At 43.1% G+C, this 121896-nt stretch overlaps 2 protein-coding genes across 2 annotated transcripts; one reads left to right on the top strand and one right to left on the bottom strand.

Moving 5' to 3' along the window:
- Positions 1-954: 954 nt before the first annotated feature.
- Positions 955-35562, bottom strand: GINM1 (glycosylated integral membrane protein 1). The gene is made up of 8 exons (XM_056566768.1): positions 35367-35562; positions 31828-31884; positions 22440-22551; positions 21914-22059; positions 19178-19337; positions 9070-9203; positions 2987-3150; positions 955-2081 (listed from the first exon to the last, which is right to left on the bottom strand). Exons 1-8 carry the CDS (start codon positions 35475-35477, stop codon positions 1973-1975), a joined length of 993 nt encoding a protein of 330 aa, XP_056422743.1. The 5' UTR covers positions 35478-35562; the 3' UTR covers positions 955-1972.
- PPIL4 (peptidylprolyl isomerase like 4) lies at positions 35508-72682 on the top strand. The gene is made up of 13 exons (XM_056566767.1): positions 35508-35721; positions 37863-37930; positions 47914-47978; positions 48290-48407; positions 49856-49998; positions 55758-55854; positions 55965-56081; positions 59480-59604; positions 62764-62830; positions 62906-63017; positions 65241-65337; positions 70586-70721; positions 72394-72682. The coding sequence occupies exons 1-13, from the start codon at positions 35652-35654 to the stop codon at positions 72613-72615; spliced, it is 1437 nt and encodes a 478-aa protein (XP_056422742.1). The 5' UTR covers positions 35508-35651; the 3' UTR covers positions 72616-72682.
- The last annotated feature ends 49214 nt before the right edge of the window (positions 72683-121896 follow it).

Raw genomic sequence — 121896 nt, 5'->3', positions numbered from 1 at the left:
ATGAAAAAGTTATAGGTCATCAAAATAAAGGGATTATAAACGTACTAATTTGGTTAAAAAATTTGTGATTTTTTTGTAAGCACAACAATAATAGAAAAGTAAGTAATAATGGGTATCATTTTAATCGTATTGACCCTCAGAATAAAGAACACATGTCATTTTTACCGTAAATTGTACAGCGTGAAAATGAAACCTTCCAAAATTAGCAAAATTGCGTCTTTCTTTTTAATTTCCCCACAAAAAGTGTTTTTTGGTTGCGCCATACATTTTATGATATAATGAGTGATGTCATTACAAAGGATGTCATTGCAAAAAACAAGCCCTCATACTAGTCTGGCGATGAAAATATAAAAGAGTTATGATTTTTAGAAGGCGAGGAGGAAAAAACAAAAACGTAAAAATTAAATTGTCTGAGTCCTTAAGGCGTTAAAGATGTATGACCAGCTTGTGTACCTGTTGAATACTACTACAAAAAAAATATAAACAAACATGTTAGTCAGTACCTAATCCTGACCATGCCTCTTTTCACGGTGTGCCACTCCCTTGTGGTGATGGGAGGTGTGTCTGCTCATGCAGCCTTGTCCATGACTCAAGGACAAGCCTGATGCTGCTGCAGGACTGCTTAGTGTCCCAGTAGGTATGGGGTGTTGGGATTCTCAGGAGCTGTTTTCTTTATTAAGTATTCAAAAACTTTTAAACAATCATATTACAAAAGGTTTCAATTTTCATCAGTATCAAGATAATAAAAGTTTTTGGATCTGACAGTGCCCACTTAAGACCCTAGAACTCAAGTGAGCTGCTGTTTGTGGGAGAACCTGAGACCCTCTTTGTAGCTGCTTTGTGCTCTGATTAAAATGTTTTAAAGAAGCACTTTGAATTAGCCAAAGGTATTCTAAACCAGACAATCCCTTTCATTGAAATACTAGAATATACAAATTGACAAAACAGCAAAAATACCATTGTATATACAAAATGCTTTATTAATGATATTCACTGTATGATTCTGCGTAACATCATAAAATTATTAAGTGCATTAAAAAGGAAAAATAAATCAGTTTGGTTATTTAGCTTTTAAAAGATTTCAGATAAACATTTTTATGGTTTACCAAATTGAACTTTTATGGCAAAAAATTTACACTGGAATACATCCCATCATGACAGGTACCTGAGGAATGGGGACACCCTACTTTATATTAGAGTCCACTTTATATTACAATTTACATTACAGGGTTGTTAAATAGGATTGTCCTGACGTCGGAGAATATGCTGATACACTTATTCAAGCCAATCAGTTAAATTGGTTTCTGATATTGACAGTAAAGACAATGCATTTTAAACATGAGAAATTATGTAACACAAAATACCTGTGTAACTAAAATTTGCATCCTAAAGACTGCAGATTAAATTAAAGCTATTTAGACATTACACCAATAGTATTTTCAAGTTTTAGAAAAATCCATGGCATAAAGCATTTAAGAAATTTTAACCTATTTTTAAATAAAATAGCCTAAAATCCCACAAGAAATATACTCAAATAATAAAATTTTAGATAGTTTTATTTCAAATTTTTAAATAAAACCTTTTTATACACGAGATGCTTTTCTGTAAATCTTACTCAAAATAGAATACTTTGAAGAAATATAGTTATGGTTAACTATGACTGAAACCAGTCCAGTGGACACAATTGTTGTGAACCCAATAACCTCCATAAAAAGGATCTTCCTGTAAAATTAAGGTTTTATTTATTTCAAACAAGTGAGTGCCCTTGCAGAAAGTCAGAAATGCTGTATAAGTGATGGCCTTGTAGTGAGTCAGTTCCCCTGTGTTCTCCAATGTGTACAGTTTGCCGATCTCCTGTAAGGAGCTCCTACAATCACTTAGGAGGCTATTAAGCTGGTAGCCTAAAAATCACAGTTGGATGCAGGAAATCCAAATGTAAACATTGCTGTGACAAGAAGTGCACAATCCAGATTCATGAGATATTTCCTGTTCCTTGGGGTGCCTCCTTTGTGTCACTGTTGCCTAGTATTAAAGGAACAAACAGCGGGGAATCCTTGAAATCACTGGTTTGCAGAATCCATCTGAAAAGTTCAAGACTAAAGATTAGAACAAGTTATGAGCTTATTTACAAAGCTACATTCCCGTTATTCTCTATTTCTAAAGGACACAGCCTGTTTTATGCATTTCTTTTTGCATTACTGTTTTTGCATGTTACAATACCCTTCAATATCTATAAAGACAGCTTATTTTCACGGCAGGATCATATGTTCCCCAAAAAGATTGAAAAAAATACATATTTATGGAATAACTTTTTAGAGCATTTATAGTGTAGTAATAAAAAAAATATAAATCACAGCTACAAAAGTGGACCTTTACTTTAATTCAGTAGAGGTGACTTGTAGGATCTTGTTAAGCCAACTATAGCTTTCCTTGCTTGTTAGGTAAAAAAACTATTGTGTAGTTCAAGCTCTACTATATAAGTGTAACTACACATTCAATAAGTAGTCAGGTGATATCATATGGCTGTTACTTCTGTGATGCAAAAAAGTTATCCCTACTGCAAATCAAAATCGAGATTTATAGTAAAGGTATAAGAAAAGGGAAAGACTTTTTTTCTATTTTATGACATGTTTCAAGGTGTTCTCCAGTATTAGAAAGACAGCCGACTTCTTCCAAAAACAGCACTACACCTGTCCTTAGTTTTTGTGCGGTATTGCAGCTCCGTTCCATTTAAGTGACCAGTGCTAAGTTGTAATACCACACAACCTGAGAACAGGTGTGGTGCTGTTTTTGGAAGACATTAGGTCAGTGTTTCTATTCCTGGATGACCCCTTTAAGAAAGCATTGGTTTGGTAATTTAGGAAGTTTCTGCAGTGTTCCATACATTGCTTAAGTATCAGAAATACCAGTAACAATGTATAGAAGGAATCTGAGCTAGGACTAATATGTCAAAGTGCAGAACTTTAACTGAAAATAATTTGCTTACTTTGGTTCTTTCAGTGGGTAGAATATCTTGAGAAGTTCAAGCACAACAGCAGCTCCTATCACTCCAACAATAAGAACCTGTACAATGTCAACCAACATAGGGTACAGCCAGGACCAGATAAGGCACAACTTTTCTCTCAGTTCATCCGCAAACTCGCACATTACCTGAAAAAAACATAAACCTTGTGGCCATCAAAAGAGGCATCTTAAAGGGTACCTCTAACTATACACATTTAGTTTTTAGGTCCAATATTTACAGCAAATGAATGAGAATCTATCTTTATAAGGTGGGCTTTACAAATGTGTTATGGCTGTGTACTAGAAAAGATCAAAAACCAACCTTGGCACCATTTATACTAGTGTAAAACACTTAAGTTTAAAGAGATATTGTAGGGAGTCATTTTTATGTAATCTGCTCAGGCAAGTTCTACAAAGAAAACATTTTTCATACTTACCTGCCACCTTTATCAAGGAGCTCCAGCACTACTGTGCAATACTTCCAAGGTCGGTACATGGTATTGGCCATACGTGGTACTGGCCACCCAACTACCCAGCGTGTGGGGGACCGCATTAACAGACACAAATCCACAATTCGTTGCAAAAACCTTTTGTTTCCCATTCCTTTCCACTTTGACAAAATGGGTCACAACATCTCACAACTGAGATTTCAAGTCATAGATCATGTTGATAAACCACAAAGGGGAGGTAACATCAAAAAACTCCTACTCAAAAAGGAAACATACTGGATACACTGCCTCAGTACTATTGAACCTAGGGGTCTTAATAGGGATTATGAACTTAGTCAAATTCTGTAAATATGTCATTGCATATGTTGCTGTTTTTTAATTGATTTTGTCTTCTTTTTTTAGAGACCACAATGATACTTCTTCTTGTCACTCATCACTGCAAGCATAGAGCACGGTCAGAATGATTCCAAATGAATGTCTATATAGTCCAAGTACAGGCCCATTGTTTCCTTTTGATGACTAGAATGTATAATGAAATTTATGCTGCTCCCTTATAATTTCAATACTTTTGCTTGCTGTTTCTTTATTTATTCACCATTCATTATTTATGTCATTATGTAAGATTCAGTCTCCTCCCGGCTCAGCTGTCAGGTGTTTTCACCTATGAACCGGAAGGGGAGGGTTTCCTCTCTGTATATATGTACACCTGTGAACCCTAACAGGTAGATCAGTTGACAAAGGCCACTTGGCCGAAACGCATCCTGCGAGTTGCTACTTTGCATTGCCTTGCATATGGATAAACATACATTTGTGATTTAGCATATCCAGTGAGTGCCGGGATTACTTCTACCTACTATTTGCACCTCTGGTCCACGCGCACCACCACCTATACGAGTGCCGACTCCCTACTACTTCTAATGAGAAGTGAAACTGCTGTAACCACTTTGAGTGGCTGAGTGAACAATTCTAAAGGCCAAACTAAACCTGGAATTGCTGTAGAGCTAGGCGTATGACCTGCCCCAAAATATTCCTTTAAAGACGAAAACTGTCAGAAATTTTCTCCCGCACTATCCACAGTACTGTAGGATAGTGCGGGAGACGCTGATTACACTGAGCCCTACCTTGCCAGGATCCGCCCGGCCGTTCGCCCGCAATTGTAGTTTTATTCTGTGTGTATATCTTGCTGTAACACGGGCGGGGCTTCTGCACTAACGTCAATGCCGTTTATGAATATTCATCCCCCTTCCCTCCAGTTCTCCCTCTCTTCGCCGTGCCTAACTGGAGGGAGGGGGAATGAATATTCATAAGCGGTGACATCAACGCAGAAGCCCCGCCCGTGCCAGTTACAGCAAGATATACACATAGAATAAAACTACAATTGCGGGTGAACGGCCAGGCGGATCCGGGCAAGGTAGGGCTCGTTTTAATCAGCATCTCCCGCACTGTCCAAGATAAAGATAAATTCCTTGTTTAAAGCAGTTAAGAAGACTGTAGAAGGCAAACCTAGAGATGAAAATCTTCCTTAAAAAGGAGGCTTTTTTCCCCCCCTTCAAGCTAACTCTACTATTCTTTCGCTGGTCAACCTCTACTGGAGCCCCTTAAGTCAGAGTGGCAGAAGCCTGAGGAAAAAATATTATATATAATAATATATATATATATATATATATATATATATATATATATATATATATATATATACACATACACACACACGGGGTCCAGATTTAAGTTGGCTTACCGTATGGATCGGGGAGCTCAGAGGCATGAGATACCCTTTCCAAAATTGATTTGGCACTGGCAAGGCTTCCCAAGAAGTCTGTTTCCATCTGATGATGGAGCACAGCTCCCGGGACGCGAGTCATCAGAGAGCAGTTACAGAAAACAACAACTCAACTTCAGAAGCTAATAACTATTGGAAGGATTACGATTTTTTTAATAGAAGTAATTTACAAATCTGTTTAACTTTCCGGAGCCAGTTGATATATAAAAAAAAGTTTTGGCCTGGAATACCCCTTTAACTCAAAAATTCTTGCCAGTTCTACAGTGGCAAGAAGAGTCCTCTGGCTCAAGGAATGATCAGGTGATATACCTGCCAAGAATCATTTCTGCTCATTACCGTTTGAGGGACGTGATTTAATTGGGTCTCAGTAAAACCCAACTTTTTTTTTTTTTTGACGCCAGCTCCTCCATACCCCGAGTCGGCACCAGGCTTTCCCGTTTTGCCTCAGCATGGTGTCAAATGTCCTCAGATTCATGGTTAAATTCTGTCATCTCAAAGGGCTACGGACTGAAATTAACAAAAATTCCTCCAAACAAATTATTTGTCAACAGGCAAGATCTTCATGTTCTTCCATAAATCTCGGAATTCCTGCAAAAAGGAGCTTTGGATCCTATTCCAGTCTTGGAGTGTGCCCAAAAAAGAAGGATCTTGGAGACTCATCATAGACCTCATCTTATTGAACAAATACATCATCAAGAAGCGTTTCAAGATGGAAACCATCAGGTCAGTGCTGGCACTACTCGAGAAAGGCGATCTAATGGCAACTATCGACATGAAGCATGCCTACCTTCATGCCCCAATACTGAATTCTCACAGGAGATTTCTCAGATTGGCGGTAGTCATGGACAAAAATGTGTTACACCTTCAATTCACATGTCTTCCCTTCGTTCTGTCTTCAGCACCTCGAGTATGTACAAAAGTGGCGGTAGTGCTGGCCGCCGATCTATGTCTACAAGGAGTAAATCTAATGCCCTATTTGGACAACAGGCTAATTCGAGCCCACTCCGAGGAGTCTCTCCATCATGTTCATCTCACCATCTCAGTTCTGCAGGATCACGGGTTTCTCCTCAACTTTCAGAAATCACATCTGCACCCAACCTCACAAGGGAAGTTTCTTGGTTTCAGGATAGACTCTGTGGCCATGAAATTGTTCCTATCAGAACACAGGCTCATGAAGTTAAAGACAGAGGTAAACAGTCTGTTGAATTGCACAGAGTGGTCAGTCCAGTCCATCATGAGTGTCTTAGGCTTGGTGACATCCGCTCTGGATGCAGTTCCATGGGGAAGAGCACATGAGACCCCTTCAGCTCGACAAGGTGGGTGCAAGCAGCAGATCCTTGCAAGTTTTTCCTTAGGTTCTCCTTACAACAGATGCCTCTGCCAACTAATTTTTCTTCTTGGTTGCATGTCTGCAGAGTCCTTATTCAGTCAGACAACCTCCCATCTGTTTTTTACCTGAACAAGCAGGGTGGGACAAGGTCATCTCAGATGATGGAAGAATGTTGTCCCCTCATGGCTTGGGTGGAAGATCATCTTGCGGATCTCCATGCAGTGCATATTCGAGGCTCACTGAATTTCCATGCAGATTTTCTGAGCAGGAAGAAGCTCAATACGTCAGAGTGGAGTCTCAACACCAAGATTTTCCTTCAGATAGTCATGAAGTTTGGACAACCAGAGATGGATGTCATAGCAACAAGAGCAAACCGGAAGACTCCTTCATTTTGCTCCATTTATTGCAGGGACCACCCCGATTATCTAGATGGCCTTTCTTTTCCGTGGAACAACAGGTTCCTTTATGATTTCCCTCCATTTTCTCTCATTCCATGAATGCTGTCCAAAATCAAGGAGGATCAGGCCAAAGTTCTAGCAATTCTACAGAGTTTCTGAAAGATGGCTTCAACAAAGGCCTCAAGCCAAATACGCTATGAGTGCATTTCTCAGCTATTAACTTTTTCCGAGGGTCTTTTTCCAACAGCGCCCTGGTCTGCAGATTTTTTAAAGCAGTATCTAATCTCAGACCAACAGTGGTCCCTCCGTTTCCATCCTGGCCTTTACCTACAGTTCTTCAGGCTCTTGTAAATTACCCTTTTGAACCCATAGAAGATTCAAATCTGAAACTGCTTTCTTGGAAAGTTCTCTTTCAGATTACCATTACATCGTCAAAAAGGGGTTTCGGAACTTCAAGCTTTGTCTATTCAGCAGGATTGCTTAATTCTACATTTAAATCCTTCCTTCAGACCTAAAATTTGTTTAGTTTCCAACCTTAACCAAGAAATTTGTGTACCTGAATTCTGCACAGATCCTCAGGATGACCTACAGTCTTCCCTTCATACTCTGGATGTTAAAAGAGCAGTTCTATAATATATCAACAGAACCAAAGACTTCAGATTGTCGGAACCTCTTTTTATTCAATTCTTTGGGCCAAACAAGGGAAAGCCAGCCTCCAAGGCTTCTCTAGCCCGTTGGATTAAGGAATTCATTTGTTTCTGCTATTCCATCCGTGGAGAAGACTGCCCTATTGGTGTCCATGCTCGTTCCACCAGAGCCATGTCTACATCCTGGGCGAACGTAGCTCTAGTGTCTCTTGATCAGATATGTTGGGCAGCTACATGGGCCTCTCCGGACACCTTCATCAGTCATTACAAGCTGAACCACACAGCTAGCAAGGAGGCATCCTTTGGCACACATGTTCTGGAAGTAGCATCTTCTTCCCCCCCTTTAATTTCTGTTCTGCATATCCCTTTGTGTGCCACCGAGAGATGGAATGGAAGGTTAAAATTTACTTACCGAAATGTTTTCTTTCCATGAGTCTCGAGGCAGCACAGATACCCTCCCTAAATTTAAATATTTTTGCTGCATACTACACGTCTCTGTTACTTGGGGGGAGGGGGGGGGTTGTCCTTGTCCAGATGTCCTGGATTAATTGTTAATTGTTTAATTAATCCTATTGTGATATCTTCTGTCCAGTAGGAAAAAGAAAAGATGTTAACCTTTTGTGTGCCGCCTCAGGACTTATGGAAAGAAAAAAATGTTGATAAGTAAATTTTTACCTTTTACATTTTTATTGGTGAGGGGATTTTTCACTTTTTTTTACTTACACTTTTATGTCCCTATAGGGGACTATTTATAGCAATCATTTGATTGCTAATACTGTTTAGTGCTATGCATAGGGCATAACACTAATCAGTGTTATCGGCTATCTTATGCTCTGGTCTGCGCAACCTCAGACCATAGGAGAAGCCGAAAAGGTGGCGGAGGTAGGTGAGGGGACCTCTGTCCGCCATATTAGCTGATCTGATCCCCGTGGACATGCCGTGGGTGATCGGATGTAAGCCATTACTGGCGGGTCCCTGGCTGCTATCAGCTGCCAGGACCGGCCGCACATGACCCGAGTAAATGTACGTCCTGGTGCGCGAAGTACCACCGCACCAGGAAGTACATTTATGTCCTTGGTCGGGAGGGGGTTAATCCCCTACATTCACATGCGGATAACAACCTTTGTATAAATATCATATAAAATTGTAGGATTAAAAAAAATATACCCCACATATAGCAATACATAGCAATTGCCAATGTTACAAGAAAATTCCACTGGAGGATTTGGTACATGTACTTTTGAAGGAAAGAAGATGTGATGTAGTCACTGTTTAGGTTTTCTGACAAATAACCCAAAGGCCAAAAAAAATAAATATATACCTTTTCAAACTTTTGCCCATAAATGTGGGCCTACAGATACATTTGTGGTAAGCACCAGGGGCTTTTTACTGGTGCATATGATGAAATGACAATGCAAAAACAAGGTGCATATAGCCTAATATGTATAATCTATAATTTCACCTTATAAGAGGAGGCTGGAATAACCGTTCTAATTGGAGTTTCCGGGAGTTTGCCAGGAAATGGCTCCTCATCCACCGTTGTGTTCTGTCCAATACTGTATTCTCTGGTAGTTTGTTGTGGAATACTATCCCCTGCTGTATTAGAACACACAAGCCATCTGTAGTTATCCATGTTAAGACCAAGGTATTTTCACTCCTAGCAAGGAGGTATTCACCAATCTGTGCTATATGCTGGCATCATTTTTACAAAAAACAATAATACATTTTGCACTTAATAGGCTACCTAGGTTTTTTTTTGCATTGTATAAGGGCTTTTTTTAAAATGTGTACTGCAACAACTTTATTAACAATTTGTTATAAACAATTTGTTATAAACAATTTGTTATAAAATGTGTAGGTTTCTGGTCTATGGTAAATACTAGGGTTACCTCCTAACTAACTTACTATTTAAATATATATATATTTTTTTTACAGCCTATTACTATCAAACCACCAGTCTGGGACGTGTTAAGGTATTGCAATAACTTTATATCACCATAAGATGGTTTAGTCACCTATGCATGGTCAAAAAAAATAACAAATCAAGACCATAGCTGATAAGATTAAAAAAAAAAAAAAAAAAAAGGGACATCCATCAAGTTCAAGCTAGGTGGCCAAAAATACCCCTATGAATCCGAAGTGTTTATTGCCCCAGACTAAGGGGGAAAGAAATTCCTTCCTGATTGTGAATCTGGTAATTAGAATAAATCTCGGGTTTGGCATACCGCCTACAGAAATCTAGTAGCCAGAGCTTGCAATATCATAGCTATATATATATATATATATATATATATATATATATATATATATAAATTATAATTATTATTATATACACACATTATATATCACAAGTGGAGGAAAAAAAAAAGCTGCCACTACTAGTAATAATGTGCAATGTCCATTAACAGTGGTCCCTTTTACCGGTGGCTGTGTGTGTACAGTATGCAGCACAAAGGCGGTGGTACAAAGCCTACAGCAATACAAATGCAATCAATCCATAGGTAGAAATGAAAAGGCTGCACTCACCGCTCTGTTTCTTCAGTGCTTTATTATGGATATATGATGGGGGGGTACACATAGCGGGTGCTTTCACAGGCTAGAGCGACATATGTTTTGCGCTGATCAGCGCATTATCTGGCTCCCAACTATCTCTTCAGTAAACTGATGCATTTATGCAGTCGCACCTGCTACTCACCTGGACAGGTGATTACAGTTCCGGGTTATACGTTGTCTCCCAACATCTGTGTCGCATCCGCGCCAGGTGTGGTTGGTTGCTATGACCACCAGGTCAGAGGATTTTAAAAGTACACCTCAAGTACGTGATGTCATAGGGCCTGAAGAAGCGCTAACGCGTGATACGGTCCGTTGCCGCTCTTCTCCTACCGGCGTCCGCTCTCCCCACCTGTACACATGAATATGTCGTAAACTCCAATAAAGGACATCTTCTGCAAGATAACGGTCAGTGCTCCGTGCTTTCTCCTATGCAAGAGTATATCTATAAATATTTTTACTTCCTAAGGGCCTCTGTTTTATATTGCTACCGGGTAAGTATCACTAGGTTCCCTCCCTTATCGGCCCTCCTAAAAATCAGATCTTTTCTATTTTAAGCCAATTAAGTGCTCGTTCTTCTGCTTTTGACAAATTGCTGTTTATTGTGGGAAACATTGTAGATTTCACTTCCTTAGTTACCATTTGTGTGAACATATCGTGAATGTCTGTGGTTCTGTAGTATTGACATTTACAACCAGGAAATTTTTTTCAGCGGTCAGTTCAACTAGAAGCTGAGCTCCCTCCAAGATGTCCGCAGGTAGATCTGTAGAAGCACTAAAACCAACCGATCCTATGTTTAAGCTTTTTTTACCAATTTTCTGAGCTTGAACTATTGTACCACTTTTTTTTTTAAGTGCTTGGCCAGATTCATCTCACTTACTGCCTTGAAAATGTCAATTTGTAGATCAACAATATCTAAAGGTTCAACGAGACAGTAATTAAGCCCCGTGGAAAGAAGTGTTAAACAATCATTAGGTAGAGTGGTCCCTGTCAGATTAATTACATTCTGGACCTGAGACATATCAGAATTTTCTATTGGTCTCTCCATGTGGTCTGCTGATCTTTATCCCCCCCCTTACCCTCTGAATCTTCCTTCTAAAGGGGCTGAGGGTCTAGGTTGTTCCCATATAGGGACATCTTTGGCCTCCCCGGAAAGACTCGAGTCTATTTCTGTAGTTCCATAGTCTTGTTTTTAACTCCTAAATTGGTTTTTGCACTTCTGATATTTCTTTAAACTCCATTCGAACACTCGGCCATTATCGTAATCAAGTTTGTCCCAGACATATGCTTGACTGAGGAGTAGTTTCTTACCATTTTCTAAACTCGTATAAAGTCCTCCCAATACACAGAGGATGAAGCCTTCATAAAATCAATGGAGAGGCACATCTAGACCATGCCTTTAAGATGATGTTTATGATTTTACAGAGAGATGAAATAGAATATGAAAACATCACAGCTGAGTTATGTCGCACCAAAATAGAGTTGAGGAAATGCCAAACAGATGAGCAATTTACTAATTTTATGAAAAAACTGAAGATGTCAAAGAAAAAAAAAAGGGACAAATGGTCCGGGACAAACTTGATTACGATAATGGCCAAGTGTTCGAATGGAGTTTAAAGAAAGTACAGAAATTTAGCAGAAAAACCAATTTAGCAGGAAAAAAACAAGACTATGGTACTACAGACTCACGAGTCTTTCCAATGAGGCCAAAGATGTCTCTATACAGGAACAACCTAGACCCTCAGCCCCTTTAAAAGGAAGATCCGGAAGGGGAATGAAAACCACCAAGGGGCAGCAAGCGCAAGCTGGTCACATGGCGAGAGTAAAAGAAATTTCTGATATGTCTCAGGTCCAGAATGTCATTAATCTGACAGGTACCACTCTACCTAATGATGGTTTAACACTTCTTTCCAAGGGGCTTAATTACTGTCTTATTGAACCTTTTGATATTGTATATATTCAAATTGACATTTTTAAGGCAGTTCGTAAAATGAATCTGGACAAGCACTTTAAAAAAAGAAAGAGGTACAATAGTTCAATCTCAGAAAATTGGTGAAAAACGCTTTAACATAGGACCGCCTGGCTTTAGTGCTTCTATAGATCTATCTGCGGACATCTTGGAGGGAGCTCAACTTCTAGTTGAACTTGCCGCTGAAAAAAATTGTCCTGGCTGTGAATGTCAATACTACAGAATCACAGACATTCACGGGGGGGGGGGGGGGGGTAAACATATCCACATTCTGCTCACCAGTGCAATCAGGGTGTAGCCTCGATATGTTCACACAAATGGTAACTAAGAAAGTGAAATCTATTATGTATCCCACAATAAACAGCAATTTATCAAAATCAAAAGCAGAAGAACGGGCATTTAATTGGCTTAAAAATAGAAAAGATCTGATTTTTAGGAGGGCAGATAAGGGAGGGAACCTAGCGGTACTTACCTGGAAGCAATATAAAACAGAGGCCCTTAGACTACTAGGAGATAAAAATATTTATACCCACCTGACTGAGGACCCTACGAATAAATATTGTAGCCAGTTAGTCTTTACTGCGAAAATATGTTGAGAAAGGTGTGATCTCAATAAAAACTGCTGAAAAATTGATACCAAGATTTCCAAAAAAACCTTACTGGTATTATCTACCGAAGGTCCATATGTCACTGACCCGTCCCCCGTTGCGTCCTAATGTTTCCAGGATCAGGTCTGTGACTGAGGGACTCTTAGTATGTGGACTGGTTGCTTAGACCAATCCTTGAGTCTCCCGACATATCTAAAAGATACAGGAGTTTTTTTGCGGGCACTGGAGGAGGTATCCTGGCAGGATGGTTTTTACCTCGCCTCTGTCAAAGTGGAGAGCCTTTATACCCGGATCCCTCAAATTTGGGGTCCGGGTGGTGGGGGAGCTAGTCGTCCACATGGGCAAGGACCCCCTTTAAATAATTTAAATTGAATTTTAAATTATTTTGCGAGTACCTTAACTTTATTTCATCCCAATGCTTTCAGGTTTAATGACCGATGGTACAGGCAATACTCCGGTACAGCCATGGGGACACCCGTGGCTTGTACGTTTGCTAACTTATTTTTGGCAGTTTTTGAAAAGTTTTATTTTTTTTCTGCCAGGAACCACTTTGTCTGTTCCATCGGAACATTCATTAGGCATATGGATGACATTTTTGTAGTCTGGAAAGGCAATGAATTTCAGTTCAGTCAGTTTGTAGAATACCTTATTAATAATGGAGATTTTGAAATGCATTTCACTTACCTGTTTGGTGGCCGTGGGATGGAATTTCTGGACGTCAAAGTGGAAATTGAAGATAATAAAATAAAAAACATCTAATTTCAGAAAAGCTACGGCCACAAAATGCCCTCCTCCTCTTCCAAAAAAGCCATCCCATATGGCCAATTCATTCGTATAAGAAGAACAAAACAGTGATGATGCATCCTGCGATCTACAGGACAAACAGTTGGCTAGCAGACTAGAAGAACGTGGCTATCCCACTGGATTAATTCAGAAAGCACATGAAAAAGCTAAAGTCCTAAAACGAGAGGATCTTCTAAAAGAGAAGACTAAAAGGAAAACAGATAAAAGATTTGTTTTCTCCTTCAAACACACAAGTATGGATACGGTTATCCAAAATGCCATCCGTAAGCATTGGTGTATTATAGAAAGCGACCCTGATCTAAAAGAAACAGCTAAAGGAAGTCCCCTTTTAAGTTATCGAAGAAATAAAACTTTGGCCAGTATCTTGGGCACTAATCAATTTAAAGAAGAAAAAAGGAGTAACTGGTTGGAAGGTGCCACTCCTCAAGGCAACTTTAACTCCTGAACGACGAAGAACGTATATTTACGCCCTGCGCCGTCTCCCGCGATATGCGGCGGTCAACGGCTGGGACCCGCGGCTAACACAGGAGATCACCAATCGCCGTGACGCCCTGTATTAACCCTTCAGATGCGGCAATCAAAGCTGACCGCCGCGTCTGAAGCGAAAGTGATACTATCCCGGCTGCTCAGTCGGGCTGTTTGGGACTGCCGTGGTGAAATTGCGGCATCCCGAACAGCTTACAGGACACCGGGAGGGACCCTACCTGCCTCCTCGGTGTCCGATCGGCAAATGACTCCTCCGTGCCTGAGATCCAGGCAGGAGCAGTCAAGTGCCGATAACACTGATCACAGGCATGTTAATACATGCCAGTGATCTGTGTAAAAGATCAGTGTATGTAATGTTATAGGCCCCTATGTGGATTTTGCAAACACACACTATGTCAGACCGAGCAGCATCCATGGTTACCAAGCGCCCTGGTCATGTGTTCAGCACCTCAGTGACGCCGGCGTTGCCTCACTGTGCAGTGAGGTTTCCTCTCCGTGCAGTGAGCACGGCGACTTCTGTACTCACCGCCCAGGACCTGGTGTGGACGCGGCACAGATTGAGGGAGACAACGCATAACCCGGAACTGTAATCACCTGTCCAGGTGAGTAGCAGGTACGACTGCATAATTGCATCAGATTACTGAAGGGTTAGTTGGAAGCCAGACGATGCGCTGATCGGCGCGAAACATGTGTCGCTCTAGCCTTTAAAAGCACCAGCTATGTGTAACCCCATCATGTATCCATAATAAAGCACTGAAGAAACAGAGCGGTGAGTGCAGCCTTTTCAATTCTACCTATTGATAGAAATATATATATATATTTATAAAACTATAGGAGCAGCACTCACCAAGGCAAAGGTTAAAAAAAAATAAAAATAAAATGGGTGCAAGAGGCTAGTTGGCCCCGGTTGAAAGCCCAATCCAGACACAGCAGCAAAAGATAGGTGCAAGGTTTCGGTTGCCTATGCAGCTTTTCTCAAGCATGGCAGCCGAAACATTGCACCTGTATCTGTGATATGGAATAAAGCCACTTGATTTTTTTCCCCTACTTTTTGGAGTGCTACGACTTATTTATTAATTTTTTTTTCCACACCTATATATACAGTCATCGTAAATGTTGGCAACCCTGAAATTTTTCAAGAAAATGAAAAATTTCTCACAGAAAAGGATTGCAGTAACACGTTTTGCTAGACACATTTATTCCCCGTGTAACTAAACCAAAAAAGGGAGGAAAAAAAAGCTAATTGGACATAATGTCACACCAAACTCCAAAAATGGACAAAATTATTGGCACCCTTTCAAAATTGTGGAAACATAAGATAGTTTCAAGCATGTGATGCTCCTTTAAACTTACCTGGGGCAAGTAACAGTGTGGGCAATATATAAATCAACCTGAAAGCGGATAAAAAAGGAGAGAAGTTCACTTAGTCTTTGCATTGTGTGCGTGTGTGTGTGCCACACTAAGCATGGGCAACAGAAAGAGGAGAAGAGAACTGTCTAAGGATTTGTGGTAAAATATCAACAATCTCAAGTCCATCTCCAGAGATCTAGATCTGCCTTTGTCCACAGTGCACAACATTATCAAGTAGATTGCAACCCATGGCACGGTAGCTAATTCTCCCTGGGCTGGTGGATAAGCAGCCCCAAACAAGTTCCAAATATATTCAAGCTGTCCTGCAGGCTCAGTGAGCTTAAGTGTCAGCGCAAACTATCCGTCAACATTTAAATGAAACGCTATGGCAGGAGACCCAGACACATAAAAAATGAACTGCCAAAATGAACTTGAGTAAGCCAAAATCCTTCTGGGAAAACATCTTTTGGATAGATGATACCAAGATAGAGCACATCATTTTACCGTTTACTGAAAACAGAAGGAGGCCTACAAAGAAAAGAATACAGTACCTACAGTGAAATATGGTGGAGGTTCAATTATGTTTTGGGGTTGTTATGCTGCCTCGGGCACTGGGTGCCTTGAATGTGTGCAAGGCATCATGAAATCTGAGGATTACCAACGGATTTTGGGTCGCACTGTACAGCCCAGTGTCAGAAAGCTGGGTTTGCATCCGAGACCTTGGGTCTTCGAGCAGGACAATTACCCCAAACATACGTAAAAAAACACCCAGAAATGGATGGCAACAAAGCGCTGGAGAGTCCTGAAGTGGCCAGCAATGAGTCCAGATCTAAATCCCATTGAACACCTGTGGAGAGATCTTAAAGGGATACTCCGGTGAAAAACTTATTTTTTTTTAAATCAACTGGTGCCAGAAAGTTAAACAGATTTGTAAATTACTTCTATAAAAAAATCTTAATCCTTCCTGTACTTTTTTTGCTGCTGAATACTACAGTGGAAATTCTTTTACGTTTGAATCACAGAGCTGTATGCTGACATCATGAGCACAGTGCTCTCTGCTGACATCTCTGTCCATTTTAGGAACTGTCCAGGGTAAAAGGAAATCCCCATAGCAAACATATGCTGTTCTGGACAGTTCATAAAATGGACAGAGATGTCAGTTCTGTGTTTCAAAAAGAAAATAATTTCCGCTGTAGTATTCAGCAGCTAATAAGTACAGGAAGGATTAAGATTTTTTAATAGAAGTAATTTACAAATCTGTTTAACTTTCTGGCACCAGTTGATAAAAAAAAAAAAAAAAAAAAAAAAAAAAAGGTTTTCACCGGAGTACCCCTTTAACCTTTTCAGGACCAATGATGTAACCTTACGTCATGAGTCCACTCCTGATCTATAACGCGGGTCGGACCCGTGGCTAATAGCGCGCTGCATTGATCGCGGTGCTGCGTGCTATTAACCCTTTAGACGCGGCGTTCAAAATTGAACGCCGCGTCTAAAGTGAAAGTATGCCGGTTAGCTCAGGGAGCTGTTCGGGATAGCCGCGGTGAAATCACGGCATCCCGAACAGCTTACAGGACAGCGGGAGGGCCCCTACCTGCCTCCTTGCTGTCCCATCGCCGAATGACTGCTCAGTGCCTGAGATCCAGGCATGAGCAGTCAAGCGGCAGAATCAGCGATCACTGGTTTCCTATGAGAAACCAGTGATCAATTTAAAAGATCAGTGTGTGCAGTGTTATAGGTCCCTATGGGACCTATAACACTGCAAAAAAAAAAAAAAAAAAAAAAAAAAAATAAAAAAAAGTGAATAAAGATCATTTAACCCCTTCCCTATTAAAAGTTTAAATCACCCCCCTTTTCCCATAAAAAAAAAAAAAAAAAAAAACTGTAAATAAAAATAAACATATGTGGTATCGCCGTTTGCGGAAATGTCCGTTTTATAAAAATATATTGTTAATTAAACCACACGGTCAATGGCGTACGTGCAAAAAAATTCCAAAGTCCAAAATAGTGCATTTTTGGTCACTTTTTATATAATGAAAAAATGAATAAAAAGCGATCAATAAGTCCTATCAATGCAAAAATGGTACCCCTAAAAACTTCAGATCACGGCGCAAAAAATTAGCCCTCATACCGCCCCATACACGGAAAAATAAAAAAGTTATAGGGGCAGAAGATGACAATTTGAAACATATAAATTTTCCTGCATGTAGTTATGATTTTTTCCAGAAGTCCAACAAAATCAAACCTATATAAGTAGGGGATCATTTTAATCGTATGGACCTACAGAAGATAAGGTGTAATTTTTACCGAAAAATGTACTGTGTAGAAACGGAAGCCCCCAAAAGTTACAAAATGGTGTTTTTTTTCAATTTTGTCTCACAGTGATTTTTTTTTCCGTTTCACCGTCGATTTTTGGGCAAAATGACTGATGTCACTGCAAAGTAAAATTGGTGGCGCAAAAAATAAGCCATCATATGGATTTTTAGGTGCAAAATTGAAACAGTTATGATTTTTTTAAGGCAAAGAGGAAAAAACGAAAATGCAAAAACGGAAAAACCCCTGGTCCTTAAGGGGTTAAAGGGGTAATCCGGTGGAAGTGGTTTTTTTTTTTTTTTTTTTTTTTTTTTTTTTAAATCAACTGGTGCCAGAAAGTTACAGATTTGTAAATGACTTCTATTAAAAAATCTTAATCCTTCCAGGACTTATTAGCTGCTGAATACTACGGAAGAAATTATTTTCTTTTTGGAACACAGATCTCTCTGCTGACATCTCTGTCAATTTTAAGAACTGTCCAGAGTAGGAGAAAATCCCCATAGCAAACATATGCTGCTCTGGACAGTACCCCTTTAAAATTGCTGTTGGCAAAAGGCGCCTTCCAATAAGAGAGACATGGAGCAGTTTGCAAAGGAAGAGTGGTCCAACATTCCGGCTGAGAGGTGTAAAAGCTTATTGATGGTTATATGAAGCAACTGATTTCATTTATTTTTTCCAAAGGGTGTGCAACCAAATATTAAGTTAAGGGTGCCAATAGTTTTGTCCAGCCCATTTTTGTCCAATTTGCTTTTTTCCCTCCCTTTTTTGGTTTAGTTCCAATACACACAAAGGGAATAAACATGTGTTACTGTAATCCTTTTCTGTGAGAAATACTTCATTTTCTTGAAAAATTTCAGGGGTGCAACATTTACGGCCATGACTGTATCTAAAGTAAAAAGCATCCAGGCCCTCCTTGAACTTGTTTATGGAGTCAGACATCACAACATCATGTAGAAAAGAGTTCCATAGTCTCACTGCTCTTACAGTAAAGAATCCCCATCTGTGATGATGGTGAAACATTCTTTCCTCTAGTAGTGGATGGTTGTCACGGTTACTGGTAGAGAAGAGCGAATTTACAGTAAATTCGATTTGTCACGAACTTCTTGGCTCGGCAGTTGATGACTTATCCTGCATAAATTAGTTCAGCTTTCAGGTGCTCCGGTGGGCTGGAAAAGGTGGATACAGTCCTAGGAGACTCTTTCCTAGGACTGTATCCACCTTTTCCAGCCCACCGGAGCACCTGAAAACTGAACTAATTTACGCAGGATAAAACCAACTGCCGAGCCGAGAAGTTTGTGACGAATCGAATTTACTGTAAATTCGCTCATCTCTAGTTACTGGCTGAGATATAAGATGATCACTAGAAAGATCTTCATACTGTCCATTCATATATTATTGTACATTGTGATTAGATCAACCATGTGACATCTTTATTCCAAACTAAAATTACCCCGGTACACATCTACATTTGAAGAGAGTCTAATAAATCTTACCAGAATCTGAGATGCTTGGAAAGGTAACTAAGACATCGTTGTCCCAAGGGATGGTGTACAGTTGTGAATCTTCAAGACTCTTTGTTGAACTTGAATATCGAAGTATTTGCAAATTTACATTTACCAACAATTCCACTTGCGCTATATCACTTACATTAACCTATTAATAACAATATTTTCAGTATTACCCCACTTATTTTATGGACCAGAATAGTTAAATATACATGAAAAACAACAACAAGTTTTTGTGCTGACATTGAGAGCTTATATGCACAGAATCCTAGCACAACAAATATTACCATTTATTTCAGCACATGCTAAAATTAATACATTTCAAGCATAAACGAACATATCTAATAGCATTGTCAGGAATAGAACAACATTACATCTTTCTTCCAGAAACAGTGTTAGGGTGCATTCACATCACATTTTTATACGGTTTTTATAATGCACAATTTTGCATACGATTTTGTCAGTTTTCTGTTTTCCGTTTTGGGGGGAAAAAACCTGATAAAAAAAAAAAGGATTGCAAAATCGCAATGTGAATGTAGCCTTACAAGTGTCCACAGGTTGGAACCAGTATTGCAGCTCAGTTCAACTAAAGTGAAGAGGATGAGGAGAGGTGAGGCACTGTTCTTAAGAGAAAGCAGCCATGTTTTTCTAATCCTGGCCCATCCCAACTTTTTCATTAAAAAAATGTGTTAGCAAAGCTAAAATACAATGTGATAAACCCCTTTATATTTACTATTCATAAAATCCTAGTAAGGTGGCGTCACAGACAATGAATATGTAAATTGAGCCGTGGAGCCCCGCCCCCTGCGCATGATTCACTGAATTCAGCAGAGGATCTTCTGGGGGACATATCTCAGGACCTACTGGACATATTTAATTAAATGACCCCTCATTGGATTCCTGTTCACCCACACTATAGCCCAGTGTATTGGGTTTAGTGTGGGTGAACGGGCTGACTGATTTCCTTTAACACACTAAAGAAACCCTGGTGTATGCGCCATCCAGTGTGCTACTTAAAGTGATATTCAAGGAGTATTTCTTCCTTCTGCCTATGATGCCAAGTTATAATACTGAATAATATGCTTCTATTACCTCCGTACACCCGGAAGTGCTGTATTGCAAGTCTTTTTTATTTGCCTTTGTCCCTGACCTTTCTCCGCTTTAGAGACAATGTGGTTGATTTACTGTAGAGTAGTTTTCTGTATGTTCCCCCCCCCCCCCCGACAGGTATTTTTCTACGGTATTTACAAATTTTTCCCTACATATTTGCTTTTTTTTTATTTATTTTTTTTAAACTGTTACGTTTTCCAGAGCTTAAATCCACCACATGTTATGTGGAAACCTAAGAAAATATGTTGGGACATGCCCCCTTTGTAGGGAACACAACCCTTTTGTCTGGGTCACACTTTCTGTCAGGGAAACGCCCCTTTCTCCAGACGCCATCCCCCCTTTTTTGGAAAAATTTAGTCATGGTCGGGTTTGAAGGCTTTTCTGGGCGCACATGACATTTATAAATTCAGCCACAAAAACCATCGAAAACACATCAGTAAATAACCCTCAATGGTCCTGATTTACTAAGAATGGAGTGTAGTTTTCTGTCTGGGGTTTTCTCCCCGAGTATTTTTCCATGATCTTTAAAAAAAAAATTCCTACATTTTGCACTTTTTTTTATTTTTTTTTAACAACTGCTCAGAGTTGTTGGCTTTTCCACAGCTCCACCACATTGTATGTGGGAACATTAGTAAATATGTAATGTAAAATGGAGAGTTGGCCTGATTGTTTGGATTTTTTGGTCACAAATTCTGGCGCACAAAACCTGAGAAAAAACTGTTGGGATCGCTATAGTAAGTGCCCCCCCCCAATATGTCATAAGATACATGTCTCCAGAGAGCGTGGGTATGCTGCAGTGAGTGGGCGGATAGCAGAGTGGAAGGGATTTATTGCAGTAATACTATCCACCCACCTACCACAGTGTAGCCATGCCCCCTGGAGACCAAGTGACTTATTTCTCTCTAACTGCATGGAATACTGGGAAAGGTCAGAGAAAATAGTAAAATGTGCATGAAAATAAGACAAAGAGGCACATAGAGGCAATAGAAACAGTATTATAAATTGGCATCATGGGCTCAAAGGCTGAAAAATAAAAATCCTGGAATAATCACTTTCTGTAAAGAATTACTTATTCCACAATATTCTCTCCTCCATTTTCAGCCAAGTGTCAAAGAGGTGGGGCCAAGCTGCTCAAGTGCCGCTGCCACGCACACCTCCCATCCCCTTTTTAACCGATATACATGTCTTTGTAAAGAGATGAATGCAAGCGAGGAGGTGGGAGCAACTTTGCTCTTCCTCCTTGACACGTGGCTGAGAAATAAAAAGATGATTCTTTATTTCTTTTACTGTGGTATTCACCATCAGCTTCAGTAAAAGTACAGTTTGCTTTTATAGCCTAACAACTACCCAATGGTGTAGCTCTAACAAGCTGACCGATTCCCTTTAAGACCAAGTTCACACAGTGTAAACAGGAAAAAAAAAAAAACTATTTTTCTTAGTGTGAGACCGTATTTTCAGGTTTTTACATGAAGAAAAAAAATTAAATAAAATACATACATGACCAAAAGCCTGCAGTTTTTAGCCATAATTGGCTGATAAAATGGCAAAGTTTATGGTGTATGAACATGGCCTAAAACAGTCCGCGAAATTTTTTATAATTCAAGTTGTGCTTACCTTGCTACCATCCACAGCAATCACCTCTTGCTGAACGATAATACTTGTTCTATGGTAACTCAGAGGATTGTACAGAACAAGTAACCGTACGCTCACCAATGCATTGTGTATCGGATTCTGTTGCTCACCAGATGACCTGTAATCTCCTGCAAAAAAGAGTTAAGTGCATTCTGAATACAGGAAGTCTTATTTAAAGAAGGAACTTAAAAGGCACAACAAATAATTGTGTAAAAAATAAAAAAAGAATCAATCTACTTCATATCTGTGCATGCATATCCAGGCTCAGTGGCCATTATGGGCACTACCCTGTTTCTAATAAAAGATGACTGGACAATTGTACAGAACAAACAGTTTTTACCTTTTATTTGTGTGTGGACAGGACTCTTCAGCATTACCAGTTTATAATACGTGATTATAATGGGAAACTCATTTCTATGGAATCATGTTGAACTAAGTTTTGGGAATTCTACTACATTGCATTTCATTTACGTTTACAGACTTCATGCTGATAATAGAGGCAACTTACTTATGTCCATTCTGCAAGTTATTCGAGTAACTCCTTTATTTACAGGAAATCCATTAAGGTATATTTGACTTCTTGTATTCGACTTCTTAATATAGCTAATACTAGAACTGACCTAAATGAAAAAGAGGAATCATTACTGCCTGAACACAACACTTAAGCAATAGTAGCCAGCAAAAGAGAATGTAGATGGCACTCACCAGTGACGATGCAGGAAGGGTGACTATTTACAAAATTACAACATAGACAAACAGCACAGGGAAGAGGGACGCCAAATGTGCGATAGCTATTTTGTGCGCTAGGCGCACTTCTTCAGCCTGGCCCAAGAAATAGCTATCACACTCTTGGCGTTCCTCTTCCCTATGCTGTTTGCCGGTTGTAATTTTGTAAATAAAGAGTCACCGTTCCTGCATAGTCACTGGTGAGTGCCATCTCTATTCTCTTTTGCTGGCTACTATGGATATGTTTCTTGATTGAGCACCCCGTTGGATTGTAATTGTCAGGTGCCCGTGTGAGCTGCACGGGAGTGAAGCATAATTATTACGACTGATGTGATGAACACTTTGTCTATTGTGCTGTGTTCTTTTTAAGCAATGTCTACAAAAAAGGAAGCTTCTAGTGATAATCCAATAAAAAAAATTTTTTTTTAGTTTGCAATGTACAAGTTTCAGATTTCTGGTTAACGGCATTACCGTACACAGGTGTTGTCAACTTATTAGACTGCCATTTTAGCAGATCTTTTATGTTACTAATGCTGACCATACTTTTCTGATATCTTTTCCGATACTAACAGAAGTCATATCACTTATTTTACCAAAGCCTTATTAAAAATAAAAGAAGCAAGTCGGATTAGTTGCTATGGGCAACTGCACCATTCTTCCTCTACACAGGTTTTGATAAAGCAAACCCCAAAGGCTTTCTACAGGTGTCATGGCAGCATTAACATGGAACCATATCAAATATTGACAGTCAAACCATGAAGCTTTTATTGATCATTAGTAAAATCTAGCTTCAATACATCAACTGAAATAAAGCCCAACAAGGCCAGTACAGCAAAATTAACATAATACAGTACAAAGAAAAATGTCTAAGCAATAGACAAATCATAGTCCAGTCATGCAGGAGTATGAAGTAAGGTCAAACAATGACTAGGAGACGATGGAAATATCTATGACCGGTCCCAACACGGACATACTGTACTGTGATGCATGTCGGGCAATATGAAGATGACGACATCCAGGGGTCCCATATATTGTTAAAATGGTCGTTCAGCAGGATGAGGTAAACACAATCTAGTACCCTTGGGAAGGATAGGGAGAGAGACTTACATTGAGACGCTATATAAATAAGAGTATGCAAGCAGGATATGTTGTGCTAATCGAAAAGTAAGATTTGGCATCCTTCTCGGTTTTTGGCCCAGAAGACACTCGACAGGATAATAAAACCCCATTCAACATGTCAAGAACTTGTGTCCATTAAGCGACCACTACAGGGCAGCACCACCAGATATAGTACATAGTCTCCCTCTATGGGCAACCTCTAAAACACAATGGGGAAACAAGAGGGTAAATAGCATGCAGTTGAGCTGGCACCATTTAGACGAGGGGTTGATGCAGACATGATAAGATCATAAGGGTACAGTAATAGGGGGATGATAAGGCTGATAATCATATCATCCTCATCACCCCCCACATCATGTCTACATCACCCCCCCCCCACACACATGCACACATTACTGTCCCTCATTATTTCTGCAGCATAACCCCCCCCCCCCCCCCACATCACTGTGTCTCAAGATGTGTAATAATATTATATTCAGAAGGGGCAGTATTATATTGAGAGGGCGCAGTGTGTGATAGTATTATATTCAGAAGGCGCAGTGTGTGATAGTATTCTATTCAGAGGGCGCAGTATGTGGTAGTATTATATTCAGAGGATACAGTGACTGGCAGTGTTATATGGATTATTGTTTTCATATGGATCAGAATCTTCTGATGAAGTAAGGAGCCATCTGGGTGTCAAGTTCTGCAGAGAGAAAATTTAGCTTGAAGAAGTCACAACGGTATGTACCTAAATTAGATAAGGAAAGATTATAGAGAAGACGTCAAGACCTGTGAGTTACTTTTATCATTGTCTGATATGTCCAATCAGGGATGTAGCGATTACTTTCAATATATATCTTTGTCAACATTTTACAATTGGTGGGGGTAACACCATTTTTTACCGCACCGGGTGGCACCAACCCTAGCAAGGCCACTGGTAAGTACTGTAGCAGTTCTTGCCTAATGACTCAATAGGGAGGACCTGCTAATAACCAGGGGCTAACGGTAACCTATCTTCTTAGGGGGCATAATTGTTTAAATAGGAGCCCTACCTGCCGGGGGTAATATCTATTTGGGGGCCTGTACACCTATTGGGAACCCCTACCTGATCATCAGGTGGGGCTCCCCAGTAGGTAAACAGGCCCCCAGATAGATATTACCCCCATCAGTGATAGGGGATCATATCTATCTGTGGCCTCTATACCTATTTGGGAGCCCTACCTGATGGGGGTCATATCTATCTGGGGGCCTGTGTACCTACTGGGGAGCCCTACCTGATGGGGGTCATGATGGGGGCATTTTGTGTGGGGGGCGCATGCGGCCCAGCCTCACCTAGCCGCTATCTCCAGTGGCCCCCAGATAATTTGAGTTTGATACCCCTAATTTAGACCCTATGTAGGATTTTGATAGTGGTCTCTGCCAAAGAAACCTGCCAGCTCCCTCTGCTAACAAATTGTATAAAAATTTTTATTGTCACCAGTTCACCATTACCAGCTCTATTCTGTGCAGCCCTCTCAAGGGATAGTAGTGGAGACCTGACAGGGCTGAAGTTAAAATAACCTACTCAAAGAGAACCTGTGGCCAACTCAAAAAAAAAAAATCCAAGCTTTAAAAATTTCTGTATCATACATTGCCCCTTGCTCACATTGTATGAGCTCCCGGCAGGAGAAAGTGGGCGTTCCCCAGCAGGCGCAAGTCACTGAAGCATGCGAGAGCTGTGCCTCGCCATGTCCCACACTTCCTGAGTTTGGTCTCCTGCCAGGCAGGGAGGAGACCAAACTAACGGTTTGACTTGCACAGGGAACAGAACATATAAAGTGGTCGTTTAAAAACATAAAAAAGGTTTTTAAACAGCAAGTAAATAGCAAAGTGTCTTAATACATAAGGAACAATATATTAAACGTTTAGTTCGGTGACAGGTACTCTAAATAGCTTAGTGTGCCCCAATGAAACACCTTATTACAGTTTTTTTTATTTGCCCTTCTATTTCTGAGATATGAGGGTTTATAGTTTGTCTGACAATTCAGGAAATCCGTTAGATGGGCGTGAAACTAATTTTAATAATGGGAATGAATATCAGGTGATTGTTTTGTATGAGTTTGCAACATGTCCTCTTTAACCCCTTAAAGACATAGCCCATGTGGGCCTTAAGGACAACCAATTTTATTTTTGCGTTTTTTCCTCCTTGTCTTCTAAGAGCCATAACTATTCTATATTTTCATCCATAGACCCATGTTAGGGCTTGTTTTTTTGCATGAACAATTGTACTTTGTAATGACATCACTTATTTTACCATAAAATGTTCGGCAAACCCAAGAAATTATTATTTCCGGGAGGAAATTGAAAAGAAAAACAAATGTAGCAAACTTTGGAGGATTTCGTTTTCACACTGTACACTTAATGGTAAAAATTACTTGTTTTCTTTATTCCGTGGGTCAATAAAGTAAAATGATACCCATGTTTATATACTTTTCTATTATTGCACTGCTTAAAAAAAAAATTGCCTTATTCTGACCACCTATACCTTTCTAATTTTTCCGTGTATGGGGCTGTATGAGGGCTAATTTTTTACGTATATGTGACTATTTGATCCCCCCTTTTTTGGGGGGGGGGGGATGTGACCAAAACAAAGCAATTTTGGACTTTTTTTTTTTTAACTACGATAAACAAAAGAAACACTGCTTAGCTGCTGAAGAAAGGTCCTAAAAGGGACCTGAAACGCGTCCAGCCGTATACCAGCCACATACATCTATAATGCAAGTGCCACAATATCAAGTTCTTGCCAGATACAGCGTTACCTAACATCCACTGCTGTCTGTCAATCTATCCAAGACAGTACGTGCAATCCTCAACCACGAGGACGCCACAGGCTTCCTCCTACCATCTGTGGGAAAACCTCTGCAGTACCCACAGACTGAGCCCACTGCTGCCGTTGCTTACCTGAGACGGCAGAGTCTCCAGCAGCACTCCCTCTGCCCAGGGAATCGGGACTCTCGTTTGACCGAGCGCAGCTAACAGAAGGTACCAACTCTGCACATAAACTATCTATACTACTAAAGTTTACAATTGTCACTGCATACCTTTGAGACAGCCTGTGTCTCTAGCAGCGGGCTCTCTGCATAGAGAGCCAGGATCGTGTATAACCTCAAAGACAACCGCTACTATTGTGACAAGCTAACTCTGTAAAGTTACATAATTCCGCAATCGCTGTATCATATGAGAGAATATGAGTGAGAGAATACATGGGACACTCTATTCAACTGGATATAAAACATTTGTGAATATCGTGACTTGAGAGAGACTATCCCATATTCTACCACCACTACCTCACTGCTTTTTATTGATATGTGGACACTTTTTTAAAGTATTATAAAAAAATTTTGGCTCATTTTTTATTCAGATTTTAATTATATATGTATATCTGCTAGGGATCGACCGATTATCGGTATGTCCGATATTATCGGCCGATAATCACGATTTTGGGCATTATCAGTATCGGCAATTACCTTGTCAATAAGCCGATAATGCCCCGCCCCCCGCCACCCCCCCAACCCGTCGCACCCCCCACCGTGATGCTGGGCGGTATACCGGTATGGATTTTTGCCCATACCGCTATACCGGTCGGGCCCCTCCCCCACCCTCTGAGTCAATAAAAAAATTAAAATTACCCGTAATGGGGGTGGTCCGGGCCATGCATCGTTCCTGTAGTGTCCGGGGGCGTTCCGGGTGAAGAGTGAACCGGTCCGGGCTGTCCTTCTCCGGCGGTCATCTTCTCCACTCCGGGCAGGCTCCGGCCTAGTACACTGCATAGACGCCGCTACGCTGTGACGTCAGGTGCGTCGCTGCGCACGGGCGTCACTGCGCAGCGGCGTCTATGCAGCGTACTAGGCCGGAGCCTGCCAGGAGTGGAGAAGATGGACAGCCCGGACCGGTTCACTCTTCACCCGGAACGCCCCAGGACACTACAGGAATGAAGGATGGATGGCCCGGACCACCCTGACAGATAGGGGGAGAGAAGCGGGTGGTGTCGGCGGCGGCTTATGGCCCCGCAAAAGCCACTGCAGATCAATGATTTAAAGCGCCTGCTTTAAATCAATGATCTGCAGCGGTGTCGCAGGGGGTTAAATAGCCGATAACTTATGCCGGAATATCGGCTATCGGCCCTAACCTGCACCGATTATCGGTATCGGCCCTTAAAAACCGATATCGGTCGAACCCTAATATCTTCTATGTTATTGATTTTATTATAATAAGTTAACCATTAACCATTTATTAATTGTGTTCCTGTGGACCCACAAGGGCCCTGTGAGTCACAGAACACAAGTTTATGAATATTTTATAATATATACATTTACATACATGTGCCTGAACTTTCTGGAGGAAGCTGAAGATCAGCACTCAAGAATGCAAGCGCAAGAGAAATGTGCAAAATTTGTAGGCGATATAATCTAAGCAATTTGCCTACTATCTGAAGAAGTAGTAACAATAGATAAAAAGAATCAGCTCACCAAGTCGTCTCCAAGGTATATAGAAGATAGCACAATACACCTGCACCAGCGGGAGCTCCGGATAATCTCTGAGGCCAAGTCCTCAGGTGAAGCAATCAGAAAGAGTAGAGGAAGTTCCGGCTCCCAAGGCTGGATAAAACATTCGAGTTTATTTCTTCATATAAAAAATCCAGTGCATGAGCAAACAATAAAAGCAATGTAAAAAGAACAACACCGAACGCACCGACGCGTTTCGACTTAACGCTAAGTCTTAGTCATGGCCATGACTAAGACTTAGCGTTAAGTCGAAACGCGTCGGTGCGTTCGGTGTTGTTCTTTTTACATTGCTTTTATTGTTTGCTCATGCACTGGATTTTTTATATGAAGAAATAAACTTGAATGTTTTATCCAGCCTTGGGAGCCGGAACTTCCTCTACTCTTTCTGATATCTGAAGAAGTAGGCAGCAGTAAAGTGTACACTGACAAAGTATGCATGTGGCACTATATTTACAGCATAAATAACTCCTATGCAACTGTTGACTATCCACTATGGTTGCCTAGCTGCCAACATACAGCGCTGTGACGATTGATGGTTCCGGAGGCAATCCAACCTGCAGTATCACTAGCCTCCAGGCATAATAATTAGGTTAAAAGACACTTGTAGCCAGCACTGGGTCTTACATTTTCACTATATGTAACGTAACAAGTTGTTTACATGTTATTTTTGGTTTTCTGCCATGTAATTTTCATTGCATCATCATGTGCACTGCTGCTTGTGTCGATGCAGCCTCTCTTGTTCCCAGTCACTGGTAGTCATATTATTACAAAGTGGAATTTCCTCACTACTCTCTTCTGGTTTTTAGTAGTATTATCATTAAAGAGGTATTACAGGTTTATTAACTTTTAACTATTCTGCCCGTGATGCTAAGTTAGGTCTTATTTGCCTCACATGTGTGGTGTGGGTTGACGCCTTTTTTTGTGATATCATGGTCCCCCCCCCCCCCCCAGGTGGTTCAGCATTCCTCCGGTCTGTGTATAACTGTTGTTTTGGGCCTTATGGGAGCCTGTTCAGGTATAAACAGCTGATCACCGGGAGCTTGGGTTATTCTTGTCTTCCCTGACAAGCCAGCCCCCTGATGACGTGTGTGGTCCAGCTGTACGGGTCATCGTTCAATGCGCCCCCCACTGCTGTGATCACGCAACAGCAGGGACACATTAAACGGTGGCACGTGCAGTTGAACCGCACACGTCATCAGGGGGCTGGCTTGTCAGGAAACACAAGAAGCCAAGCTTCTGTGATCAGCTGGTGTCTCGAGCTGAACAGAATCCTGGGAAAGGCTCGAGACTGGAGGAATGCTGAACCTTGGGGGACCATGAAATTACATAAAAGGGGTTTGTCCACCCCACATAAAGCAAGTAAATATAATTAAGAAATAACTTGGCATAATGGGCACAATAGTGAAAAGTTAATAAAAACTGAAATACCCCTTAGGACAGGGGTCTCAAACTCGTGACTCGCGGAACAAAAGTTTGCGGCCTGCAACAGGGATCTGGAATTTGTATCACCCGATGCCTGGGACATGCAGTTTCGGGTGCCGGGTAGGTGAATTCTTCAGGCATTTAGCCCTGCTTTGGGCCATTCATTAGCAGCACCCCACCTCACCCCCCGGTCCTCAGCTGCGGGCGGCACATCCGCGGTTAGCACTCCAACAAATCCCTCCCGCCCTGAGATGCTACCACTGGCATTACGCAGGTGAGAGGAGTGATGCAGACATGATGAGGCACAGTAATGTGCGTGCGTGTGTGTGTGTGGGGGGGGGATGATGGAGACATGATAAGGGCACAGTAATGGGGGGGATGATAAGGCTGATAATCATATCATCTTCACCCCCCCCCCCCCCCACATTACTGTGCCCCATCATGTCTGCATCACCCCCCCCACATTACTGTCCCTCGCCATGTCTGCAGCATCACCCCCCCCCCACCACATTTCTGTGTCTCAAGATGTGTGCTCCACACCCCCACACAATTCGATAACGGCATTCATCGACAACGAATCCAGTTATTGGATTTCATCGATTTTATCGAATAATCGTTGCAGCCCTGTTGTATATGTAGATTTCTACTCAGCAAGTAAAGGGCGGAAAATTTGCCACAGCTCAAACTTGCAGCGGGAGAATCACTGTAAACCCCAACCTGTGTGAATGTACCCTGTACATTCACATGGGGGGGGGAAATGCGCAAACCTCCAGCTGTTGCAGAACTCTCAGCATGCACTGGGAGTTGTAGTTTTGCCACAGCTGGAGGCACACTGGTGGGGAAACACAGAGTTAGGTAACTGACTAACTCAGTGTTTCCCCACCAGTGTGCCTCCAGCTGTGGCAAAAACTATAACTCCCAGCATGTAATGACAGCCAAAGGGCATTCTGGGAGTTGTAGTGCAACAGCTGGAGGCACACAACTACAACTACCAGCATGCCCAGACAGCCGTTTGCTGTCCGGGGATGCTGGGAGTTATAGTTTTGCAAGACCTGGAAGTCCATAGTTAAGAGACCACTGTACAGTAGTCTCTAAACTGTGGTCATCCAAAAGGAGGCTGACCTGAAGATCGCCGCCCGCTGTGGCCGCATCTCTGCTCCCCCTAGGCAATGTGTCGGGATGGCTGCTGATAAATATCAGCAGTCATCCCGTTCCAATCACAGCCCGGCAAGTGGCGGTGATCGGAAATACAGGTACGCCCTCTGTCCTTAAGTAGCGGGACGCGAGGGCGTACTTGTAAGGCCTCCGTCCGCAACAGGTTAAAGCTGCAGATTTTAATGTAAACTAAATGGCTAATTTTCAAACCTTTAACTTTAATGGGTAGGAAAATACACAGTAGCAAATATTCTGCAAAATAAGGCACATGTGACCCTACCCTTAAATAGAATCTGTCAGAAGTATAGTGCTAGCACAGAATTGCTGATAACCGTAAGTAGACACTGGGAAGGAGAAAGCGTACATAACTCTGCTCTTGTGCACTTTGCATCATGCATGACCAGGAAAACAGCTTTTTAAAGTCCCAGCCACTGGCTGCTGAAGAGTCAGAGAGGTGGGATCTTACCCTGAGCTCCATGTAATAAGGCCTCCCTGCCCCTTGCCTCTCATGAATGATTGACAGTTCTAGCATCCAGTCAGAAAACATCTAGAGCTGTAAATAATTGGTGAGAGGCAGAGCCAGGGGTGATTTCATTACAGGGAGCTCAGGGAAAGATCCCACCTCTCTTAGGCCCCTTTCACATTACCGTTATGGAGTACCGCTAGTTGCCACCTGTCAAAAGGACCACCGTCAACCTCAAAAAAGGGAGTTTGACGGCCGTTCTTGAGGGGGCGCAATGGTAGTGTGAATGTAGCCTAACGCTTCTGTAGTCAGGACTACACAAAAGCTATGTATACTCTCCCCAGCCTAGTGTCTATTTAGGGCAGTCAGTAGTTTTGCTTGCACCAAACAGCTGACAATTTCCCTTTCAGTGTGGACATACAGTATGTGTATACTAGTGCAGCTATGCTTTTTCCTGGCATATCATTGATAGAGTAACTTCTTACCTGTTGGGTTACCTTCTCTGTCCCATGTAAGGTTGTCACATTCACTGTTACAGTCTCCTAAAGATAAACATATTCAGATTTAAGATGTATGACTTAGGGTCCTTTTACAAGTGAACATAAAACAAGCTTAACACATTGCTGATCATAGTAAGACATTATTGCTCAAATGACATAATAAAGAAACAGCCAAGGTCACAGCACTCGAGGACACTCTGGATAACATTTCAGCCCTTATAGTCTTTGTGGCGCATGCATGTGTTATTAATGGGGGATAGCTACTGCTAGAGCAGCTGGGAATGTAGAGCGGACCCTCTCAAGGATGTGGAAATCGTATCGCCCGGGACATGCAGGTGAATTTTTCCATAGATTTAGCCCTGCATCAGGGACCGACTTCTCCCTTTGATTTTATTATGCCAGCGCTAAAGGTGTATGGAGAGGGCTCATGACTAGTGATTTCAGTAGCTGGGGACCACAGTTAATAGTCGGCATTCGGCGATCGCTGCAGCTGGCTATTAACCCATTAGATGGCTGCTGAAGTGTTTAAAAAAAAAAAAAAAGTAAAGGGGAACTCCGGCCCTAAGACATCTTATCCCCTTTCCACAGGATAGGGGATAAGATGTCTCACCGCGGGGGTCCTGCCGTTGGGGACCCCCGTGATCTTGTATTTGCCACCCACCTGTTTGAGCTGCACGCCGCAGTGCCAGCTCACAAACAGCCAGATGGCGACCACGGGGCCGGAGTATCGTGACGTCATGTCCCGTCCCATAGGCTTGCATTGAGGGAGCGGAGCGTGACGTCACACGGAGGAGAACCGTGACATCACAATGCTCCATCCCCGTGATCGCCAGTAATCAGACCTGGAGTGAACATGCTCCGGGGACTGATTCTAATGGGGTGTCGCATGCAAGATCACGGGGGTCCCCAGTGGCGGGACCCCCCGCGATCAGGCATCTTATCCCCTATCCTTTGCATAGGGGATAAGATGTCTTAGCGCCGGAGCACCCCTTTAAGTTTAACAAAAAAAAAAAACACACATTAACCCCTGTCATATTAAAAGTTCACATAACCCCCCATTTTTCCATTTCCAATATAAAAAATATGTAAAACAATAAACGTATTTAGTATTGGCGTGTGCGTAATTGTCTGAACTATTAAAATATAACATTATGTATCCTGTGCAGTCAATAGCGTTATTGTAAAAAAAAGAAAAAATTTTTTGGCCTTTTTATGTTTATAACATGATATCCCCAAAAAATTAAGTAAAAAGGGTTCAAAAAGTCCAATCAATACAAAAATGGTACCGATAAAAATGGCAGATTAGAGCGCAAACAAATAGCCCTCATACAGCCCAGTATATAGAAAAAGAAAAAGGTTATTGGGGAACATTTTTTAATTTAAAAGTTTAGATTTTTTTTTTTTTTTATTAATAAAACCTGACAGAAATAAAACAAATTCTCAGACCAACCTAAAGTATCAAAATAACACGTTAGTTTGGAGAGCATATTTAAAATTAGAAAAATTACCACAAGAGGACATAGTTTTCAATTAGAGGGGCAAAGGTTTAAAAGGAATATCAGAAAGTATTACTTTACTGAGAGAGTAGTGGATGCATGGAATAGCCTTCCTGCAGAAGTGGTCGCTGCAAATACAGTGAAGGAGTTTAAACATGCATGGGATAAGAATAAGGCTATCCTTCATATAAGATAGGGATAAGAATAAGGCTATCCTTCATATAAGATAGGGATAAGAATAAGGCTATCCTTCATATAAGATAGGGATAAGAATGAGGCTATCCTTCATATAAGATAGGGATAAGCATGAGGCTATCCTTCATATAAGATAGGGATAAGCATGAGGCTATCCTTCATATAAGATAGGGATAAGCATGAGGCTATCCTTCATATAAGATAGGGATAAGCATAAGGCTATCCTTCATATAAGATAGGGATAAGCATGAGGCTATCCTTCATATAAGATAGGGATAAGCATGAGGCTATCCTTCATATAAGATAGGGATAAGCATGAGGCTATCCTTCATATAAGATAGGGATAAGCATGAGGCTATCCTTCATATAAGATAGGGATAAGAATAAGGCTATCCTTCATATAAGATAGGGATAAGAATAAGGCTATCCTTCATATAAGATAGGGATAAGAATAAGGCTATCCTTCATATAAGATAGGGATAAGCATAAGGATATCCTTCATATAAGATAGGGATAAGCATAAGGATATCCTTCATATAAGATAGGGATAGGCATAAGGCTATCCTTCATATAAGATAGGGAAAAGAATAAGGCTATCCTTCATATAAGATAGGGATAAGCATAAGGCTATCCTTCATATAAGATAGAGATAAGCATAAGGCTATCCTTCATATAAGATAGGGATAAGCATAAGGCTATCCTTCATATAAGATAGGGATAAGCATAAGGCTATCCTTCATATAAGATAGGGATAAGCATGAGGCTATCCTTCATATAAGATAGGGATAAGCATGAGGCTATCCTTCATATAAGATAGGGATAAGCATAAGGCTATCCTTCATATAAGATAGGGATAAGCATGAGGCTCTCCTTCATATAAGATAGGGCCAGGGACTATTGATAGTATTCAGATTATTGGGCAGACTAGATGGGCCAAAGGGTTCTTATCTGCCGACACATTCTATGATTGAAGGTGAATGGCTATGCAGTGCTCGCAGACTTCCACGCAAAGAACATACCCATAGGGCGACTAGGAAAAAACGAAAGTGCAAAAACTAAAACTAATAAAGACCTTTTTTTGTACCAGGGCAAGTAGATTGTGCTTTATTTTTTTTCCACACCCCGGCCCTCTGTAGTGTGCCCATTATTTTCTAGACTATTACAGGGTTCCACAACAATGACCAGTGTTTTCTCATCAGCTCAGACCCCTCAGCTGGCTACTCCAGAGACCCTGCTCATCAGCTGCTACTCCAGCTCTGGACCTTGCTGCGTTACATGTCCGCCATTCACATATGCTCCATGGACAGGGCAAGTCTACAGAGCCCCAAAGATGCCCACCCGCATGCTCTTGCCCCTACTGACTGATCACAGACAGGATGAGTGCCAGGTGATGCCATCGGTAGCAGCAGCCAATGCATTTGGGGATTTTTCAGCCCTGCTCTTTTACCTAGGGCAGTGTTGCCAACCAAGGTACCTCCAGCTGTTGCAAAACTACAACTCCCAGCATGCCTGGACAGCCGTAGGCTGTCCAGGCATGCTGGGAGTTGTAGTTTTGCAACAGCTGGAGTCTTCCCGGTTGGAAACACTGAGTGGGACCAATCCTGCACCTCCTCAGCTGTACTGTAGTGTTAGGTGGGCTTCAGTAAAGGGGTCTTGGAATAGAATGAAAACAAAACACAACGACAACTACCGCATTGTATACAAGTGACACAACCACTAGTGCATTCTCCAATAGGGAACCTGCGCAGACAATTCAGGGACGTGGTAAAGATTGGGACATTTCCCAGCGGGGACGGGGTACGGGCGGCCTCCCTCATGTCATGGCCCCTTTACCTGCATACGAGTCCTGATGCCACCATCCTGGGCGCTGACCACCACCGCTAAGGCGAGCAGAGAAGCCGCGGGTAGGTAGTGGCACCCTATTCTGTGCCCGCACCAAAACATCTTCCCCGATATACTGGGGCGGGACTAACGGCAGGAAGTGGCCGCCCGGAAGCCCCGCCCTTCACTACTTGTCATCGCGGCAGGACTTCCGAGGGTAGTGACGTCACCGAAGGTCCTTTCTGTGTTATCTCGTGTGGTGGAAAGGGACCGGTTACCGAGGCAGGGGCTTGTATCATGGCCGTACTGCTGGAGACCACAGTGGGGGACATTGTCATAGATCTCTATACGGAGGAGAGACCGCGAGGTATGCCACGAGATATTACTTTACATGTCCCATCATAATCCCGGACTGTTCACACAGTGTATAAAATACGGACGGCATTCATAAGAGGAAAGCTGTGTATTAAAAACAATAACTCTTATAGAGCATGCGCTGTGTGTGAGGTTCTCAGCCATTTGTTTGGATAAGCTTGTCAGTGGTGGAGGGAGAAGGCATGCATGCTGCAGCTCAGCCTCTAGACTTTTCATATACCGTGGTCCCTCAACATACAATGGTAATCCATTCCAAACGGACCATGGTTTGTTGAAACCATCGTATGTTGAGGGATCCGTGCAATGTAAAGTATAGGACAGCGGTCTACAACCTGCGGACCTCCTGATGTTGCAAAACTACAACACCCAGCATGCCCGGGCATGCAGGAAGTTGTAGTTTTGCAACATCTGGAGGTCCGCAGGTTGAAGACCACTGGTATTGGAGGTTATACTCATGTGTCCCCACTGCTCCAGACCGTCACCGCTGCCCTGGATGTCGCCTTCCATCGCTGTCGCCACGTCCCCAGGGTGTCCCCGACGCTTCGGCAAGGCCTCTGCTTCCCCGGCATCCTTGCTCTCACGTCGCCTCCATCACGTCACTATGCACGCCGCTCCTATTGGATGACGTGATGATGACGATGGAGAGTGCCGACGATGCAGGGGATCCTGAAGAGGACGCGCCGGAGCCCAGTGGACAGGTAAGTGATCGTCAGCGGACCACACGGGGCACTGTAAACGGCTATCCGGTGGCAGCTGAAGCAGTCTGCGCTGCCGGATAGCCGTTTATGCGATGGCCCGAGATACAAAAGCATCGTATGCTGATGCTGCCTTCAATATGTGATGGCCTCTGAGAGGCCATCGTATGTTGAAATGATCGTATGTCGGGGCCATCGCAGGTCGGGGGGGGGGGGGGGGATGTAACCAGCCATGTATATTATCTCCATATCAGCTATCGTCCTATGTCTGCAGCTCTGTGCATGATATATAGAGCCGACAGGAAAACTGTCATCCTGATCACCCAGCCTAAACCCAGAGCACAGGATTATAGAGTGGGTAACCAGGAGTGCACAGAGGGGTCGCTTACTAAATTTCGTTCACTGGTTACCAAGATATGGGCTTGAGAAGTTCCATTGCTCAATCCAGGGAATTGCGTGCTGGAGGCGGGGCTCTGCTTGTCAACTCATATGGGGAGATTCATCAAAACCTGTGCACAGGAAGAGTGGTGCAGTTGCCCATAGCAACCAATCAGCTTGTTGCTTTCATTTTTAAAGAAGCCTGTGGAAAATGAAAGAAGCAATCTGGTTGCTATGGGCAACTGGACAACGTTTCCTCTGAACAGGTTTTGATAAATCTTCCCCATAATACTTCCCCCGCAATTCGCATATTCATTTTCTGGGACTCCACGTCCTGGTGAGCTGGAGTCACAGATCATGTGAGTGCTGCGCTCTGTCTGCAGAGCGCATGCGCTGGAAGATTACGTCCATCTCTCACGTCCTGATGACATATGAGCTCTCCCTGCTCTGGATTGAGCAATGGATCTTCTCAAGTCCATATATCTGTAACCAGTGGACAAAATTTAGTAAGTGTTCTGGGTTTTCCTTTAAGTTATTACTATCAACAGATTTTTAAACAATTTTAGGTGTTTTTTTTTTTCTTCAAATTTTCCATTTTACTATCTATTTTTAAATAATCTTTTGGTTTAAAAAATAAAAAATAAAATAATTGTGGTATTCATTCCACCTCCCCAACTGCTGCCCAATATGAGCCAAGATCTTCTAAATTGGCACTCATTTACAAAGCCTATTGCACGGCCCACCCCAGGGATGTGGAAATCCTAGCGCCCGACACCCAGGACTTGCAGTAACGGGCAGGTGATTTTTTCATGCATTTAGTCCTACTTTGGGCAAGCAGAGCCGGACTGGCAACCCCTTCTGATTTTAATACAGTGGCGCTCAGGATGTATGGAGCGCTCCATACACTGCGGCCCCCAGCAGATTGCTCTAGCTGGGGGCTGCTGCTAATAGCCGGCATGCGGCCATCGCCGCAGCAGGCTATTAACCCTTTAGCCCCTTTATTTATTGACTATGTTATGTTGTCTTTTTTTTTGTAACAGATACTTCTTTTCTTTTTTAGCCTGCTTAAATTTCTTGAAGCTATGCAAGATAAAATACTACAATTACTGTCTTGTTCACAATGTGCAGGTCAGTATATCTAAGAATGATGTTTCAAAGAGACATACCTTTTAACCAGCACAGTCAAGTATGTGCTATATTTCCCAAGATGGCACAACTTCTAAACCACACCAGGTTGTAGCAACCACAGTTCAGCACCACTTTTCTAATAGACCTTTTGGAAAATAAGTCACAAATAGTGCATCTTGCAAAAATCCGACCCTTTTATAGCAAATGAAAATGGCATTTTAAGTATGACATTTAGCATGTTTCACAGAACTGGTGCATAACAAATGGGGTGCAGGTATCCATTAACCCCTTAAGGACGGAGCCCATTTTCACCTCTAGGACAAAGCCCTTTTTTGCAAATCTGACCACTGTCACTTTAAACATTAATAACTCTGGAATGCTTTTACTTATCATTCTGATTCTGAGATTGTTTTTTCGTGACATATTCTACTTTAACATAGGGGTACATTTTTGTGGTAACTTGCATCCTTTCTTGGTGAAAAATCCCAAAATTTGATGACAAAATTTAAAATTTAGCATTTTTCTAACTTTGAAGCTCTCTGCTTTTAAGGAAAATGGATATTCCAAATACATTTTTTTTTAAATTTACATATACAATATGTCTACTTTACGATTGCATCATAAAATTGACGAGTTTTTACTTTTGGAAGACACCAGAGGGCTTCAAAGTTCACAGCAATTTTCCAGTTTTTCACAAAATTTTCAAACTCACAATTTTTCAGAGACCAGTTCAGGTTTGAAGGGGATTTGAAGGGTCTTCATGTTAGAAATACCCCATAAATGACGTCATTATAAAAACTGCACCCCCAAAGTATTCAAAAGGACATTCAGTAAGTGTTTTTAAGCCTTTAGGTGTTTCACAGGAAAAGCAGCAAAGTGAAGGAGAAAATTCTAAATCTTCATTTTTTTACACTCGCATGTTCTTGTAGATCAAATTTTTGAATTTTTACAAGGGGTAAAAGGAGAAAATGTATACTTGTATGTGTAACCCAATTTCTCTTGAGTAAGCAAATACCTCATATGTCTATGTAAAGTGTTCGGCAGGCGCAGTAGAGGGCTCAGAAGCGAAGGAACGACAAGGGGATTTTGGAGAGTAAGTTTTTCTGAAATGGTTTTTGGGGGGGCATGTCGCATTTAGGAAGCCCCTATGGTGCCAGAACAGCAAAAAAAAACAACAACAAAAAAAAAAATCCTTATGGCATACCATTTTGGAAACTAGACCCCTTGAGGAACATAACAAGGAATAAAGTGAGCCTTAATACCCCACAGGTGTTTCACGACTTTTGCATATGTAAAAAAATATATATATTATTTTTCACTAAAATGTTGGTTTTCCCCCAAATTTCACATTTTTTTTAAAGGATTAATAGCAGAAAAGACCCACAAAATTTGTAACCCCATTTCTTCTGAGTATGGAGGTACCTGATAAGTTGACCTGAAGTGCACTACGGGCGAACTACAATGCTCAGAAGAGAAGGCGTCATATTTGGCTTTTTGAGAGCAAATTTTGCTCGGGGGGGAAGGTCGCATTTAGGAAGACCCTATGGTGCTAGGACAGCAAAAAAGAAAACCCACATGGCATACCATTTTGGAAACTAGACCCCTCACAGAATGTAATGAGGGGTACAGTGAGCATTTACCCCCCCACTGGTGTCTGACAGATCTTTGGAACAGTGGGCTGTGCAAAATTTTTCATTTTCACGGACCACTGTTCTAAAGATCCGTCAGACACCTGTGGGGTGTAAATTCTCACTGTACCCCTTATTACATTCCGTGAGGGGTGTAGTTTCCAAAATGTGGTCACATGTGGGTGTGTTTTTTTATTTTTATTTTTTTGCGTTTGTCACAACCGCTGTAACAATCAGCCACCCCTGTGCAAATCACCTCAAATGTACATGGTGCACTCTCCCTTCTGGGCCTTGTTGTGCACCCCCAGAGCACTTTGCGCCCACATATGGGATATCTCCGTACTCGGGAGAAATTGCGTTACAAATTTTGGGGTGCGTTTTTCCCTTTTACCTCTTGTGAAAATGAAAAGTATAGGGCAACACCAGCATGTTAGTGTAAAATTTTTTATTTTTTTACACTAACATGCTGGTGTAGACCCCAACTGTTCCTTTTCATAAGGGGTAAAAGGAGAAAAAGCTCCCCAAAATTTGTTAGGCAATTTCTCCCGAGTACGGCGATACCCCATATGTGGCCCTAAACTGTTGCCTTGAAATATGACGGCTCCAAAGTGAGAGCGCCATGCGCATTTGAGGCCTGAATTAGGGACTTGCATAGGGGTGGACATAGGGGTATTCTATGCCAGTGATTCCCAAACAGGGTGCCTCCAGCTGTTGTAAAGCTCCCAGCATGCTTGGACAGACAATTGCTGTCCAGAAATGCTGGGAGTTTTTGTTTTGCAACAGCTGGAGGCTCCATCTTAGAAACACTTCCGTACAATAAGTTTTTCATTTTTATTGGGGAAGGGGGGTGGTAGGGGGGGCAGTGTACGTGTGTATATGTAGTGTTTTACTCTTTATTTTATGATAGTGTAGTGTAGTGTTTTTAGGTTACATTCACACTGGAGGCAGATTACACTGAGTCTCCCGCTAGGAGTTTGAGCTGCGCCAGAAAATTTGCCGCAGCTCAAACTTGAAGCGGGGAACTCACTGTAATCTGCCGCCAGTGTGAATGTAGCCTGTACATTCACATGGGAGGGGGGTCAAAACTACAACTCCCAGCATGCACTGACAGACCATGCATGCTGGGAGTTGTAGTTTTGCAACAGCTGGAGGCACACTGGTTGGAAAACCTTGAGTTAGGTTCTATGACCTAACTCAGTATTTTCCAACCAGTGTGCCTCCAGCTGTTGCAAAACTACAACCCCAGCATGTACTGATTGTGTAAGGGCATGCTGGAAGATGTAGTTATGCAACGGCTGGAGGCACGCAAGTACAACTCCCAGCATGCCAAGACAGCCTTATGCTGTTCCTGAATGCTGGAAGTTGTATGGTCCTCCAGATGTTGCAAAACTACAACTCGCAGCATGCCCAGACGGCAAACTGCTGTCTGGGCATGCTGAGAGTTGTAGTTTTGCAACATCTGGAGGGCTACAGTTTGAGACCACTTAGTGATTTACAACCTGAACCCCCCCCCAGATGTTGCAAAACTACAAGTCCCAACATGCCCACACAGCAAACAGCTGTCTGGGCATGCTGGGAGTTGTAGTTTTGCAACATCTGGAGGGCCACGGTTTAGAGACCACTGTAAACTGTGGCCCTCCGAATGTTGCTAGGTAACAACTCACCTAGCAGGACCCGGATGTATTGCTGCTGCTGCCGCCGCCGCACGTGGGGGATCCCCGCATGGAGGATCACGCTCCGGGATCCAGGTAAGGGACCTTCGGCGCCGACCTTCCCTGGACAGTCCCCCGTTTTGCCAGGACACCGATAGGTGGGCAAAGCGGGGGAACCGAACTTTAACCCCCCCCTCCCCTGGTCTGCTATCGGTCGGTCGCTCGGCCGACCAATAGCAGGGATAGGAGGGGTGGCACCACTGCCACCAAACTCCTATCCCGTCAGGGGGATCGAGGGTGTCTCGGACACCTCCGATCCCTCTTATTTTCCGGGTCACCAGTGACCCGTATGACCCGGAGTCGCGTAGATCGCAGGTCTGAATTGACACGTAGGTCTATGGTGTCAGGTGGCTCGGCTGTGGACGGATGAGTGGGATCATGGGAGCTGGGATATGCAGATCACTCGCTGCAGCCGCTTCCTTGTGCTGTGGCAGTTACTCAGTGCTGTCAACTCATCCATCCAGGGCCGAGCCACCTGCCACTATAGACCTATGTGCCTGTGAGCACCAGCACCCGTGCCAATCTGCACAACGCTATATTTCATCATAGCAGTCTAATGTATATGGAATGAATATGATGAAATATAGCGTTGTGCAGATTGGCACGGGTGCTGGTGCTCACAGTGCACCCGGCCTGGTAGATATACCTGCAGTCTTCTTAGGTGTTTGTTCCGTCTATGTTGTGGATATCCTGGCACATAGGTCTATGGTGGCAGGTGGCTCGGCCCTGAATGGATGAGTTGACAGCAGCGGGGATGTGGGATCGCGGATATGTAGATCACTCACTGCGGCCGCTTCCTCGTGCTGTGGCAGTTTACTCAGTGAATGGTGGTCCGCTGAGCAGGGGAATCCAGCGCTTGAGAATGAAGAATCAATCATTGTCAAGAGTTAAAAAAGGCAAACTGGATTCTTGGGCGATAGCTAATAGCCAGACACATTTCAGGGAGAACCCCCCCCCCCCCTTTTTCAATGGCAAAAGTGGGAATGAAAAAGGGGGTTCTCCCCGAAATGCGTCTGGCTATTAGCTATCACCCAGCAATCCACTTTGCCGTTTCTAATGCTTGACAAGGATTGATTCTCCATTCTCAAGCGCTGAAGTCCCCTGCTCAGCGGACCACCATTCACTGAGTAACTGCCACAGCACAAGGAAGCGGCTGCAGCGAGTGATCTGCATATCCCAGCTCCCGTAATCCCACTCATACGTCCAGAGCCGAGCCACCTGACACCATAGACCTACGTGCCAGGATATCGACAAAGACGGAACACACACCTAAGAAGACTTTAGGTATCTCTACCAGGCCGGGTGCGCTGTGAGCACCAGCGCCAATCTGCACAACGCTATATTTCATCATATTCATTCCTTACACATTAGACTGCTATCAACCACAATTGTATTTACAGCGCTGCTACTATTTTTACACTATTTTTATTATACATCATTTTACAAGTGTTTCTAACTCTTTCCTTGTCAAAGACTGGTACCATCTTTTTAAAACCATTTTTTATGTTGCAATATGCTATACTGCTTTTAACCTATATGTATCATTATCTCTGTAGCAAGGGCCCTGCTCAGAGACTGAAGTTTATTACCGACTATATTGGCAATATATCTGAATAAAGCACATGATATTTAGATACCAGCCACATCTTCCATCTCATTCTTTCCCACACGAGCACAAAATACTAACTGTGCCTAGAGGTCTGAATTTCTCAATTTTATTACTAGTTTATTTTGGTACTACGGGTAAAGTGTATCTCAGCACCTCGACCCAGTTAACCTGTTGGGGACCACAGCACCGATCATCCTAAAGGATAGGAGTGAGGTGGCAGGGGTGCCACCTCCTCCTATCCCCTACCGTTTGCCGATCAGGACTGATCGGTGAATCGCAGGGCGGGGGTGAATGTTCATTTCTCCCCGCTCTTCCCGCCCCTGGCAGGGCAGAGCGGGGGAAGATGGCGACGATGTGTGAGGGGCCTGTGGATGTGCAGGGACCGCCGGCGCTGCTTACCTGGCTTCACGGGGGGTGGGGTGTACCAGGCACCATGGACCGGTGGCTGACAGGAGGCACAGGCAAGTGGAGGCAGCGGCGGTGGTTTTCCAGATGCAGCAGTGAAGATTTCAGTAAAGTGATCTTCACTGCTGTATCTAGGAGTTTCAAAACTACAACTCCCAGCATGCCCAGACAGCCTTTGGTTGTCTGGGCATGCTGGGAGTTGTAGTTTTGCAACATCTGGAGGGCCACAGTTTGGAGACCGTAGTCCTTCCAGATGTTGCAAAACTACAACTCTCAGACTGTCCAGGCATGCTGGGACATGTAGTTCTGTAACATCTGGCACTTCGTATATTGCAGAACTACAAATCCCAGCATGTTTGGAAAGTCTCAGCATGCTGGGAGTTGTAGTTTTGCAACATCTGGAAGGACACTGTTTGGAGACCACTATACAGTGGTGTCCAAACTGTAGCGCTCCAGATGTCAATTCAAAGCATGCCGAGACTGTCCAGGCATGCTGGCAGTTGTAGTTTGACAACATCTGGCCCTTCATATGTTTCCAAACTACAACTCCCAGCATGCCTGGGCAGTCTGGGCATGATTGGAGTTGAAGTCTTGCAACATCTGGAGGGCTACAGTTTGGAGACCACTACACCGTGGTCTCCAAATTGTTCTCCTCCAGTTGTTGCATAACTACAACTCCCAACATGCCCTTCGGCTATCTGGGTATGCTGGGAGTTTTAGTATTGCAACAACTGGAGGCGCACTGGTTGGGAAACATTGTCTGTTTCCTAACTCAGTGTTTCCCAACCCGTGTGCCTCCTGCTGTTGCAAAACTATAACTCCCAGCATGCACTTACAGACCATGCATGCTGGGAGTTGTAGTTTTACAACAGCTGGAGGCACATGGGTTGGGAAACACAGCGTTAGGAAACACAGTGGTGCGGAAACACTGCGGTAGTCTGTTACCTAACTCAGTGTTTCTCGATCCCAACCAGCATAACTACAACTCTCAGCATGGTCTGTCAGTGCATGCTGGGAGTTGTAGTTTTGCCACCCGCCCCACACACACACACATAATTGTACAGGGTACATTCAGATGGGCGGGGGTTTACAGCAAGTCTCCCGCTTCAAGCCTGAGATGCGGCAAACTCACTGTAAACCCCGGCCCGTTTGAATGTACCTTAAAAACACTACACTACACTACACTAACCCTAAATAAAGAGTAAAACACTACATCCTTACTGTCGTGCCCCCCCCCCCGCCCCCAAATAAACAAAAATGTCTTGTACGTCAGTTTTTCCAAAACGGAGCCTCAAGCTGTTGCAAAATTACATCTTCCAGTGTTACCGGACAATCATTGACTGTCCAGGCATGTGAGTTTTGCAGCAGCTGGAGGCACCCTGTTTGGGGAAAACTGACGTACAGTATTTTTGGCGGAGGAAGCAAGTGTAATGCTTGCATCTGGGTACACCTCTATGAAAATGTCTCCCTTCAGAGCCCTGTCTTATTTTAAGTCCAACAGTTTAGGGCCACATATGGGTTATCCCCCTACTCGGGAGAAATTGGCTTACACATTTTGGGGGGGCTTTAACCCCTTTAAGAAAAGGTAAAGTTGGGGTCTACACCAGCCTGTTAAATTACATTTTTTACACTAACATGCTGGTGTTGCCCCATACTTTCATTTTCATAAGAGGTAAAAGGAAATAAAGACCCACAAAATTTTAACACAATTTCTCCTGAGTACGGAAATACTCCATTTGTGGGCATAAAATGCTCTGCGGACGCACATCAAGGCTCAGGAGTGAGAGCGCACTATGTACATTTGAGGCCTAAATTGGTGATTTGCACAGGGGGGGCTGCTGGTTACAGCGGTTCTGACATAAACGCAAAAAAAAAAAATACCCACATGTGACCCCATTTTGGAAACAACACCCCTCACGGAACATAACAAGGGGTATAGTGATCCTTAACACCCCACAGGTGACTGACACATTTTTGAAACAGTGGTCCGTGAAAATGAAAAATTTAATTTTTCCTTTGCACAGCCCAATGTAACAAAGATCTGTCAAACGCCAGTGGGGTGTAAATTCTCACTGCACTGTTCCTTGAGGGGTGTAGTTTCCCAGATAGTGTGCCATGTGGGGTATTTTTCACTGTTCTGGCACCATGGGGGCTTCCTAAATGTGACATGCCCCCCAAAAACCATTTCAGCAAAATTCACTTTCCAAAAGCCAAATTTCGCTCCCTCCCTTTTGAGTCCTCTAGTGCACCCGCAGATGACTTTACATCCACATATGAGGCATTTTCTTACTCGATAGAAATGGGGTTTAAAATTTTGGGGGTCATTTTCACCTATTACCCCTTATGAAAATGAAAAATTTGGGGTAACATCAGAATTTTAGTAAAAAAATAAAATAAAATAAAAAATTTCATTTTCACGTCCAACTTCAACGAAAAGTCGTCGAACACCTGTGGGGTGTTAAAGCTCACTGTACCCCTTATGTTCCTTGAGGGGTGTAGTTTCCCAAATAGTATGCCATGTGGGGTGTTTTTTGCTGTACTTGCACCATGGGGGCTTCCTAAATGAGACATGCCCCCCAAAAACCATTTCAGCAAAATTTGCTCTCCAAAATCCCATTGTTGCTCCTTCTCTTCTGAGCCCTCTACTGCGCCCGCAGAGCACTTTACATCCACATATGAGGTATTTCCTTACTCGAGAGAAATTGGGTTACATATTTTGGGGGGCTTTTACCCCTTGTAAAAATAAAAAATATGGGTCTGCAAGAACATCATGTTAGTGTAAAAAATTAAAATTTCGAATTTTCGCCTCCACTTTGCTGCTATACCTGTGAAACACCTAAAGGGTTAACAAACTTTCTGAATGTCATTTTGAATACGTTGAGAGGTGCAGTTTTCATAACGGGGTCCATTATGGGGTATTTCTAACATAACATAAAGACCCTCAAATTCACTTCAAAACTGAACTGGTCCCTGAAAAAACAGATTTTGAAATTTACTTGAAAAATTGCTGCTGAACTTTGAAGCCCTCTGATGTCTTCAAAAAGTAAAAACATGTAAACTTTAAATTGCCAACATAAAGTAGACATATTGTTTATGTGAATCAATATATAATTTATTTGGTATGTCTATTTTCCCAACAAGCAGAGAGCTTCAAAGTTATAAAATTGCAAAATTTTCAATTTTTCATGAAATTTTGGAATTTTTCACCAAGAAATGATGCAAGTATCAACAAAAATTTACCATTAACATAAAGTAGAATATGTCACGAAAAAAAACAGTCTCTTAATCAAATTCATAAGTACAAGCATCCCAGAGTTATTAATGCTTAAAGTGACAGTGGTCAGATGTGCAAAAAAGGCTCTGGTCCGTAGGGTCAAAATGGTCTCAGTCCCCAAGGGGTTAAACTATACATTTATAGTGTTCAGCTCCCCATCCACTTTTTAATTCATTTTATGTGGAATCAGTCCTATCAGACTAATCTGAACCATTTCTATGAGGAGGTCAGGTATGGGTTGGACCAGCTGGTTCCAAGGTAAAAGCTCATGGGTTGAATCAAATGAGACATTGATGCTAATGGCAAAAACATAGTTTTGCCTCTATACAAATCTCTAGTCAGAACACCCATGGAATACTGTGTACAATTTAAGGCATCTGTGTATAAGAACATGACTAAACTGGAACAGGTCAGATGAGGGTGGCCAAGGTCACCTTCGCTGGGAGGAGTTGTGCAGGTGTAGCTATGTGATGAGACGACGACATGTTTCACGTCACTACAGCGCTTCTTCCGTCCTTTTTCAGGCTGAAAGAATAGTTGAAAAGTAAAAAGGGCCAATTACAATTCTGTCAAATATAAAATATCCAGTAAGTTATACTTTCTAGGTACGTTTGATGTCTGTGCTTTCTTTGGGATGAGACATGCACAGATTAAGGGGAGTGACGACAAGTCTGGAAAAAACTGTCCCCTTTACTAGTTCTGAACAGCATGCCTCTTTAATGTTGCTTTCTCTCTCTCTGGTCCATCCACTGAAAATGCTGAGAAGAAGTTGTCCACTCTCTATAAAAATACCCTTCCCTTTTGTAATGGTTACCCTATAGCAGAAGCTAATCAGCCTACCAGCGCTTTCTTCAGTATGCACATGTAAATAAATGTCTCTTTTAGATGGGTGGCTTCCAGCAGAAAATGAGCGCCAATCTGGCTGACCTGCACTCATTTACAGAGCCCTGACAAGGCATGTTTACTCATGTAGCCGGGCCACACAAACAATTGCTGGATTATTTGTGCGATCCTTCAAAACCATGATTATTGACCACACGTCCCTGATAATTTTATTGGCTTCAAAAATGATCCAATGAGCTGTTAAATGAGCTTAATGGCTGATCGCTGCCCCTTTTACATAGGCAAGCTATAAAGAATGAGCGCTCCTAGCAATGTTAGTCAGTTTTTGGGACTAATTTTAACTTCAGATCATAAAAAAAAATAAAAAAATACAAAAAGCTGTTTTTGAATGCAGAGACAAAATAATATTCTAAGTGAGCTGTTTGTTGTATCTGGAACAACATTTATTCATTGTCATTTGACCTTGAAAACACTACTGTGTGGTATTCACGGTGTATATTTTTCCTTCATAGCGAGATTTTATCATACAGACTGGGGATCCTTCGGGGACAGGCAGAGGAGGCGAGTCTGTCTTTAGGTATGTAGTTCAGTTTTGTTGATTTTAATGTTTGTTTTTCTCCCACCAAACCATAGAATCATTATTCTGTTTAAGTTTGTAAAAAATAAATAAATAAAAAATAAATACAATTTTCAGATAAGCTCACAAAACAATTATTATTTTCTTTGTTCTATATAACATCTGCTTAGCTTTTTACTGCTTGGGGGAAAAGTATAGATATTTGCTTGATGGTGTCTGGAATTGTTTTGGTTTAATACATTACTGTACAAATCTTCTTCATAGCAAAATTTTGAGCTCCATATTGTTTTGTTTGTAACCTATTATTACAGTAAGTTGTATGGAGAACAGGCACGTTATTTTGAACCTGAAAAAGTGCCACGAATAAAACACAAGAAGTTGGGAACAGTGTCGATGGTGAACAATGGCAGTGATCAGCATGGATCACAGGTGAGAAGGGAGACCCTGGGTAACATATACTGACCAGCCAAGGCATTGAAACCAGAAGCCTAATATTGTGTAGATCAGCTTGTGCTGCCAAAGAGCTTTGACCCATTGGGGCATGGACTTTACAAGACCACTGAATTTTGGAAACTGTAAGGGTAAGGTCACACGTAACGGATCCACAATATATTTTACGCTGCGGTTTCGCCCAATAGTGTGCCTCCAGCGGTTCACCCCCCCAGCAATCAGCCGCTACGAGCAGCCACACTGGGACTGTTTTTGTAGCATGTACCACAGAAGTTTTATTGGATTCATATCTAGGGAATTTGGAGGCAAAGTTAACACCGTAACCTCTTTTTTTTTTTTTTCATATTCCTTAAACCATTTCTGAACAATTTTTGCAGTTTGGCAGGGTATATTATCCTTCTTAAAGAGGCTACTGCCATTAGCAAGTACCGTTGTCATGAAATGATGTGCTTAATCTATGATACTGTTAAGGGACATGGTCTATATCAAGGCAGCGTCAACATGAATGCCAGGACCAAGGTTTCTTAACAACCCATTGCCCCTAGCATTACACAGTCTACACCGGATTACCGGCTTGCCTTCTTTCCTTGCGCATTCTGGAGCCATCCTATCCCCAGATATAAAATGAACATATTCATTCAGCAATACACATGTGAAACCAAAAATAGTTCAGGGTGACCTAATTTGGTATCAACATACTTTCCATTTACCAAAAATAAAGAGTTGGGGGTCTGTCACTACACCTAAACTCCAAGCACACACCTTCCTAGGAGACACACTGCCTCAGTCGGACACCTGTGCTTCACTGTGGTGGTGCTCAAACATGTAACATAGCATATGAAAATCCACGTGAAAGAAGGTGATAATGTAGCACTCATCATTCCTAGAAACGTATCGTCATTTTGTTTGCACAAATATACATGCAGCAGGGGGCTGCAGATACACAACAGCTACGCTACCTGGCCAGGTAGTGCCCCTGTTGTCAATCCACAGCTCCCATTAAATTTGTTTGTGCACCAAACAAAATAAACAATAAGAAGTTTCCACAAGCGGTGAGTACCGCATCTTGTTCTTCTTAACACAAGTGGATACTTTAGATTTAGGATGTATATCATACTTATTATTCTGTTAGGGTATTTATGCGTCCATATTTAAACAAACACTCCATATATGTAGGTTTTTTTATGAAGTTGGCCCTAGTGTGTACATGCACACCTGTGACATACATTATGGGGGAGATTTATCAATACCTGTGCAAAGGAAAAGTTGCCCATAGCAACCAAGCGATCTGATTGGTTGCTATGGGCAACTGGGCAACTTTTTCCTCTGGACAGGTTTTGATAAATCTCCCCCTATAATTTTATATTGTAAGTAAGTATAAAGAAAATAGAACTAATGAATAAACCTGCATATGTCTTTCTTTACAGTTCCTTATTACCACCGGGGTAAATCTGGATTATCTAGATGGGGTGCATACAGTGTTTGGAGAAGTAACAGAAGGATTGGATGTGTTGCAGAAGATCAATGAGACATTTGTGGATAAAGACTTTGTTCCTTTCCAAGACGTCCGGTATGTTAAACAAATAGTTTTTTATTCTACTCCATAAGGGTTAAGGACAGGACATCAGTCTGTGTAACCAGAAAACCTCCATATGCAAATTTCTTTGGCCCCTCAAGTTATATTGGGTCCAGGTTACATTATTAACTAGAGATGAGTGAATCGAAGGTGACGAACCCGAATTCGTTATGAATTTCATGAAATATTCAATACTAATGTGAATATCGCTGCGATTCTATCACGAGAATCGCTTCATTTACTGCGGTCCAGGCTCCAGGGCATCTAAAATGGTGGATCCACTTGTAAGTATATGGAGCATGGAACGCTGGGAAGGCAAGGTGGAAAGGGAAGTAGGTGGGATGACCCTGAATCACATGCAGGATGCAGCCTATCAGCAGATGTGATGTCACAGCCCTATATATTCGGCAGCCATTTTGCGGCTCGTCATATCATTCATTACACTGCAGAGAGATAGGACGGACATCACTGTGTGTGTGTGTGTTACACAGAAAAGCTTGTTGCAGCAGCGTTTCACCTCTTAGTCACCTCAGCCTTCTGTAGGACACAGACCACAGCATTTTTGCACAGAAATTAAATTATTACTGCAGCGATTAACCCCCTCAATCACTGTGAACAGCATTGTATTACAGAAAGGGGCAGAGAGCTGTGTGTTGCCTCAGCTGCAGAAACGTTTTCACAGGAGGGAGAAATAATTTTTTAGGGCAAATCTGTGTCTTTGCTCCACAACAACTGGTCTGCTGGTTATACTAGTCTGTAGATGGTATAAACCATACCCAGCAGTCCATTCCTAATAGTATTTGAGAGAGAGTCTTTTTGCAATTTTGGATTTAGTACACAGTGACTGTGTGCTCCAGCATTTTTGTGTACTGCTGGTGCTGTGGGCAAATTTTTTTTGTTTTTATGCATACTGTAGCGCAATTTTCTGCCCTTATAAGTGCATACCACATACCTACATCTAAGTAGTGTACTATTTTGTACCTGTTAATCTGTCAAGGGCCTACATACTGTGAAAGGACAGCCAAAAGTAATAAACGGCTGGTGTTTTTCTCCAATACGCTTTTTTTTAAGCATACTGAAGTGCATTTTTCAGACCTCATAAGTGCATACCAAATATCTACATCTAAGTAGTGTACTATTTTGTACCTGTTAATCTGTGAAAGGACAGTCAAAAGTACACACATGCTGCTGTTCTAGACAAATACGGTTTTACACGTAGTGAAGCCTATTGAACTCCCCTCATATACGCACTAAGTATGTCAGGCAGAGAAGTGCCAGGATGTGCACAGAGGAGTGGCAGAGGCCTAAATCCTTCAGGCAGAGGTCGCAGCAGGGGGCAAGTGGCAGCAGGAGTCGCAGCGAGAGGCCTGATCTCCCGGTATCCGCTTGTGGTCGTGTCTCAACCAGCAACCCATCTGCTGTCATCGATTGGTTAACATGGACATCCACTTGATCACAAGTTACATATGATACCCCCAGTTAACAGTCGGTGGGTTCCTCAGACACAACCCTTAGTTGGCATGGCCCGGAGCAGTCCCTGTCCTATGCTGTTCCCTCCCCTAAAGAAGTATGTTATGATGTGCGTTCAGCGCCACTATTCAGTGAGGACAATCTAATAGAGGGCAGTCAGCAGCTACTGCCCAGCCAAGAAGTGGAGGAGACATCTTCCGCTTCCCCCGCTAGATGGGCAAGTAGTCATGAGGAGAGTGACGTGGGAGGTGGAGTTGCCAGGGTTCAGGGTCCTGAAGCAGACACTGTTGAAGAACCTGAGGAGGACATCAATGACAAGCAGACACTTGATGATGAAGCCGATCGCATTTGGGAGCCGGATGAAGAAGGGGCTTCATCATCATCATCATCATCAGGAGAAGAAAGTTGCCCGTGAAGCAGCAGCTGTGCCAGCAAGGTGGAAGCTTGGTTGGCAGTCAGCATGGTGGCAGAAGTGGAAATTCTGGAGCCAAGTGTGCCCGGAGGAGACCAACTGCTTCGCGGCAGCCTACCTTCCCGGGAGGTAGTGGAACAGGGGTTCCTGGAGACCGCGGCAGTAGCAGTCAATTAGTGTGGACTGTTGGTGGGAAAATCAGCTACTTGGCGGTGTGGCTGTTTATCAAGCATCCGGAGGAGGTTCACATACAGTCATGGCCGTAAATGTTGGCAGGCGTGACATTTTTCAAGAAAATAACGTATTGCAAGTAAAAAAGGTTTTGCTATACACATGTTTATTCCATTTGTGTGTATTGGAACTAAACCAAAAAAGGGAGTAAAAAAGCAAACTGGACATAATGTCACACCAAACTCCAAAAATGGGCTAGACAAAATTAATGGCACCCTTAACTTAATATTTGGTTGCACACCCTTTGGAAATAATAACTGAAATCAGTTGCTTCCTATAACCATCAATAAGCTTCTTACACCTCTCAGACAGAATGTTGGACCACTCTTCCTTTGCAAACTGCTCCAGGTCTCTCTTATTGGAAGGGCGCCTTTTCCCAATAGCAATTTTAAGACCTCTCCACAGGTGTTCAATGGGATTTAGATCTGGACTCATTGCTGGCCACTTCAGAACTCTCCAGCGCTATGTTGCCATCCATTTCTGGGTGCTTTTTGATGTATGTTTGGGGTCATTGTCCTGCTGGAAGACCCAAGATCTCGGAGGCAAACCCAGCTTTCTGACACTGGGCTGTACAGCGCCACCCAAAATCCATTGGTAATCCTCAGATTTCATGATGCCTTGCTCACATTCAAGGCACCCAGTGCCAGAGGCAGCAAAACAGCCCCAAAACATCATTGAACCTCCACCATATTTCACTCTAGGTACTGTGTTCTTTTCTTTGTAGGCCTCCTTCTGTTTTTGGTAAACAGTAGAATAATGTGCTTTTACCAAAAAGCTCTATCTTGGTCTTTTGATTTGAGTTGATTTTGGCAACATGTAGTCTTGCTTTTTATGTCTCTGTGTCAGCAGTGGGGACCTCTTGGTTCTCCTGCCATAGTGTTTAATTTTGTTTAAATGTTGACAGTTCGCGCTGACACTGAAGCTCCCTGAGCCTGCAGGACAGCTTCAATATCTTTGGAACTTGTTTGGGGCTGCTTATCCACCATCCAGATTATCCTGCGTTGACACCTTTCATAAATTTTTCTCTTCTGTCCACGCCCAGGGAGATTAGCTACAGTGCCATGGGTTGAAAACTTCTTGATAATGTTGCGCACTGTGGACAAAGGCAAATCTAGATCTCTGGAGATGGACTTGTAACCTTGAGATTAGTTTAGGTTTCGCCAAATGGTTGGTTTTTCTAGTCATCTGACAGGAGAGGAGGAGCAGCCAGAGGAGCTAGAGGGTTATGAAGAAGGCGAGACAGAGGACCCAGACACACCATGGCAGTATGCAATGGAGTTGGAGGCAGGGAGTCTCTCCGAGTCACTTGCACAATGAAGATTTATGGTAGCCAGTGCTACCATAAAAAGTTGCATGCATGCTCACTTGCTTGCGAAGTGACAGCCAAATTGTCACCATTTGGTAGCGGGATGACTTCTGGATCTCCACCGTATTGGACCCTTGCTACCGCCACAAAATAGGGGCCTTTTTTACACCCACGAAGAGGTAGGACAAAGTGACCTACTACAGAGGCATCCTATGTAGTCAGTTGGCCAATGCTATTGGCGCCATCATCCATCCTCTCGCAGGTCTGAAGCTGTACCAGTTCCCTCAGCAGCAGCCTGAGTCTACAGTCGCGGAGTCTGAGTAGCTTTCTTCACCCGCATAGTGAAACAACTCATCAGCAGCAGGTAGACCTGGAGCAGGGCCTGAACCAGTAGGTGGTGGCATACCTTGACATGCCCATGCCAACACACCTCTCTATATAGATGCATCTTTTAATCTTAGGGATTGTGAAGCTCTAGCGTCTACTCATGCTGCTGCCAGCTCATGGCTGTGTCATGCAGCAACTATTTGGTCTCCTCATGCTTCAGCCACCTCCAGGCTGTGCCATTCAGATACTATGGTCTCCTCATACTGATGCCCCCTCCAGGCTCTGTTATTGTGCTGACATGTGACTCCTTGTTATATTTGGTCTTTTGTACCCACATGCCGGGGCCGGGACACTAAAACTTGGGAGTTTAAATTTTATTTTCAAAATCCTCAATTTCTATTTCAAAATCTCAAATTTCAATGGTCTTCTCATGCTTCTGCCAACTCTAGGCTGTGCCATTCAGCCAATATATGGTTTACTGATGCTGCTGGGCCTGGGCCTAAAACTTTTTATGGTAGCACTAGCTACCATAAATCTTCAATTGAAATTTCAAAGTTCATCTTTTAATCTTTGGGATTGTGAAGCCCTAGTGTGCTGCCAACACCTCTACTCTGTCATTCAGCCACTATATGGTCTCCTCATACTGATGCCGCCTCCAGGCTCTGTCATTGTGCCGCTCTATGGCAGTGATTCTAAAAGCGATGCCTGTAATCTGCATGCTATTCTGAATAACAGTATTATTTCACTACCCCAGCACACTACATATGCATGTTAGAACAAAGCAAAGTGTTCTACACCCCTATGGAGGGCGTCTGTAGGCCAGAAATAGCAGTTTTAAATATAAATTCGCCACAAATAAATTCGGATTGGAAGTCATTTTTTCGGAAAATGCAGCAAATCGGCCGAATCAAATTTTTCAAAAGTTCGCTCATCTCTAGTATTAACTTTAAAATGCTCTTTTCTAGCCTCTTGGAACTTGAACCCATATTCAACATACAGCCCTTATCAGCGAAAGATCCTGCCAATCTCTGTGCACGTTTCACACTAGTAGCGCCTCTCTAAAGTAAAGTTAGGCACTGCTGTATGCCTATGCCATGACTCCTTTGGGTGCCAGGTGAGAGTGGTGCCTGGTTGCTGCAGTAACCTGGCTCCATCTCTACACAATGTTCAGAGCCAAGGCTTTTGGCTCCCATACTTTATAGTGCAACCACCTGGACGTGCAATTAGTGTGCTGGTTTACATATACTTTATTTATTGCTTTTCTAGTTGATGCAGACAACAATATACTTTTATATACGACAGGTTTAGTCTCATGTGTAGAGACGGTGATACCACCTTTTTTTGCTGTATTCCTTTTTGATATTACGCAATTTTAACAATTTTTTTGTATTGTACATTCTACGGAATTAATAAAATTCAACACTTAATGTGTTTTATAAGTGACTCCGCTTTTTCTCTTTGGTTTTTGTTATAAATGCATGGAGTTCACATTAATACGGCTTACACTCATACCTGGGATATATGAGGGTTAATTTGCCATTATGTTGGCATAATCTTACACAATTCTCCTCTCCCCAGGTTACATTGTCCATTTTTGTTATATGGCTCCCATACTTTGCAAACATCCAGGAGGCAGTGCCCTGCCAATCAGAAATTGATAGCATATCCTACCTATAGGCTATCATCAGGAAAACCCCTACAAAAATCTGTCCTGGTCATATGATAGACACAGGTGCAGAACTGGTTACAATTAGAATAGTTTAGTTTACCATTTTACAAGTGTGGACATTTTTCTACAACAAAAATCAGTCTAGTTTTTCAACAGATGTAATTTGAGATAAATATTGTCGATGGATGTGATATTTTCTTTACTTTGACATATAAAAGGCATATACAGTTATATAATGGAAACATGAACATAAGCAAATATATTATCCAGTGTATTTTCAGTTGAACACTTTTTGATTTAAGATTAGGAGTCTTTTAACCGTTAATTTGTTTTGATAGCATAAACCACACTGTGATTCTGGATGACCCATTTGACGACCCGCCAGGCCTCCCCATACCCGATCGTTCCCCAGAACCTACAAAAGAGCAGTTAGATGTAAGTAATGCAGTACTGCAGTTATTCATCCCTCGTGTGGGGTGGTTCACCTTATATATCATCTCCTTTATGATAATACCATTGTAACAATTTTCTTAATAAAATCCCAGAGTGGTCGTATAGGTGCCGATGAAGAAATTGACGACAATAAAGGAAAACCAATTGAGGAAATTGAAGAACAACTGGCTGAGAAAGAAGCTAAGACCAAAGCTGTTCTTTTGGAAATGGTAAGGACACACTTTGGAAAATAATTATAACTTACCCATTAAAAATTTGGATGGGTAGTCATTTAATAAATGTCTTTCTAAATTTGTATCTCTCAGCACCCCGTCTGTTCACCCATTGGCTAAGTGCTAATTCTTCTAAATGATTCTTCGAGTCTAATGTCATAAAGTGCCATACAACGTCATGCTGGTATAAAGATGCATCACAATAATTGAGATGATAATGGGTAAATAGATTTAGATGTGTTTATAGCCACTTATCACCACTTATATTGTTTTGTAAGTTATATTTATGCAGACTTTTGCGTTAAATGGGCACTGTCAGATACAAAAAACGTTTTTATGCTGTACATCTAGGTAAAACATTAATCTTTCTAATATACTTAAGAAAAATTTATTTCCTTTTTATTAAAATCATGGCTTTTAAAATCGTGGCTTTGTCCAAGCTGAAGCAAAGCACAGGCATGGACAAAGTTCAGTAAGTGAGGGTGGGCTAGCACTCCTCTGTGCTCTCTCCTTTCTGATAGCACTTCTCTGTGCTCTCTTCTGTCTGCTAGGACTGCCCTGTGCTCTCTCCTGTCTGAAAGCACTCCTCTGTGCTCTCTCCTGTCTGAAAGCACTCCTCTGTGCTCTCTCCTGTCTGAAAGCACTCCTCTGTGCTCTCTCCTGTCTGAAAGCACTCCTGTGCTCTCTCCTGTCTGAAAGCACTCCTCTGTGCTCTCTCCTGTCTGAAAGCACTCCTCTGTGCTCTCTCCTGTCTGAAAGCACTCCTCTGTGCTCTCTCCTGTCTGAAAGCACTCCTCTGTGCTCTCTCCTGTCTGAAAGCACTCCTCTGTGCTCTCTCCTGTCTGAAAGCACTCCTCTGTGCTCTTTCCTGTCTGAAAGCACTCCTCTGTGCTCTCTCCTGTCTGAAAGCACTCCTCTGTGCTCTCTCCTGTCTGAAAGCACTCCTCTGTGCTCTCTCCTGTCTGAAAGCACTCCTCTGTGCTCTCTCCTGTCTGAAAGCACTCCTCTGTGCTCTCTCCTGTCTGAAAGCACTCCTCTGTGCTCTCTCCTGTCTGAAAGCACTCCTCTGTGCTCTCTCCTGTCTGTCTGAAAGCACTCCTCTGTGCTCTCTCCTGTCTGTCTGAAAGCACTCCTCTGTGCTCTCTCCTGTCTGTCTGAAAGCACTCCTCTGTGCTCTCTCCTGTCTGTCTGAAGGCACTCCTCTGTGCTCTCTCCTGTCTGTCTGAAGGCACTCCTCTGTGCTCTCTCCTGTCTGTCTGAAGGCACTCCTCTGTGCTCTCTCCTGTCTGTCTGATGGCACTCCTCTGTGCTCTCTCCTGTCTGTCTGATGGCACTCCTCTGTGCTCTCTCCTGTCTGTCTGTTGGCACTCCTCTGTGCTCTCTCCTGTCTGTCTGATGGCACTCCTCTGTGCTCTCTCCTGTCTGTCTGATGGCACTCCTCTGTGCTCTCTCCTGTCTGTCTGATGGCACTCCTCTGTGCTCTCTCCTGTCTGTCTGATGGCACTCCTCTGTGCTCTCTCCTGTCTGTCTGATGGCACTCCTCTGTGCTCTCTCCTGTCTGATAGGAGAGAGCACAGTGGAGTGCCATCAGACAGGAGAGAGCACAGAGGAGTACTATCCCACAGGAGAGAGCACAGAGGAGTACTATCCCACCTTTACTTACTGGATTTTGTCCATGCCTGTGGTTCATGATTTTATAAGCCATGATTTCTATAAAAAGGAAAGTATTATATGAATGTTATTGTAACATTTTCAAGACTAGCCACCCTGGTAATTGACTAATCAACATAGATCAAGTTGCTACAGGATAACTACATAGTGTATCGGCATGGAACGCTCTCTTTTTAATGCCTCTTTACTTTAAAGCACCAAAAATAGACACACAAAACTAAATATGATAAATATAGAAATAATTTTATTAAAACAACATCAAATGGGGAGAAATGGATATACAAAACACTGGTCTGTATACATGCCACTCCACAAAATCGATAAACATAGCATAATGTGAGTTGGGCTTACGCACTGACCTTGCGGAGGCGTAGGAGCAAGGAAGGTACTTCCAATGTCTCTGACTAGTTTTTAATAAGAATTTAATCGTCCGACTAACCTTTTAAGCCTACTATGAGGTGCGTATGCTGTAATAGGGCAGACATGGTTCATATAGTTGTAACAAGTGGTTCTCCTTTGAGAATTGAGACTTATTAGGATATTTTTGTCGGTTTAAAATTTTACTTTAAAAAAATAAATGTAATATTTCTTGCAGTGCATACTTCAGAAGACTTAAAGGTAGGCAGACAATGTTATAGAGCTGCAGGAAATGCTAGCAGAATACTTGGATGTATAGGGAGAGGTATAAGCAGTAGAAAGTGCTCATGTTGCTGTACAGAACACAGGTGAGACCTCACTTGGTGTATTGTGTGCAGTACTGGAGACCGTGGCCCAGATTTAGAAAACTGTACGAGAGAAAAAGTGGAGGGATTTTCCCACAGCAACCAATCACTGTTCAGCTTTCACTTTACCAGAGCTTGTTATCTGCGCTGTGATTGGTTGCTGGGGGAAAATCTCTCCACTTTTTCTAGTTTGATAAATCTAGGCCTGTATCTCCAGAAGGATATAAATATTTCGGAGAGAGTTCAGAGAAGAGCTACTAAACTATTACATGGATGCAGGATAAAACAGGAAAGGTTAAAGGATCACTTGGGAAAAAAGAAGACAGAGGGGATATGATAGAAACTTTTAAATACATAAAGGGAATCAATACAGTAAAAGAGGAGAGCATATTTAAAAGAAGAACAATTACCACAAGAAGACATAGTTTTAAAGTAGAGGGGCAAAGATTTAAAAGTAATATCAGGAAGTATTACTTTAGATAGGCATAGGGCTATACTTCATGTAAGATAGGGCCAGGGACTATTGATAGGATACAGATTATTGGGCAGACTACATGGGCCAAATGATTCTTCATATGTATGATGATTATACTCTGTTCACACTTGTTTTTTTTTCTATTCTGTAGCTTTTACAGAAAAACTGCTAACTTTTTTTATGACAAATGTCATCTCGTCTCTTGAGATGTGGTCTGCTTTTTTAGCCAGTACAAACAAATAAGCATGGATGTCTTAGTTCTGCTTTTGACATTGATACAGCTGCAGCTCCTCATAAGAAGCCTTTACCTTTCATCAGAATGCTTTCTGATTCTGAAGACCTGTCACTAGTGTAAACATATCCTTTTCTTCTCATCTGGCACCCTGATGGGGCTGTTTATGTTATCATTTTGGCCATGTTAAATAGCATAGATGTCAGGATGTGGCCATGTGCAGGCTGGATTTTGTTTGTTTTTATTTAGTCCAAATAATGTATTGAGAGATCAACAAAAATATGATTTCTTTAAGGTTGGTGATATTCCAGATGCAGATATAAAACCTCCTGAAAATGTACTCTTTGTATGTAAATTGAATCCTGTTACAACTGATGAAGATTTGGAGATTATCTTTTCAAGATTTGGAAACATTAAGAGGTATTCTCTAAACATAGATATATTGTCTGTTTATGTGTTGCACAATAGTAAAACATACAGTCATTACATTTTTTTTTAACCTGCATCATTTTGTTAGATTAACCATTGACAGTGGTGCATTTAGTGCTCTCACTGCTGTTATTTAGCCCCTGAAAGTCCCCTCTCTGGTGTGCAGCTATTTCTCATTCTTTCCATAGTACACAACTTATCTGGTCAGTCACAGTTTAGCACATACTTCTCACCATTATACCAAAACCATACATATACAATGGTGAAAGTGCACTGAACAAGTTGGCACAGGGCTGATGAAAAGATGACATGCAGAGGCAAGAGAGGTTATTGGTACACTGGCTTTTCAAGGTGCTTTGTGAGAATAAAGAAAAAGCAGCATCAAAGAAATGAAAGGGGTTATACAAAGCACTTAACTGCTGGAGATGATAAATTATAAAAAAAATAAAGCTTTATGAACATGGGGGAAGATGGGATTTTAAATGATATATTGGAGATTGAAATGTAAACTGCTTAACATATTTATTAATTGCAAATGAGGTGTAACTGAGCAGCACTAAGGAGCCATCTCAGCTAAACCCTTGGTTGGGCATAAGTGTTACTAATTTCTCGAGCGCTTCATCGGGGGACACAGGACCATGAGCTGCTTGCCACTAGGAGGCTGACACTAGGCAAAAAACAAAAGAAAGCCAGCCCCTCCAGGAAGGATATACCCGCCTCCTGGCTCTGAGCAACTCAATTTTAGCTTAGTGTCAGAGGAGGCAGACGCAGGTCTGTAGCTCTCCAGACCTGGTCTTATTTCTTTAGTTTTTTTCCCAGGTTTCAGGTTCTAGTTAGGTATTCGCTCCCTTTTTTGTTTTTTACCCTTGGTTGGGCATAAGTGTTACTAATTTTACAGTTTTGGCATACTATATTAACCAAGGTTATAATTTGCACAAAATAACAAGAATTGCGGATTTTTGCACATATGTACCACAGTGGCTGGCATATGAAATGCAGGCAAACAGTGTATGGGCTTTCCAGCCATCAGGCTGCTTCATCACAGCTGTCAGTAGTGATATTTGTTGTACTGAAGCAGTTGTGGTGGTGTTAAAATTTTAAATTTACACAACACAGTAGAAAGGCATTTTTTTTTAATTCTCTCATCCTTATGTATGCTGTAAAAGCATGTTTATATGACAACCTACACCAGTAGATAAATGTGTTTAGAAGAATTGCAAGAAAAAAAACTTTACCTAACTTTACATGTGAATTTACATAAAACTTGTTCTATTATCAGCTTTTTTACTGTCCTTGCTTGGGATAAGGAAGAGTACTGTTTACAAGCCTCTGTTAGCTGGGTTAAAGGAGTAGTCTACTGCAGACTATTCCCACTCCATTGTGCCGGGGCTGAAAAAAAATTGAAAACAAACTTTCACTTACCTTCCTGTGTTCCCCCGGAGCCCCGCTATAGCTGATCAGTCCTCCGGTCCGGTCTTCATCCGTCTTCCTGTGCACGGATCATCACACGGCGTTCAGCTTATCACAGTCTGGGGCGGGACATTGCTACAGCCAGTGATAGGCTGAGCGCAGTGTGGTGATCCGTGCACAGGAAGGATGAAGACCGGACCGGAGGACTGATCAGCTGTAGCGGCGCTTCAGGGGAAAGCAGGAAGGTGAATGAAAGTTTGTTTTCTACTTTTTTTTCAGCCCCGGCACAATGGAGTGGTAATAGTCTGCAGTAGACTACTCCTTTAAGAAAGGGTGCTTAAAGGGATTCTCCACTCCCAAGCATTCTGAGCATCTGGTTCCGAACGCTGGTGTGGGCTTCAGGGGTCGCCATGCCCCCTTGTGACGTCACGCCCCATCCCCTCAATGTAAGTCTATGGGAGGGGGCATGACGGGCGTCACACCCCCTTCCATAGACTTGAATTGAGGGGCGGGGTGTGACATCACCATGGGGCGTGGTGACCCCCGAAACTAAATGTTCCGAACGCTGGGAAGTGGAATACCTCTTTAAATTGGACAAGCTTTGATCAATCAGGGTCTGAGTGTTCAGACCCGACCATTCTCTAGGAAAAGCTAAGCGCATCTTCTCCTGGTTCTGTGCCACATGACCAAGACATATTTACAATCAAAGTCTATTGATCTGTCTCCATCACCGGCAAAAAGAATGAAGAATGGGGAGAGAAGTGCTCAGTCGCATGCTTTAAAATATATTAAAGGTGACAAGTACACAAATTTATATAGTGACATGCAGCAGACTTTGCTGTGTGCTATAATTCTGTGCCCATGAGAAAGTTGTACACCTTTGCAAAACATTAATCTTTGTAATATGATTCATAAAATTTTTATAAAAGTAATGGCTCTCAACAAAGCCCACTAGGGGGTCCTCATACCATCCAGAACATAATCCTGTCCGGCTGCAGCATCATCTTTGTCGCATCTGAAGCACAGGCTGGGGTAAAGTTCAGTGAAGATGGGACTAGCACTCCACTGCAGCATTAAAACAGAGAGAGGGGGAGGGGGTGTTACAGAGCAGCCTCTAGTGATAGGATAAAAAGACCCAGCACAGCAGACTGGGGAGGAAGTGAATGAATGGTGAGTAAGGGCAGGCATAATTTATTTCTGTGATCTTACAAGTACACTTGAATGTTTTTTGGAAAAAAGAGAGTATTTTTTTGTTTAATTATTATTATTTATTTTTTTACCTGAACCCATGTGTGGGATTAACTTCCATGCTATTGTTTAAAAATTTTAGGTTGATCTTGTCTAGTGGGTGTTTTTCCCCATTTTTTTGCACTCATCCTGGATCAGTGTGTGATTTTGAGATGTGTTGTCTTGTCTATAGAGAATGCATTTCATGTTCTCGACAATGTGCCTCCCTTTTGTATGTTACCAATAAAGATTGTGAACTTTCCAATATAGAATGTGCAGTCAATATTGTATGTGTCTGGTCTTTGTGGCTAATCGGGTTTACTGTACAGACCATCAATCATCAGATTGTTATATACATTTCTACATGTTAGCCTAAAATTTTAGTGGCATGTGCCATCAGGTTATAAATATGTTCCTGGTGTATGTAAATACTAAGAAAACTAAGAAGATGTGGCTATGGGCTACTTTTTGGAAAAAAAATTTTTTTTGTTATTTCTTTTTATCACTATCTAGCTGTGAAATAATACGGGACTGGAAAACAGGAGAATCACTCTGCTACGCATTTATTGAATTTGAAAAGGTAAATATTTAATATTACATAATTCTTTTAACAATGAGGAAATAACCAATAATGTAATCTGTGATTATTTCTCAGGAAGAAGATTGCGAGAAAGCCTATTTTAAGATGGATAATGTACTTATTGATGACAGGCGCATTCATGTCGATTTCAGTCAGTCTGTTGCTAAAGTAAAATGGAAAGGAAAAGGTACTGGACCACGATTAACACAGGTGTTTGTGTTATATTATTTATATATTTTTTGTAATACCGGATTAGGGTGCATTTGCGCTATGATTTGTGCCTTCAAGGGATGGATATGTTAGAAACCCTCCAAAATGTGGTGCCAGCATATCCATGTTCAGGGAGACATGGGGTACAATTCATGGAAATGTCCTGAACTTAGTCATCATTTTCTGAACATATACAAGTTTTTTTGCTCAGACTGTCAGTGAGGGATGCCTCGAGAAGGCCCCTGGGTGCCAATAAAACCAATCAGCACTCCATGATTGCATAGGGAGAGGAGCCAATCAAACTCCAGAAATGACCTATGCACAGATTTTAACCACCTAGATGCCACATTCATAATTGACAGCAACATGTGGGCTTGAATATTGGCAAAACTTGCCAATGGGAGTGGCAGTGCAAATTGTACTGAATGTGGTGCACTATTTGTACTAGGGATGTCCCGATACCATTTTTTTTAAGACCGAGTACGAGCGAGTACCGATACTTTTTCTTAAGTACTTGCCGATTCCAATTACCAACACTTTTTTCAATGTCATGTGACAGGGTATTTTTTTTCCTTAAGGGTACGTTCACAAGGGCGGATCCACAGCTATGTGGTGCCTTTGGATGTGCCTGCTCGGAGCGGCAATATGCCGCTACAAGCAGACACGCTGCGATGTGCAAGCTGCAACGTGCGTGCGCAGTGTACTCGTTCATCACGTCTGCTCTCAGCCTAGCTCATGAAATTTTTTTTGACACTGAAACAAAGTAAATAACACTTAAGCAGAAGACACAGAATTAGGAAGAGTTGTAGATGTAAGTAACCCCAAAAGTTTTATGTAGCAATGAGAAAAAGCTTAAAGGGGTAGTCCGGCTATTAACTAGTCAGGAAGAGGTAAGATTAAAAAAAAACACACTCTTACCTTCCTGCACCACCTCAACAATAAAATGGAGCCCTGTTCACCGCTGTCTTGCACTTCCCAGTTTGGTGATGTGAAGTAATACACCAGCTTATACAATCAGTGGCCATATTAATGTCATGCCCAAGCTGCTGGTTGACTGAACAGGCATGTGATAACATGTCCCCAAATCTCGAAGCGCTAAAACCATTAATGTGGTGCAAAAGAGCTGAAGGTTACAGCGTTGTTTTGTTGTCTTAAACCCTCCCTGCACAGTTATGCACATACACTGTCAATGCGTTTTAATAGTTCACGTGCAGTAGATGTTTCCCAATTACTCTAAACATCTCTCTCACCATGCATGCGTCGTAATTCTCACTGACTGCGCATGCTTGTGATAACTGCACAGGGCTTTCTTCGAGCAGGCGAGCCCTTTGTGTCAATTACAGTGAGAAGCGGACATTACAAATGGTACTGCATGTTTAAAAAACTAAGATGAAATGGTATTCACTATAATGTCCTAAATATAAATAGTTTTGTAATAGAAACATAGAATGTGTCGGCAGATAAGAACCATTTGGCCCATCTAGTCTGCCCAATAATCTGAATCCTATCAATAGTCCCTGGCCCTATCTTATAGGAAGGATATGTATTTGTAGCTAACACTTCTGCAGGAAGGCTATTCCATGCATCCACTACTAGTAGAGTAATACTTCCTGATATTACTTTGCCCCTCAGGGGGCCTCTAATAGATGGATAGAAATGGCTATTATAGCTGAAGTTTCAGCTTTTACATGTAGTTTTGTATTTTTCTTCCACCTCGTTGGTAAAATCTCTTAACCCCTTTATAGACATTGTATGTAAATGTACATCCTGATGCACTGGTACTTTTACATTCTGTACATGGAGGGCGCAAAGGAGCTACGTTTGCTTCATGCACAGCGGAACCCGGCTGCTATGGGTCTGAAGGTGGAAATATAAAGGAGTTATGACTCTTAGAAGGCGAGGAAGAATAAACAAAAATGCAAAAATAAAGTTGACTGTGTCCTCAAGGTCAAAAAGGGCTGTGTCCTTAAGGGGTTAAGGGTATCGTCTCATGAAGACAACCAATGTCTATATACTCTGTTAGGGCATATGGACGTCCTAGCTATAACAGCTGTCCTTATATTTTGGACAGGCTTTTATCTGAATGACCACCATGTACAGTAATACTATATTTTAAACATATCTGCTGTTTTCTGCTGCTGCCCCATACTGAATGTATGTGATCAGTAAGGGGAAAATGTAACTTTGTTTTGATTTTCAGGTGGAAAATATACCAAGGATGATTTTAAGGAATATGAGAAGGATGCAGGAAAATCTTCCAAGATTGCCCTGAAAGACAAAGCTAAACCCAAACAAGAGTATCCTTTTGAAAAACCTAATGTTTTATTTTATATGGGATTTAATCTTTCCATTTAAAGCTGTATTCCTACCTTAGAGTATGCCATATTTGTCTTAGATGTGGATCCCTCCTTTTAGTGATGCCCTCAACCCTCAACTTGCCTAGTGAGGCAGCCACTGAATACAAGTGGATACTAAATGGAGAGATGGATGTGCACAGCTCTGTACATTAACTTCTATGGGAGTCACATAAACAATCAACACACATTTTTTGTATATGCCATAATTGTCAAAGGTGGGAATACCCCTTTAACCTCGTACAAATACAGGACTTACCTGTATGCCCTGGACGCTTGGTTCTTGACACACCAGGATGTACGTCCTGAGTCTTGTCTTGGCTATGAAGTGAGTGCATGAGCTGCACTTGCTTTAAAGACCATGGGTTCTGGCTACTATCAGCAGCCGGGGACCCGTCGGTAAGTTTTCTCAAGTTGTAATATACAGTCACGTAAATGTTGGCACCCCTGAAATTTTTCAAGAAAATGAAGTATTTCTCACAGAAAAGGATTGCAGTAACACGTTTTGCTATACACATGTTTATTCCCTTTGTTTGTATTGGAACTAAACCAAAAAAGGAGGAAAAAAAGCTAATTGGACATAATGTCACACCAAACTCCAAAAATGGTCTGGACAAAATTATTGGCACCCTTTCAAAATTGTGGATAAATAAAATGCTCCTTTTAAACTCACCTTGCTTTTTTATGTCTCTGTGTCAGCAGTGGGGTCCTCCTGGGTCTCCTGCCATAGTGTTTCATTTCATTTAACCCCTTAAGGACCCAGCCAATTTTCACTGTAGGACCCGGCCATTTTTTGCACATCTGACCACTGTCACTTTAAACATTAATAACTCTGGGATGCTTTTACCTTTCATTCTGATTCCGAGAGAGTTTTTTCGTGACATATTCTACTTTATGTTAGTGGTAAAAATTTTGCCGATACTTGCATAATTTCTTGGTGAAAAATTCCCAAATTTGATGAAAAAATTGAAAATGTAGCATTTTTTTTTTTTAACTTTGAAGCTCTCTGCTTATAAGGAAAATGAATATCCCAAATAAATTGTATATTGATTCACATATACAATATGTCTACTTTATGTTTCCATCATAAAGTTGACATGTTTTTACTTTTGGAAGACATCAGAGGGCTTCAAAGTTCAGCAGCAATTTTCCAATTTTTCACAAAATTTTCAAAATCGAAATTTTTCAGGGAACAGTTCTGTTTTGAAGTGGATTTGAAGGGTCTTCTTATTAGAAATGCCCAACAAATGACCCCATTATAAAAACTGCACCCCTCAAAGTATTCAAAATGACATTCAAAAGGTTTAACCCTTTAGGTGTTTCACAGGAATAGCAGCAAATTGAAGGAGAAAATTCAAAATCTTCATTTTTTGCACTGGCATGTTCTTTTACACTAAGTTGTTGAATTTTTACAAGGGGTAAAAGGAGAGAAATCTTCCTAAAATGTGTAACCCAATTTCTCTCGAGTAAGAAAATACCTCATATGTGTATGTCAAGTGTTCGGCGGGCGCAGTAGAGGGCTCAAAAGGGAAGGAGCGACAGTGGGATTTTGGAGAGTGCGTTTTTCTGAAATGGTTTTAGGGGGGCATGTCCCATTTAGGAAGCCACTATGGTTCCAGGACAGCAAAAAAAAAAGACACATGGCATACTATTTTGGAAACTACACCCCTCAAGGCACGTAACAAGGGGTCCAGTGAGCCTTAACACCCCACAGGTGTTTGACGACTTTTCGTTAAATTTGGACGTGAAAATGATTATTTTTTTTTTCACTAAAATTATAGTTTTGCCTCAAATTAAAAATTTTTACTAGGAGTAATAGGACAAAATGCCCCCCAAAACTTGAAACCCCATCTCTTCGGAGTATGGAAATACCCCATGTGTGGACGTCAAGTGCTCTGCTGGCGCACTACAATGCTCAGAAGAGAAGGAGCGCCATTGAGCTTTTGGGAAAAAAGTTGTTTGGAATGGAAGTCAGGGGCCATGTGCGTTTACAAAGCCCCCCATGGTGCCAGAACAGTGGACTCCCCCCACATGTGACCCTATTTTGGAAACTGCACCCTTCACAGAATTTAATAAGGGGTGCAGTGAGTATTTACACCCCACATTTTTCATTTTCACAGACCACTGTTCCAAAAATCTACCAGACACCTGTGGGGCGTAAATGCTCACTGTACCCCTTATTACATTACTTGAGAGGTGGTTTCCAAAATGGGGTTACATATCGGTATTTATTTTTTTGCGTTTGTCAGAACCGCTGTAAAATCGGCCACCCCTGTGCAAATCACCAATTTAGGCCTCAAATGCACATAGTGCACTCTCACTCCTGAGCCTTGTTGTGCGCCCGCAGAGCATTTTACGCCCACATATGGGGTAGTTCCGTACTCAGGAGAAATTGCTTTACAAATTTTGGGGGTCTTTTTTTTCCTTTTAACGCTTGTGAAAATAAAAAGTATGGGGCAACACCAGCATTTTAGTGTAAATTTTTTTATTTTTTTACACTAACAGGGTGGTGCAGCCCCCAACTTTTCCTTTTCATAAGGGGTAAAAGGAGAAAAAGCCCCCCAAAAGTTGTAGTGCAATTTCTCCCGAGTACGGAGATACCCCATATGTGGCCCTAAACTGTTTACTTGAAATACGACAGGGCTCCGAAGTGAGAGAGCTCCATGCGCATTTGAGGACTAAATTAGGGATCACATAGGGGTATTCTACGCCAGTGATTCCCGAACAGGGTGCCTCCAGCTGTTGCAAAATTCCCAGCATGCCTGGACAGTCAGTGGCTGTCCGGAAATGCTGGGAGTTGTTGTTTTGCAACAGCTGGAGGCTCCGTTTTGGAAACACTGTCTTACAATACATTTTTCATTTTTATTGGGGGGGGGGGGACAGTGTAAGGGGTGTAATATGTTGTGTTTTACTCTTTATTATGTGTTAGTGTAGTGTTTTTAGGGTACATTCGCACTGGCGTGTTACGGTGAGTTTCCCGCTAGGAGTTTGCGCTGCGGTGAAAAATTTTCCGCAGCCCAAACCTGAAGCAGGAAACTTACTGTAAACCTGCCCGTGTGAATGTACCCTGTACGTTCACATGGGGGGGGGGGGGGGGCAAACCTCCAGCTGTTTCAAAACTACAACTCCCAGCATGTACTGACAGACCGTGCATGCTGGGAGTTGTACTTTTGCAACAGCTGGAGGCACCCTGGGTGGAAAACATTCAGTTAGGTTCTGTTACCTAACTCAGTATTTTCCAACCAGTCTGCCTCCAGCTGTTGCAAAACTACAACTCCCAGCATTCACTGATCGCCGAAGGGCATGCTGGGAGATGTAGTTATGCAATAGCTGGAGGTACGCAACTACAACTCCCAGCATGCCGAGACAGCTGTTTGCTGTCTGTGCATGCTGGGATTTGCAGTTTTTCAACATCTGAAGGGCTACAGTTTTAGAGAACACTGCAAGGTGATCTCCAAACTGTGGTCCTCCAGCTGTTGCAAAACTACAAATCCCAGCTTACCCAGACAGCAAACAGTTGTTTGGGCATGCTAGGAGTTGTAGTTTTGCAAGATCTGGATGGCTACAGTTTAGGGACCATTATATATTGGTCTCAAACTGTAGCCCTCCAGCTGTTGCAAAACTACATATTCCAGCATGCCCAAACAGCTGTCTGGGCATGCTGGGAGTTGTAGGGCTACAGTTAGAGACCACTGTATAATGGTCTCAAACTGTACCCTCCAGATGTTTCTAGGCAACTCACCGGCTTTTGTCGGATCCAGCCGCACGTCATCGCCGCCCGCCGATCTCCGTCGCCCGCAGCTTCCGTCGCCCGCCCGGATCGGTAAGTGGATCTTCGGCGCCGGTCTCCTTTCGTTCCCCGTTCTGCCCCGCCTATTGTGGGTGGGCAGGACGGGGAAAACGAAAGTTAACCCCCCCGCCCCCGATCTGCTATTGGTGGTCGTGTATAGACCACCGATAGGAGGGGTGGCACCCCTGCCACCTCACTCCTATGCCTTCAAGGGGGATCATGGGTGTCTTAGATCCCCCTTATATTCTGGGTCACTATAGACCCGTAATGACCCATAATCGCAAAAATCGCAAGTGTGAACTCACTTGCGATTTGCTGCGATCGCCGACATGGGGGGGGTCTGATGACCCCCCTGGGCGTTTGCACGGGGTGCCTGCTGAATGATTTCAGTAGGCATCTCGGTCCGATCCCCGCCAGGTGCGGGGCAGGGGTCAGAATTCTCCATGACGTACGCGTACGTCATGGGTCCTTAAGTACCAGGTTGTCATGACGTACGCGTACGTCAAGGGTCCTTAAGGGGTTAAATGACGATGGATAGTTTGCGCTGACACTGATGTTCCCTGAGCCTGCAGGACAGCTTGAATATCTTTGGAACTTGTTTTGGGGCTGCTTATCCACCATCCGGACTATCCTGCATTGACACCTTTCATCAATTTTTCTCTTCCGTCCATGCCCAGGGAAATTAGCTACAGTGCCATGGGTTGCAAACTTCTTGATAATTTTGCACACTGTGGACAAAGGCAAATCTGAGATTTGAGATTGTTGATATTTTTCCATAATTTTGGTTCTCAAGTCCTCAGACAGTTCTCTTCTCCTCTTTCTGTTGTCCATGCTTAGTGTGGCACACACAGACAGACACACAATGTAAAGACGAAGTGAACTTCTCTCCTTTTTATCTGCATTCAGCTGTGATTTGTATATTGTCCACACCTGTTACTTGCCCAAGGTGAGTTTAAAGGAGCATCACATGCTTGAAACAATCTTATTTATCCACAATTTTGAAAGGGTGCCAATAATTTTGTCCAGCCCATTTTTGGAGTTTGGTGTGACATTATGTAAAATTTGCTTTTTTTCCTCCCTTTTTTGGTTTAGTTTGAATAAACACAAAAGGAATAAACGTGTATAGGAAAACACGTGTTACTGGAATCCTTCAGTAACATACTTCATTTTCTTAATAAAATTACAGGGGTGCAAACATTTAAGGCCATGACTGTATGTAACTTAAAATATTTGTCCTGGAAGCAATGTACATTATAACTTGAGGGACCACTGTTATAGTTTTAGGTAGTAGTAGATATGCCATTCATAAAAATGTCAGAAAAGCATATTTTTAGATAAAATTTAGCCACAAATTAAATAAACACATAGTTTCCATCTTGAGTCATTTCTTAACTATCCTAGCAGCAAATATGAGCTGGTATTGGATGATGATGTAGAAGACACCAGCAGTGATCAGCGATATCCTTCTAAGCACAAAATAGAAAAGAAACGGCACTGCTCTGATGATGAAGATGACAGAAGAATGAAAAAAACAAAGGTATTGCTGAATATATTCATGTTAAAGGGGTACTCCGGTGCTTAGACATCTTATCCCCTATCCAAAGGATTGCATTGAGGGGCGGAGCGTGACGTCACACGGGGGCGTGACGTCACACGCTGCCGGCTCTGCGGTCGACCATAATCAGACCCGGAGCGAATACACTCCGGGGACTGATTACTAATGGGGTGCTGCGTGCATGATCGCGTGGGACTCCCGCGATCAGGCATCTTATCCCCTATCCTTTGGATAGGGGATAAGATGTGTAAGCACTGGAGTACCCCTTTAAGTGCTCTGGTTCTTTTACTGATTTTCCCTGCATAGCCCCTATTCACCCAATGTGCAGGCAACACAAGCTTCACTGGAAGTGCACAGCAGGTGGTCAGGAGCGTCGCTGTAGAAGAGATTTTAGAGATCAGTGGTGTTCCAGAAGGTTATGACATAACATTAAATCATAGCAATCTCTGGGACGGTACCCAACACGTGACCAAGCCCCATTTTTCTAATTTAAGATATCTCTATGTGGTGATAACTTTGAAATGCTTTTACTGAGCAGAGTGATTTTGAGATTGTTTTTTATAAAAAAAAAAAATTTTTATTCTTCGAGACATATATCTTATATAAGTGGTAAATTTTTGTTTATACGTGCTGCGTTTTTGTGAAAACTCCAAAATGTTGTGAAAAATCTGTTATATTTCCATTTTTATTAATCTGAAATTCTCTACATGGCGTTTATGGAGTTTACTGTGCGGTAAAAGTTATATTTATTTTGCCATGTATGATTATGGCAATACCTAATTTATATTGGTATTTCCTTTTTTTATGTTGCCATGTTCTTTTCTTTTTTTCTTTTTTCTTTTTTTTTGCCCGACTGTGTTGTGTGAGGGCTTATCTTTGCGTGACGGGCTGTACTATTTATTGGTACCATTTTTGCGATACATGCTACCTTCCTCATTTTTATTAAACTTTTTTGAGGCAAGGGGACCAAGGTTTTTTATAATTTTTTTAAATTATTATTCTAATATAGGACTTTATTGCGAAAGGGGCATTTATTGTGTACTACAGCATAATATAACTGTCAGTATATATTGACAGTTTACCTGTGAGACCCACCCCATGGCTGGTCCTCACAGGCTTCCATACTTGGCAGACAAGAGGCCATCATCTGGCCACCAGCTGCCATGGCAATCATTGGGACCAAGCAAATGCATCACAGGGTTGCCAATAGGGGAAAGGGTCACCGATGGGGGAATAGGCCCCCTCCATATTTCAACCACCCCTGATTCTTGTTCAAAGTTGGAATAGGTAGTGAAGTTCTTAACCAATGAACACCATGGCACAGTAAAAATAGTAAGTTATAATTTCGAAAATCCAGAAAATTAATTCTGCCACCCCCCACTCTTGTCTATGCTAAACATGTCTAAGCAGATGTGCTCCGGTCAATTGCAATCACAGCATCTTGACTGTTATGTGCCAGGAGGCAGTCTGCTCTCTGCTTGGATTTCCCATCCTGCCATTGCAATTGAGAAGGAAGCTAGTCACCTAGGCCTGCCACCTTACCTTTTTGGATGTTTGTTTTTATTTAGCTAAACTTAGGTTAAAAAAAAGTGTGCAATTTTAAATTGGATTTCTTTAATAAGTATAACTTCCTGGTCCTCTATTCTGGTAATAGGAATCCCACCATAGAAGACATGAAGATGACTACTGTAGAGAGAAGAGGAAGAGTGAAAAGAAAGATCACAGAAGAAGTCGTAGTCGATCTCGGGAGCGCAGTAGCTACCAAAGCTCCAGAGATAAGTCAAGAGAAGACACAAGGGAAAGAGACAGGGACAGGAGAAGAGAGAGAAGTCCAAAGCAGTATAAAGACAGATCTAAATATCGAGAAAGAGACTAAAAAGCATGGAGAACACGAAATAATTGTGTATTAAAGCTTACAATTTTCACAATAAAATCAACTTTTTTTTTTTATTCTTTAAAGGGGTATTCCAGGCAAAATCTTTTTTTATATATATCAACTGGCTCCGGAAAGTTAAACAGATTTGTAAATTACTTCTATTAAAAAATCTTAATCCTTCCAATAGTTATTAGCTTCTGAAGTTTTCTGTCTAACTTCTCAATGATGATGTCACGTCCCGGGAGCTGTGCATGATGGGAGAATATCCCCATAGGAGCTGGACAGCTCCCGGGACGTGAGTCAGAGAGCAGTTAGACAGAAAACAATAACTCAACTTCAGAAGCTAATAACTATTGGAAGGATTAAGATTTTTTAACAGAAGTAATTTACAAATCTGTAATCTGTTTCCTTTATTAGGGCCTATTTACATCACGCCATACCCACGGTTTCTATAGGCTTCCATTGCCATATGCTACGTTTTTCCATACACCAAAAAAATGGTCTCTTTACCAAGGGTGATGGAAACTAATATATATCATTAATCATGGCTTCTGTTAAATGTATATATTAATCAGAATCCATTAACATGATATGAATAGGGCCTTACAACCCTTATCCAGACTAGAGTTTCACTTCAACCATATGTTGAATATACTGATCATCCCCTTTGAGAAGACCACCCCTCAAGGAGGTTTTACTGTATTTACTCAATTTATCATTGTGGAAAAAATAACTTAGCTTTTTGTAAAAATTTAGGCACCTCTCCAGTGATTACCTTAAGAAAAAAAAATAGGTTTTTGCCCTTAACCCCTTAAGGACGCAGGACGTAAATGTACGTCCTGGTGAGGTGGTACTTAACGCACCAGGACGTACATTTACGTCCTGTGCATAACCGCGGGTATCGGAGCGATGCCCGTGTCATGCGCGGCTGATCCCGGCTGCTGATCACAGCCAGGGACCCGCCGGCAATGGCCGACGCCCGCGATCTCGCGGGCGTCCGCCATTAACCCCTCAGGTGCCGGGATCAATACAGATCCCGGCATCTGCGGCAGTGCGCGATTTGAATGAATGATCGGATCGCCCGCAGCGCTGCTGCGGGGATCCGATCATTCATAACGCCGCATGGAGGTCCCCTCTCCTTCCTCCGTCCGGCTGCCGGTGTCTACTGCTCTGGTCTGTGATCGAGCAGACCAGAGCAGAAGATGACCGATAATACTGATCTGTTCTATGTCCTATACATAGAACAGATCAGTATTAGCAATCATGGTATTGCTATGAATAGTCCACTATGGGGACTATTCAAGTGTAAAAAAAAAATGTAAAAGTGAAAAATCCCCTCCCCCAATAAAAAAGTAAAACGTCCGTTTTTTCCTATTTTACCCCCAAAAAGCGTAAAAAACATTTTTTATAGACATATTTGGTATCACCGCGTGCGTAAATGTCCGAACTATTAAAATAAAATGTTAATGATCCCGTACGGTGAACGGCGTGAACGGAAAAAAAATCCAAAATTCCTACTTTTTTAATAGATTTTATTAAAAAAATTATTAAAAATGTATTAGGTTTTTTATATGCAAATGTGGTGTCAAAAAATAAGTACAGATCATGGCGCAAAAAATTAGCCCCATACCCCCGCTTATACGGAAAAATAAAAAAGTTAGAGGTCATCAAAATAAAGGGATTATAAACGTACTAATTTGGTTAAAAAGTTTGTGATTTTTTTTTAAGCGCAACAATAATATAAAAGTATGTAATAATGGGTATCATTTTAATCGTATTGACCCTCAGAATAAAGAACACACGTCATTTTTACCATAAATTGTACGGCGTGAAAACGAAACCTTCCAAAATTTGCAAAATTGCGTTTTTCGTTTTAATTTCCCCACAAAAATAGTGTTTTTTGGTTGCGCCATACATTTTATGATATAATGAGTGATGTCATTACAAAGGACAACTGGTCACGCAAAAAACAAGCCCTCATACTAGTCTGTGGATGAAAATATAAAAGAGTTATGATTTTTAGAAGGCGAGGAGGAAAAAATGAAAACGTAAAAATTTAATTGTCTGAGTCCTTAAGGCCAAAATGGGCTGAGTCCTTAAGGGGTTAAGGACCAAGCCCATTTTGACCTTAAAGGTGTACTCCGCCCTAGAGATCTTATCCCCTATTCAAAGGATAGGGGATAAAATGTCTGATCGCGGGGGTTCCGCTGCGGTGGCTGCCATGCCCCCTACCATAGTCTTGCATTGAGGGGGCGGAGCCATGATGTCACGATACTCCGGCCCCTGTATCATGAGTCATCATGCACAGAGCAAACTTAGCTCCGTGCAGTGATGACTTGGGGTGCTGCAGGAGAGATTAAGGGGGTCCCCAGCAGCAGGACCCCCGCAATCAGACATCTTATCCCCTATCCTTTGGATAGGGGATAAGATGTCAAGGGCGGAGTACCCCTTTAAGGACCAGAGCATTTTTTGCAATTCTGACCTCTCACTTTATGCATTAATAACTCTGGGATGCTTTTACCTATGAATTTGATTCCGAGATGGGCTTTTTTTTTAGACATATTCTACTTTAAATGGTACATTTTCATCGATACTTGCATAATTTCTTGGTGAAAAATTCCAAAATTTCATGAAAAATTTGAAAATTTCGCTTTTTTATTTTGAAACTCTCTGCCTGTAAGGAAGAAAGACATGCCAAATTAATTCTATATTGATTCATATGTACAATATGTCTACTTTATGTTGGCATTTTTACTTTTTGCTTTTTTACTTTTTGAAGAAATTAGAGGGCTTCAACAGCAATTTTCAAATTTTTCACAAAAATTTCTAAATCAGAATTTTTCAGGGATCAGTTCAGTTTTGAAGTGAATTTGAGGGTCATTATGTTTGAATTCCCCCATAATGGACCCCATTATGAAAACTGCACTCCTTAACCCCTTAATGACGCAGGACGTAAATGTACGTCCTGGTGATGTGGTACTTAACGCACCAGGACGTATATTTAAGTCCTGAGCATAACCGCGGGCATCGGAGCGATGCCGGCATCATGCGCGGCAGGTCCCGGCTGTGGATCGCAACCAGGGACCCGCCGGTAATGGCGGACACCCGCGATCCCGGATGTCCGCCATTAACCCCTCAGATGCCGTGATCAATACAGATCACGGCATCTGCAGCATCGCGATCACTTAACATGATGATCGGATCGCCCGCAGCGCTGCCGCGGCGATCCGATCATCCTGCATGGCAGACGGAGGTCCCCTCACCTGCCTCCGCTTTCTTCCGGGAGTCTTCTGCTCTGATCTGCCTTCCCGCAGACCAGAGCAGAAGATCACCGATAACCCTGATCAGTGCTATGTCCTATACATAGCACTGAACAGGATTAGCAATCGAATGGTTGCTATAAATAGTCCCCTATGGGAACAATAAGAGTGTAAAAATAAAAGTAAAAAAATGTGAAAAACCCCATCCCCCAATAAAAACGTAAATTGTCCCATTTTCCCTATTTTCCCCCAAAAAAGTGTAAAAAGAAAAAAAAAAAAAAATTTCTTTTATATACATATTTGGTATCACCACGTGCGTAAATATCCGTACTATTAAAATAAAATGTAAATGATCCCGTACGGTGAACGACGTGAACGTAAAAAAATTAACAGTCCAAAATAGCTGCTTTTTTTATAACCTTTTATTCCAAAAAAAATTTATAAAAAAATGTAAAGTTTTGTATAAGCAAATATGGTATTAATAAAAAGTACAGATCACGGCGCAAAAAATGAGCCCTCATACCGCCGCTTATACGGAAAAATGAAAAAGTTATAGGTCTTCAAAATAGGGCGATTTTAAACGTACTAATTTGGTTAAAAAGTTTGCGATATTTTTTAAGCGCAACAGTAATAGAAAAGTGTATAATCATGGGAATCATTTTAATCGTATTGACCCAGAGAATAAAAAACACATGTCATTTTTACCATAAATTGTACGGCGTGAAAACAAAACCTTCCAAAATTTGTAAAATTGCGGTTTTCTTTTTCATTTCCCCAGACAAATAGTATTTTTTTTTTTGGTTGCGCCATGCATTTTATGGTAAAGTGAGTGATGGCATTACAACGGACAACTGGTCGCGCAAAAAACAAGCCCTCATACTAGTCTGTGGATGAAAATATAAGAGTTATGATTTTTTGAAGGGGAGGAGGAAAAAACGAAAGCGTAAAAATAAAATTGTCTGAGTCCTTAAGGTCCAAATGGGCTGAGTCCTTAAGGGGTTAAAGGGGTACACCCGTTGAAAACTTTATTTTTTTTAAATCAGCTGGTGCCAGAAAGTTTAAACAGATTAGTAAATCGCTTCTATTAAAAAATCTTAATCCTTCCAGTACTTTTTAGGTGCTGTATACTAAAGAGAAATCCAAAAAAGAAATGCATTTCCTCTGATGTCATGACCACAGTGCTCTCTGCTGACCTCTGCTGTCCATTTTAGCAGCTGTCCAGAGCAGGAGAAAATCCCCATAGCAAACATATGCTGCTCTGGACAGTTCCTAAAATGGACAGCAGAGGTCAGCAAAGAGCACTGTGGTCATGACATCAGAGGAAATGCATTTATTTTTTTGATTTCTCTTTAGTATACAGCCCCTAAAAAGTACTGGAAGGATTAAGATTTTTTTTAATAGAAGTGATTTACAAATCTTTTTAACTTTCTGGCACCAGTTGATTTTTAAAAAAAAAGTTTTTCACGGGAGTACCCTTTTAAAGTATTCAAAATGACATTCAGAAAATGTGTCACAGGAATAGCAGCAAAGTGGAGGAGAAAATTCAAAATCTCAATTTTTTTATACGAACATGTTATTGTAATATTAGAAAATGTGTAGTAAATGCCCCCCAAAATTTGTAACTCAATTTCTCTCAAGTAATGAGATGCCTCATGTGGATGTAATATGCTCTGTGGGCACACTAGAGGGCTCAGAAGGGAAGGAGTGACAGTGAGCTTTTGGAGAGCACATTTTGCTGACATAGTTTTTGGGAGGCTTGTCACATTTAGGAAGCCCCCATGATGCCAGAACACAAAAAAAAACACACACACGGCACACCATTTGGGACCCCTCAAGGAATGTAACAAGGGGTAAAGTGAGCCTTAACACCCCACATGTGATTGACAAACTTTCGTTAAAGTGGGATGTGAAAATAAAAAATTTTTTCTTTTTCACTAAAATGCTGCTGGTACCCCAATTTTTTCATTTTCACAAGAAGTAAAAGGAGAAAATGTCCCCCAAAACTTGTTACACCAATTCTTATTGGTATGGAAATACCCATATGTGGATGTAAAGTGCGCTGCGGGTGCACTACAGGGCTCAGAAGAGGAGCGCCATTGGGCTTTTGGAGAGAGAATTTGGTTGGGATGGAAGTCGGGGGGGCCATGTGTGTTTTACAAAGACTCCCCCATGATGACCGAACAGTGGAAACCCCCCACAGGTGAAACATTTTGGAACCTACACCCCTTAAAAAATGTCATAAGGGGTGCTAGGAGCATTTACACCCCACTGGCGTTTGACAGATCTTTGGAACAGTGGGCTTTGCAAATGAAAAAATAAAATTTTTCATTTTCAAAATCTGTGGGGTGTAAATGCTCACTGCACCCCTTGTTACATTCCATGGGGGGGGGGGTAATTTTCAAAATGGGGTCACGTGGGGGGGGTCCACGGTTCTGGCACCATGGGGGCTTTGCAAACGCACATGGCCTTCAATTCCAGCCAAATTCTCTCTCCCCAAAAAAATTTTGCTCCTTCTCTCCTGAGCATTGTAGTGCGCCCGCAGGGTACTTGACATTAGAGATGAGCGAACTTACAGTAAATTCGATTCGTCACGAACTTCTCAACTCGGCGGTCGCTGACTTTTCCTGCATAAATTAGTTCAGCTTTCGGGTGCTCCGGTGGGCTGAAAAAGGTGGATACAGTCCTAGGAGAGTCTTTCCTAGGACTGTATCCACCTTTTCCAGCCCACCGGAGCACCTAAAAGCTGAACTAATTTATGCAGGAAAAGTCAGCGACCGCCGAGCCGAGAAGTTCGTGACGAATCGAATTTACTGTAAATTCGCTCATCTCTACTTTACATCTACGTATGGTAATACAAATTTGGGGGGGCTTTTTCTCCTGTTACCCATTGTGAAAATGAAAAATTTGGGGTAACACCAGCATTTTTGTGGAAAAAAAAATCAAATTTTTAATTTTCACCTCCAATTTTAACGAAAATTCGGCAGAGATCTGTGGGGTATTAAGGCTTACTGCACCCCTTATTACCTTCCTTGATGGATCTAGTTTCCAAAATGGGGTCACATGTGGGTGTTTTTTTTTTTTTTTTTGTGTTTGTCAGAACCACTGTAACTATCAGCAACCCCTGTGAAAATCACCAATTTAGGCCTCAAATGTACATGGTGCACTCTCACTCCTGAGCCCTGTCCGAAGGTCCGCTTCCAACTTTGAATTGCACACTGGAGGCTTGCGCCTACTGAGCGCTCACGTGACCAGCGATCATGAATATTTTAATTCACCCTGCGGGTCCACCTCCAGCATGGATAGAAGCGGACTTTTGGAGGGACTCCGCGCCGGACTGAAGGTACGTTTTTACAGTGGGGCAAAAAAGTATTTAGTTAGCCACCAATTGTGCCAGTTCTCCGACTTAATAGATGAGGCCTGTAATTTTCATCATAGGTATACCTCAACTATGATAGACATAATGATAAAAAAAAATCCATAAAATCACATTGTCTGATTTTTTTAATAATTTATTTGCAAATTATGGTGTAAAATAAGTATTTGGTCAATAACAAAAGTTTATCTCAATACTGTATACCCTTTGTTGGCAGCGACAGAGGTCAAATGTTTTCTGTAAGTCTTCAAAAGGTTTTCACACACTGTTGCTGTTATTTTGGCCCATTTCTCAATGCAGATCGCCTCTAGGGCAGTGATGTTTTGGGGTTGACGCTGGGCAGCACGGACTTTCAACTTCCTCCAAAGGTTTTCTATGGGGTTGAGATCTGGAGACTGGCTAGGCCACTCCAGGACCTTGAAATGCTTCTTATGAAGCCACTCCTTTGTTGCTCGGGGGGGGGGTGTTTGGGATCATTGTCATGCTGAAAGACCCAGCCACGTTTCATCTTCAATGTCCTTGCTGATGGAACAAGGTTTTTACTCAAAATCTCATGATACATGGCCCCATTCATTCTTTCCTCTACACAGATCAGTCGTCCTGGTCCCTTAGCATAAAATAGCCCCAAAGCATGATGTTTCCACCCCCATGCTTCGCAGAAGGTATGGTGTTCTTGGGATGCAACTCAGCATTCGTTGTCCTCCAAACACGAGTTGGGTTTTACCAATAAGTTTTGCTTTGATTTTTGCTCACCATTCTTGTGATCCTTTTGACACCACGGAGTGAGATCTTGCGTGGAGCCCCTGATAGAGGGAGATTATCATTGGTCTTGTATGTCTTCCATTTTCTAATAATTGCTCTCACGGAAACATAGAAACATAGGCTGGCATTTATCATTGTAGGTGTAAGTGAAGCATTTTTTACACCTTTTTTTGTGTGCTGGTAATGTGTAGGAGCACCATATTTATTAAATGGTCACAGAGCATTTGATACATTTTGTGCAGTTAAACATTTTCTAAAATTTCTCTCTTCACATACTTCAAAAAGCTAAGCTAAGTCTGGGCTGGTGTAGTTTTAGAGACTTTTCAGTGGCCTTGTGCCTTTTTTGCGCCTTTTCACAAAAAGGCGCAGTTCAGAAAAACCCTTCCATATCATGTGTATTGCCAAAGTCAGTGGATTGCAGAAATGTTTAAACCAAAAGGCACAAAAAAGGCGCAAATAAACCCTGCTTGCTTCTGGAAGGAAAGGGTTGGTTATTTGGGGGTCCTCTCTTTTCGGAGAAGGGCTTGTGATGGACCCCATCCTTGTGCATGTTTTTTTTTAAGTGTGACACGTTTGCACTTTTTCTTGCACTTGGGTGATAGAGAGCACGTGCCTCTGCAATTTTTTGGCCTTTGTGCCCCTCCTCAGGCTTTGATGGAAGTAGACTTAGAGTAATGTGAACGGAATATCTGCTATGGGCAACTGCTCCACCTTTCCTCTGAAGAGGTTTTGATAAATTCCATTTTCTCTGGCCCTTAGAAGAGAACCTGAATTATCTCCTCAAGCCTCTTCCTTCCGGTCCAGGTAGTGGCCTTGCTTCCAGCCACTGGCCACATCCAAATGCCATCTCCTCCATTTTCATTCCAGCAATGTGTTTGTGCATCAGCAGAGTGATCTATGGGCATGTTTACTGTCCCATCTAAAAATACCTGTAGACTTCAAGAGGGAACCATTATTTGTTTAGGTGCCTAAGCTTTCTTCCTGACTCCAGAGATATATTGAAAAAAAAAGTATTATATTATGTATAATGATGTGTGTAGCAAAACAAACTATGTTGTAAATTCCAGCTGGGAACATAATAATATACATATATATTTATAAATGCCACTGTTTAAGCTTTATATGCTAAGAATAGTACTACAAATAAAATTATATAGGATAATACAGGATATGTGTTAATAAATATGTAATACGTTTTTTAGTTAATAATTTCTTAATGAAGCAAAAAAAATGCAAAGTCAACAGCAGATGTCAGTTGCCAATGAGCTGGTGGCCAAAACAAAGCCTGTCTTGATATAATCAGAAAAAAGATAATGAGCTGCTGAAAAAGGTCATGCTACGTACAGCCCAGTTCATTACTTTCCAAGTAGTGCAAGTGGCCAGAACAGATTCAAGATGCCAGAGAAACATCTCCAAGTTTCCAAATGAACCCGATACAATCCTTTCAACACAAAAGACATCTGGGGTATTTTGCTGTGGTTGGATAGACTGGCAGCAATGTTCAGCATAAATTAAGTGAGAACACATCACTGCTTCATAAACGTGCAGGCGGTGATGTAGATAGTATTGGGGGTCTCATTTACAACTATATGCTAATCAGACTTTGACAGGCCAAATCTGTTATTGCTGTGGTTTTGAGTATGGCTGGCTACACACATGGAACTTTCATCAGTGAACTTGTGCAGAGTGGCAAATAGTAAGCCGAATTCGGATGAATATGACATGCTTTTTTTCAGTAGACCATGCTGCAAAAATCTCGTGGTCCCAATAGATGCTTTGCATCAGTGTGTCATAGTTCATCATGAATGATTGCTTGTATTTAATTTACAGACAATAAAAGGGTGTACGTAACATAGAGACAGACCAGCCTGCTGCTACGGGACACTTGGAGAGAGGGGGTCTGCCCCTGGTTGGTCCCATTCCTTTTGCTGCTGGAAGGAAACTAAGCACAACTCCTCTACCCAGGGAACTGTACTGTCAGCAAATTAAGGGTCAATATCATGGACTTTGGAAAGCAAGGGAAAATATACACCCAACTTGGGGTAAAATCAAGGCCATAATAGTGTGGTGGACCACCGTTGTATGTGGTGGGGGCCAGATGGTATTAACCCCTGGGGTAAGATGCTGTTATTCCCTAGTGTTTGTGACGCCAGAGGGGTTTTTGGATACCGGAACCACACAAACGGTATCTCCGCTATTCCAATGGCTAGTTAAGGCAAGGAAAATCCACAACTAGTTATGGTTTAACGGAAGGTTTACTGAGTTAAGACAGATGGAGTTATCTTCACAGCTAGGCCAGATTCCCAGAGAGGTGGCCAGGAACCCAGAAGGACCTCGTAGCTTGCTGGGACCAATTATACTTGTAACAGACAATTATCTAGAGGCTTGACTATATGCAGGACTTGACTACTTGCAGTGACAGCACACATAGACATTTGACTTACTGGAATGACTGTAGCTTTGTGGCCTTCCAGATGCTGGTCACTAGCACTGAGATCTCTGGTGTTTGAGGTTCCTTAACAGGGAGCATAAGAGAAGAGACAGAATTGTACTTGCCGCCCCTTTTTATAGTGGGGGGGGGGGCTGGACTAAGGCCCATTGGGTCAAGTTGTGGGTCATAGGTTAAGCTGGTGCTCTCTGGGAGAACATGTGAAAACAAATCATGTGATTGCATAGCATAACGTGATGGACTTACAGGTCATTGAGACAACCTCTCACAGGTCCTCTGCTCTATCTATACATTAGGATCCTGTCTATACATTAAAGCAGTGTACACAACATTCTGGAAACAACAGGGGGAGACCCTGCAGGTCACTGAGGGTCTCAACCTTACAGGGCCTAAGGGTAGTACAGGACCATGTCCTGTACTGGGACATCACAAACCCGCCTACTTGACACAAGTTGTTCTCTATGTAAGTGCTGTCAGAGTTGAGGGACGATGCAGTCCTGAGGCATTTTGAGATAACTCCTAGGGTGTGTCTATTTAATGTCAGCCCAGTCTAGCCTCTGGGCTGGTGATTTACTTCATTTCATCCTGACTTGCTAACATGCTGGCTATGCTGCTAATGGAGGCTTGGTGAAACACTCTTTGTTTGAGCTTTTAATCTACTATCTGTGTTTTAGCATGCACTTTGTATTTTCTAGCTTTAGCCATGTTAGGTGGCATGCTCGTAGTGGATTTTAAGCTGTGTTTGTTTAGTCGGTTTTAGGATTTGTTTATCATTTCTGCTATGTGTCTGTTGACACTGTGTTTTCTCTTTTATCCATTTATGTAAACTTCTGTGTTTTATATTTCTGTTTTCCTACTGGGACAGAATCCTGACCGCACGGTGGAGTGTGCTGCTGCCCAGTGGTCTATTTGGATTTATTATTAATGGCTACTCCTATAATGGAGGGGAGCGTCCAGTTTGTGTGTTCAGTGTGAACCGTGTTCTATAAATATATCCTGTGTATCTAGGCATCCCTGTTACCGCTCCGTGGGACTCCTTGTCTACTGGAGGTGTTCTGAAGGGATTGCGATTATTCCTGTCTTGTGTTCAGTGTGAACAGTGTTCTATAAATATATCCTGTGTATCTAGGCATCCCTATTACCTGTCCATGGGGACTTCGTGTCTACTGGAGGTTTTGCATAGGGAATGCTAATATTTCTGATTAGCGATAGATCCCTGTTTCTGGTCCATGGGGACTTTGTGTCTACTGGATGTTCTGGGGGATTATGCTATATTCTTGTTTGTTCCTAAAGTCTGTTGACTTATCCGTTTTCCTGTCTGGTATTTTTAACTCTATGTTTATTAGTTCCTGATTTCAGATCTTTGGAGTTCTGTACATGACTACTGTTCTATAGTGTCCTCTGTTCACGACCACGGATCTATAGTGTCCTCTGTTCACGACCACTGAGTCCTCTGTTCATGACCGCTGATCTATAGTGTCCTCTGTTCATGACCACTGATCCATAGTGTCTCCTGTGCTGCTCACTGATCTGTGTCCTCTGAACTTAATCTGTTATAGAGTTCTATGGTCCTGTTATGTTTCTGGTTTGTGACCGACTATTAGTATGTGTTTTTATTAGGCCCCTGCTCTTTAGTTCAGGGAGGGACCGGCGCCCAGTTGTCAATCCACCGTTTAGGGTGGATGGGCAAGTAGGCAGGGAGAGCGGTTTTTATGGTCAGTTTAGGGCTTACTCTTCCTGTCCCCCGGTCGGTCCCTGACAGAATAACCAGCCAAACCACTTGCTCTGGTGCCACTTTCTATGTTCCTGATTCCGGTTTCAAGTAGACCAGATACAAGGACCTCTTTGGCCTGTCTGCTGCAGTATGGCGTTCCTCCATTCCTGAGCCAAGCATCTGCATCCAGGTAGCAATCGTGGAGCCACCTGGGCACCCAGGTATTTAGAATTTTTTTTTTTTTACATTTCAGATGTTTTTATGCTTGTTTGTGTTAAGAGGGTCCGGAGGCCCCTCATTAAAGGGGTGGTAGTGTCATATCTGTCTATGTCTGTGTTCACACATAGCCATTTGGATTTGCTTGTGTGAACAGTTTTATGTTCCCTGGTCAGGGAATAGTTAATAACTCTGTTTTTTTTTTCCAGCCAATAGCTCCTAGGGTGTGTCTATTTAATGTCAGCCCAGTCTAGCCTCTGGGCTGGTGATTGACTTCATTTCATCCTGATTTGCTAACATACTGGCTATGCTGCTAATGGAGGCTTGGTGAAACACTCTTTGTTTGAGCTTTTAATCTACTATCTCTGTTTTAGCATGCACTTTGTATTTTATGTTTTTAGCCATGTTAGATGGCATGCTCTTAGTGTATTTTAAGCTGTGTTTGTTTAGTCGGTTTTAGGATTTGTTTATCCTTTCTGCTATGTGTCTGTTCACACTGTGTTTTCTCTTGTATCCGTTTATGGGAAGTTCTGTGTTTTATATTTCTGTTTTCCTACTGGGCCAGAATCCTGACTACACGGTGGAGTGTGCCGCTGGCCAGTAGTCTATTTGGATTTATTATTAATGGCTACTCTTATAGTGGAGTGTCCAGTTTGTGTGTTCAGTGTTAACAGTGTTCTATAAATATATCCTGTGTATCTAGGCATCCCTATTACCTGTCCATGGGGACTTCGTGTATACTGGAGATTTTGCATAGGGAATGCGAAAATTCCTGATTAGCGATAGATCCCTGTTTCTGGTCCTTGGGGACTTTGTGTCTACTGGATGTTCTGGGGGATTATGCTATATTCCTGTGTGTTCCTAAAGTCTGTTGACTTATCCGTTTTCCTGTCTGGTGTTTTGAGCTCTATGTTTCTTAGTTCTTGATTTCAGATCTTTGGAGTTCTGTACATGACTACTGTTCTATAGTGTCCTCTGTTCACGACCAGGGATCTATAGTGTCTTCTGTTCATGACCACTGAGTCCTCTGTTCATGTCCGCTGATCTATAGTGTCCTCTGTTCATGAACGCTGATCCATAGTGTCTCCTGTGCTGCTCACTGATCTGTGTCCTCTGAACTTAATCTGTTATAGAGTTCTATCGTCCTGTTATGTTTCTGGTTTGTGACTGACTATTTATTAGTATGCATTTTTGTAACACTCACGTTTCTAAAGACACGAACCCTGGTGGATGTGGATCCACTGGACCTGTGTGGCAAATGACTCAGACCATAACAGGGAGCAGATTCTAAGATGCCACTGGTTTTCACCAGAGCCCGCCGCAAAGCGGGATGGACTTGCTGCTGCAGGCGACACCCAGGTCGCTACCCCTGGCACGGCTCGACCACACAGGCGGCCGAGGAGATGCGAGGCACAGGAGGGATAAGGCAGCTCGTAGTCTGGATAGCAGAAGGTCAGGGCAGGTGGCACAGAAGCGTAGTCAAGACATAGCAGGAGGTCAGTAGGCAGGCGACAGAGGAGCAAGGTCAAGTCACAAAGCAAGAGATCAGATACACGGCAAGGCAATAACAGGAATGCTTTCTCTCAGACTCAAGGCAACAAAGATCCGGCAGGAAACTGAGGAGGGTGGAGTAATTTATAAATGAGCCACAGGTGGATTACACTAATGAGCGTACTGGCCCTTTAAATCTTAAAGTGCGCGCTCTAGGGGATAGGGACATACGCGCCGAAGCAGAGGCGCACCCGGAGAGTGACGGACTGGGGCTACAGCAGGTAAGGGGACCATGCGCTCACGGCCAGCGTGTGCGGCCGGAGCGCATAACGTAACAGTACCCCCCTTTGGTCTCCCCCTCATTTTACAAGAGAGAAAACTACTGAGAAGGTCACGGTCCAGGATATTCTCCTCAGGCTCCCAAGATCTCTCCTCAGGACCGTAACCCTCCCAGTTGACCGAAAAAAATTGTTTACCTCACAGTTTTTGTAGCAATAATCTGTTTAACTTTGTAGATGTCAGAAAAACCGGAGACAGGTGTGGGGACAAGATTCTTCTGAGAGAATCGGTTTATGACAAGAGGCTTGTGGAGAGAGACGTGGAAGGAATTGATTATACGTAACATAGCAGGTAGACGGAGTTTGTAGGAGACCAGATTGATCTTTTGTAGAATCTGGAAGGGACCAAGGTAGCGGGGACTGAGCTTGTAACAGGGGATCTTGAAGCGGATGTACTTGGATGAAAGCCACACCATGTCACCAGGAGAGAAGGACGTAGGAGGTCTTCTACCTTTATCCGCTTGCGCCTTCATGCGTGAAGAAGCCTGGGATAATGACTGTCGGGTCTGTTGCCAGATGGTGGTTAAGTCACGGACCAGCTTATCAACAGCAGGCACACCGGAGGAAACTGGGAGAGGAAGAGGAGAACGGAGATGGAGTCCGTAGACAACAAAGAAGGGGAACGACCTCGTGGACTAGGAATCCTAATGATTATATGAGAATTCAGCCCAGGGAAGAAGGTCAACCCAATCATCTTGGTAAGCTGAAACGAAATGCCGAAGATAAATCTCAAGGATCTGATTAACCCTCTCCACCTGACCGTTGGACTGAGGGTGGTAGGCCAAGGAGAAGTCCAGATTGATGTCCAGACGGTTACAAAGTGCTCGCCAGAACTTAGGGACAAACTGCACACCTCGATCTGAAACGATATGCTAAGGAAGACCATGTAAACGAAAGACATGCCACAAGAAGTACCTCGCCAGCTTCGGGGCAGAAGGAAGACCTGGTAGAGGAATGAAATGAGCCATCTTGGAAAACCGATCTACAAAGACCCAGATGACAGTGTTTTTATGAGATGGTGGCAAATCGGTGATGAAATCCATGGCGATAAGGGACCAGGGAGTCTCTGGAATGGGTAAAGGCTGTAAGAGTCCTGCAGGTCTCTGTCGAGGAGTTTTGTCAAGGGCACATGTTTCACAGGACCGAACAAAATCAGAAACATCACGTTCAAGATGGGGCCACCAGTAGTGCCGGTGCAGTGCCATGGATTGTAATTTGCCATAGATTGTGATGGAGTGACTCAGCAGTTTTCCCTGCTCGAGCGCTCCGGCTCCATCACAATCTATAGGCTGACACTCGCACACCACCCCCCAACCATTGGTTACTGCGGGGGCTGGGGGGGGGGGTGTGCGACATGTGTCACGTGACATATTTAACCATCAGGTATCGCAGCTCACGGCAGTCTCACTTGGGCTATCACAGGGAGAGGATCTCTCCCTGTGATAGCCCGAAGCTGCACGAAGCTCTTATGGTGTCTGTGGGCCGATTTCGAGAGCGGAATGGAGCCACAGTAGTCAATTTCCATTAACTGTGTCCTCCCCGCTGCGCCTGTCAGCTTGTGTGCCCCTCGCACAAACTGCAGTCAGTGTCACCCGCCAGCGCGATCACTATTCACCGCTAACGGGACCCCTGTGCCCGCTAGCAGTGTTATGTGTCCCCGCTGCGCCTCAATGTTCACTGCTAACGGGACCCCTGTGCCCGCTAGCAGTGTTACGTGTCCTCCGCCTGCACGAGCCATCCACCCCGCCCGCCCGCGGCTCTGTTCCCCGCTCCCTGTTAGCTCAGGGAACGGGAAACAGATTTAAAGTACTTCGGGCCCAGCGCTAGCCATTGCGCATGCGTAGGTTCGAGCGGAGCTAAATTTGTACTGCGCATGTGCAGCATTACGCAAATAGCGTAGGGTTACAGTTAGTGTAATTTAGCATAGTTTAGTATTAAAAGTGAAAGGGGGTTAGGCACCACAACTCCCAGCATGGGAGTTGTAGTTTAGGACAACAACTCCAAGCATGCCCAGACAGCTAAAGGTTGCCCAGGCATGCTGGGAGTTGTAGTTTAGGACTACAACTCCCAGCATGCCCAGACAGCTTAAGGCTGCCCAGGCATGCTGGGAGTTGTAGTTTAGGACTACAACACCCAGCATGCCCAGACAGCTAAAGGCTGCCCAGGCATGCTGGGAATTGTAGTTTAGGACTAGAACACCCAGCATGCCCAGACAGCTAAAGGCTGCCCAGGCATGCTGGGAGTTGTAGTTTAGGACTACAACACCCAGCATGCCCAGACAGCTAAAGGCTGCCCAGGCATGCTGGGAATTGTAGTTTAGGACTACAACACCCAACATGCCCAGACAGCTAAAGGCTGCCCAGGCATGCTAGGAGTTGTAGTTTAGCTTAGATTAGACAGCGAAGGGACTACAACTCCCAGCATGCCCAGACAGCTAAAGGCTGCCCAGGCATGCTAGTTGTAGTTTAGCTTAGATTAAACAGCGAAGGGACTACAACTCCCAGCATGCCCACACAGCTGAAGGCTGCCCAGGCATGCTGGGAGTTGTAATTTAGCTGATGGGACCACGACTCCCAGCATGCCCAGACAGCTGAAGGCTGCCCGGTATGCTGAGAGTTGTAGTGCAGTGAAGGGACCACAACTCCCAGCATGCCCAGACAGCTGAAAGCTACCCGGGCATGCTGGGAGTTGTAGTGCAGTGAAGTCATCACAACTCCCAGCATGCCCAGACAGCTAAAGGCTGCCCAGGCATGCTGGGAGTTGTAGTTTTACACAGGTATAAAGTAGTTAGCTATTTGTTAGCGCGATTTTAGCGTAGTTAGCGTAGCGTTAGCTCAATTTTAGCATAGCTTTAGTTTAGTGTTAGCGCGGTTTTACAGTTTTTAGCGTAGCATAGTGTTAGCGCAGTTGTAGCGTATTTAGCATAGCGTAGTGTTAGCGCAGTTGTAGCGTAGCTTAGTGTTAGCGCAGTTTTAGTGTATTTAGCGTAGCATAGTGTTAGCGCAGTTTTAGTGTATTTAGCGTAGCATAGTGTTAGCGCAGTTGTAGCGTATTTAGCATAGCGTAGTGTTAGTGCAGTTTTAGTGTATTTAACGTAGTGATAGCGCAGTTTTCGTGTATTTAGCGTAGTGTAGCATTAGCACAGTTTTAGCGTATTTAGCATAGTGTAGCGTTAGTGCACTTGTAGTGTAGTGTTAGCACAGTTTTAGTATATTTAGCGTAGCTTAGTGTTAGCGTAGTCTTAGTAGTGAGCGCAGCGTAGTGTTAGAGTAGTTAGCGTAGTGTAGTGTTAGTCCAGTTCTAGCATAGTTGGCGTAGTTGTACACGTGTGTAGTGTAGTTAACTTAGTTTTACAGGCAGATGAAGTGTAGTTTAGAGAGTTTAGCATGGGGTGTAGCTTAGCTTAGTCATAAAGTGAAGGGGCTACAACTCCCAGCATGCCCAGACAGCCAAAGGCTGTCCGGGCAGGATAGAAGTTGTAGTTTTGCAAAAGTAGCAGAGGCAGTTGCGCTCTGCTACATTAATGTAGTATACAGCCACCTGTATAGATGGCTGGATACGGTGATTACAAGGCCACTTACCCACCTCCGTTCCTGCTCCGTCACTGGACTATTAGCAATGCAGGAAGATGACGGAGCTCGAACGGGGGTGGTAAGTTAGGCTCTCCAGGTACTAACCCATTTTTTTTGTGTTTGTCTTCTCGTTTCAGATACGTGAATGCGGAGGACTACATCGGAATCGGTGGACTACAACGATGACCTGCATTTTTTTCTTTTCTTTTAATAAAATGGTTAACGAGGGCTGTGGGGGAGTGTTTTTCCTAATAAAAATGTTTTAACTTGTGTGTGCTTTTTTTCTTTGTTATTACTTTACAGGCTTAGTAGTGGAAGCTGTCTTGTAGACGGAGTCCATTACTAAGTCGGGGCTTAGTGTTAGCCCCAAAAACAGCTAGCGCTAACCCCGAATTATTACCCCGGTACCCAACGCCACAGGGGTACAGGGAAGAGCCGATACCAACAGGCCCAGAGCGCCAAATATGGCACTCTTGGGCCTAGGCGGTAACAGGCTGGTGTTATTTAGGCTGGGGAGGGCCAATAACAATGGTCCCCGCCCACCCTGGTAATGCCAGGCTGTTGCTGTTTGGTTGGTATTTGGCTTAAAATGAAAAGGGGAACCACACACATTTTGTTTTTTGTTAAAAAACAAACAAAAAAAAAAACGTGTGGTTCCCCGTCTTTTCATTTTCAGCCAAATACCAACCAAACAGCAACAGCCTGACGTTACCAGGGTGGGCGGGGACCATTGTTACTGGCCCTCCCCAGCCTAAATAACACCAGCCTGTTACCGCCTAGGCCCAAGAGCGCCATATTTGGCGCTCTGGGCCTGTTGGTATCGGCTCTTCCCTGTACCCCTGTGGCGTTGGGTACCGGGGTAATAATTCGGGGTTAGCGCTAGCTGTTTTTGGGGCTAACGCTAAGCCCCGACTTAGTAATGGACTCCGTCTACAAGACAGCTTCCACTACTAAGCCTGTAAAGTAATAACAAAGAAAAAAAGCACACACAAGTTAAAACATTTTTATTAGGAAAAACACTCCCGCACAGCCCTCGTTAACCATTTTATTAAAAGAAAAGAAAAAAATGCAGGTCATCGTTGTAGTCCACCGCATTCACGTATCTGAAACGAGAAGACAAACACAAAAAAAAATGGGTTAGTACCTGGAGAGCCTAACTTACCACCCCTGTTCCAGCTCCGTAATCTTCCTGCATTGCTAATATTCCAGTGACGGAGCAGGAACGGAGGTGGGTAAGTGGCCTTGTGATCACCGTATCCAGCCATCTATACAGGTGGCTGTATACTACATTAATGTAGCAGAGCGCAACTGCCTCTGCTACTTTTGCAAAACTACAACTTCCATCCTGCCCGGACAGCCTTTGGCTTTCTGGGCATGCTGGGAGTTGTAGCCCCTTCACTTTATGACTAAGCTAAGCTACACCCCACGCTAAACTCTAAACTACACTTCATCTGCCTGTAAAACTAAGTTAGCTACACTACACCCGTGTACAACTACGCCAACTATGCTAGAACTGGACTAACACTACACTACGCTAACTACTCTAAGACTCCGCTAACAATACGCTACGCTAAATACGGTAAAACTGTGCTAATGCTAGACTACACTAAATACATTAAAACTGCGTTAAAACTAAGCTCCACTAAATACTGCGTTTACACTACGCTAAATACACGAAAACTGCGCTAGCACTACGCTAAATACGCTAAAACTGCGCTATCACTACGTTAAATACACTAAAACTGCGCTAACACTACGCTATGCTAAATACGCTACAACTGCGCTAACACTATGCTACGCTAAAAACTGTAAAACCGCGCTAACACTAAACTAAAGCTATGCTAAAATTGAGCTAATGCTACGCTAACACTTTATACCTGTGTAAAACTACAACTCCCAGCATGCCTGGGCAGCCTTTAGCTGTCTGGGCATGCTGGGAGTTGTGAGGACTTCACTGCACTACAACTCCCAGCATGCCCGGGCAGCTTTCAGCTGTCTGGGCATGCTGGGAGTTGTGGTCCCTTCACTGCACTACAACTCTCAGCATACCCGTGCAGCCTTCAGCTGTCTGGGCATGCTGGGAGTTGTGGTCCCATCAGCTAAATTACAACTCCCAGCATGCCTGGGCAGCCTTCAGCTGTGTGGGCATGCTGGGAGTTGTAGTCCCTTCGCTGTCTAATCTAAGCTAAACTACAACTCCTAGCATGCCTGGGCAGCCTTTAGCTGTCTGGGCATGCTGGGAGTTGTAGTCCTAAACTACAACTCCCAGCATGCCTGGGCAGCCTTTAGCTGTCTGGGCATGCTGGGAATTGTAGTCCCTTCGCTGTCTAATCTAAGCTAAACTACAACTCCTAGCATGCCTGGGCAGCCTTTAGCTGTCTGGGCATGCTGGGAGTTGTAGTCCTAAACTACAACTCCCAGCATGCCTGGGCAGCCTTTAGCTGTCTGGGCATGCTGGGAGTTGTAGTCCCTTCGCTGTCTAATCTAAGCTAAACTACAACTCCTAGCATGCCTGGACAGCCTTAAGCTGTCTGGGCATGCTGGGAGTTGTAGTCCTAAACTACAACTCCCAGCATGCCTGGGCAGCCTTTAGCTGTCTGGGCATGCTGGGAGTTGTAGTCCTAAACTATAACTCCCAGCATGCCTGGGCAGCCTTTAGCTGTCTGGGCATGCTGGGTGTTGTAGTCCTAAACTACAACTCCCAGCATGCCTGGGCAGCCTTTAGCTGTCTGGGCATGCTGGGAGTTGTAGTCCCTTCACTGTCTAATCTAAGCTAAACTACAACTCCTAGCATGCCTGGGCAGCCTTTAGCTGTCTGGGCATGCTGGGTGTTGTAGTCCTAAACTACAACTCCCAGCATGCCTGGGCAGCCTTTAGCTGTCTGGGCATGCTGGGTGTTGTAGTCCTAAACTACAACTCCCAGCATGCCTGGGCAGCCTTTAGCTGTCTGGGCATGCTGGGAATTGTAGTCCCTTCGCTGTCTAATCTAAGCTAAACTACAACTCCTAGCATGCCTGGGCAGCCTTTAGCTGTCTGGGCATGCTGGGAGTTGTAGTCCTAAACTACAACTCCCAGCATGCCTGGGCAGCCTTTAGCTGTCCGGGCATGCTGGGTGTTGTAGTCCTAAACTACAACTCCCAGCATGCCTGGGCAGCCTTTAGCTGTCTGGGCATGCTGGGAGTTGTAGTCCCTTTGCTGTCTAATCTAAGCTAAACTACAACTCCTAGCATGCCTGGACAGCCTTTAGCTGTCTGGGCATGCTGGGTGTTGTAGTCCTAAACTACAACTCCCAGCATGCCTGGGCAGCCTTTAGCTGTCTGGGCATGCTGGGAGTTGTAGTCCTAAACTACAACTCCCAGCATGCCTGGGCAGCCTTTAGCTGTCTGGGCATGCTGGGAGTTGTGGTGACTTCACTGCACTACAACTCCCAGCATGCCCGGGCAGCTTTCAGCCGTCTGGGCATGCTGGGAGTTGTGGTCCCATCAGCTAAATTACAACTCCCAGCATGCCTGGGCAGCCTTCAGCTGTGTGGGCATGCTGGGAGTTGTAGTCCCTTTGCTGTCTAATCTAAGCTAAACTACAACTCCTAGCATGCCTGGGCAGCCTTTAGCTGTCTGGGCATGCTGGGAGTTGTAGTCCTAAACTACAACTCCCACCATGCCTGGGCAGCCTTTAGCTGTCTGGGCATGCTGGGTGTTGTAGTCCTAAACTACAACTCCCAGCATGCCTGGGCAGCCTTTAGCTGTCTGGGCATGCTGAAAGTTGTAGTCCCTTCGCTGTCTAATCTAAGCTAAACTACAACTCCTAGCATGCCTGGGCAGCCTTTAGCTGTCTGGGCATGCTGGGAGTTGTAGTCCTAAACTACAACGCCCAGTATGCCTGGGCAGCCTTTAGCTGTCTGGGCATGCTGGGTGTTGTAGTCCTAAACTACAACTCCCAGCATGCCTGGGCAGCCTTTAGCTGTCTGGGCATGCTGAGTGTTGTAGTCCTAAACTACAACTCCCAGCATGCCTGGGCAGCATTTAGCTGTCTGGGCATGCTGGGAGTTGTTGTCCCTTCGCTGTCTAATCTAGGCTAAACTACAACTCCTAGCATGCCTGGGCAGCCTTTAGCTGTCTGGGCATGCTGGGAGTTGTAGTCCTAAACTACAACTCCCAGCATGCCTGGGCAGCCTTTAGCTGTCTGGGCATGCTGGGAGTTGTAGTCCTAAACTACAACTCCCAGCATGCCTGGGCAGCCTTTAGCTGTCTGGGCATGCTGGGAGTTGTTGTCCTAAACTACAACTCCCATGCTGGGAGTTGTGGTGCCTAACCCCCTTTCACTTTTAATACTAAACTATGCTAAACTACACTAACTGTAGCCCTACGCTATTTGCGTAATGCTGGGCATGCGCAGTACAAATTTAGCTGCGCTCGAACCTACGCATGTGCAATGGCTAACGCTGCGCCCGAAGTACTTTAAATCTGTTTCCCGTTCCCTGAGCTAACAGGGAGCGGGGAACAGAGCCGCGGGCGGGTGGGGTGGATGGCTCGTGCAGGCGGAGGACACGTAACACTGCTAGCGGGCACAGGGGTCCCGTTAACAGTGAACATTGCTTGCGCTGGCGGGTGACACTGACTGTCAGCTTGTGTGAGGGGCACACAAGCTGACAGGCGCAGCGGGGACACATAACACTGCTAGCGGGCACAGGGGTCCCGTTAGCAGTGAACATTAAGGCGCAGCGGGGACACATAACACTGCTAGTGGGCACAGGGGTCCTGTTAGCGGTGAATAGTGATCGCGCTGGCGGGTGACACTGATTGCAGTTTGTGCGAGGGGCACACAAGCTGACAGGCGCAGCGGGGAGGACACAGTAAATGGATATTGACTTCTGTGGCTCCATTCCGCTCTCGGAATCAGGCCACAGATGCCATAAGAGCTCTGTGCAGCTTTGGGCTATCACAGGGAGAGATCCTCTCCCTGTGATAGCCCAAGTGAGACTGCCGTGAGCTGCGATGACTGATGGTTAAATATGTCACGTGACACTTGCACCCCCCCCCCCCCCCAGCCCCCGCAGTAACCAATGGTTGGGGGGTGGTGTGCGAGTGTCAGCCTATAGAATGTAATGGAGGCGGAGCGCTCGAGCAGGGAAAACTGCTGAGTCACTCCATCACAATCTATGGCAAATTACAATCCACGGCACTGCACCGGGAAATAAGAAGTAGAGTCTTGCGTATTCCAGGATGTCCTGCTGTCAAGGAAGAATGACCCCATTTTGGAACCTTGCATTTCAATCTGGTGGGCACAAAGGATTTTCCCGGAGAAACTTGCTGAATCTCGGCAGGAGCGGCAGGAATCAAACGGTCAAGAGGAATAATATGCCTAGGCGTGGAGTCCAAACCAATGACGTCAGAGGACCTAGAGAGAGCATCAGCCCTGATGTTCTTGTCTGCTGGACGCAAGTGAATGAAGAAGTTGAACCTGGAAAAGAACAGTGACCATCTTGCCTGGCGGGGGTTCAAACGCTGAGCAGACTGAAGGTATATAAGATTCTTATGGTCGGGGTAGATGCTGACCGAATGAGAAGAACCTTCCAATAAATGTTGCCATTCCTCCAAAGCTAGCTTGATAGTGAGGAGTTCACGATCTCCAATGGAGTAATTCCTCTCAGCAAGAGAGAATGTCTTGGAGAAGAATCCACAAGTTACACTCTTGCCCTTGCCGTTTTTCTGAGTGAGAATAGCACCCGCTCCAATAGATGACGCATCAACCTCCAAAGCAAAGGGCCGCTCCAGATCAGGTCTTGTAAGTACGGGAGCAGAGGCAAATGCATGGGGAGAAGGCCTCTTCAGCCTCTTGAGGCCAAGACTTAGGATTAGATGACTTCTTAGTGAGAGCCACAATTAGAGCAACCAAGGATGAAAAATGTGGGATAAACTGACGATAATAGTTAGCGAATCCCAGAAAGCTTTGAATAGCACGTAGGCCCGAAGGACGAGGCCAATCCAATACTGCTGACAACTTATCTGGATCCATCTGCAGGCCCTGATGAGAGACAATTTAGCCGAGAAACAGAAGACTAGATTTCCCGAATAGGCATTTCTCCAGTTTGGCATAGAGATGATTCTTCTGTAGTCGCTGAAGAAGCAGACGAACATGAGCACTATGCTCCTCTAGGTTGGAAGAGAAGATCAGGATGTCATCTAGGTATACGACAACACAGGTCATTGACAAACTCTTGAAATACGGCTGGAGCATTGCAGAGACCAAAAGGCATTACAAGATACTCAAAATGTAGTACGAGTATTGAAGGCCGTTTTCCATTCATCTCCCTTGCGAATACGAATGAGGTTATACGCACCGCGTAAGTCCAACTTGGAGAAGACCTTGGCACCACGTAGACGGTCAAAAAGTTCTGAGATAAGAGGTAGAGGGTAACGGTTCTTGACCGTGACTTTGTTAAGTCCTCTGTAATCAATGCATGGACGGAGTGAGCCATCCTTCTTCCCTACAAAGAAGAAACCTGCTCCAGAAGGAGAAGAGGACTTACGGATAAATCCCTTTTGGAGAGACTCCTGGGTATACTCAGGAACTGATAGAGGGTATATCTTTCCACGAGTAGGAGTGGTACCAGGCAGAAGATCAATAGGGCAGTCGTAAGGACGATGTGGAGGCAGAGACTCAGCCGGTTTCTTGCAGAAAACGTCAGAGAAATCTTGGTAAGGTGGCGGCAGGCCAGGTAAAAGGAGGAAGACGAGAAACAACTTTACGCAGAACAGGTTGGAGGCAAAAATTTTGACACGATTGTACCCAGCAAATTATTTCTCCAGTTCTCCAATCCAATTGCGGGGAATGGCATTGCAGCCAAGGAAGACCAAGAAGAATCTCAGAAGTACAGTGTGGCAGAACATAGAATTCAATCTTTTCTTTATGCGATACTCCTACTTGCATGACGAGAGATTCAGTACGGAAGTGAACCTTACAGTCCAGATTTTGTCCATTAACAGAGGAGATGAACAAGGGCTTGGCAAGCTGAGTAAGGGGAAGATGATACTTGTGGACTAAAGCCACATCAATAAAGTCACCTGCTGATCTAGAATCCAAAAATGCTGTAGCGCTGAAGGAAGACTTGGCGAAATTCTGCCAAGAAAGCCGACAAATTGGAGGATACTGGATCACTACGGTCCCAAAGCCCAAGCCAGGGCTTTTCCGGACAGTAGACTAATGACAAAGGCCACCTTACTACGTTCCGTCGGAAACAGTTCAGACATGAGATATGCAAGTAGAAAAAAAGTTGATTGCACTCACCCACTAGTGAAGTTAAAACGTCTTCTTTATTGGAACATCGCCTGCAGGCTTGAGAAAGCAGGCTGAACCGCGAAAGGAGCGCTGCCTCGCCTCGGCCGGTCAGTCAGTTCACACTCTCTCCCCCTCCCTTCAGCTTGTTTTAGCGATGTTCCAATAAAGAAGACGTTTTAACTTCACTAGTGGGTGAGTGCAATCAACTTTTTTTCTACTTGCATATTGTATTTACAAGGTCTGAACTTCTGATTAGCACCCCCTGAAGTACACGCATCCATCACCTCTGCGCTGTTCCACGCTCCACACCATGTCTTTGGCCCCTGACATCCCAGCTTTGGTGCCTGCCTTGTCTTTCTCAGCCTAAGTAGTTCAGACATGAGCATGGAGCATTGTGTAACAAAGCCTCTGCATGACTTGGAATCCCCATCATACTTGGAAGGCAAAGACACGCGCAGCTGGGAACCAGAAGACACTGCAGGAGCTGGTGGGAGTGGGCCAGAATGTGGTACCTTCTGCTGTTGCAAGGCCAAAAGCTTCTGCATCATGGCTGAGAAACACCCGGAAAGTGATGGACTGGGGCTACAGCAGGTAAGGGGACCATGCGCTCACGGCCAGCGTGTGCGGCCGGAGCGCATAACGTAACTGTTTTTATTAGGCCCCTGCACTTTAGTTCAGGAAGGGACTGGCGCCCAGTTGTCGATCCACCCATTAGGGTGGAAGGGCATGGAGAGCAGTTTTAGGGTCAGTTTAGGGCTCACTCTCACTGTCCCCCTGGCGGTCTTGACATAACTATAAACAACATGACATTTTGACTATGTACGTAACACATTATGCATGGCTAGACTATATACTAGACATTGTATACATGACTAGACTTATAACTTTAGACTTTGACATTTTCGGATTGGGTTGCCTGAGGCTACAGGGGTCCCTTGGCATTTAAAACCCATCTCCCCAGAACACTATTATTAGTTTATTCTAGACATATTTATGATAGATAACTGACACAGATAACATTTTGACATTTCTGTTACCTTGTATTGACTACGTTCATGAGTTTAGTATCAGAAGTACTTTCTGGCCTTGATGTCTTGAATCCGTACTTTGCAGACTTCTCATTGTCGATTGGCAAACCTCTGCTCCGCTTGGAGAACCTTTAAGTGGTGCTGCGCAGCCCGCTGGCCTGAGGGGGACATGTATGGGAGAGAGACATGCAAAGAATCTACTATGTTAGTAAAACAATGTTTCATGATATTCATCCCCAATATGAATTCTGCAGATCCCTTTTCAGACACATCAGTTACAATCACTCCCTGTCCCTTAAGCACATTTTTCCCCACTTGAATAGTGGGCTCCCAATATCCATACCTGAGTATTGGTTTCCTGTTATCTGCCATTACCTTGACATCAACACTGTCAGGTTCACACAACAAATTAACATTCCAGTACTTGTAAAAAAGTTCTTTAGATATAGTGGACACTTGTGACCCTGTATTGATTAGTGCCTCCAAAGGATATCCTCCACCACGACTTTTACATAGGGCAGGGGGCGACATATAGGGAGAGTCCGGACTTAGATTGTTCTGGGCTCGGACTTGATATCTGCTTTCCTGAGGGCCGGTCCGCGACCTCAGGGGAAATCAGTTTAAATCCCGACATTGTACCTTCCAATAACCCGATTTGTTGCAATAGGTACAAAAAGGCATTTGAGTCCCTGGGAGCCTATTGGGCGGATTATGGCGGGGGTTATCTTGACAGAGGGCAAGAGTAGATATAAGTCTCTTAGGTAGGGGCGGTTCACGGTTGGCCAGAGCGGCCTGACTGGCAAGTTCCTTCCCTTCTGAATTACTGAGGCTGTGGAGGCTGGTAGGGCATTAGACACTGGGCCAGGAGCCGGTGGTGGTAGTATGGGTCCGGCTGCCGCACCCTGGGGTTCTGGCACAGGGGTATAACTCTCCTCAGACTCAGTCTCAGGCTCTATAACCTGAATAGCTAGCCTTTTAAAAGCAGAGAAGGACAGATTGGGATCTTAACATCCTCAACGGAGCTTTGTCCAATTTGTTATGAGCCCCATCAATAAACCTGTCCATCAGTACTCTGTTACCCTGGTTGGGAGTGATACCGTCTAACTTTTCAACAGTTTCTAGGGCATTTTGCAGGGCTACGGCATAAGCTCTCAGAGTCTCACCTGGCTTCTGTCGCCTCTCATACAACCTGAGGCGTACCCCTGATGGAGAATGTGACTCAAATACATGATATATAACCACTCGAAGATCTGCTCTACCATCGCCTTCTCGGAGGCTGGCCAGGTGCAGACTTCCTCAAGTGCTGGTCATTGTAGTTGTCCTGTGAGCAGCGGGACCTTTTGGTCAGGAGGGAGAGAGTAAAAGACAAACAAGCTCTGAATATTCTCCTTGAAATCCCTTGGGGTGAAGGTGTCTCCACTGTAGGTAGGGAGGAAAGGATTCCCCAGAAAGACTGGTGCAGTTGCTGGGGCCCACATGTGATTGACATGGACTGCAAGTGGGACCAGCAGGACTCCTATGGCTGGTGTAGCAGATGTTCCCGCTGCTGGTTATGGAGGGGTACTCTCGCTGGGTCGATCGGGAGAGCTGGGTGCTGACATGTTGCTGACCTCTTTGAGTTTGCTGTCACTTTAAGAAGGATTGAGCGCGCTGTCACTTTAAGAAGACTTGAGTGCGCTGTCGCTTTAAGAAGACTTGAGTACGTCGTTTCTTTGAGAAGAATTGAGTGCGCTGTCTTTCTAAGAAGAATTGAGTGTGCTGTCTCTTTAAGCTGCCTAGCAATAGACTGTAACGAATAGCTGCAGACTTTACTGGGCACCGAGGGGTTAACGTTGACTGCCACCAATGCTGGAGACTTATTGTGGTTTGTGCAGAGTCTGCGCTGCAGCGGGTACTTGCCGGTATTCTGTAAAGCCGAACGCAGCCGCGTGGATCTTCACTGTGGCTGCGCCCAGGGAGCTTCCAGTTTGGTTTGGGTAGCAAATTCTTCCTCTTTGCAACACACGGCGGATTCCTAGTTCCGGCTCGCACACTGAAGAGGCGTCACTGCTGAGGACTGACTGGGCGGACCTGCGACTGCTCCTGTTCATGGCAAACACCGGACTCTGTTTAACCCCTTCAGGTACGGACTTTACACAGTTAGCAATAACAATTAACAGTCTTTCTTTCACCTTCCCTACAATTTTTATACGGGCCACAGTAAAAACAGATTTTGGCAACACAGTCCCGTACACTTTGCTGGCACACACTTTTTCGCAACGGTATGTAATTTTTACTTGGACACAGTTCAGACTTCAGGGAGAGGACTTGCGGCAACTTGCACATGGCACACACTCGTTAACGTTAACGGGTGGACTAGTGGTTGAGTGGTTAAGGCACACACCTGTATCCTGTTGTGGGTGGCCTTGTGTCTGAGTGGTTAAAGTGTTAAGGGTCGACACAAGAAATAAACACCAGACAAAGAGTTGGTATAAATCTCCTTCTCAGCAGAAGTTTAGCTCACACTGGCTAAGGAGCTGTCCCAAGGAGTTCTGTTTATTATACCGAAATACATTGTTTTTAACTGTTGACAAAAAGAGGAGGTTAGTTATCACATCAAAATCATTGTGTTATCCTTTGATTGGTCATTTAAGTATGTGCCTCTGTATAATGAGTAAGTTTTAGTTTAAGCAATTACTGACTCTTATTCATGTGCCATTATGTTGCACTTTCCCTATTCTAACAGAAAATTCCAGATGTATCCATTATTCTGCATAGTCTGCATATATTTCTTAGATGTTCTTTCCAACTTCTCCTTTTTTTGGATACTATAAAATTTTACCTTCTTGCTTTGCGGGTCCGGACTTTGAAACAGGCTCAATTTTGGTTACTTAGCATGAGCTGATATATAGGTTACGGGTAACAATGTTCTTCTGCAGCATTAGCAATAGCATATCAGTATTGATATATTGATCAACAATCAGAATCATTTTAATCAACTTCAACAAAGGCACACACCTGTATCCTGTTCATGATGCCAAAGTTGTGGTGGACCACCGGTGTATGGTGGGACCACCGGTGTAGCGGTGTAGGTGGTGGGGCCAGATGGTATTAACCCCTGAGGCAAGATGTTGTTAACCCCCCCTAGTGTTCGTGATGCCAGAATGGTTTTTGGGTACCGGAACAACACGAACGGTATCTCCGCTATTCCAATGGCTAGTTAAGGAAAGGAGAGTCCATAACCAGTTATGGTTTAACGGAGGCTTTACTGAGTTAAGAAAAATGGAGTTATCTTCACAGCTAGGCCAGATTCCCAGAGAGGTGGCCAGGAACCCAGAAGGACCGCACAGCTTGCTGGGACCAATTATACTTGTAACAGACAATTATCTAGAGGCTTGACTATATGCAGGACTTGACTATTTGTAGTGACAGCACACATAGACTTTTGACTTACTGGAATGACTGTAGCTTTGTGGCCTTCCAGATGCTGGTCACTAGCACTGAGATCTCTGGTGTTTGCTGTTCCTCAGCAGGGAGCATAAGAGAAGAGACAGAATTGTAATGGCCACCCCTTTTCATAGTGGGGGGCTGGACTAAGGCCCATTGGTCAAGCTGCGGATCATAGGTTAAGCTGGTGCTCTCTGGGAGAACATGTGACAACAAATCATGTGACTGCATAAGATAACATGTGACAGACTTACAGGTCCTTGAGACAACCTCTCACAGGTCCTCTATCTATACATTAGGATCCTGTCTATACATTAAAGCAGTATACACAACATTCTGGAAACAACAGGGATAGACCCTGCAGGGGAGCCCCCAGTTCACTGAGAGTCTTAATCTCACAGGGCCTAAGGGTAGTACAGGACCATGTCCTGTACTGGGACATCACAATAGGAAATTCATTTCTGTTTTTGCTACGGGACCCCCTTTTTTCTGTGTATATCACCATTTAAACGTTATCTCATGTGTTTGGCTAGCTTATGACAAAAATCAATGACCTCTTTATTCTTTACTCATTACTTCCCAGATACTTTTAAGTCAACAACCAGGTTCACATTCTGTGCATGTCCGGCCTATTAAGATGTAATTTATACAGCAGAATTAGAGAAACAGAAGATAGCCGCACATCCACTACTATGATCTAATTGCTTCTCAGAATAATTCCAAAAACTAAGGTTGTTTGTGTACTTTTTGATCAAAACATACAAGGCCACCTGATAATAGTGGGTCCTTGATGAGTGGAGTGGAGTGCTGACCCAAGAAAAAAAAAATGAGGGGAAAGAATACAATTGTGACTCAAACATCAGAAAACAGAACATGGCTGTACATCCACAACTTGTAGTATGATCTAATTGCATCTCAGCATATTTAAAAAATGAACAGGTTCCCACTTGCCATGTCAAGGCCACCTGATAAGAGGGAGTCCTTAAACTAACACTGGCAAAGTGATGGGCGTTACTACTGCCTCCGGGACTCAAAGCTTGTAGGGGGCACTGGGTAATCCTCCTGTGGGCCTGGTGTCTCGGCGGCGCTCGTCGCCACCCGGTGCTGCTCCAGGATTAGTCTAGGGACCCACTCTTAGCTAGTAGAGGGCAAGTAAGCTTGTACATTTTGATAAAAAGCTACATTAACAACTAGTACAGCCTGTGGATGTGCAGCCATGTTCTGTTTCTCTATTTTTGAGTTACATTTGTATTCTGTCCCTTCATTTGTTTGCTTTTCCATTTCCATTACTTCACTCCACTCATTGGGTCCAGCAGGAGACTACATAAAGGTTTCTTCCTAGCATTCTCCCAGCCTTCTGAAAGGGAGCACATTGTAGGGGTTCACAATGCTGTGGTGGTTTGTCTGTGGTGTGGAGTGGCCCAGAGACAGGAGCTTGGCCAGGAAGCAGTGGGGCTGCCTGGCCACTAGGTCATTCACCCTATGGACTTGGTGTTTCAGCGGCAATGGTCGCCGCCTGGTGCAGTGCTGTGTTAGTTTAGGGACCCACTCTTATAAGGCTAAGTTTCCACTTGGTTTTTTTTCTGACAGTTTTTGGAGATCTGCCACTGCAGTTTTTGAGCCAAAGCCAGAAACGTATTCAAAAGGAATAGGACATATAAAGGAAGGGCTTACACTTCTCCTCCCTTATGGATCCACTTCTGACTTTGGCTCAAAAACTGCAGTGGCAGATCTCCAAAAACTGCCAGAAAAAAAAACAAGTGGAAACTTAGCCTTAGATGGATAGACTCCCCAGGGCAGTTTTAATATACTACTCAAGTGGAAGGTCATCCAAATATCCTAAGACACAGATCTTTATTATTATAGGGATGTTAATCACAAATAATTCCCCAATATATTCTAGTATTAATTCCCAGTAATTTTTAATGTATGGACATTCCCTTTTACATTCTGATCAAAAGGTATACTAACAATCTGTTAGTTTTTGATGTTATGCTAAGAAGTAATTAGTTCATAGTAAAAGAGTTGGATGTACCATGTTCTGTTTCTCTTATTTTTGAGTTACAAAGTCAAAAACAACAAAGGGCTGAGCGCTTCATGTAATTGGAAGATTCTAATGGAGTTACATTTTTTTCATGCAGATCTACCGCTGAGGTTTTTATTTATTTTTTGGCAAAAATGTCCCCATAAATGCCAACTCTGCTGCACAGCATTTTTGCCTTGAAAACATGCTGTGGCCAGATTGCCATATCCATGTGACTTTTTCGGTTTGGCGTTTTTAAATCCTTTTGGTGTTTTTTTTTGTAGCAGTTCTGCAAAAATTACTGCATGTTAAGACTGGAGTTTTTTCAGGAAAATCGTGGCGTTTTTCTCCTATAGAAGTCTATGGGAGTGAAAAAAAACCACACAAAAAAGCCACTTGGTTTTTTTTTCTGGCAGGTTTTGGAAAACTGCCTCTGCAGTTTTTGAGCCAAAGCCAGAAGTGTATTCAAAAGGAAAGGGAAATATTAAGGAAGGACTTACACTTCTCCTCCCTTATGGATCCACTTCTGACTTTGGCTCAAAAACTGCAGTGGCAGTTTTCCAAAAACTGCCAGAAAAAAAAAACTAGTGGAAACTTAGCCTTAGAAGCGCAAAACGGCTGCTGTTGCTTTTAGCTGTACACCCTTCTTAAGTGTTTGTCTTCTCTCCCCCCCCCCCCCCCGAGTATGTTCACCCTGCAATTAAGAAGGAGTTGAGTGATGACAATCATTTTTCCTATCAAGATTGTATCTATTCTTCGTTTTAAGGCTGAGCACTACTAGATGACACCTGTCAGTGTCTCACACCTCAGTTATTAATTCCTGCAAGATCCCGCCACATATACTTGTATATTGGCAGTGCCTGACTATTCTGTTTTCTTCAGTATATTTTTGTTTCATGTGGGTTTTTAACACTGGTGTTTTTGCAGGCCTTTTATCCTACTTTTTCTTTTTTTACTTTAGCAATCTAAAATTTGTTAAAAAAAAAAAAAAATACAATTCGTTCCCTAAAAATTCTGCCATCCCTACCTGCATCACTTTTTTTTTTTTTTTTTTTTTTAAATGGTAGCCTACAAAATTCCTAGAAAACGCCTGCAGGGAAACTGCTAAAGGGGCCAAAAATGCAATTTCTACAAAAACACAGAAAAAAATCAGTGGTAGTTTTTCAGGCTTTTTTTTTTGTGTGGCCATTTTAAAACAAAATAAACAATAAAACGGCAGAACAAAACCTCAGTGGAATTCTACCCTAACTGTGGATCTTACCCCTATACGCAGATAGTGTTGCAATCAGTCACTAATCAACAACATAATAGGGGTAATTTATCAATGTGTGTAGACTTTTCTTTCTGTAATTTTTTCTGGTGGCGTTTCTTGTCAATTTATCAAAGTTGCATGTCACTTGATAAATTTGGCACATATAAAGTTAACCTGAGTTAACTGAATCACACCTCTATTAGTTTTAGGTGTGCATATTTTTCTGGTGTGTGTTTCATAATAGATATGTCTTTTCTGTTCATTTTACTTTAAATATAGTTTGGGGGGGTTGGGCTGGAATTTATTACCTTACCATATCTTAAAGTAAAACGTTGTTGTTAAAAGCATAGCTGTCATTTCAGATGACTTTTCAGGATAAGCTTCCCTGTGTTTGTATATGAGGAGCAGCACTTATTCTGCCCATTATATAATTTGTATTTAGCATTTTTCAGCCTCTCTGTATGCTTCATCTCTAATTTGCAGTTCTCCCAGAGCTGGTGGGCGGAGCTCCCTTCTTTGCTCTCCATAGGCTTATATTGGCATGTGTTGCAGAAGCAGAAAAATGCTGAGCTGTACGGTGTCCATTTTAGGACAGCATCATCCGTCAGCTGTACCTCGCTCATCCTTCAGCCAAAACGGCATCCCGCATCCTCCCTCAGGCAAATAGCTGTCAGTTCTCAGCCGTACCTCCCTCATCCTTCAGCGAAAACTGCGTCCCGCCTCCTCCGTCATGCAAAACCTTTGTCAACCTAAACTCTCTCATGCCTCAGACGAAAACGAAAGTGCTGAGCCAGCAGAGCAGAGCTTCTGCAGACCGACAGTGTGTGATTGGCTGCCAGCACAGATACTGTGATTGGTTGATGGGAGCGTAGGCATGTGCAGTCCCGCTCCACTGTTTAGACACACTTCTTTACAAACCCTAATCCTCTCATCTACCCAGCTTTTCCCGATTCCTGCAAAACAAACCTACGCTCTCAGCTTTTCCCCTATTCCTGCAAAACCCACAGTTATGTACTCAGCTTCTGCCGATTCCTGCAAAACCTACAGTTATGCTAGCTGTAGGTTTTTCAGGAATTGGGAAAAGCTGAGTACATAGCTTTTCCCGATTCCTGAAAAACCTACAGCTATGTACTCTGCTTTTCCCGATTTCTGAAAAACCTACAGTTATGTACTCAGCTTTTTCCGATTCCTGCAAAACCTACAGTTATGCTAGCTGTAGGTTTTTCAGGAATTGGGAAAAGCTGAGTACATAGCTTTTCCCGGTTCCTGAAAAACCTACAGCTATGTACTCTGCTTTTCCCGATTCCTGCAAAATCTACAGTTATATACTGAGCTTTTAACAATTCCTGATAAACCTACAGCTGAGTACATAACTTTTGCAGGAATAGGGGAAAAGCTGAGAGCGTAGGTTTGTTTTGCAGGAATCGGGAAAAGCTGGGTGCATGAGAGGAGCGGGACTGCACACACCTACGCTCCCATCAACCAATCACAAACTGTGCTAGCAGGTCTGCCGAAGCTCTGCTTACTCAGCACTTTCATTTTCATCTGAGGTATGACAGACTTAAGGATGACAAAGGATTTGGCTGACGCCTGACAGAGGAGGGAGCAGGCGGGACGCCATTTTGGCTGAAGGATGAGCGAGGTACAGCTTGACGGCTGATGCTGTCCTAAAATGGACACCGTAGAGCTGATTTTCAGAGTGCAATATAGTATTACAGGAGAGGGGAATAAGGTTTTCACAAAATTGCTTCTATAAGTAAAATATTTTGATAATTATTCTTTACAGCAATAGCATCTACAAGATGACTGGAAAGCGTTTACATGGTAAGTAAAACCAATTTTGTGGGGAAATGTTCACTGTATCCAATTCCCAGCTGGATTTGATGCTGTGTCACTTTTAGGCAATGTTCTTTTAGTCAACAGTGAATCAACACAACTAAGAGCAATGAAAGACCCCCCCCCCCCCACCCCCACTGTGGTTGCACTTGAATTGACCTTAATAATATCACTAGCCCATGATGATAATATGTTAGGCAGTTTCTTGGTAAGTTGTAAATAATTTTTATTCATTTCATTTTCCTAGGTCAAACAATGAAACCTTGAACACTACATTAAAGAAGAAGTCTGAATGATCACAAGTGGTCCAACCGCTGGGACCCCCTGCGATCTCCCATACAGGGCCCCAGCTGAGCTGCTGTGTATGATGTTTCGCACACAGCAGGTCAGCTGGTATAAACGCCGTCTCCATTCATCTCTATGGGAGAGGCAGAGACACAGGAATGCTGTGCGAAACGCACTCTAGCAGCACTGAACCGGGGTCCCATACAGGAGATCGCAAGGGGCCTCAACGGCTGGACCCCCCGCAATCAGATAAATTTGTTACCACTGGACTTCTTTGAATTCATTATTTATTGCTTCTAGGTAAATTCTGAGATGTGTTCTATTGCAAAATATTTTGTGGGTATGTGAATTTTAAATATTCTATCTACCAGCAGAGGGCACTAGTATACTGGATTATTTAGTCCAGCTGGCAAACTACTTTAGAAATAACAGTTAAAGGGTTTGTCCCACAATAGACATTAATCACCTATCCACAGGTTTGACACATACTACCCAGCTAATCACTATTGCAGAGCAAGTATACCCTTCCCTAACAAGAGTATTCCCTAATGGCAGTGCCCACTTTTACAGGATAATGTATTCAACTTTATTGCAAAAAAAGTTCAGGGGTGGTTTGAAGAACATGAAAAACAGTCTAAAGTGGTGTTTTGGTGTTTCTAACCTTCAAATCAATCAGATCTCAGTCCAACCAAGCGCCTTTGGGCTGTACTGGGAAAACATGTCCAATCCATGCAGATCCCAGCACTTATACACCTAAAGGATCTGCTGCAAACATCTTTGTGCCACATACGACAGAACACCTTTGATGGTCATGTGAGGTCCATGTCTCGGAGGGGCAGAGCTGTTTTGACAGTACTAGAGGTACCTACCTAATACTATGCAGTTGGTTTTAAAGCCTTATTGTCTCTTGATAAAACTTTTGATATGTTACCCAGACACGTCAAAGGTTTAGAATGCATTGGGTCTCAGTCCTGTGACCTGCTGCGATCGCAAGTTGTAAGCCAGTGAAGTGGCGTTAATGCCGTCCAGGGAGTGGAGTGCACTGCTGTGCCCTTCACTGTGTTATAATTTGCAATTGCAGCATGTCTCAGTAGTGAGACCTGGTGCAATCTAAACTTTTAGAATGTCTGGGCAACATGTCAAAATTCTTATCAAATGCCACCATCAGAGGGTGCTACAACAGCTTTAAAACAACTGGGGCAAAGGCCACAAAAGCATTATTTAGGTGAGATCTCAGAGAACTAAGCAAAAATGTATTCCCTTCTGTTAATGCAAATGTTCATTACACCTAAGCACCTAAGCACCTATGCAACACCTCAGATTAAATAAAATCTTATTTTAAAATATAAGGACACAAGCTGTGAGCTTCTTGATTATAAAATAATCAACATTTTTATATGTTCACAGGTGGTGTCTTACGATCTCTTTATTTTTGTATATAAACACAATTTTTCTGTCAATTAAACCCCTTAAGGACAATGGATGTAATTGTATGTCCTAATGCACTGGAAATTAATGCATCAGGACATACATTTATGTCCTGATCACCACAGCCTCTTAAGCATCACAGGGGCTTTGTACGACTCATCGGATTAGTTATGGCACAACTGCAGGGGTCCGATGAGCCAAGATACCGCCTGAAGGTCTCACCTGCCTCCTGCCTCTCTCAGGGGATCTTCTTTTCATGTCTGCCTTCTGGCAGACTAGTGAAGTACACTGCTCGTATGAAATACTTTAGTCTTTACATAGTTGAATGTCCTGACAACAAAATCACACAAAAATTATCAATGGAAATCAAATTTATCAACCCATGGAGGTCTGGATATGGAGTCACACTCAAAATCTAAGTGGAAAACCACACTACAGGCTGATCCAACTTTGATGTAATGTCCTTAAATCAAGTCAAAATGAGGCTAGGTAGTGTGTGTACCCTCCACGTGCCTGTATGGCCTCCCTACAATGCCTGGGCATGCTCCTGATGAGGTGGCCTGATCCTGGACAGTCTGTGGTTGGTGGATGGAGCGAGACGACAGGATGTCCCAGATGTGCTCAATTGGATTCAGGTCTGGGAAATGGGTGGGTCAGTTCATAGCATCAATGCCTTCCTCTTGCAGGAACTTGGACACTTTCTGCTCATAGACTTTTAGCTGATTCGGAGAGCTCTTGTTCGGAGAGCTGCATTCCCAGTGAGTCCAAGGTAGCTGTGTGAGACTTAATGTGCGTTTCATTCTACGTCTCCAGGCTCTGCACCTTATGAGCCATTACCACTTTCTCCTTCTCCAGCTCTTCCATGGCTACCAACCTAGCCTTGTGATTACTTTGTAGAGGCTGATATGCCTCACACAGAACATTCACTTCTTCCTTGAATGAGATCTGCTTGGCCAGACTATTCAATTCGCTCTCCTTGCTGGTCACAAGATCCTCGGAGCGGGACAGTTCATCCTGCAGAGCCGCAAACTCACTTTTGTGGCGCTCCATATCTTTTTGCAGCGGAAGCTTCGCTTCCTGCTCTTTCTTCAAATCGGCAGGTGATTAACCTCTTCTTCCTTTTGCGACAATTTAGCAGAAACCATCTGTAAAGTTTCTTCAAGATTCTGGATCTGCTCCCTTTTCTTATCAAGACCAGCTTGTTTTTTCCGAGATCTCTTACTTACAGCAGTCTCCTCACTCTCGCTGCTGGACCTTGAGACATTCTCTTGTCCTCTGACAGTCACCTGTCATTGGCCCGTCTCTTCCTTCAAGCCAACTCATTCGGACTCTTCTCCACCTTTAGGAGTAGTCTCCCCCTTTACAAGGGTCTTGGCCACTTGGGCTTCTGTGTAGTTCCTGGACAGTCTCTCTGAACTGTCTCTCTGCTCACTCCCTGACTTCTCTGTTACTTCACCACGATCTCTCTGCTCACCGGCAAAAACGTCTAGGGCTCCTTGGTCTGCAACAACATTTGGTCCAATGGTTCAACCTTCCTGGTCACGATCCATCTCTGGTCCAGATGTCACATCTCCTTCACTCAGGACTCTGTCTGTGACAGTAAGCGCAGCACCCGGCTCCACATGTACTCTCTTCAGAACTTCTGTATTATCCACAGACATCACTGTAGCTTTTTTCTGGTCACCTCTTCCAGATGACCTTACAATTTCAACCCCCCTTTGGGCTCATCTTTATTCACAAGGTTCAGCATAGCTTCCTCTTTCTCGGTCACTTCTTCCAGGTGACAGCGCAACGCTAGCCCCACGCTAGCCCCTGACACTCCCTATCCTCAGTCTCTGTTGAGTAACTCAACTATTGTGTGGTGCAAGTGAAGTGTTGTGGGCCTATCAGGTGTACCCGCTCTAGTTAACTGACAGTCTTCCCATAATTGCTGAAAAAATGGAAAATGCTTCCCCATCACTACATCATACTCCAAAGACGGCTTTATTGCAACCTTGTGACTCACGGTACCATAGAGAGTATAAAAACAGACATTAACAGTTTTATAACCCCAAATATCTTCCAGAAAAAATGCTGTGTCTTTAAAGCCCAAATCAGCTATGTCCAAAAGGGATTAACCCCTTAAGGACCGGGGGTTTTTCCGTTTTTTGCATTTTCATTTTTTGCTCCTTGCCCTCCTTGCCTTTAAAAAATCATAACTCTTTCAATTTTGCACCTAAAAATCCATATTATGGCTTATTTTTTGCACCACCAATTCTACTTTGTAATGACGTCAGTCATTGTGCCCAAAAATCTACGGTGAAACAGAAAAAAAAATCATTGTGAGACAAAATTGAAAAAAAAACACCATTTTGTAACTTTTGGGGGCTTCCGTTTCTACGTAGTACATTTTTCAGTAAAAATGACACCTGATATTTATTCTGTAGGTCCATACGGTTAAAATGATACCCTACTTGTATAGGTTTGATTTTGTCGTACTTCTGGAAAAAATCATAACTTCATGCAGGAAAATTTATACGTTTAAAATTGTCATTTCTGACCCCTATAACTTTTAAATTTTTCCGTGTATGGGGCGGTATGAGGGCTCATTTTTTGCGCCGTGATCTGAAGTTTTTAACGGTACCATTTTTGCATTGATAGGACTTATTGATCGCTTTTTTTTCATTTTATCATGATATAAAAAGTGACCAAAAATGCACTATTTTGGACTTTGGAATTTTTTTGCGCGCACGCCATTGACCGTGCGGTTTAATTAACGATATATTTTTATAATTTGAACATTTCCGCACGCGGCGATACCATATATGTTTATTTTTATTTTTATTTACACTGTGTTTTTTTTTTATGGGAAAAGGGGGGTGATTCAAACTTTTAATAGGGGAGGTGTTAAATGATGTTTATTCACTTTTTTTTTTCACTTTTTTTTTGCAGTGTTATAGGTCCCATAGGGACCTATAACACTGCACACACTGATCTTTATCATTGATCACTGGTTTCTCATAGGAAACCAGTGATCAATGATTCTGCTGCATGACTGCTCATGCCTGATTCTCAGGCACTGAGCAGTCATTCGGTGATCAGACAGCGAAGAGGCAGGTAGGGGCCCTCCAGCTGTCCTGTAAGCTGTTCGGGATGCCGCGATTTCGCCGCGGCTATCCCGAACAGCCCACTGAGCTAACCGGCATGCTTTCGGTTTCACTTTAGACGCGGCGTTCAACTTTGAACGCCGTGTCTAAAGGGTTAATAGCGCGCGGCACAGCGATCAATGCCGCGCGCTATTAGCCACGGGTCCCAGCTTTTGTTAGAGGCCGGGCCCGACCCGCTATGACGCGGGGCCACGCCGTTATAGATCGGGAGTGGACACATGACGTTCCAGTACGTCATGTGTCCTTAAGGGGTTAAAGAAAGACAAAAACACAAACAACTGTGTAGCTGCCCTGTGTTAACATACCTTTTAGCTTGGTTGTCTTTTCTCCCCATGTCCAGCCTAATCACCATTCTCACCCCTGCTCCCCCCCATTCCATTTCTTTCCTTATCTGTAGTCTATCATCCTATAGCTATACAATTTATGGCCCAACTTAGTGTGAATTCTCCATATATGATGTTTTTATCCCTTCATATTTTGTGAGATAGAACCTGTGTGTTTTCTTCTTGTGTGCTCAGAAATGCTTTTGACTTGATAAAGGGTGGACTCCCAAAAGCTTGTCTCTACAAAATACTGTTAGTCCAATAAATAAGGTATTACAAGATACTGCAACATCCTATGATTTTGCATTTGCATATCTTTTATAATACTCTGAAGCAATTAACACCCCATAGATAAAATAGGGGATTCCTCTTAGATAAAATGGTACATTGTATGTCAGCATATACTACTACAGAGGCACACAAAAACCTTGTGGCTTCATACTACTATTATATTATTATTCCCAGTATTCTAGAGAAACAATGACATTACTCTATATCAGTGGTTCACAACCTTTTTTGCCTGAGTACCCCTTGACAGCCCATTCCCAAAAAATTGTACCCCCATATTAGAGACACTTTGTAATGATTATACTATAATTCACATGCTTTACTTTCCTCTATAACAGGCCCCCTGTTCTTCTCCCTATCTCCCCAGTCCCCTGATTTACAGGTGATGTCTTCTCTAACTGGAGTTGTTCACTTTTCTTCACTATCTGGCCTAGACCGCCATTAAGATTTCTCCCATACAAGACTTCTCCACAGAACCAGCCAAACAAACATTTTAGGTTTCTTTCTGCAGTACAATACCCACCTACTTACAAACTCCCCATGTTTATTGTCACACACAGTAATAGTACCCGCTTTGCATCCCCATAAAGTTGTTAGGCCCATTCTGTGCCCCCAAATATAGCTGTAGGCCCCCAAACTGGCTCCATATATAGTTGTGGCCACCATGCTGTCCCGCTTTGGGGCTCCACTGCTCCTCTGGTCTGGGGACCTATTGATATGGCTCATAGTAGTAGGTCCCCGGTCTGCAGGGGCAGTGAAGCAACAAAGCTGATGGTAGTTACAGCCCACAGCAACCCAGTGCCCGCGATTCCCCTTTGCTGTCCTCCTGCTTCGCTCCTCAGTGCAGTGTTGTAAGCCTACCATTTCTTTCAAAGTGGTCCAGACCAGTAACCAGTGGCTGTGGCTGCCATTACTGAGTTTTTTTCAAGTACCCCCTGGAGAACTGCTAAGTACCACTGGGAGTAATTGTACCCCAGGTTGAGAACCACTGCTCTATATTGCACCACAGTCAATAAGAACATAGATCAAGTTCCTATGATTAGACAGATTTGAATAAAGGTTTTTTAATTTTTAACATTTGGGTTTTCGTTTGTATATATCTACAAAAAGCTTTGTTTTTCTTATACTATTTGTGCCCCTAGGACAGTGATTTCCTATATTAATGAGAAAAAATATGGTCTTTTAGCTATGTAATGCATGTTGAAACTCCACAGCAGAGCTCCATAGCAATACAATACAATATTAAAAAAAAGCTTAACATGCTATACATATTTAGTAGGGGTGAAAAATGAATATATATCTACTTTCTAATTTGTTATACATAACTTGTTTGCATTTACATGCATGGTAAAAATACAGTAGTCGTTGAGGTACTCACTTTAAAATATAAAGTATATAATCTATATACTATTTTAACCCCTTTATGTCCTCCGCCGGCTCCCGCAATATGCCGCTGGGTCACGCCGTGACCCCGCGTCATATCGGGTCGGTCCCGGCCGGGACCCGCGGCTAATACAGGACATCACCGATCGCTGTAATGCCCTGTATTAACCCTTCAGACACGGCGATCAAAGCTGACCGCCGCGTCTGAAGCGAAAGTGAAAGTATCCCGGCTGCTCAGTCGGGCTCATCGGGACCGCCGCGGTGAAATAGCAGCGTCCTGAACAGCTTACAGGACACCGGGAGGGCCCTTACCTGCCTCATCGGTGTCCGATTGGCGAATAACTGCTCCGTGCCTGAGATCCAGGCAGGAGCAGTCAAGCGCCGATAATGCTGATCACAGGCGTGTTAATACACGCCAGTGATCAGCATGAGAGATCAGTGTGTGCAGTATTATAGGTCCCTATGGGAGCTATAACACTACAAAAAAAAAAAGTAAAATAAAAGTGTTAATAAAGATCATTTAACCCCTTCCCTAATAAAAGTTTGAATCACCCCCCCTTTTCCCATAAAAAAATTAAACAGTGTAAAAAAAATAAATAAATAAACATATGTGGTATCGCCGCGTGCGTAAATGTCCAAACTAGAAAAATATATCATTAATTAAACTGCACGGTCAATGGCGTACACGTAAAAAAATTCCAGAGTCCAAAAAAAGCTTTTTTTGGTCACTGTTTATACCATTAAAAAATGAATAAGAAGTGATCAAAAAGTCCGATCAAAGCAAATATCGTACCGATAAAAAGATCACGGCGCAAAAAATGAGCCCTCATGCCACCCTGTACGTGGAAAAATAAAAAAGTAATAGGGGTCAGAGAGGACATTTTTAAACGTATAAATTTTCCTGCATGTAGTTATGATTTTTTCCAGAAGTACGACAAAATCAAACCTATATAAGTAGGGTATCATTTTAACCGTATGGACCTACAGAATAATGATAAGGTGTCATTTTTACCGGAATATGCACTGCGTAGAAACGGAAGCCCCCAAAAGCTACAAAATGGCGTTTTTTCTCCGATTTTGTCGCACAATGATTTTTTTTCCGTTTCGCTGTGGATTTTTGGGTAAAATGACTAATGTCACTGCAAAGTAGAATTGGTGATGCAAAAAATAAGCCATAATATGGATTTTTAGGTGAAAAATTGAAAGGGTTATGATTTTTAAAAGGTAAGGAGGAAAAAACGAAAATGTAAAAACTGAAAAACCCTGCGTCCTTAACCCCTTCCCGCAGAATGTCATATATAAACGCCGGGTTGTGCAGTGCGTTCGCGCATCCCGGCGTTTATAAATGACATTCAGTTAACCCGGCGATGCGCAGCATCGCACGGGTTAACTGGCAGAAGTCCCGCTGTTTCCAGCAGGGGACAACTTCTGCTTCACCCCCAGGACCATCAATTGATGGTCCTGGTCAGCGATCACTGTGATTGGTCCCTGTGGACCAATCACAGTGATCTGGGGTGAAAGTTCAGATCCCCCGCACTGCCCGCCCCTGGAAGTCGGGCAGAACGGGGGACGAAGGCTGCAGGGGCTCGCGGGGACCTGCGGCATTCGGGGGGAACACGTGGGGACCGGCGGACTTACCTGATCCAGCGGCGGGACCGAGGAGCAGCGCGGGACCGGCCACGTGGACGAGCAGCGACGGGTAAGTATGTGGTCCTCAGAGGCAGCAGTGAAGATCTTCACTGCTGCTTCTAGGAGTCTGAAAACTACAACTCCCAGCATGCCTAGACAGCCTTTGGCTGTCTGGGCATGCTGGGAGTTGTAGTTTTGCAACATCTGGAGGGCCTCAGTTTGGAGACCATTGTATAATGGTCTCCAATCTGTGCTCTTCCAGCTGTTGCAAAACTACAACTCCCAGCATGCACTGACTGTCCAGGCATGCTGGGAGTTTTAGTTCAGCAACATCTGGCCCTTCAGATGTTGCCGAACTACAACTCCCAGCATGCCCTTCAGCTGTCTGGGCATGCTGGGAGTTGTAGTTTTGCAACAGCTGGAGACAAACTGGTTGGGAAACATTGTTTCTAACTCAGTGTTTCCTAACCTGTGTGCCTCCAGCTGTTGCAAAACTATAACTCCCAGCATGCACTAAAAGACCATGCATGCTGGGAGTTGTAGTTTTTCAACATCTGGAGGGCCCCAGTTTGGAGACCATTGTATAATGGTCTCCAATCTGTGCTCTTCCAGCTGTTGCAAAACTACAACTCCCAGTATGCACTGACTGTCCAGGCATGCTGGGAGTTTTAGTTCAGCAACATCTGGCCCTTCAGATGTTGCCGAACTACAACTCCCAGCAGGCCCTTCAGCTGTCTGGGCATGCTGGGAGTTGTAGTTTTGCAACAACTGGAGACACACTGGTTGGGAAACATTGTCTGTTTCTAACTCAGTGTTCCCTAACCTGTGTGCCTCCAGCTGTTGCAAAACTATGACTCCCAGCATGCACTAACAGACCATGCATGCTGGGAGTTGTGGTTTTGCAACAGCTGATGCAAGCCCCCCCCCCCCCCGCCCCGCCACCCCCGTGAATGTACAGGGTACATTCACATGGGCGAGGCTTTTACAGTGGGTTTCTCGCATCTTGAGATGCAGCAAATTTTGCGCTGGGAAACTCGCTGTAATCCCCCGCCCATGTGACTGTACCCTAAAAACACTACACTACACTAACACAAAATAAAATAAAAAGTTAAAAACACTACATATACACATACCCTTACACAGCCCCCCTCCCCCAATAAGAACGTCCGGTACACCACTGTTTCCAAAGCAGAGCCTCCAGCTGTTGAAAAACAACAACTCCCAGTATTGTCGGACAGCCGTTGACTGTCCAGGCATGCTGGGAGTTTTGCAACAGCTGGAGGCACCCTGTTTGGGAATCACTGGCGTAGAATACCCCTATGTCCACCCCTATGCAAATCCCTAATTTAGGCTTCCAATGCACATGGCGCTCTCACTTTGGAGCCCTGTCGTATTTCAGGGCAACAGTTTAGGGCCACATATGGGGTATCGCCGTACTCGGGAGAAATTGCGTTACAAGGTTTGGGGGGCTTTTTCTTCTTTAACCCTTCATGAAAAGGAAATGTTGGGGTCTACACCAGAATGTTAGTGTAAAAATTTTTTATTTTTTACACTAACATGCTGATGTTGCCCTATACTTTACATTTTCACAAGAGGTAAAAGGGAAAAAAGCCCCCCAAAATTTGTAACGCAATTTCTCCCGACTACAGAGATACCCCATATGTGAGCGCAAAGTGCTCTGGGGGCGCACAACAAGGCCCAGAAGGGAGAGCGCACCATGTACATTTGAGGTGATTTGCACAGGGGTGGCTGATTGTTACAGTGGTTTTGACAAACGCAAAAAAAACAAAACCCCACATGTGACCCCATTTCGGAAACGACACCCCTCACGGAATGTAATGAGGGGTGCAGTGAGAATTTACCCCCCACAGGTGTCTGACGGATCTTTGGAACAGTGGTCCATGAAAATGAAAACTTGTACAGCCCACTGTTCCAAAGATCTGTCAGACACCAGTGGGGGGCAAATGCTCACTGTACCCCTTGTTACGTTCCTCAAGGGGTCTAGTTTCCAAAATGGTATGCCATGTGTGTTTTTTTTTGCTGTTCTGGCACCTTAGGGGCTTCCTAAATGCGACATGCCCCCCGAGCAAAATTTGCTCTCAAAAAGCCAAATATGACTCCTTCTCTTCTGAGCATTGTAGTTCGCCCATAGTGCACTTCAGGTCAACTTATGGGGTACCTCCATACTCAGAAGAGATGGGGTTACAAATTTTGGGGGGTATTTTCTGCTATTAACCCTTGCAAAAAGGTGAAATTAGGGGGGAAACACATTTTAGTGGAATTTTTTTTTTTTTTTTTTTACATATGCAAAAGTCATGAAACACCTGTGGGGTAATAAGGCTCACTTTATTCCTTAATACATTCCTCAAGGGGTCTAGTTTCCAAAATGGTATGGCGTGTGGGTATTTTTTGCTGTTCTGGCACCATAGGGGCTTCCTAAATGCGACATGCCCCCCGAGCAAAATTTGCTCTCAAAAAGCCAAATATGACTCCTTCTCTTCTGAGCATTGTAGTTCACCCATAGTGCACTTCAGGTCAACTTATGGGGTACCTCCATACTCAGAAGAGAAGGGGTTACAAATATTGGGGGGTATTTCCTGCTATTGACCCTTGGAAAAATGTGAAATTTGGGGGGAAACACACATTTTAGTGAAAAAAAAATATTTTTTTTTACATATGCAAAAGTCGTGAAACACCTGTGGGGTATTAAGGCTCACTTTATTCCTTGTTACGTACCTCAAGGGGTCTAGTTTCCAAAATGGTATGCCATGTGAGGGTTTTTTGCTGTTCTGGCACCATAAGGGCTTCCTAAATGCAACATGCCCCCAAAAACCATTTCAGAAAAACGTACTCTCCAAAATCCCCTTATCACTCTTTCCCTTCTGAGCCCTCTACTGCGCCCGCCGAACACTTTAAATAGACATATGAGGTATGTGCTTACTGGAGAGAAATTGGGCTACAAATATAAGTATACATTTTCTCCTTTTACCCCTTGTAAAAATTAAAAAATTGGGTCTACAAGAACATGCGAGTGTAAAAAATGAAGATTGTGAATTTTCTCCTTCACTTTGCTTCTATTCCTGTGAAACACCTAAAGGGTTAAAATGATGACTGAATGTCATTTTGAATACTTTGGGGGGTGCAGTTTTTATAATGGGGTCTTTTGTGGGGTATTTCTAATAAGAAGACCCTTCAAATCCACTTCAAACCTGAACTGGTCCCTGAAAAATAGTGAGTTTGAAAATTTTGTGAAAAATTGGAAAATTGCTGCTGAACTTTGAAGCCCTCTGGTGTCTTCCAAAAGTAAAAACTCGTCACTTTTATGATGCAAACATAAAGTAGACATATTGTATATGTGAATAATTTTTTTTTTTATTTGTAATATACATTTTCCTTACAAGCAGAGAGCTTCAAAGTTAGAAAAATGCTAAATTTTCAAATTTTTCATAAAATTTTAGGATTTTTCACAAGGAAAGGATGCAAGTTACCACAAAAATTTACCACTATGTTAAAGTAGAATATGTCACGAAAAAACAATCTCAGAATCAGAATGATAACTAAAAGCATTCCAGAGTTATTAATGTTTAAAGTGACAGTGGTCAGATGTGCAAAAAACGCTCTGGTCCTTAAGGCCAAAATGGGCTTGGTCCTGAAGGGGTTAAGGGGTTAAATAGTATATGGACCATAAAAAATGTACATTGTATACCTTAAAAAAGGTCTTAGTGGTTAATTGCATTATATTTCTTATTTTACTAAGGTATTTAAGCAATCTAGGAGGAAACTATGCAGTCTATGCAGTGTTCATTGCAGTCAGCTGTATTCAATGAATAGACCTACTGTGCAGTGCACATAACTGTGAGTCACGACTGCTCTTTGGAGACTGGGTATGCATTGTTATAAACCCTGGATTATAAATTTAACCCAATATTTCATGCTTTACACTTAACATTGAATTTACCAAAAACAAGTTAAAGGCATTTTTCCACTAATATGAATGATGGCATATTATAAGAGTTTTCTATAACTTATTGATAAGTGGAGGTTTGACTGCTAGGAGCCCTAGTTATCCCGTAAATTGGTCTGTGTTGCAGTACCTGAGCACACTGAGCTAGGATTTGAAGAGGACTTGTGTCTATCTCCCCAAAATGAAATGACGTAGTCATTATCCTGATAACACACTTTTGCAGTTCCTTGATACACCTTTCAATTCCTGAAATATGTGGGTTTATATTTTGTTTGACAATTTGGTCAATCAGTCAGATGGGCGTAAGTCTAATTTGTTATGGGAGTGAATATCTGGCAATGGGCAGGATTATACAGTCAGTGTCTTAAAAGACAAAGGGGGGGGGGGGATTCATCAACATCAGTGTATGGTAGAGCTTTTTTTTTTTTTTTTTTACCCCTTTCTGCTGCGTGTATTTGTTTAGCTATGCAAAATGTACTAAACTTGCGCACGGGTCTCTGTGAATCATGTGCAGTAATAGAATCCAGCCCATCTCAGCTCTTGAAAAAAAATATAAGGCAGACTTGTACGTGTGCTCGCAGCTGGTGTATATTTGCGCATAAAAATGACACTTGCGTTCCTTTTGTGCGCAAAAAAAAGACGCAGTTAGTAAATTCATGTCTACAGGAAAAACGGCTCTACGGTACACCTGAACGGTGACATCTTTAGAAAAAGTTCCACCAAAAAAGACGCACAAAAAGAACGCAGGAAATATCCTTGTGCAAGATTTTGCGCAAGAAAATACACCTAAAATGACTCTATATAGATTGATGAATCCCCCCAAAAGAATCTGTTCATCTTAAATTTTTTACATGGAATGCAATAACGGCACCAGTTATGGTTTCCATGCCTAGGCCCAGATATGTCAAACTGTGTGGGAGAAAAAATAGAGTGATATTCCCAAAGCAACCAATCACATCTCAGCTTTCACTTTACCAGAGCTCGATAGCTAAGCTGTGATTGGTTGCTGGGGGAAAATCACTCTATTTTTTCTTCCACACAGTTTGATAAATATGGGCCCTAAAGTTTCCTGCAGGGAAACTATTTTTAATTCACATCTGATCATCAGATCTGCTATTATGTCTACTTCTCACAAGGTTATCTTATAAGTCTAAACACAATGTAAAGTTTTTGGAGTATTACAAAAGATAAGGCCATTCTCTTTCAATTAGTTAACAGTTTTTGCAAATAGTGATTCTAATAAAAATAGTAGTTTGGCGATGAGTAGATTTCCCTCTGTTCAAATACGTAATGCATTGTACTTGTACATGTATTATGTGGCAAAAAAACAAACAAACATTTTCTCTTGCTACAGTAAGCTTGTCCAAAATGAAGTTTGTGAGAAGAAGCAACACAAAATTGATACCTCTTAGAGCATATATTAATCCCTAAAGGATGCAATTTTTTTTTTCGTTTTTGCACTTTCGTTTTTTTTTCTCATCACCTTCTAAAAACCATAACTTTTAATTTTGCACATACAGACCCATATGAGGGCATTTTTTTTGTGCCACCAATTTTACTTTACTGTCATTATAATCATTTCACCACAAAATTATGGCGAGACCAGAAAAAAAATATTTGTGAGGAAAAATTGGGAAAAAAAAACGCCATTTTGTTACTTTTTGGGGGCTTCCAATTCTAAGCAGTGCACTTTTTGGTAAAAAAAAAATATTCGATATCTTTATTCTGTAGGTCCAAAAGGTTACATAGATACCTAATTATATAGGTTTTATTTTATTTTACTACTTTAAAAAATTAACTACCGTATATGCCGGCGTATAAGACGACTGGGCGTATAAGACGACCCCCAACTTTTGCAGTTAAAATATAGAGTTTGGGATATACTCGCCATATAAGACTACCCCTCCTACCGCGATGTACGGTACCTTGTATTTTCCCCCACATTAGGTAGGCATCATGTTCCCCCACATTAGGTAGGCATCATGTTCCCCCACATTAGGTAGGCAGCATGTTCCCCCACATTAGGTAGGCAGTGTTACGCCGAGCGCTCCGGGTCCCTGCTCCTCCCCGGAGCGCTCGCAGCATCCTCGCATTTGCAGCGCCCCGGTCAGACCTGCTGACCGGGTGCGCTGCAATATCTCTCTCAGCCGGGATGCGATTCGCGATGCGGGAGGCGCCAGCTTGCGATGCGCATCCCGGCTCCCGGACCTGACTTGTTCCCCGTCTGTCTTGTCCCGGCGCGCGCGGCCCCGCTCCTTAGGGCGCGTGCGCGCCGGGTCTCTGCAATTTAAAGGGCCACTGCGCCACTGATTGGCGCAGCAGGCTTAATCAGTGTGTTCACCTGTGCACTCCCTACTTATACCTCACTTCCCCTGCACTCCCTCGCCGGATCTTGTTGCCATTGTGCCAGTGAAAGCGTTTCCTTGTGTGTTCCTAGCCTGTGTTCCAGACCTCCTGCCGCTGCCCCTGACTACGATCCTTGCTGCCTGCCCTGACCTTCTGCTACGTCCGACCTTGCTCTTGTCTACTCCCTTGTACCTCGCCTATCTTCAGCAGTCAGAGAGGTTGAGCCGTTGCTGGTGGATACGACCTGGTTGCTACCGCCGCTGCAAGACCATCCCGCTTTGCGGCGGGCTCTGGTGAATACCAGTAGCAACTTAGAACCGGTCCACCAACACGGTCCAAGCCAATCCCTCTCTGGCACAGAGGATCCACCTCCAGCCAGCCGAATCGTGACAGTAGATCCGGCCATGGATCCCGCTGAAGTCCCACTGCCAGTTGTCACCGACCTCACCACGGTGGTCACCCAGCAGTCGC

Source organism: Hyla sarda, chromosome 3 (assembly GCF_029499605.1).
Source record: "Hyla sarda isolate aHylSar1 chromosome 3, aHylSar1.hap1, whole genome shotgun sequence".
In the NCBI taxonomy this organism is placed as follows: Eukaryota; Metazoa; Chordata; class Amphibia; order Anura; family Hylidae; genus Hyla; species Hyla sarda.
This window is presented reverse-complemented; position numbering and strand designations above follow the sequence as displayed.

Bases quoted from the DNA above. Each gene is read 5' to 3' on its own strand.
- GINM1 (XM_056566768.1), bottom strand. From the start codon at position 35,477: ATGTTTTGGTGCGGGCACAGAATAGGGTGCCACTACCTACCCGCGGCT. The intron at 9,204-19,177 runs GTAAGATTTATT...GTTCTAATACAG, and splicing joins TCCAAGCATCTCAGATTCTG to CAGGGGATAGTATTCCACAA. The intron at 3,151-9,069 runs GTGAAATTATAG...TGTTTTTTTCAG, and splicing joins TTCCAGCCTCCTCTTATAAG to GTAATGTGCGAGTTTGCGGA.
- PPIL4 (XM_056566767.1), top strand. From the start codon at position 35,652: ATGGCCGTACTGCTGGAGACCACAGTGGGGGACATTGTCATAGATCTC. The intron at 37,931-47,913 runs GTCAGTATATCT...TTTCCTTCATAG, and splicing joins GTCTTGTTCACAATGTGCAG to CGAGATTTTATCATACAGAC. The intron at 49,999-55,757 runs GTATGTTAAACA...TTGTTTTGATAG, and splicing joins GTTCCTTTCCAAGACGTCCG to CATAAACCACACTGTGATTC.